This window comes from Emys orbicularis, chromosome 3 (assembly GCF_028017835.1).
Source record: "Emys orbicularis isolate rEmyOrb1 chromosome 3, rEmyOrb1.hap1, whole genome shotgun sequence".
Taxonomy (NCBI): domain Eukaryota; kingdom Metazoa; phylum Chordata; order Testudines; family Emydidae; genus Emys; species Emys orbicularis.
Genome location: NC_088685.1, coordinates 122,016,858 through 122,137,171, shown reverse-complemented (window position 1 = coordinate 122,137,171; position 120,314 = coordinate 122,016,858). Strand labels below are relative to the sequence as shown.

The following is a 120,314-nucleotide window of genomic DNA, read 5'->3' as shown; positions in this document are numbered from 1 at the left end:
TGCACACTTACAGCATGCCTGCAGTAAATTTGGGGATTTTTGTGGACGGGTGGCTAGCTGGCCAACTATCTAGCCACATGCATTCTTTGCAAAAATCCCTTGTAGTTGCATATGCAGAAGATGTGTGCACAAAATAGTAGATGCTGACATGCACTATTAAAATCAACCCTTAAGTCAATAGATTTATAGCGAGAAGGACTAAACTTCAAAAGGACTAGGCTTAATGCCAAGGAATGCATGAGATCAGTGCTTATATTTATTTTTTGGAGGATACAGAAAAAGAATTCCTCTTTGCTGGAGCACTTTGACCATGAGTCTTATTGGGAAGAAGGGTGATGGGGGAGGGGAACCACAATATTTTCAATTACTTTAACTTAAATTCAGAAGGATCCCACTGTGCTTTAAAACCACTTTATACACCGCATTATAGGCAGCACTGATAAGCACTACTGTGTGGTGGAATACAACAGCTAACTACCAATAGCAACATTCCACACTGTACAGGGAAGGAATCTGCATACACCTATGATCTGGGTGCCATTATTTCCCATTACCTATGTACTATGTATATGACCCACTGCCTCATTCTTATAAAAAGTGCCATGGAATCTTTATGGATTTCCATGTCCAGGACTTAAAAGCTATATCTTACCTGACAGATGGAATTTCCAACTAGTACCATTAATATCATGATGGACCATTGACTGTATGCCAGTGGCGACAGATATTGCAATCCCATGATATCTTTGGGGACCAAATTGTATTAAGTTTGTGTATCACTGTGAACCAGACATTGTATGCAACTCCATGGTGGGTGGGTTACTGCAACTCCTCCAGGAACTAAAAACAGTTGTGGTTGTGTGATTTAAGGTGAATCAGATAAGTTGTAACCCTCCAGAGAGGTACCACCCCCTGGGGAAGCTTGCACGTACTGGTTCAAACTGGTTTTTCCAGGGATAAAAAACAAAGAAAGGGCTTTTGGCAGAAAAAGGCTGCATTTAAACTGATTCAGGGCCTCCCTTCTGATCCTGCAAATAGGCAAGACTTTTTGATTTGGCAGGGGCCCTCGGCCATGGTGGAAGGGTTGGAAAGACTTTGGTCCCACAACATTGATGGGTAACTCCGGCATGTTTAGGGTGTGATTAAATCTATGTATTGTTTTTATGTTGTTTTCTCTGGAATGCTTTTTCCTTAAGAATTAATGTGATTGCTTAAAAGGAGCTGTGTGGTAACTTGTAACTGCTGGCAGTATGCTGGTCATAGCTAGGGCTCTACCAAATTCACGGTCCATTTTGGTCAATTTCATGGCCATAGAATTTTTAAAATCATAAATTTCATGATTTCAGCTATTTAAATAAGAAATTTCATGATATTGTAATTGTAGGGGTCCTGACCCAAAAAACAGTTGTGTGTGTGGGGAGGGGGTCACAAGGTTAGTGCGTGTGTGGGGGGGGAGTTGCGGTACTGCTACTCTGACTTCTGCACTGCTGCTGGCAGCGGCATTGCCTTCAGAGCTGGGCAGCTGGAGGGCGGCGGCTGTTGGCTGGGAGCCGAACTCTGAAGGCAGAGCCGCCGCCAGCAGCAGCACAGAAGTAAGGATGGCATAGTATGGTATTGCCACCCTTACTTCTATGCTGCTGCCTTCAGAACTTGGCTCTCAGTCAGCAGCCGCCACTCTCCGGCCACCCAGCTCTGAAGGCAGTGCAGAAGTAAGGGTGGCAATATCGCAACTCCCCTAAAATTACCTTGTGACCCTGCTGCAACTCTTTTGGGTCAGGGCCCCCAAATTGAGAAATGCTGGTCTCCCCCATGAAATCTGTATAGTATAGGGTAAACGCACACAAAAGACCAGATTTCACGGTCCATGACGTGTTTTTTCATGGCCATGAATTTGGTAGGGCCCTACTCATAGCCCTCAGGGAGGAAGCAAGGCACAGGTGCTGGCCTTTAGGCAGACTGGCTTGCTAGGGACATCACAGTGTAAGGCAGGGAGCTGTGCCGCCTTGAAACCCCTGGTCAGAAGTGACTGGGACAAGGGTCCCTGCCCAGAGATGGGTGACAGGTCTCAGGTCTCCAGCTATCTGGCCACTCCTGCAGTGGACCACAGGGGCAGGGGGAGATACAGGTTCAGTTACCTTGAAACTGTGATACCAACCCAGAGGGAAGATTGCTTTGGACTAGGGATTCAGTGTGTAGCAATCAGTGCTATCATACACAGTTACTTGCTTTTGTTGTTAAATGTCAATATTTATTTTTCCAGTTTACCTGTGGCCAATACAATGTACATGTTGGTTTTAAATACAAGTTGGGCCTGTTTTTCTGGTTTCCTTTTCTGTAGTGATGCAGTACGGTACTTCTGCCTCCTCCCAACTTACAGAGCCCTAACCATGGACTTGACATGTAGGGGTTTCTGTAAACCCAGTGGCAGGGAGAGCATAGGGCAGAGTTATAGGTCTTCATTTACATTAGTGGGGACAGGGTGGGGAGAAGAGAGTATATAAGCTTAAGAGATGCTGTTTAAATACTGACTATTGATTAGCTACTATTTCTGTACATTTGGAAGAAGCTTATAAAGTGGATGTTGGACTATAACAATTTAGATCTGAGGTGATCCCACCTCTGAAAAGTGGTATAACAAGCTGACTACTTCTACTCAGTGGTTTGAAGTGACACATGGGGCCAGAGCCTCAGTGGGTGTAAATCAATGTAGTAAGTCAAGCTACTCCAGGTTATCCCAGCTGATGACTGTTGTATTCATTTAGATGGAATAAATGGGCAAAGGTGTTAACATAACTCAGTCACTATCCAGCATTAAAAAAGGTTCAGGGCTTGGTATACAGAGACCTCAGCCTTCTTAATACATGGCGCAAACACCATTAAAAATCCTTTAAACTTTTTATTAAAGATAAAGAAAAGGAAAATCAGGTACAGCATTTAAAATGTATTGAATAAGGCTTTTGTTTAAAAACCATCCCTTGTTCCCTTTCCCTCGAGCTGGAGAGTTTTTAGAGGGGAGGAAACCCCTTGTTTGACAGTCTTAGTAACTTCCATCTTTGATACCATCTAAGTTTCCTTTTGCGGGGCGGGAGGGTTACTTGAAATGGCCTGGACTCCGCAATGTTCCCTCTAATTTTTTATGTCCATGTGCAGAATGAATTTTGCTATGTGCACCAATATGGAGGTGATGTGTGGTGGGGGTGGGGCCGAGCGGTTTGGAGTGGGGGGTGATCAGGGCTGGGGCAGAAGGTTGGGGTGGAGTGGGGGTGAGAGCTCTGGCTGTGGGTGCAGGCTCTGGGGTGGGGCTGGAGATGAGGGTTTGGGGTACGTGAGGGGGCTCTAGGCTAGGGCAGAGGGTTGGTGTGAGGGTTCCGGCTGGGGGGGAGGGCTCTGGGGTGGGGCCACGGATTAAGGGTTTGGGGTGCAGGCTGCCCCGGCGCTGCGGCAGGGGGAGAGGACTCTCCCCAGCTCTCTCTCTCACCACAGCGGGCTGGGGGAAAGGTGCCACTCCCTGACTGTGCAGCCCTTGACAGCCTGCTGCACGGCCAGGCAGCTTAGGGGGAACTTAGACCTGGAGCTGTTCTTTTTGCTTATTTTGTTTTGTTTGAAGTCTGATCTCATTTCATCTCAGGTTGTGGTTGGGATTCAGCTGGAGCCAGCAGAGGTGGTGATATTCTATCTGGGTTCCTGTCTCTGGTTAGGACATCTCTCAGGATTAGGATGCAGAAGGTCTGGGGTCCCGTTGGGGTGGCAACCACAATGGTGAAACTTGCTCCAGTAGCCAATTTTTCTCCCCAAAGTCTCTTTCTTTAAGGACCCACCAAGGGAATGGTGGATAGAATATCCCATCCCATCATTCATGTGTTTACCAGTTAGATCTAGTTTCCCACATACAAATTTTGGCTCACTGATTTGATTCCACACTTTTCTTGTTTCCCAGGCATGATCTTAACAGTCCTTGAGTTATATCAGTAGGCCTTTTTGTTTGGACTAGTTCAGTCTGCCTCCATTTTGTACCTTTTCCCATAACAACAACATTTGTTGTTATGAGTTACTCTGACATCTTATGAGCTTTCACATACTCTTTTACAGTTGAGCTCACAATTAGGGTAAATTTGTAGGCCCATTTATCACTGCAGGACTTGGCCCGTAAATCAGAATGATGTAGACTGAACTAGCCATATAAATGAAAAGGGTCAAATTACATTATAGCCATTTAAATTAATTGAATCTATAGGGAGATATATATGGCGAAATCAGAGGCAGGTGGTTTTGCGTGAATTTGACATAAATGAACAAGAGCAAGTTAAAACTGCAAAGCTATAAAAACCAATGTTAACTATGTCAATACTGCTTATTTTAAAGAGCTATCCAGTTATCCTGAGTGCAGAAGAAGGGTGGGGAGGAGTGGATGAGAACAGAAGAGAGGATGACGACAAGAGGAAATACTATATTTTTATATTATATTTGAACAACCAGTTTGGCTTGTTAGACTATTTCTGATAACACCAATTACTCACACTGCACCTGGTGTGATTTAAGTGTAGATATGCTTTTCATTCTGCTCACTAGCCAAGTTTAGTATTTGGCTGTTTTGTTGTATTACAGATGGGTTTTTCTGTTTCACTAAAGTGTCCCAAAATCTTCCTGTTAAAATAGTTGCCAATATTTTCAAAACCCTTCATGCAGCTACAAGTAACACAAACTTTCAGGGTTCCCGTTTTGGAAGATAAGGATGTTTCTAGATCCAGAAGTTCATTCTAGTCCTACACCTGAATTCAGAAGGTTTCACTATGTTGTTTCTATAGTACACATGTGTCGTCGTACCAGTATGGTTCTGCCAGGACTATCCTAGGTAGGAGATAGAAAGGCCTGCATGATTCTGCCCTATGGCTGTTGATGCTGCTGCTTGTAACAAAATAAAAAAGTTGAGTCCCCGTGGGTAGGTGCCTGGAGGGATGTGTGTGTTTTTTTCCATTGAAGGGTGTAAAGAATTTAGAATTTGATTGAAGAAAACATGAGATCAGTCCTGTAAAAAGAGCTGTGTAGACCTTGCTGTGATGTTAGAGCATGTGCTCTGAAGCCCCCCCGCTCTGAGCTCCAGGCCACGCCAGAATATTCACATTGTGATTTTTTTACATGCCAGTGTCTGTCAGCCCGGGCTGCGAGACTCGTTCCTAGCAGCTGTGTAGACATACCTTAAGAGGCAGCCATGGGCAATGGGTGCAGGGTCCTAAGGTGGCTTTAAGCTACCTTTGTGTCCTCCTGATCCTGGACTGTGCTGGGGTCCCCAGCATAAATCACATAGCTCTGGAGGCATGTCTGTTATGGCAGCCTCCCAGGAACGCTCTTGTGGCCCCAGCGTTGCCCAGAATCTCTTCACTGTTGTATGCTGTAACTCTAACCTGACACAACTCTCCTTCATGTCCGGGATATGGACATTCATGCCTAGTGGTAGGAGCAGGAGTCATGGCTAGTGGTCTGAACAGAAGTCGGTAGCCATAGATGCCAGAACCAAGGGTCACAGCTGGTGCTAAGAGTTGGAGCCCAGGTTCAGATTCGGGTTACCTGAAGTGAGGAAAGGCAGGAGATGGGCTGAGACTTTGGTGGGCACAGGAGCTATCACAGCCATGAGCAAATGCTTTAAGCAGCTGGTGAACTGTTCCTGGTAGGCTTAAGATCCTACTTAAGATCCTAAGGCTTAAGAGTCTGCTGACTCTTCCAACCAATCAAGCAGTGCAGCCAGTCAGGTGCCCTGCTACAGCTCAGCTGTGCTCGTGAGGTTACCAGGACACTGCCTTTGCTGCCAGCCCTGATTGCTGACAAGCATGCCACCTACACAAGGATTTGCATGGGGGTCCTCAGAGGGAGCCCTTACGGTTTTCTCCACAGTGGCAATGGTGGGAGATTTCTCCCCAAACCAGCTGTGGGTCTTTTAGGGCCCTTTATGAGGCTCCGGACTTTTTACCTAGCATAAAAGGCCCAGAGTGGAGTTGAGGATCTCATCTGAATTTTTCAAGTTTTCCTAACTGTAACTGATCTGCCCACAGTGACAGAGCTGTCCCTTAAAGATTACAACTAACAAGGGCACATCTACACATTCAACCAAATATGAATAGGTAGCTTCAATTGCTCCCTTTAATATGACATAGCTAATATTAATCTGTATTTAATTTCATATTGTTTAATTGTCATATTGTTGCTTATGTGGCCAATCCTTGACACACTATTAGTAACCTCTTTCTGTGCTGAAAATTGGCCACTGACTGCCCCATCCCTTTCCTTTATTAAACAGTTTTTAATCTATGGACCGGAACTCAAACCATAGTTACCAAGTTTCCTTGCAGCCTCTTCTTAGGGAAGTAGTTACTTAAAACCCATGGAAAGTGTAAACAAATTTTCTCTTCTTTGAAAAAGATTATAAAAAAAAATTCAGAATGATGAGAGAGGCATGACTGACCCATGTACAATCCATATTAGTATGAACATATTGTACACATTTAGGTACTTTGTCTTTTAAGGAGTCTCACAAGTATTGATCCTGGTCCTGGGTGGGGAAGGGGAACAACTTACTGATCTGTAATTCCTATGGTCACCTTCCATGTCTTTTAAAAAGATGGATGCAATGATGGTGACCCTCCTCTCTTCCTGTAGCATAGCTGTGTTAAATAATAAATTGGGCACATCTTTGGTAGGAGCTCAGTGCCTTCTTCCTTTAGCCCTTTCAGAACTTTGGAACAAATACCATCTGGTCTGGTGATTTATTATAATTCACTTGGAAGGGCCCAAAAACGAGGGTAAATCAGTTCCATGTGGAAAGGTGAGGCTGATAGATCCTGTCTTCAGAAGCAGTTTCAGGATAGTTAATTTACAGCGTATTCCCTGTCCTTATTTAGAGTTACTATAATCCATTTAATATGGGCAAGATTTTACAATAAAATGACATGTTCATTAATTACAGAGAAACCAGTACAAAAGACAGCCCTTATTGAGCAACCTTTACCTTAAGCAGCAGCCCCAAGCATGATGAGAACAGTTAATGGATTTATAGATTTTTAAAGCCAACAGGGGCCATTATGATGATCTAGTCTAATCTCCTGCATAACACCGGTCAGAGAATTTTACCTGTTGATTCCCTGTAACTTGTGATTCAGCCAGAGCTTAGAAAGTCCTACTCCACTTTGATAAAGGGCCACCCCAATGAAGCAGCAGATGTGTGTCAATCTCTTAAGTGATCTCTCAAGACTGGTTTCACTGTGTTCAGGGAAAAAGACCAAGACAAAAAATGGGAGCCTAAAGTTGTTTCTAATTCCATATTTAGGGGCCTAAATAAGTGACTTCTGTCATGAAGTCTGAGCACCCTGTAGTGCCTGTTGACATCAAGGCTCCCATTTAAAAAGATATATTTTGGGCTAAGCTGTGTTTTCTGATGCCAGTTTGTACTTTAACGTTGTGGGGATTGGTGGGGAAGAAGGGGGGTGAGAGAATAGAAGATGGGATAGGGAGAAGTCTTTAGTTGTTCCTCACAAATGCAGGAATATATTTATCCTCAAATCACTTCTGAGAGTTAAATCCATCTAATCAAAGTGCAATGCTCCAATATCACAGTGTATGGCACTAGGACAGGGGTGGCCAACCTGAGCCTGAGAAGGAGCCAGAATTTAACAATGTACACTGCCAAAGAGCCACAGTACTATGTCAGCAGCCCCCCCCACCCTGCTCCCAGTGCCTCCTACACACTGGCAGCCCTGCTGATCAGTGCCTCCTGATCAGCTGTTTCGTGGCATGCAGGAGGCTCTGGGGGGGAGAAGCAAGGACCCTGCAGGCTCAAGGGAGGGGGTGGGAAGGGGGCAGGGCCTGTGGCTGAGCAGTGAGCACCACCGGCACATTGGAAAGTTGGAGCCTGTAGCTCCAGGCCCAGTGTCGGTGCCTATACAAGGAGCCGCATGTGGCTTCGGAGCCACAGGTTGGCTATCCCTACACTAGGAGAACCCAGTGTTTTAGCTTTCAACGTTTCCTCTGCATTCTTCAGAAGGTTTCCATGCAATCTCAGGGGACTCATACTATCTCTGTAATTCCTGGGGCTTCACTACATTGAGCTGCTGTAGCTCTCATTTGAGAAATGGTGTCTCCTGGTCCAATACTATTTAGTACCTTTCACTCCCCCAATTGGTGCTCTGCATGAGGTAGAGGTAAAACTGGGATCATAGACGGTTTCAAAGCAGTATTGGCATCACTCCCAGAACATGAGAAGGAAACAAAGGGGGGTAGGAAGACCCTGGAGGATGGGATGATGAGCCGAGGGAGGTGAAGAAGAGATAAGAGTGTAAATCTAGGAAGAGGCCAGAGAAGAGAACAGGAAAAATGCAGCTGGTTTTAAAATACAGTGCTGATATTTCCTAGAGAGCAGTGTGAGATGCATTAAAATGGCTTAGGTGGACAAAGATAATAGACAATGGTGGGAGTTTAGCATCTCTCGCCCCTCCCATACCGCCAGATAAATAAAAGCGGTGGGGGAGGGGGGAGAGAAGAGAGTTAGCTAAAAGAAATAGCCTTGCACCAAGAGACTGGCAAACGGGCAGGGGACAAGCATTGGGCATCATTTTACAGACAATACAGAAAAAGTCACCCATCATCAACTGTGCCACCCTTCCTTGTACTGAGTAGCACCTAATGCTACAAGTAGCACCACTGACACTTCCTTGCAGAGTAGTATGCTACTGTGTGTGAGTAAGTGCAGCAGAGGCAGTACTGAGTGCTTTAGGGTCAAAGCACTTGCAGATTGAAAAGTCTGATCTAACTCCAGTTCTGGATTGCTCTCTGCAAGGCCTGCCATGTTTTCACAGAATGTCAGCATGTTTCTTTCACAATCCCAGTCCTTTCTTTATTCACAAATTGTAAAAAAAACAACAACCCTCATCTCTCACAGCTATGGTGCTCTAACACTCCATATTACAACATAAACCCCAGCAGCATAAATAAGTCAGGCAGGAACTTGGATGGACAGCCAGGCACCTGGGACTAAAAAGTGCTTTTCTACTCTTTCATTCTTCTGGGTGCAAAACCTCAACCCTCCCCCGAAGCCCTTTTTCATCTCAATGAACTGACTTCCCATTTGCTTTCAGCACCAGCTTTCTAAGTCACAATCTGATTACAGCTGTCTCTAACTTGATTAGCTCTAATTCTATACTGGTGTAAATCAGGAGTAATTCCACTAAAGCTAAAGTTTTTAGATTTGTATTGGACATTTATTTTCAAGTACAGCAGCTCCTTGATCATGCAGATGGCAAGATGGTCTCTCCTGTGATTAGCAACAGAGTCCTGTGGCACCTTTAAGACTAACAGATGTATTGGAGCATAAGCTTTCATGGGTGAATATCCACTTCGTCGGATGCATGCACGAAAGCTTATGCTCCAATACGTCTGTTAGTCTTAAAGGTGCCACAGGACTCTGTTGCTTTTTACAGATCCAGACTAACACAGCTACCCCTCTGATACTCTCCTGTGATTGGAACTGTGTAGCTTACTCATTTGGGGATTTGTTTACATTTTGGAAGACCTGCATAAATAGTCATGCTGCTTTCTCTGGCAGAGTTAAGAGTATGTTTATAATCAGCATCTAGAAAGGAAATAGCAATAACTGTCTTCCTGAGTAAAGTTTATCTCCTGCTAAATAAGAACACCTTATTTACTGTGGAAGTAGTTCATTTCCATCTCCTCTTTTGGTTTGTACATCTAGACATGGAAACAGGGCAAAGTAAGTGATTCCATCAGGTCTTGCCCACTGAAGGTCAGATGAGGTCAGTGCTCACAGGAGAGGATTCTTAGGTGCTGTAGAAAGCAGTGATGATTCAGCAGTGCACACCTTTGCCTGAGTCAGTGCTGAACCAGTCCCCTGGGTTCTCTGTATTACACCTCACCAAAGAATAGCACTTGCAGCCAAGGTCCTTTTGGTGTCCTAGCCGTATTCCTCTTCTGGTAACTACGGTAGGCTCTGCCAAGCTAGAGTCCTAGCCCCTTTCATTTGCCATGGTGCAGCATGAAAGTTTTTCCTTCTCACTCTTGAACAGTCAGCATGGCTCGGTGGAGTCTACCCTGGAAAACCCTGGGGGACAAGAATAATTTTAAAAGGTGTCTAGGACTGTAAGCCCCTGCAGTTTCAATTGCTTATGGTAAAGTTCTTCACTCCCTGTACGCAGCTGTTGTGCACTGTTAAACACCTGGCGTGTTCTACTTCCTAGATTACTGTATTTCGATGGTGGAAGAGGTGATCCTTGCCCAGTCCTTATTTACCGTAAAACTGTTAATAGGTTACTTATGACTTCAAAGTACTGAGTTGCTCTATGACAGGTGGGGAAGAAGTTCACATCAATAGTATTTTTTCCTTTAGAATTGTCGTGTCATTGCAGACAAAGAAATTATACAGCTATTGTTCTCCAAGGAACCATTTGTGCATTTATGTTCATGTTTTTGCTATAATAGTAATTGGAGAATGAGTAGTCCCTCTATCACTGCACGGGTTAGATTTAATACCAGGTTGGTTAACAAATGCTAACTTCCTAAAAGAGGCTAAATGTTTTAGGAAGTGGCTTCAAAATTTGACACACATGGAGCTGTCAGTGTTTGATAGGACATTTATTAAATATAGGAAAACAAACATAATATGCCAAGAAATGCATTTTGGAACTTTTGTGGGTATCATTCGGCCTCATCCTACTACATAACGTGTGCAATGATTGCACAGCAATGTACTCTTCTCACATTTTATTGCTAGGTGGGAGTGGTGAATGTTAGTGTTACAGCTAGGAAAATCTTGCACTGCTGTGCTCTCCAAATCCCTGCCACTAACTGAATGATCCCCTCAATTCCCCTTTAACTAATTAAGCCAAGAACCTGCCAACATTTTCACTCCATAGACCACTTTCTTCTCATGGACCCACCTTCCTCTAGTAATATCGAGGTACTTCTTGATTGTTTTTTAAACTCACAGGCAGCAGAATTGAGCAGTATGGTATTTGCCATCTCTCCTACATTCTTTATGGAAGAAGTAAGGATGCTTTTTCATTCCTCTGCTGGCCAGGTTGCATAATCTGATGAAGCAAAGCAATGTAGGACACATTTGCACCTCACACTACATCTTCAAGTTAAGAAGCTGTATGATCTTAAGAAAACATATAGTCTTATGGGTATACATAAATATATATTAGTCTAAAGAATTTATTTTCTAAAACTGAAACAGATTTGCTTGTTTTAAATAGTTTTATATGTCTGACATAGGTGCTACAAACACAGCTTCCCCACACTGGAAATGCACACCTTATGCTGAGATTCCCAAACCATGTCCAGTAAAAGATTCAAAACCTGCAACTTAGTGAATCAGGGTCAGCTCAAAGCTTGGTAAAAAGAAATCCTCCCAGCTAAAAACCAGTTACAAAGAACTTTCATCACAGCAAAGTGAATATTCAAAGGCTGAAAAAATGTTGCTTTGAAAAGGTGCTTTCAGAATTTACTGTACACATCGTAACAATTTATTTTATAAGTTGCTTCTACATGCAGGAAAGATCTTACATTTGGTGTAAAACATTTATACACATTCTTTACAATTTGTACATATATTTAAATGGCTGTATCAAACACTGCTCTATGGAATTTGGAAGAAAACTAAATTGAGGGAAAACAAAAAGTATTTATAAAATATGAACAAAACCCGTGCCACTAAAGAGCATCTGGACTCAGGCTTAGTGATTTTTTTTGTTTGTTTCATGTTATTCAGGTAGATCCAGATTTTTCTTTTATTGTAAAAATATTTCACAAAAAATGACAGCAATACACAACAGAGTAAGGCAACAATAGAACCAACAGAATGTACCCGTCACTTAACATGGCTTTGTGGGTAAAATAAATTATTCCTTAAGTTGTTTATATTTGAGGGAAGATTTTAGCAAAAGCTGCAGTTTGGCATCCTGGCTTGCTTGTCGCATTAAGTGAAATACTGGACGGTAACTATATATAAGTTTGCCTAAAGTCTAGTCGTTTAGTGGCACTTCGCTAGTAAAGACAATAACTGTGCCATTCATGTGCTGTGAACACCATACCTCATTTACAACTACAATATTATTTTTAATAACTTACTTGCCACACATCCTGGATTTTATTCAACACCTCAGAGGTCATGCTTCAGTTTGCACTAGAATTCCCCCCCCCTCCCCTTTTTAGTGGCTGTGGATTTTTTTTTTTTTTTTAATCTGAATGGAAGCTAGTAGCATGTTGTGCTACTATGTGAAAACCTGAGTTGGGTAGTAATCTGGGGACTCCCGTCACTTGGTGTCAAAAGTGACTGGAAGTGTCATCTCTGCGGATACTCTGACTTCTGTAGGGCAAAGGGGAGAATGATGGCCAGGACACAGCACTGAGTACCCTATTAGAGGTAGCCCATGGCTGCATAATATTTAATGTGGTCAGACTGCTGGTGTGAAAGAATATTTTTCCAGTTTCCTGGAATGGCTCTGTCCTTGGTTAATGTCTCTTCTTTGCACAGTGCATGGCCAGGAGGGGAGGGAGAGCCCAACACACACACAAGCTCTAAGGCTTTGTTCCACAAGAACGGAATATTAAGTAATTATGGAAAAAAGTGAACAATTTGCCAGCCAGCGTGTTATGGAGACTGTGTGCTGGAAGTACATGTTGGAAAGCACAACCATATAGAGCAACACCAAACAAAACAATTAAGAGTTTATCTTGAGTGTGCAACTGAAACATACACAAACTTTATATAACTGCTGAAAAGAATATAAGGAAAATAAAAAATATAAAAACCATCTTTTTCTGGCTTATTCACTTTTTTAAAATGAAAAAATACCTCATCATCTGACACTAGTTAAGAGCAAACTGGAAGAATTTATGACAAACCATGAATCTGTTTGTAATCCATGGCAACGCAGAATAGTTTGACAATTTCGATCCCTACAATTGAAAGCACTTTCCAGCAAGAGACAGCTTTTGTTTAAAAGATAGCTATGGAGGGAGAGTGTTCAAGATAAATATAGACCTAAATAACTGGTGCATTTAGGCTGAAGTAGTAAACATCAAATTATTGTCACTCTTTTTGCAATTCAGATTTTGTTTGGTTTTTTTGGATGGCAAAGACTAAGGCGGATAAAAGTAAACATCTTAAATTATTTTAACTTTTTTGCAATTCAGATTTTTTTTCCTTTTGGTGTGGTGTTTTTTGGTTTCTTGGATGACAAAGACTAACAAATTTTTTAGTCGCATTGCCCCCAAATCAGAAAAGCACTTTGGAGTTTTCTTCATTATCCATCCCAGTTTATTTCTACATCACCGGAAAGCGGCCAAGTGCCTGCCTCAGCTTTTGTGCAATCTGGAACAAACAAACAGAACACATGAATAGCATGACTACTTTACATATTTAAATTACATAGCTTTCATGCTCATCTTAGAGCTCTCTGCCAAGAAAATTTCAGTTGATTCATTCTTCAAATATTAAATGTTCAACTCAGGAAAACAGTATTAGTAGATGCAGTGCTTTCCTACTCCAATTAATGATTCTGTGTATTTAGTGTTCATGAAAGATATTGGATTGACAGCTTTGGACTCCCCATACCTCTAGTTATTGACAGAACACATATAATACTGGCAGTGCCAGTGCAAGGTTCCTACACTGTTGTACCGATGTGCCTCAGCCCTGACCTGGAGGGACACTTCAGTGGCAAGAGGTTCAGTAATTCTTAAGGCCTATTCGGTGCTTTTCTGCAGAGACCCCATAGTTGCCAATTAGCGCAAATTGATGTGATGCTTTTTGTGACATGTCCAGTAGCAAGTGCAGTGAGACAAACAATTCATTAGACTGAAGATCCACCTAATAGCAACAACCATTTCTGCTCACCCAGGGGCAAAAGGTTTCATATTCCATTACCAATCCTTTAAGCTGTTCAATTCCTCTCTCATGATTCTTTTACAAGTAAAATTAATTTTTTAGACTCTAAGTGGCTTTAACCACAAATATTCTGGTACAAATTCAGAAGGGCATCTGAGCATAGGAGTCTCAGTTCAAAACTTACAACTTCTCAAGACACTCCCCCAACATGTATGTTACGCCAAATAAAACCCACTCAAGGTTTCATCCACCTATACTACCAGTAACACACTGAGGGACTGAAAGAAGTGGAGCAAGAGCAACAAGAAAAGGGAGTTAAGAGTGTGTAAATTAGAGTAAGCTTACTTATACTTAAGCCACATCATCTTCTGGCTCCTCAAAATGTAAATTACATCATTTTGAAACCACTTACCAATATGCAAGTCTGAAGTAAGTCTAGGAGTCTGAGACTAAGGGAAAAAGGCTAGTGGAGACTAAGCATAATATAACTCTCTTTCAGCTACTTAAAGTTATACAGCTACTGGGAACCAAAATAAAGTAGTAATATTTCCTTTCTTCTACTTTCCCATGTTGTTGGCATGTCATTTTCCTTTCCAGTGTAGAAGGCAAAACACACATGCTCAACCAGGAACGAACTTTTCTGGAAATCCCCTAAAATCCAACCCTATACTGTGGTGCTAGTGTTTTCTTCTTAAGTCCTTTGTATGGGCTAAAATCATAAACTTATTCCACACACACTATCCCAACATATTATCCCTCATTGTTGATTTGTGGGGAGATTAGACTCCTACCACTTCCTGTTTACAGGAATTTGGATCTGTGCTTTGGCCTTAGATGTACTTTGAGACACTGACTGTCACTTGCAATGATTTGCACATACTTATTTTTTAAATTTAAATTGGAGAGAACTTTCATTTTGATGGGTGTGACGGTGGCAGAGCAGGTGCCAGCTCATGCCAATGCCCCTAGGCCTCACTGAAAAATGACAAATGCATAGCCAGAAACCAGTCTTGCTCATCGGTGTGTTAGTGTTAAAATATGTATTAGATTTATAAGAATGTGTTTAGTGTTTATACTTTAATACATGCAGCATCCTACAATCATTTCATAATCTTATAACATGTGGTACAGATGTTATAAGGTTATATTAAGTGTTTGCATTGTAATGCTCTGTAATTGTGTAAAAATAACAGGAGTACTTGTGGCACCTTAGAGACTAACAAATTTAATTTCATGAAGTTGATGGATTTCCACTCCATACGGCTAAATGCAGTGCCTTGCATAATGACAGGTTTCAGAGTAGCAGCCGTGTTAGTCTGTATCCGCAAAAATAACAGGAGTACTTGTGGCACCTTAGAGACTAACAAATTTGATTTCATGAAGTAATTGTGTAAGTCATCAAAAGGCAATATAGAAACAAAAGGTGTTGGTCCTGCCAACCAAGAAGGCCCACTGAAACCAAATCAGCCATTGTGAAACCTCAAAGAACAAAGACTTTGTTGATTGCCTCCCCCTACGCACACCCATGAAGAGAGGTGTAGGTGGACTCATCCCATCAGTTTGAATTCTGAGGGAAGAGAGTAAATATTATTCCTGGGGGAATCCGTCACCACTGTGCAATGCAGAATTAATGTTTTTTGCGCATAATTTCCTTTCTCCCACAGAAATTGGCTGCAGTGCTGCTGGCCGCCATTAGGGGCTTCTGGACCCAGCAGTGCCCAGCTCACACATAGAAGACACTGTGAGGAGGAGCAGGAGGGTTCCTGGCAGCTGCAGTTCCCAACATGCCCTGAGGGAAGGAGACAGTGGTGCGCAGGAAACTCCACACAAGCACAGGACCCAGAAGCAGGCTGTTTCCTCTTCTGGATCCCTGGGCAGTAGGGGGACAGGGTGTCTGGGCTGTGGGGGGCACAGCTGGGCTCTCGGCTGGGGAGGGAGAGTGTGTCTGCACTGAGGGGGCCCTGCAGCTGGGTTCTGGGAGGGAGGGAGAGGGCCACAGCTGGGCTCTGGGGGGACGGCTGGGTTCTGGGAGGGAGGGGGCTGGTGTCTGGGCTGGAGGGGCCACGGCTGGGTTCTGGGAGGAGAAGGCTGGGTGTCAGGGGGTTCAGGTATATTGGCTGGGAGAGGGGCCCCATGGCTGGACTCAGGGGGAGGGGTTGTGGGTTGTCATAGGGGTTTCTTTAACTCTCTCTCTCGCTCTCTCTACCAGGAGGAGGGGGAGAGAGTATGTCTTTATTGTTACAGGTATTTTGAAATAAATTAACAAATTGAAACTGGCATGATTATGTAGTGTTAGTTTGACAAATAAATTTTGCAGAATTTTAAAATATTGTGTGCAGAATTTTTAATTTTTTGGTGCAGAATTCCCCCAGGAGTAAAATATCCCTGAAGGAAGGAACTGTATCTCTATGCTGCTTGAATTCTGAGGGGTGAAGATTATTAAGCATAAACAAGAGCTTCCCCAGGACTTGGCCTGGTTTAGCCCTGAAGGACATACGAGCCTGCATATTACAGCATCTTCTGTTACCCTTTTGGAGCATTAGACTAACTCTTGTGTGTGTATATTTACCTACTTTAATCTTGTAAATAGCTAATTTCTTTTCTTAGTTAATAAACCTTAGGGCTGTGGCTCTCAAACTATTGTACTGGTGACCCCTTTCACATAGCAAGCCTCCGAGTGCGACCCCCCCCATTATAAATTAAAAACACTTTTTAAATATTTAACACCATTATAAATGCTGGAGGCAAAGCGGGGTTTGGGGTGGAGGCTGACAGCTCATGACCCCCCATATAATAACCTCGTGACCCCCTGAGGGGTCCCGACCCCCAGTTTGAGAACCCCTGCCTTAGGGTATGTCTTCACTACCTGCCGGATCAGCGGGCAACGATCGATTCAGCGGGGGTCAATTTATCATGTCTAGTCTAGACACGATAAATCGACCCCTGACCGCTCTCCCGTCGACTCCTGTACTCCAGCTCAGTGAGAGGCGCAGGTGGAGTTGACAGGGGAGCGGCAGCAGTCAACTCACCGGGGTGAAGACACCACCGTAAGTGGATCTAAGTACATCCACTTCAGCTACATTAGTCACGTAGCTGAAGTTGTGTAACTTAGATCGATCCCCCCCCCCCCCCCCCCCCCAGTGTAGACCAGGCCTTAGTTAATTATAGGACTGGCTACAAATGTCGACTTTTGTGAGAGATGTAGTGTACAACTGACTTGGGGTAAGTGACTGTTTTTTTGGGACTGGGAATAACCTGAATATTGCTACGATTTTTGGTGTAAGGGAACATCTATCACAAAGGCAGGCTTGCCAGGGTGGCAAGATAGACTGGAGTACCCAAGAGGACTACCTAGCTCCATGTTACAGCTGTTATAGTGTTTGAGGAGTGCACACTTAATACTTGGTTGGTGAAATCGGAGTATAGAATGTACTACCAGTTTGGGGTTTGTGCCCTGGTTAGTAACAGTCTGCTCTGAGGCTGGTTAGTACTCATGCTCCTGAGTCACTCCAGACAGCTTGACAATGGGAATATCAGCGCAAACTAGATACACACTTAATTTAAGACCATTTGCTTTCCTTTCAGTCATCTATTAAGTTCTGGTTTTAGAAGTTCATGTTGATCACTTGAAGGGCAGTTATATGAAATGACAGCCAATTAATGTCCTGCTAAAGTTCAGCAATAAAATCATTTAAATGTAATCCTAATAGATAAAGCTCCAAACCATAACAGTGCATTCTTTCTTCAGTATTTGGACAATTGTCATTTGCTAAGGCAGTGATGCAACTTTGTTTAAATTAAAAAAAAAACTCACCCGTTAAAGCTTAACTCTTTAGGCTAAGAAGGTCTTAAGCTCCTGCCAGCAAATGTGGATGCAATTTACATTAGTACTTGGTGGATGAGAATTCTTGAACTAATATCAAAACGGGGGACATACACATAAATCCATGCATGCTTGGATTTAACAAACTGGCTAGGTGTGATCTGTCATTCACACTGGGTGGTTTTTCCAAACACATACAATCATAATGTCTGGACAATAATTTTAATCCGTTAGGTGTTTCTGATGGGGTCACTTAGCTGCCAGTTATTATTTTACTCAAGAACGTACTATTATTGCATGTTCTCTTGTGTTATTCATAGTATTAATAGTTGGGCTGGCCACTTGCCATAGGACCCAATTCTCATTTACGCTAAAGCTATTTTACACCACCCTGGAGGGGGCTTAATTTGCAGTTTTGGCCACGTTCACCCTGGAGAGCGCAGGGGTAATGCTAATTGCACATACCCCAGAGCCTGCTTGGCAGCTGCACCAGAGAGTGAAATCACCTTGCTGGCCGATAGGGGGTCATTATCGCCATCCTTCTCTGTGTGATTCTGTCAACAGACAGCTGTAAAATCTGGTCTGGCAGAGGCTGATTCAATACATCTCTTGGCCAGGCCAGCTCCATCCACTTTGTAAGGAAACACTGACCAGCTCTGGGTACTCTTGTAGAGCAGAGGTTACAGTAAATATGCATTTATGCCCTTACTTGTCAGAAAACTTTCCAATTCTTAGCGCCCACAGCCAAAGTTCTGCCAACAGAACTCAATGATGGACTCCGGTACTTTATCTTGCAGTTTTGGTTAAGTTCATTAGGATCCTTATTTATATTGTTCTTTTTGTGCATACACCATAAATTTCTGTTTTGTTCACTTTATGCTTTCAACTTTGATTTCTTTTTTGGAATGTGAAATTGTTTTCTTGTCTTTTCTATTATATTCTGGTAGCATCACCTATTAAAGTTACCCAACACTGTAAGACCGTGTTTTTCAGTTATATGCCAAACTTTAATCACTTGGGCTGAAATTTTCCAGGCTGGGTTTCTGTCTCAGGCTGAATCTTTTTGAAAATTTCAGTGAAAATGGTTTAGCGATTTCTGAGAATGAGCCTACATAAAAATACATTGTTATGCACATGTTAAAAAATTCTAGCAACCTTTTCTTTTAAGAGATCATGCTTTGGAGCAGAGACTTAAAATTAGGCATTTGGTTCTTTTGTATCAGGAATGGGCCATTTGCTGTCCCCAGGAAAATCCAACCAAATTTGGTCAAACTATAAGCCTTTGAAAAGTTGCAGTTCACACATGCCCATTAGATATGTAAAAGTTTAACAGCTAAACTCTCTGAAGATTCAGTCCTCAAGGAGTATGTTCAACCCCCTCCTATCTCCTAGTGCTCCCCTGACTCTGCATGCACCATCCTCACAGGACAACTGAGCATGCTCCAGCCATCAGGGTACAACCTGTAATAGCTTAGGGTTACCATATTTGTACACTGAGAAAGGAGGACACTCCACAGGGCCCCTGGCCCCGCCCCAACTCCGCCCCTTCCCCGCCCCCATTCCAACCCCTTCCCCACCCAAAGTCCCTGTCCCAACTCTGCCCCCTCTCTGCCCTATTGGCCCCCTTCCCCAAATCCCAGCCCCGCCTCCTCCCCTGAGCTTGCCACATTCCCCCTCCCTCCCATCCACCCGAAACAGCCGCTTCCTCCCTGGGCTCCCACCGCTCTCCAGTCCCTGTGCCCTTGTCCGGGAGCTTCCCCCGCGCAGCAGCAGCCGAGGGGCAGGAAGTTGCTTTGAGCCCCAGGCCTGCCCCCGAGCTGGGCATCCCAGCCCCAGCGCGCTCCTACCTGCGAGGCTGCACCCCAGCCACAGGCTCCCTCTCTGGCCGGGCTGGAGCAGAGAAGTGCTGCGTGCGTGGCCCGGGCCTTGCCCCCGGGCTCAGGGGAGCCTCCACCCCGCACCCAGCCGGACCTGACGAGGCTGCGGCAGCTCAGGCCGGGCGGCTGCAGGAGGGGCTGCAACGCGGGCCCTTCCCGGGTGGGGGAGCTCGGGCGGGGTTGCAGCAGCACGGGGGGAGGGGGGTTGCAATCCGCAGGCTGCAGCGAGCTAACACCCCAAGAGGAGAGGGGGCAGTGGGTAGGGTTATCATACCTCCTTATTTTCCGGACGTTTATATACATTTAAAAAATCCTCCTGGACGGTGATTAACAACTAAAAAGCAGGACATGTCCGGGAAAATACGAACGTATAGTAACCCTATAATAGCTGCTCTGGCCCAGACACCAGAACAGAGCAGGGAGCCGGTCTCCTGTGCTTCCAATGATGCCCCTGCTGGCACCATGGAGGAGGAAGTGGTCTGATATGAATACAGAGGGGACAAAAGCTGGACTGGGGGGAGGGAAAGAAGGACAGTAATAGTTTAGGACAAGGAGTCTGGGAAAACTGGGCTGGCGGGGAGGAGAGAAACTCTGACTGGGGGATGGGAAGAGACTGGGAGATGGTGTGGAAATCATGGGAGGCAAAGCCAGGAACCAGTTGGCAGTGGGTGGGGGAGTGGTCTCTAAAATCAGATTAGGAGATAAGGGAGATTGAGACTGTAAACCAATAGGCAGAGGAGGGGCAGAGGAAAAGGAAGACAGATTTGACAAGCAGATGGGGTGCAGCTGGGAGTGGCTGGGGAAAGAGACTCAGATGAGGGAAATGGGCAGTGGGGAGAAAACAGATTTGATGAGGAGCCTGGGCAGGAGGCTGAGTGGGACTGGGAGCCGGGAGGGGGTGGGGGCAAAGATTGGATGAGGGAGTTGGGGCAGGAGAAAGGAACTGGGACTGTCTGGGCATGGAGACTGGGACTAGGACAAGCAGACTGGGAAGACAGGGGAAATAGGCCTGGAACAAGAAGCCTGAAGAATGGAGACTGGGACTGGATAAGCAAGAAGAATGGGACTGGGACAAGGAGCCAGGGGTGTGGAACAGGCAGAAGAGTGTTCCCACTAAAACACACTCCCCTCCAGAGCCTGAAGAGAAACCCAGGTTTCTTGAGTCTAACCATTCTTCTGCTGTCAGCAAATATCCATGAAATCTACTGGCAAAGTGTCTCTCTCATCACCTTTTAGTGCTGGTCCCCACAGAAAACAACAATTTATTATTGCTATTAGTTACTCCATTAGTTCAAGTGGCAATGGTCTATGCTGTGAATATAAAAGGCTCCTATTCTACTGATGCCACATGATGAAATTTCTGTTTTATCAGTTTGCATTTTGAAAAACCCTAATAAATTATGCACAAATACTACTACATTAAAGAAAACATCAAGTTTGCTAAGTGAAGCACTCAAAAGTTAGGAAAAACCAGAATTAAGGTTGCCTATGCAAACTTAACAAGACATTTTGTGCATATGCATCATTGTACAGTCTTTGATTACATGATCACATACTAGTTTTTCCACAGGACCTTGCCTCATTCAGTGCACTGGATGGATGGTGCTCACTGAATGAGCAACTATTCAATATTTTGGTTTTTTCCTTGTTGGTCAATGTATGTTTCTAGGCCTTATTTACTGCACACTAGTCAAACACTAATTAATCTATTTTCACAATGTCTCTGTGTGATGAGTGAGAGGGATATTATTTCCATTTACAGACAGAAAGATGAGACAGAGAAATGAAGGTCAAAAGTAGCCACTAATTTTAGGTATCCTATTTGAGATGCCTTGGACTTGATTTTTCAGAGTCGTTAGCATTCTATAGCCCTTTATACGTTGAAAGCATAGCTCCCAGTGACTTCAGTTGAGCACCATAGAAAGGTCCATGAGGCAAGTAATGTCGGTCTTCACAGCAGGGTTTGAAGAGCGTGCAGTAAATAAGTCACGTGGCCCCATACTGAACAATGAAGAGAAAACAAAAATTTACTCCTGAGGGAATTCTGCACCAAAAAATTAAATATTCTGCACACAATATTTTACAATTCTGCAAAATTCTGTATATGTGTCAAAACAACACAATATAATCACACCATTTTCAATTATTTTAGTAATTTATTTCAAAATATTTGTCAGCAAATAATTGAAAATGGTGTGATTATATTGTGTTATTTTGACAAATAAAATATGCAGAATTTTGCAGAAAAATTTTTTTTTTTAATTTTTCAGTGCAGAATTCCCTCAAGAATACCAGGGTTCTGCATGGTACAATCTGGGTGTGGGCAGCTCAGTGGGGGCGGCGGGGTCTGGATGCAGGGGGAATCCAGGTGCACGGGCTCGGTGCGGGGTTCTGGGTGCAGGGAGAATGAGACTCTGCAAGGGGGGGTGAGGTGAAGGTGGTTAGGGCTCAGTTGGGGGGACTGGGGCTTGGTGGGGTGGGGGTTCAGGGTGCAGCTAATTGGGGTTCAGTGGGGCAGGGGTCTGGGTATGGGGGGCTGAGGCTCAGTGGGGTGGGGGCTTTAGGGGCTTGGTGGGGAAGTTCTGGGTGCGGGGGGCTCCTGATACGGAGGTGTGTGTGTGTGTTTCCGGGTGCACAGGTGGGGGGAGAGGCCACTGTACAGGGAGCTGCTCCCCCCCGCTCCAACACACTCTCCCCCTCCCCTGCACCTGGAACCCTCCCCCCCGAGCCTCACCCCCACCCCTCCACAGTGCAGAGCTTCCGGCAGCCAGGGTTAGTTTCTGGGGCTTGATCTGACCCAGCTCCAGCTGCTCCGTGCAGGGAAGGGGGAGGTGCAATTCCCCCTTCTTCCACCCCACCAGCTGGGACTAACATCCCTGGATGGCCAGGGTATCACCAAACTCCCCCGTCCCCCAGTGATTTACCTCTCCCCCCAGCTGCTTGAACAGACGCACCTGAGCTGCCGAGAGGGGTGAGTGAGCACTGGTGCAGTTTCTCTTTGCTTCCTCACAGAAACCATTTCCTGCAAGGAAGCAAAGGGATTCTGCAGGGGGGCATTTTTCTGCTGCGTTGCAGTTGCGCAGAATTTCCCCAGGAGTAAAAATATCAAAGAGCTGCTCATTAAATGAGCATAAGTATTTCCTAACTTCTGATGCTTGATTTAGCAGCTTTAATAATGTTATTTTAAAGAAGTTAATCTGAGTGTAATATATTATACGTAAAGTTCCATGTGCTGCAAAGTTTTGTTTTTGGAAGTCTCTACAGAAAATGTTCTTTCAGTTCATCCTTTGTTCCCGTACTTTTTTGTTAAACTAAATGTAAAATTGCCTTTCAAGCAACTGCTTTCAAAGAGATGTGCACATACAGAATGATTAATACACAGCTAGCGTTTCTGACAGATAAAGTAAGTGGCCTCACAGCATGCACTAGAAATGCTGCAGCTTACCGTTTCATAAAACTGCGCCTGCTGTTCCAGGTACAGGCGGATCACATTATTGTAGTCATAAATCCGGTTACTGTGGAAATGATTCATCTCCGCTGTAATCAAACACAGGATACAAATTAATTTAGAAAAATGCTCAGCAACAAGAGCAGTTTCATTAGTTTGGATTAGTTACTGTGTTAACTAGGAGTGCAGTCTTTTTTTTTTTTTTTTTTTTTTTTTAAACCAAATTCAGCACCAAACCCAGTCAGTGCAATTACTTTGGGAATAAATACTACTTTGCACTTTTATAATGTCTTTTCTCCATGGAGCTTACATTACTTTACAAACAAATTAAGTCACATAATAGGGATTCATCAGTCACTGAAATGCAGCCACCTTTGGTGTCAATCAACAGTTATACAATAGGACACAGCAACAGAGTTTACTAAATGAAATAAAAAGGATATTGTATCCAATCTAAAAACTGTAGGCAAAATGGGATTACCTAAACTGGAATTTGGCAAGGACATTGGGGTTAACATCCACATTCTTATGAAAAGTGAAAAGCAGTAATTTTTATTAATGAGCACGAAGATGGCACTTGTCAGCAGCAGTCACCCAATACTGTATTGAGACATTGGTTCAGTATTGACTCTGAGCAAAGATCACTTACTGAATTCTCAACAACTTGAATTGCAGCATCTTGATCTCTCATTCAAATACTGATCCAGCCTGCCTATTTAACTTGCAAGATCTGATAGAATCACAGAATTTAGCAGTTTGGCTTGTGGCTAGGTATGGACAGGGCCGGCTCCAGGCACCAGACGAGCAAGCCTGTGCTTGGGGTGTCAGATTCTACGGGGCGGCATTCCGCCCAATCCTAGGGCGGCATGGCAGCTTTTTGTTTTGTTTTGTTTTTTGTTTGCCGATCCGGCCGCCCTGTAGGGGGTGGCAGCGCGGAGGAGGGGAGCGCCCTGCTGGGAGTGGGCTGCATGCTCCGTCTGCCCCAGCTGGTGCCAGGTCTGTAGCAAGCCCGGCAGGGCAGCCTGCGTCCTTCCCTCCCCGCCGACCGGAGCGGCACGGAGCCCTCCCGGCAGGTGGCGCAGCGGTTGGGGCCGCGTGGCGAGTGCCCCGCTGAAGCCCTGGCCGCCCTCCTGTCTCTCCCCCCCCCTCCCCTCCCCTCCCCCCCCCCTCCCGCCCGCTAGCTGGGGCACGCACTCCGCTGCCTGGGGCACGTCTGCAGCGCAGGGAGTCCCCCTGCACCCTGGCTCCGGCCACGCCGCAGATTGTTTTTTTTTTTTTTTTTTTTTTTTTTGCTTGGGGCAGCAAAAAAGCCAGAGCCAGTCCTGGGTATAGAAGTAATTCTATAGAACACCCAGCAGATAAGATCTACCCTCAAGAAAGAAACAATGGCCTTCATTAGTTTTATATCCTGATTCAGGCAAGCACTTACGCACATGTTTAATGTTAGGCCCATACTTAAATGCTTGCCTGAATCATGGCCGTAATGTATCTCCGATAAATGCCCTCCCCCCCCCCCCCCCCCAGTTAAATATGTTTTCAAAATCCCTTAGTCTGCTGCAATGAAACAATATTTTTCAAGGCTAATAAAAACCAGAAATAATTATGGGCAAAAATAGCCAAGTTTCTGAAGAAAGGAACAATATGGTCACAAGCAAACCTAAAAAACATCTTTATTGTCTTAGAAAATAGTAATCTCTTTTGCTGAACAAATATAAAAAATAGCTTGTGTGTAATACCAGCAAAAGAGGTTTATAGCAGTTCCTGTAATAGTGCCAATTAGGACCAGAATACTAACATTTAGGGATTAAAAAGGAATTGCTTGAATCTGAGGGGAAAAAAGAGAAGTCAGTAATTACTTGAGACAGAATTTGGTTCTAACCTCTCATCAAGAGTCAACACGTCCAGGTTCACAAATTATTTTTTCTAAATTAAAATGGTCACATCAAGTCACCTTCCGATTCCATATTCAGTTACAGAACTAGAATATCATTAATTAACACAAACTATTTTGTTTGGGGTGGAAAGTTTTCTGAGTACAGCTCTCTCCCATAAATGACTCCAGCTACTCCTCTTCTTTGAAACTAAAATGTACTTGCACCAACTCTAAAACTTTGGCTGTAAAAAACAAGTATTTTGGTACTAAGTAAAATACCATTTGCTTTTTATCAGACTCAAATTCTCAACAGCAAATGCAGTTGGTGACATTACCTAGAAGAAAATTCTACTCGCAAACCTAGGAAGGCAGCATTGCCTAGTGCTAGAGCCCTAGACTGAGACTCAGGAGGCCTGGATCCTACTCCTGGCTCTGCCACTGACCTGCTGATGACCTTGGGCAAGTCACTGTCCCTTTGTGCCTCAGTTTACCCATATGTAAAATGGGAGGATATGGACCTAATTTGTAAAGCTCTTTGAGATCTATGGATGAAAAGCGCTTAATAAGAGCTAGATATTCTTATTCCTAGTGCAGCACAGAATTTCCGTTTAAAATTTTCCTCTTAACTAGTCTTTCAAAGTCTGTAACATTGTCACTGAACTTCAAGTTTGTTTTACCTTGTAATGCATAAGCCATGGTGCTTACACGCTTCACCATGTTCTGCTTATCCTGTGGTGTTATTTTACTGGTTGCGACTAATTTATCGCTTTCCTTCACTTTTTCTATTGCTCCCTGTTAAGACCAAAATGCAGGATGATTAAAACAGCAATCAATTAAAGGTTATCATATTCGCTTAAAACAGGGCTTCTCAAAACTGGGGGTCGGGATCCCTCAGGCAGTCACAACGTTATTACATGGGGGGTCACGAGCTATCAGCCTCCACCCCAAACTGCGCTTTGCCTCCAGCATTTATAATGGTGTTAAATATATTTTTAAAAGTGTTTTTAATTTATATGGGGAGGGGGGTGTCGCACTCAGAGGCTTGCTATGTGAAAGGGGTCACCAGTATAAAAGTTTGAGAACAATTGGCTTAAAACAATAACTAGACACAGACCCATAGCATGTGTACAAAATCTGATTTTGCCTTTCAATATTTTCCTCCAAAATGTGTTGTTTAATTTTAGATATCTTTTGATTATGCCAGTAGGGAGGAAATGGAAGACATGAGCACTGATTACAAGCATACTGAAACAGGGTTTGATACACAAAAGTTAACATACATATTTATAGGAGGGGACAACAGGCCAAGCTTCCAAAACATAATGGAGATGTAGATGGAACATATCTAAATACTTCCAGCTTCCAAATGCTTCTAGGACCTATTCATCCAAGATTTGTGCAACGTAAACTGCTTTAAGAGAACTTATTTCCCAAAAGGAGCCATTTACTATCAGTGACCTAATGACGTTTATGTGGCCTTTGACCTAGGAAGAATAGAGGCTGAGTTTCATAGAACTAAACTTAATGCAAAAAATAATAAACGTACAGAGAATTGGTTTCAAATGCACTCTCTTCACACTAAATATTCAGCTGGCGTGAAAGAGAGCCTTTTCTCAAAGGATATTCTATTAGTGAGGGTTCTTGCTTTAGGCTTTAATCAACAAAATTTACCCAAAGCCATTTTTCAAAGTTCAGATTTGAAAAATATTTTATGTACTTTAAAAAATTGTGGGGTGTTTGGATTTGGGGGGGGGGGGGTTCACACAATTGTTCTGGTAGATTCCTCAAATTGTTTTGAAAAGTTAAATATAGTATATCAAGACACATTAAGTTGTCAAATTCAGTTTTGCTTGTAGCTTGTCCTGTATAAAATGAGAAAGCGTTCTCTGAATTGAAAATTTAAATGGCAGGAAAATTTTTAAAAATGTTGTGATAAAAACAAATATTCAGTTAGAAAACAAGTCATAACTAGTTTTGTTTTTCTGAAATGTATGCAAACATTCAAAACTAGAAAACCTATTTGTTACATATATTAATATACTGTACCACTGATATCCAATTATAAACAGGGTTTAGCAAAATATCTTTTAGTAGGAATATTTAGTCATTTGTGCTTTATTTGTGGGAGAATTAAAGGTGTGCCTGGCAAGTCAGCTACTTAGAATGAGCTCTTTTTTTGTGCTCATACAATTTTACATACTATAATTTTTTCTGTATTAATATTGGTCTATTCTTATATCTGATGGTCACATTAGCTTCATTAGTTGTATAAAGTTAAAGGATATTATTAGCCTCCACCACTATAAACTACTTTTAAGGTTGAATAAATGCTGATGAAAAGCTAGAAATTTCATGAACATTATTGCTAAAAAACAATAGTTTTAAAAAAGGCCTTTAAAAAAAATCCCCTCCTCCCCAGAGAATTTCTCATTTGCAAAGATTCCATTGCTATCTTCATACAGGTTTCCAGCAATACTGACATTAGGGGTATGGGCAAATTGAATATCTGAGTGCAGGACAGGGAAAGTATTGATTTTGCACATGCACACCCCTCCCTTTTACTCCTCACTATGCCCCCAAGTTCATATATCCTGTGAACTCCTCTCCCATCCTTCCCCCACCCTCAGCCCCCAAAAAAGTTACCTTGTGAGCTCCTATAATGTCAGGGAAGCAACCGAGAAATCCCTTGTATTCGTGATTAGTTTCCATCAGAAAATGGAGATCTTTCCTTGGCTAATAAAGAGAATTCAGCAATTATTAATAAAGAAATATTTATGCCACATTAATGTCAGAATTTAATAGAAAGTTACACATATTGAACAAGAGCTGTGAGGCCAAAAAAATATCCAGAGGCAAAAGAAGAAAAAAATAACGTGAGAAAAAGATGACTATTTAAAATTCGCTGCCACCCAATGTAAAGATCACTAGTTCTAGATAAAGGCAAGAATTTATGGATTTTGAAAACACTTTAATGTCCAATGTTTAGCTGGAATACATGTAAAGGTAGCGAAGATTGACCCATTATTTTTAATATATAAGGATATATCAGGGAACAGAAGTTCAGGGGCCTCAGTGAACGTAAAATCAATAGGATAAACACTCAGTGCCACTTTTAAAAAGCGTGTGTTCTGTATTTTACTTAAATTATTGTAGCTAATTTCAAGGTTCCACTGAAGAGTTTTTCCAAACACAGCAGTGACAAAACAAATCATTATGCACTGATACACACTGTGCAGATAAATGTACCCAACCAGCTATTACCTTCAAAAAGTTATTTGTGTTTTTAAAACACCTTCACTTCCTAATGTAACAATGGATTTGAAAATAACTTTGGACTCTGGAGATTAAGCATTACATGAACAGTCAACAGGTCCTAAACAAAGCCAAATTTAAGGCTTGAACACTGAGGCAGGTACAGGATTTGTTTTTTAAAATTAGGGACTTACAAGTTAAACCCAATGAAGTAATGAGACAAAACAATACATATGAGGGGCAGCATGATCTAGATCTAAGGCCACTGTCCATACTAAGAATGTTTTTGAAAAATTTCCCATCATTACTTAATGGCATTAGTAACAGTGGGAGACCTAGAGTTGACAGCCTGTCCTGACACCAAAAAGGTCGCATTTAATCAGTTGTGGGGATAATCAATTTGATCTCTTGAAGGCCAAGATGTCTGATCCAAAGGAGATCCTTTTCTAGCACCGTTCTTTCCGCTGACATAGAGAAGAAAAATAATTTATAATGCAAGTTATTACTCCTGGGGAATTCTGTGCCAATGCGCAACGCAGAATTTTGCAGAAATTAAGGTTGAGTGCACAGAATTTCTTTCCCCCACAGAAATAGGCTGCAGTGCTAGAGGGTTCCTAGCAGCTTCAGTTCCCAGCATGCCCTGAGGGAAGGAGAGGGTGGCACGCAGGAAACTCCGTGCAAGCCTGGGACCAAGCATCAGGCTGTTTCTCCCTCTGAATTCCCAGGTGGGGAAGGGGGGCAGGGAGGGAATTGGGGGGGGGGGGTTGGGTATCTGGGCAAGGATGGGCCCTGCAGCTGGGCTGGGGGGGGGGAGGGGAGGAAGGGGGCAGAGAAACAAAAACTGGGTTGTCATAGGGATTTCTTTAACTCTCTACTCCTGGGGGAATTTGTGTCTCTGTAACGTTACAGACATACTTGCTGGCAGGTGTTTTGAAATAAATTACCAAAATAATCGAAACCGGTGTGATTATGTAGTGTTATTTTGACAAATAAAATGTGCAGAATTTTAAAATATGCGCAGAATTTTTCATTTTTTGGCACAGAATGTCCCCAGGAGTAAAGTTATTGAAAAACTTAAATGATAAGGCAATCTTGAAAAGTGGTGTGTAAAAATATTGATTTTCTTATGGATGTAAAATGTATTAAGTAACTCTCTAAGAAACAGGGCCGGCTCCAGCTTTTTGCAGCCCCAAGCGGCGAAAAAAGAAAAAAAAAAAAGAAAAAAGAAGAAGCGGAGCAATTGAGCTGCTGCCAAAGCGTGCTGCCGAAGAGGAAGAGAGGGACTGAAGGACCCGCCGCCAAATTGCCACCGCAGACCCGGACGTGCCACCCCAATAATGGACGGAGTGCCGCCCTTTTCTATTGGCCGCCCCAGGCACCTGCTTCCTTCGCTGGTGCCTGGAGCCGGCCCTGGCAAGAAAGTCAGAGCAGAAGGAAAACATGATGAAATCCCATTGTATGTTGTCATGTAATGTGTATTGGATTGACTTGCATTCTATTAGAGTTTTTATACCTGTTCTGCCACGAGACTGGCAATTTCTTCATATGTTTTTCCTGCTTCTGTTATTGCTTCATTGAGATCAGATTCTCCTAAAAATATATTTCAAATTAAGGTGGAGTAACAAAGTCACAAATACAGTTGCTGAATAAACATAAATGATTTTAAAATCAGGCTGGTCTCGAGTAATGAAAGCCTGTGTGCTGCTGTAGTTATTATACATTTACAAAAAATACACAGAAGAGAAAGGGAGCAAACATTGTTCAACTCTGGTATACTGGTATCATAAGCGAAGGGATGGCCTTTAAATTACTAACGTGATAAAAAGGCATGTTTACATATTCGGGCATTCACAACTGGCACAAGTTAAACACAAAGTGCCGGTCACTGTAGTTAACATTTTTATTAATAGAACATCTATTTTTAAGAAACATTTAATTATTGTATTTATAAGGAAGGATAGGGATTGTCAGAGGGTAAGATAAGCCTACTAAAGCAGGGGAAGAACCAGTGAAGACACATTTTATTAAAATCAAGAAATTAATTGTAGAGGTTTTTTGTTGTTGTTGTTTTTTAAAAAGATGTTGGTCTCTCGTAGTTAATGAATAATGAATTCTCTTTGATGGTCCAACTAGCAGTATTGCTAATCCCAAACATTCAAAAAAATCATGAGATTTCAAAAAATACATTTTGGGTTATTTCTTCTTTGCCATCTGGGTTCTGAGCCTTCAGGATACACTTCGGTAACATTTTCAAACTTTGCTCTTCAACCATGAGGACTAGAGATTTGTTTTTAACATCAAGATTGAGATTCTCATGATTGCATGCCTCCAGGAACTGGGGCTTTAAGAAAAATACCAAATACTGTACGAGTTGGTAACACTCATAGCACTACACAGAACAAAGTGTAATAACCATGACAATCTTGCTTCTTAAGGCATTATTGAGTCTTCCCGAAGAATGATTGTAATTATTTTCCATCCTGGCATTAGCTTGTTCAAGTCTTCTTGGCCAACATAGAGTTATGAAAATGAGCTAGTGGAGCATATCTGGTAGTCTACAAGTAAGCATTAGAAAAACAACTGCACACTATCCCCTTCTCATTAAAAGGAATCCCAACTATTTTTTTTTGGCCTGACATTTGTTTTGACATTATTATTATGGATATAAATACATTGAATATGGTTATTTCTCCATTTTCTGAAGATCTTATTTACTAAGGACAGAATCTATTATTAATAGCAAGGGCTTAATATTTGGCAACTGAAGAGATGCACCAGAATAAAAAAAAATTTACTAAAAGAACCACTTTGAAATTTAGCAGCTGCTTTTTCTCACCAGTGTGAGCTGATCAGTGTTAAGGAGAGGGAGAGATACTAAAGTCAGGGTATGTCCTAAAGGAGGAGAGGAAATAAAGGAAGACAGAGTGGCAATCAGACCCAATGTGCAGATTGTTTCATTAGCCTGATTTCAGAAACTGGAGAGCTCCCAGATGTGCACTGCTATGAGCTGCAGAACTTGAGTAATATCTGAATTTCTGGACTTTGATAAGAATGGTGTCTGAGCAATGTTTCTCTCTTTCTCCAACTTTTAAAAAAATGTTTAGTCATGCCACTTTCTGCCTGCCTGGAGTTTTGAAATAACAATTTTGAAGGTAAATATCTTCACAATAAAAGACTTTCAAGATATGTAATTCAGAGGCGATCCCTTCAGAGGCTTGAACTACAGGGAAAATTTTCAAGGAGCACAATTTCCTAGTTTCACAATTCCACAACTGCACAGGGGGGAAGCTTTCTGAACATTAAGACAAGTTGCTGTTTAAGCACCTTTCTCCTGGGCTATATGAGAGACAAAATGGAGCATTGGTTGAATCAGAAAAGGAAGTTAGGATGTTCTGGGTGGTGCTTCTAATGGGGGAGAAGATGGGGGAGGATCACAAGTAGACTGGCTTTTCAGAACACTTAACATTGCCCCTTCCCATCTTAGCAAGAGAGGGTGTGTGCATGTGTTTTTCTGATTGGGTGGGCAAGGTTATCAGGGACTGCCCCTCACTTTCCTCTACCTTGTCCATAATGCACCCAAGAAACCGTGATGGATTGGAGCTGGGGAGAGTGGAGCAGAGCATAGCTATAGGGTGGTGATAGGGCATCCCAACCCACCTCTTTAGAGGGGAATCAGGGTGTGGAAGATGGCAAGGTACAGGTGGTGTCAGAAGGGGTTCCACAGGCTACCACCAGTAGAGGTACTGAGGTCTTGCGTCAACCCCAACCAAGCTAGTTCACATGATCCTTTCAATGACAGGAAAGCACAAATGCAAGGGAGAAGGAAGTGCTTTTATTCCTTGTGCAAAATTAAGCAAATGTGTGGCAAGTGTGGAGGCCAGCATGGCACTCAGTGATAGAGGAAAAGCTCAGTTCAGGGGAAAACAGGGTGATCCTCAAGTCCAAGGCAGGACCAGGAGATAGATATGGCAATGTTACAAAAATCCCCATCTTCATTAAATTAGATACACTGGTTTATTCCAATAGGGCAGACAGGTCAGATGTCAATGGGCAGGTTTTTAATCCCTCATTCTGGGTGAGAGTTCACATTTGGGCCAAGAAATTGAAGCCAAATTGGGGGCTGGACCATGTGGTTAGGGCCAAACACTAACAGGAATTTGTAGCTGAAGTTGGTGGGAAAGTATGAGTTCCAATGCCAAATCTTTGGTTGTTCCCTTTACAGGTGGGGCCTCACGGGAATACTGTTTTATTCACTCAAGGCTCCTTGGTGAACCTTCTATTGTGCTTGGTCTGCTGCTCCTCATTAAATGCTTTTGTGTGCAAGGTTAAAATAAATGTGACTGGGGTGCTCAACTGGCGAAGGGTGAATTAGGGGTGAATCTGCCTGAGGGTAGAACTAAGACTTTAGTCTGTGAGATTCTCAGATTAAGTGTTATTACTCAGATTAGGCCCTGCCCATGAGCTGTCCATATCACACCCAGCTTTTGAACTGTTTTGTATAATACTGGAATGGGCTGTTATTTGTGCAATGTGTTTACCCCTGACTGATTACAATTTGGACAGCTTCCTGTTCAATAGAAGGGATATGGGCCAGGTGAGTGTGTCCAGCTGCAGGGAACCTTTCAGCAGATGGCAGGATGTTTGGGGTTCCCTTTAACCATAAAGGAAAGAGAAAAGGATCCACATGCAGCAACTGACATATTTAGCATAGAATTAGACACAGCAGCAGGTGTTTCACACCTCCCTGGAGATAATTAGAGGGCTTATGGGTATTGATTCAAGGAACTAAAAGCTCTAAAAAGCAGCAGACCAGCTAAAAACAGCTGCAAATGATCATAAGGCATCCAAACTTGACTGCAAGGTGGTAATGCCCAACAGGGCATTCTGTGAAAACCTAGTAGCTGCCCCCTCGGGTGTTAAGCAGCCCTTGTTTGTCACTGTAACAAACAAGATATGAGAGAATGGGTGGGGCAGGAGAAATGGGGGGAATTCCTGAAGGAGTTCAATATAGCATCATATTAGCAAGCCGACTGGAGATACATAGATACAATTGGTGTTAACTCAGAGGTTTTACATTATCAAGAGGACTGATGTATTCAAAAGTGGCTTGAAATGGGTGTACACATCATTATCTGCCAGTTACTAGAGTCTGTGCAGCTAATGCAGAGGTTATGGGCCAGTGTGTTGCACTGTTATTAAATATCTTTTCACTACAAGACAAATTCTTGGTATCGATACTGGTTTTGCCAATGCTCTCAATTTCAGAAGGGCAGATTCTGGTAACTAATGCTGTTTGCCAGTCAAAACTGGTTACCAACACCCTGTTCTTTGTGGAACCATAGCTCCTGATGGCCTTAAACACTGGCACAGAACTCCATTGGCTCAAAGACATTCTAGGTTTTCGAGGCAGGTTTCACTGAGTTCAGAGTTAGGAAAGGCATCCGCCCACGATTGGCCCATTGCCAAAAGCTCCTGGTGGGGAGATATGTGGTGTGACTAGCGCACCACAGGTTGGCAGCATCCACCATGGGGCCAGTCTGTTGCTAGCTGACAGGATTTGCAGAATAATGTGGGGAGTTTTATTAGGGAAACTCGTGAAGGGGTTGGCCCAGGGTGAGAGGACCCAGCATGCAGGTCAGGCACCCCCACAGCCACTCAGATTTGGTTTAGTCAGGGCCTTGCCTAGACTTTGCCATTGTAGAAAGAAAGCAGTTTTATTTAAAGCTCCTTTCCCTTACACCAAAGAATGCCACAAATATGTAGTGTGGTCCCTGTGCCACAGGAGTACTCTGGAACTGGCTGATGTACGGCTCAGATAGCAGTCTGTGGTCCTATAGCAGATTCCCAAAATAGATCAGGCAGCACACAGGACCATGACAGTGTTAAAGGAATGCTGCCTGGATGAATGGGTGTATCCTGGATGAATGGGTGTATCCTCCACTTGGAGGGTGTGCTTGCCTCTGCAAATGCATGAGTCAGGCTGTGTGTGTGTGTGTGGGGGGGGGGGGGTGTCCTAGTTAACTGACAAGATATCAGTTTGCTGTATGATCAGAAAGATTCTTATCTGGGGCTCAATACAGTAAATTTAGCACATACTCCTTTTAGGATTGGCGCAGCCTCTGTGGGCATCGATTTTTGGATGTTTCAGGCTATTGAAGATAAGATGTTAGAGAGCCTATGTCCACGCTACGGAGGAGTCAGCAGAGCAAGTAGGGAGCATATGTTAAAACCAGTTTCTCATTTTTAGGGGAAATCAGAATTAATGTAGCTGTCTGGATTTGTGGGTACTCAATGGTACACTGGCTTCATAAGCAGGTGGTTACATCAGCCGACTGATCTCAGCTGGGCTTCAGAGCCAAAGTTCTCTATACCAGCTTGGCAAGAGCAGCATGTTATGGGACATTCCTGTGTCTCTCTTGCACTAATCTGTGGACATTTTACATTGCCTAGCATGCCGATAGTCCATTAGGGAAGAATCATCTTAGAACCTGCACCAGGCTCAATTTGAAAATTAACAGTCAGTGGAATTTAGGGTGGATTACATAGCTATGGCTAAGGACCAGGTTGGTCTGGTCAGAAACACTCACAAGGCAGATGTGTCAGAGAGCTGGCAGACACGCACAAATAGATTTGATCAGGAGAACCATGAAACAAGAAGCTGTCAGTCTTTCTGCCTCTTTTGGATCTGTGCTGATGGTCAAAGAGAGCAGGAATGATGCCCCTGCACCATGGAGGAAAAAGAGTCTACTTATCTGATAAAGGATCCAGTATGTGGTTGAGCTATCCAAAAAAAAAAAAAAAAGACCAAGTTTGACAAGAGTTAGCTGCCAGACAGTTGGGAAGGGGGGGGGGGGGGGGGAGAGAGGGGAATGCAACCAAGCAATTTGCTGGCATCTCTGTAAATGGTAACAGGCTGCAAGGGGAGAGCTCTGAGGATAAACCTGAGCAGAGGACCCAGGAAGAACTGGTGGGCTCCACAAGCCTGTAGGGTGAAACAAGGTGTAAAGTCTTCACATACTGAACTCTCCCTCATCTATTCCATCATTCCTCTTCACAGGGGGGAGGGTGATGGGATTCAGCACTGGGCTGACTCATGAATTGAGTGGTGGAGGGTTGGGTAAGGGAGCCAATCCTCATTCTTTGGCTGTACGGTGTGAAGCCATTTAACCCTGCACTGGACCCAACTGTTGTGGTTGGGAGGGGGAGTGTGTCAGAACCCCCTTTAATATTAAAGTTAAAGCTGCAGCCTGCTGCTTTAAATCCATTCATGTGTCTATGTCTTCCTTCTTCTGCATGTCCAGTCAATCACAGAACAGCAGCATCCAAACCAGACATCACATGAGATTGCACACCAACAGCAGACAGAGCTGAATGACTTGTAGTGATGAAGAGATTTAAAGTAATTTGTGCACTCCACTTGTTCTGTCTTTTTTTTTTTTTTTTTTTTTTTTTGATAAGTGAATTTTGAAGCAAAGGAAAACAGACTGTTCTTCGAGGTGTATTAAAAAAGTAAAATATATGGGATCAGGACAGAGGATAATCAACTGGAAGGAGGCAATTTCTTTTAGCAAGACACTAGGGTGCAACCAGGTATGTAAGGGAGTAGCAAGGGGAAATATCCCTGCCTACTTCCCAATTACCATGGTCTCTATTTTCCATACCATTCAAAGATGCTGGAAATCAAAATTACCAAGTTCCTTCGAAAGGCTGATCTGCACGTTTGCATCCCAGCTTTTAAAGCCACATGCTTTGTTTTCCCTTTACCCTGGTAAAAGAATGTGTGTTGTAATTACCAAAGTAAAGTTTCAGTCTCTTCCCAAAGATTCATGCTACAGGTTTTGTTTGGCTCCAGTCAGGATTTGTATGCAGGACACTTTACATATTTAAGGTCTACTTCAAGTATAGTACACAAGACAAATACACAAGAACATAAAGATACAGAACATACACCCACAGCAAAGAACCTAATTTCAAATCACAGGTTAAAATGGAACCAGAGTTAACAGGCAGAGTTTATAGAAGGATACAAAGCAAGGAACCAATTAGTAGTAACCAAGTAGAAAATCCCAGTTGGAATAAGTTACTAAATCAAATGTCTAAAAAAAATTCAGAACATCTGTAAAATGCCACAAGGAGTCCGGTGGCACCTTAAAGACTAACAGATTTATTTGGGCCACCGGACTCCTTGTTTTTGTGGATACAGACTAACACGGCTACCCCCTGATACTTGTAAAATGCCAGTTAATAACGTGATCTGAAAGAAAAGTAATTGTTTTAAAACTCAGTGAGAACATTCTAGGTTAAAAAAAACAAAATCTTTAGGTTCATTTTGGGATGAAATCTGAGAAAGATTCCAATTTTGGTTTGAGAATTTGGGGGGGGGAGGAGAGGGCACACGGGAGAGTGACCCGATGAGGTCCTTCACCATGTTGAAGAATCTTTTCTGCACATTGCTTCAGAAAACACTAGCAGAATCTGAGTGACTGTATTTGATGTAGCCACCAATTCTGTTCCAGTCCTGTGGAAAGAAATGGGGAGGAGAAGCACTGTGCTAATAAATGTGTATTATGAAATACAGATTTGATTTCTGATGCTTCTAAACAGCAAGTTGTGTATGCATAATGAACAAGCAAACTGGAAATTTCAAAATGTGATCACCAGCCTAGTAGAAATGTGCCAAAGTGGAATTCAAGTTTGGCCCAAAATAAGATAATGCATAAAATAGTCCCACAAAAAAGTGCCCACTGATTATTTTTCATCTTATGCCTCTTTCCCTCCTCCTCACTACAACTCAACATGACAGTCTCCATTTATTAATTGTATAGATAGGGCTCTTTCGGGGGGGGGGGGGGGGGAAGTGTCTCCAAATCAGGTAAACATAATCCAGTTAATTACAAAAAAATGGTTTTAAAATGTCACCCTATAATTGTGATAGCAGATGTTTTTACATGCACCCATTTCTTCTGTAATGTAACACAAGTATTGGTCATAAAAGACATGCTACAGTAGATTGTCAGTTAGGTCAATGACAATGTTACAAATTAGTATTAGATCAGACTGCTACTGTAAATACCTCAAGTTAAACAAAAATTATCGTAAGATATGTTCTGATTTGAATTCTCATTTGCATTCCTTATATAAACAACATGCCATGCCATTTGAAACTCTCGATGTGGGTACTCAGTCAATACAAATAGATAAGGAAAATGTTACTTATATTGAGATTTAAAAATTAAAAAGTCCCCAAATAATATAACATTTTGACAGCAAAATGTTGTATAATAGAACACTTTAGACATAATATTTCTTAAAATGAAAAAACAGTACAAATGAATATATAAAATACCTTGGTAACCACTGGTGCTGAAAACCAGTGCCAGACTCTGTAAGGCTTTTCCTATCTTCTGATATTCCTTGGGTAATGCTGAAGAAAAAAAAAAAATAAGTAAAAACGTAAATACTGTTTTACACTTTCACTGAATTATACAGCATTTCTGGTACCAAACAGCTATTCAATATTAACCAACATTTATTTTTGGGAAAAATGTTCTAGAAGTCCACCATAAGCCATATGTATGTATTACGTTTTATGAATATTTTTGTAACAGCAACCACTTTCAATAAAAAGATAAAATACTGTCTTAGTTTAGTCCTTCTATAGTTAGCTTAAAGAGATGCAATAGTATCCGCACAAAGGTAGTATTGCATATCCATACTTGAATAAATTGACCATTCCAAACTCATGCAGATAAAAACCTTCAAACTGGACTATCACTTATCTTAAAATATAACTGTGTGTAAGTACATATTTTAAAAATCACACACCAAATAAGGATCTGTCTCTGTATATACAATCTATGTATCTGTCTCTATGTATATAATGAACATGACCTATTGTGCGTGTGTATGTCTAGATCTCTCTCAATATCATATACAGATATATATACACCCCCCCCCCAAAAAAAAAACTCCTATTCCCCTCCCCCCCACTACAGTAGAGGGATGTATGTTTTTCTAAGAAACTTTGCTCATGGCACCTTGAGCAGGGGTGAAAGTAACTTAAAGGACTTACCGGTACGCCGGAGTCCTGAGCAGGGGGCGTGGCCTCAATTGGAAGAGGCAGGGCCTTTAAATACCCGGGCTCTTTAAATCAAGATTTCAAGGCCCAGGGGCTCTGGCTGCGGCTGGGAGCCCCGGGCCTTTAAATCACCCCTGGAGCTACCAGCTGCAGAGTGGCTGGGAGCCCCGGGGCGATTTATAGGGCCCAGGGCTATGGCCGCCGCTACCGCAGCGGACCTCCAAGACCTTTAAATTGCCACCGGAGCCCTGCTGCCGCTACCCCAGGGCTCCAGCAGCGGGGCTCGGGAGGCAATTTAAAGGACCCAGGGCTCCAGCCGCTGCAGGGAGTCCCAGGCCCTTTAAATTGCCAGCCTGGGGAAGCCGGTCCAGCACAGCACGGCATACTGGCTTTTGCCGGTATGCCGTACCGTACCGGCTTACTTTCACCTCTGACCTTGAGGAAAGAACTGAAAAGGTCACCATGTGTGTCCATACTTGCTTATCTAAAGCAACAAATGTGTTTAAAAAGCTTGATTCAGGTAAAATGTCCCCCATCATGGAAGCTTACAAGTATTCCTTCATTTGCTCTGTGAAGAAACCAAAATATTTTGTGTTTAAATGAACCCAAAAACTGGGGAGGGCGTCACCTTATTCGGGGAGGGCGTCACCTTATTCCAAATTCATATTCATGTAACCTATACAAATGCATTCCAGAAGTACAGTGAGTTTTTTTCTTAAGTGAGCCATAGCTTCCTTTTAAAAATAAATTTGTTTCAGTGATATATCCTTGACCTGGAGTTAGTAACATGAAGACAACCTTTTATACGAAGAAATTGCATTAGCTGCAATGTTATAGGTCATCATAACATTCTTAAAAAAAAAAAAAAAAACGAACCTTCTAAAAAGACAGACATCAAAATTTCAAAATTTAATACTTACAGTAGGAACTAACAACATTGTATACAATTATAAGGCTAACAAAATGCGCTTGTATCTGTATTATACAATTTGGTGTTCTATTATGTCTACAAAGACATGCATGCACAAATTATTTCTCCACGAGGTTAGAATAGCTGTGGTTTATGGCTGAACTTTTAAATTATAAACAGCATGCATAATTCATATACTACAGACCCATAGGCCTGAAGTAATCTCTGAAATGGAAATAGTACTTTGCTTGTATGAACTGTTCATTATACAAAAAGAGACAGAAGTTGTGATATGTTTGCTTTTTCATTTTTGTTTTTAATTATCTGTATTTGGGGAAGTGTATTGTGTGGATAAAAGAGGGACTAAGTTTTCAATTGCTCTGACATTTTAGTATTCAGACCAACGTAAATGCCTTTTGACACCATACAGTGGGTCTCTCTTTTAGTAGCTTTAGGCCTGGGCTACACTGGGGGGAGGGGGGAAATCAATCTAAGTTATGCAACTTCAGCTACGTGAATAACGTAGCTGAAGTCGACGTACTTAGATCGACTTACCGTGGTGTCTTCACAGCAGTGAGTTGACTGCTGCCACTCCCCCGTCGACTCTGCCTGCGCCTCTCACGGCGGTGGAGTACAGGAGTCGACGGGAGAGCGCTAGGGGATCAATTTATCGTGTCTAGACTAGATGCGATACATCGACCCCCGCTGGATCAATCGCTGCCCGCCGATCCAGCAGGTAGTGTAGACATACCCTTAGAATACCCGATTTAGTATAATTCTTGCTAAGAATTATTTAATGTATCACATTTTAATTTTTATTTCTTGTGACTGGCATTTCCTATGCATTGTGTACCATTCACAGTACTATCCCTCTGTGTGCCCCATTAACCCAACACTCCATCCTCAATTTTCTCCAGCCTGCCAGGGTATTGCCATTCAGTTTTGAGACCTATGCAATCCCCAGCAATGTCAGTCTGAATTTATGACAAAGTGGCCACTCCAACAGAGAAAATTTGTATTTCCAATATTTCCTTCTACCACCATGTGTCATTTTAAATATATTATGAAAGTGAATATATAAAAAAGAACTAAAGGGATACCCAATAACTTTTGGGTAAGATGGGTTCAGATAACTAGGGATCCCTGAAATTCCAACTCCTTGCAGGGCTGGAGTACCACAGAACAGATCTGCACTGCACTCAAGCAAAAAAGAGAAGATGGGGACTGCTAAGACAATAAAAGAACAGATCATGGAGACAGAACCAGGAACTTCCGTCCCATGCCTTGTCTCCTCCATCCAAGATACTGGAGGAGGAGAAAAAAAGCAGTGGTTTGTGTGTTTTAGTTTATGCAGTTCCTGAATTCTATAGATATTAAGTTCCTTCTTCAGTACAACTGTTGGGGATATAATGGACATTTGGTTACCTGGAATTTCACTGCAATGGTAAAATATTAATTATATTCCACTACTGTTGTTTTAATAATTATGAACAGTAATTATTACATTTTCTCAGCTGGCCACTTATTCTTAGTTTATTATTATACTGTTTTATATTGCAGTAACAATAGACCAGGACTCCACTGTATTAGGTCCCTGCCTCATATTTTTTTTTTGTAAACAAGGAATGCAGAGTAGTTGTCTTTTGGGTATAAGATTAATTATAGTAATAAGCATTTTGGAGCTTTAAAATAATGATTATGTCCAGATAAAAACTATGTTAAGGTGTAGTTATGGTTGAGAGTATATATTAATAATTTAGGGTAAAATACAATACAGAGATGTTGCAATTATCCCCAGACCAAGTGTTATAAACTCAGGAAATTTAGTTAAGGTGTAGTAACATTGGGGAGGGGGGAAGGAGGGGAAAAGGAAAAAAAAAATCTAATCTTCTTTAGCATTGTATGCCTTACTAGTAATTTTCAGTGTCTGGTTTCATCATAACATAGGATGTCCTCGAATTCAGTAGATTTAAATATATTTCAAATTTAAATAATAAATACACAAATATATCTAAATACACCTCTACCTCGATATAACGCTGTCCTCGGGAGCCAAAAAAATCTTACCGCATTATAGGTGAAACCACGTTATATTGAACTTGCTTTGATCCACCGGAGTGTGCAGCCCCTCCCCCCCCGGAGCACTGCTTTACCGCGTTATATCCGAATTCGTGTTATATCGGGTCGCGTTATATCGAGGTAGAGGTGTAACAATAAAAGAGAAAGGCAGAGAGGACTTAAACTTATAAAGTTTCCAAGTGACACTTACGTCCAGTACAACGCTTCCAGTGTTCTTGTCCCACTGTCAACAACTCTTTAACTCCATCATCCATGGATTTGGTGAATCTGCCTACTGCATCACATTTCTGTTCTCTGTGGAATAAGAACAATCCCATTACAGACAGATACAGAGTTGTTCCAATTTGCTACAGTTGGCATTTAAACTGATGCAATGGACTTTTGAACAAGTACATAACTATTATTAATAATAACTTTTACAACGCCCAAGAGCGTGTTAAGCATTTCACAGAACTAGTAAAAGACTGGGGTGAAATCCTGGCCCCACAAAGTCAATGGCAATTTTCCCACTGACTTCAGTGGGGCCAGAATTTCACTCCAGGTCCTTTGCCTGATGATTCATACAGTTCATTATACTTTCCATCCTTTAAAAGAAGTCTGCAACTGGATTATCATTCTTGCTCTGGATCCTTATGGATAAGGAAAGGTTTACATAACTAATCCAAAACATCCTCTATGGCAGTCTCACATATAAAGGATATATGATCATTGCTGTTGTGTATTTTAAATTTTGTGAAGAAAATGCACCCCTAGCGCACTAGCTATACATTTTTAAAAAATTTAAATGTGAAGAAATAAATATTAAAAAAAGACAACAGAAGTCTGATTTCTTAAAATGATGGTACACACAAAAACAGCAGCCGTATCCTATACTCACAGAGAGCAGTCTACAAAGGGTGAATCTGATATAAAAATGAATTTCAAAACTAGACTACCTCTTCAGGGAGAATACAAATATTGTCTCAACTTGAAGATGGCTAATCGATTTAGGATAAAGAGCTGCTGATGTCTCATGGAAGAAATGCTAATATTTTGTGCTCAAAACCAATCTGCCTGGAATTCAATTTATGTATTTCTCTTTCACTTTACTAAGGGTATCTGCATAACAATATCAAAACATATATAGCACTGTACACACAGGAATGCACTGAGCAATTAACAGAGTAGCTCTATAAATGTCCTAACATTTTCATTAACATTTTCCCCAACTATACCATATTTTATCTAGTGCCCATGAGACCATTAAGATGTAGGTATTATCTCTATTTTACAGAGAGCAAGAGGTTAAGTGACTTGGCCAAAATCACAGACTGGGTCATTGGAAGAGCTGAGACTAGACCTCAAAGGTTCCTAGATCCCAGCTTTGTGCTTAGGTTACTAGACATTTCTCCCTGAAAAGCAGTACCTGATCATTTTCCATGAAATGTCAATTCTTTGTTTGCAATATCATAACTTGTAATTGGGGAAGTTTCTGTGACTTTAAACAGGAAAAAACAAAACAGCGCAACTTTAAAAAGCCAAAGATCCTATTTTCATGCGAAGTCCCAAACACTGAAGAATGCGATAACAAAAAATAAGGCCCGCATTCCAAAAAAAAGTTACCCTGTTTATGTGCCACCCAATTAATTATAATAGGACTAGATGCGAGAATGAGAATAGGCATAGAAGTAATTGTTTCAAGAATTAGGCCACATGTTTTTAGGATCCTCAGTGAAAGGTGATCTAAATGATTTGACCACTTAATGGGAAGACTTACAATATAATAGTGAAAATAAAATATGCAGAAATGAAATGTCAGCACATTCACCTGGACAGGAGACAAACCAATAGAGCAAGAGTTATATTTTGCACCCCTATGGACTCTACTGAAAAAAATGCTGAAATTATGATAAATATAAAGTGAGATTTAACCCATATGCCATTGAGTGTGAGATTTGACTACCTTCCAGGAAATAAATGGACAGAAGACTTAGGTCTTGTCTAAACACAAAAGCTGTACTGATATAACTTACTTACTTAACTCATTTGTAAGTTAAAAGTGCAACCCCCTTATGTGGGCAATTAAGTTGGTTTAAGAGTACTTTAGATTGACTGGCAGATTTTCTACTACAGTGTGTCTGTTGAGAGAGTAATAGGGTAGAGTGGTTGAGAAAAGAATGGCTAATGAAAAATCAGAGTGGTAAGCCCCAGAATAAATAAATTTTTTGTTAAGTATTTTTGAAGTTGCCCTATAACCGCCTGCTTTCTTCTACTAAAGGAGATAATTCACAGAAATATTATGAATTAAGGCATACAAACCTACTGTTTTTTATTCCTGTTATTAAAAGATATATTATGAATGGCATGTACGTAGATTGAGACTTGCCCTTGAAACAAAAACAAATAATAAGCTTCCTAACTTAGAGGCCCTAACACCTTACAGCCTCATCATTTCTCTTTCCTGACTGATGCGAAATGTTATGCGTCTTGATAGTATTTTTAGAAACCAATTCTCCTGGAGCTTTCTTATCACATCATTCTCTCACTCACATACAAAATCTATTTAGTACCAAGAGTTTTTGTACCACATTGATACCATGGTATTTAAGCACATAATTAAGGTTGAGGATGAACAACTGATTTTGAAATGGAAGAGATCTAGAAGTCCATTTCCCTGCTAGGGCAGGACAGTTTCCTTGAATATAGATAGATATTACTCCATGTACCACAATGATGTTGCTTTACTGATAAAATGCTCAGCGTAGGCCTCATATATTTCTAAGTCTAGGTACAGTATGATATTGCTATTCTAAACATTTTTCAGTCAGTCACATCAGCTCATCCACAAATATATAATGTCTTCACAGACGTACAGACATTATGGAAATCCACGTGAACACCCATGTTCTACAGTAGATTGGGGAGAGGGAGGACGTGAGGAAATCACACATCTCTCCTCATTTTTCTTTCTAAGACAAGATTATGGGAATTAAAGACAGGAACTGCAAATCAGATCCAATTTATCACCTTAAGGTTAGCTAAGAGAAGTCAGAGAGAGAGTGTGTGTACATTCCTTTACACTTATATAAAATTTGCCCAATTTTTTATATGACTTTTTAAAAAAGTTTTTAAAAGTTTGATAATTTAAGTCACTCTTTCCTCATTTGTAATAGATTTCTGCTGGTCCCTCACATCAGAATGCTTTGCTGAATGAATTAAACATTATCTTTTCCATTTTATGCACAGGATTGTTTGTCTTGCTTGACAGGACTGTCTACCTCACATTACATTTTTTTAGATACATTTAGTTGCTTTGGAATGATTCAGAACTGCCACAATAGAGAACAAAATATACCATTTAACTGGAGTGCTGGCAGGCTTCAACGCCAATATTCTGCCAATGCTCATTGACTCTGATTCAAGTTAGTTGCAAAGAGAAGTCCTTTTAGGATCTGCCTTCAATCTGATCTTCAATCCTGCATGTGCAGATCTCTGTGCAATATCCTTTTATTGTGTCAGAGTTCTAACAGATTTGGAGAGGTCTCCACCAAATCTTAAGATAACTTTATGAGAAAGCTACCATTTTTCAGTTTCACCTCAATGACCTACTGCCAGAAGCCCTTTGATGCCACCAGTATGTATACTCATGCAAGCTTAAAATTTTTGTTATATGGATAGTTCAGTAGTTTTCCATCAGGAGATAACATTTTGTAATATGACTGCTGACATGTAGTATCAGTGCAAGAGAAGGGAATGCCACCTACATTTCTATCATGTCCAAGTCAGGAGCTTCGGGTTCCATAGTAGAAAAGATCATTACTCCCACAATCTCATCTTTTTCTGCCTTCCTCTTCCCAGTTTTCCATTCCTTGGAATAAGAAAAATGGGACAATGCATACTGTGCAATGTGATCATCACTGTTTACCCAGAGTAGAGTAACATATATCCTAAGCAATGAATGCAACTTCAATGGGAGTTTTGCCAGTTCTTCTATAGGGACAGAAGTTCAACTTTTTTAAAAAATGCATTTCATTTTCTGTATCATAGGACTAAGCTGAAAATGTAAATTATACATTGTGCAATACATAAGTATATACAACACTGAAACTACTTTTCCTATAACCAAATTACAAAAGAAAAATGATTATGCACGTATCTAAATTGGTACATTTTAAAAGTTATGCTCCACTATATATAGAGTAATATGTGATATCTTTGGATTGCCATCATCCAATTGGTTAAAGGACCGAGCAACTTAAATTTTTTACTATCATTTTCCCAGATGGTCATATTTGTTTAAATAAACGCAGCAGCAGGAGGCAGAAATATGATAACTGCCACTGTAAAATCCTTAGTGGGAATTATTTTTTTTTAAATCCTAGATATGTTGCAGCATTAGTTCTCTGTATTTCAGGTCACTAGTCATGAGAATGCCAATATCCAGCCATACAGTTTTTAGCAACAGAAACTGCTGACAAGCTAGAAGGACAACTGCATGACCCTATCTTAGCTAACACAACAGTTTCTGGATAAACGTACACTCTACACATGCACTCCATTTTGCCTTTATTACTCATTAATACTTTAAACAAACATTTCTTCTTTTAAAAAAAAAGGGTGCCAGTTACGTAGGCCTAGCAGTCAACATATAACCAGATTGGCACTAGTTCTGGAGCTTAGCAAATGGGCTACCCTCAAGAGAAAAAGAAACAAAATGAGGAACAAGAAAACTGAAGAAGCAAGCTTATGTTCTAGATATATCTGGTCCAGCCTCAGTGCAGGGGGCTGGACTAGATGACCTCTCAAGCTCCCTTCTAGCCCTACATTTCTATGATTCTGTCATCAGGGAAACCTGTGGAATCATCTTGTTACCATCAGGATCAGCCCCTTTTTCTGTCTTTTTTAATGCAGTACTGGGACCATATACCTCTAAGCTCTGCTGCAAAATGAATGGTTTCTGGCAGCAGAACAGTACAGATCACTAGGACTGTACTGACTGATGAGTCAACCAACAATAAATGAGTTCAGCAGAGTCAGATCTGATCAAGTCCAACAGCCACAGAAATCTTTGGAAGGGCACATTAGTTTATTTTGTTTAAAAAAAGCAAAAATTCCCTTGGGTTGTCGGTTTTTCACCCATTTTTAGATAATTGCTACTATTAGAGTTTCGCTCATTCTATTTTTCCTCTTCCAGAAATATCACTAACTGGAGATACAACATGTGAGAGGAGCGAAGGGTGAGGGAGAATTAGAAATTGTTATTCCGCTAATTCGGAAAAAAAAAAAATCTACCTTAGAATACTTATCTATTAGGACAGATGGCAATAAAATTTCATTAGGCAAACCTATTCCTCTTTTAAGCAATGAGCCAAGTCTACCAAACACATGGCAATTTACAGCTCTTGTCTACTGCCCACTGGGGGGCAGACAGAATCAAAACATTCATTATCTGTAGGCTACAAAATTTAACACCACTCTCCTGTGCAAAGTGAGCTCATCAGTCCAAATCCCTTTCTTTCATCTCTCTTTTCCGACTGTAACAAGGCTGAATTTTTTCCTACCTTCTCATCCCGGAAATTGAGGAACTGCTGAAAAACTTCACTTTCTGAAACAACCGGATGACGACACATCCTGGTCATCCAACCCTGCAGCCTCTCCATGCGCATTTTGATAAATTCTTCTTCAAAGCGCCCTGCAATATACTGAATAATAACTACTTCATTTCTGCTTTAGCAGCATCCACAAGTATCTTTAAAATAAAAACAGGCTCTTTTCAACTAAATTTGGTGGATTGTGAAATGGCTACCTTTATATAATTTCTGTAGCTTGGAAAATTAGAAGAACTGTAGAGTAATAGACATCAGCTGTTGGTGAGTAGGATTGTTATTTTTAAATAATGGCCAAGACACATCTTAGAGAGTTCCCTTGTTTTGTCTGATTTTGAAAAATAAGGATAATGGCACGTCATTTTCATGTTTTCCAGAGAACATAGTTAATTAGTTGACCCAAGACACAGAATTTACAGGCATGCTCAAATTGCAGACCTTTGATTAATGCAAAATATTCAGTTCTTCAGTCAAAAGATAACAGAAACATATCAATTTCTGAAGAAAGGGTAAAAACAAAATGGAGTAACATTTATTTGTTAAACATGGTAATATGTCATGTTTATAATGCTTTTGAAAGGTCCAACATCTGTTAAGTTCATACATGGAAGGCAGTTGCACAAAAGACAACACCCACCAACAAAATACCTTTTCACTTGTTCAAAATTTATAAATATTGTATCCACCAATATACCAAGATTTCCCCACCCCCAGTTAAGCTGGAAAAGATGAAGCTAAAAGAATAGCAAAGTTTGGCATTTATGAAGTGCTAGCTCTTTGTAACTACAGAGATATTTAGCACATATCATTGAAACTCTATTACATTTTAAAAGTAGGTAACTGAAGAAATGCTATTTATAAAGAGTAATTTCCACCATTGTGTATTGATAATTACCTTTGTTTTGTTAAAATAATAAAAAAAAAAGACTAATTTTATAGTTAAAATTGGGGGAAAAACCCTCATTCGTTTGAGGAGTCCAACATAGTACACAATGAATAGTATACTTTTGAAAAGGATAAGGCATTGTTACAGCATACTAACCGCTCTGATCCACATAGCAATCTAGATAACAGTCCTTGAAGGAGTTCACTTTAAAAAAAATTATAAATATAAACCTGACAGTTGCTATGGCAGCAGCTTAAAACCCCCACAGAAAACTAAAGCGGTGAGATACAAACAAGGAGAGGAGCTGGCAATACTAACTGGTAGACATGTACAGAACTATTGAAAACAATAGGAAACTACGTCCATACTTAATAGCATCAAGTCAATTAATAGAATAATTTAAGACTGAAGGAAAAGACAACATATTCCATAACTATAACTTGCTTTATCATCCAGCTGTACTAAAGCTGCAGTAGTGTCTGAGTCAGTGTACGGAGACATGAATGGTAACTTATTTGGAATCTTTGCAAATCATATCCATAATCCATAACAGCCAGCAAAAACATGATTCCTCTTACAGTTCTCGTCTAAACAAAGTAATAGTCAGCTGGCATAGTAGCAGGCTTTCCGCAGATTAGTGTCTAGAATAGCTTTTTTTTTGTCCAGCCGTCCTCTGAAAGAAACCTCCTGAGCATGCTGAAAGATATTTACCATTTTAAAAGAAAGTTTTATTTAAACTAATTTCTAAAGGAAATAAATACCCTTTCTTGGCACAAATCAAGAAAATCACCCTCGCTCACAGAATACCAAAGACAAAAGGTTAACTGAGATGTCAGATTCTCTTTTGAGTCTTTTATGATCCAATTACAATGAAAGCTAGAGACACATCATCGGGTCTTCGGGTTTCTTTTTAGTTCATGTGCACGTGTTTAAATAAAAATACTGGTGGAATTCTAAGCATAAGGCTAGCTAAGCGAAAACAAAATCACTTCCTCATTTTTCAGTTTCCTCGGCATTTATCCCAGCATTTGCATCAATGCTCAACTTTCTTCACACACAGAGAGGCTGTTGCATTTTCAGTGGTACAGAGAGCCACATGGTTGGCTGCATGCGTGCGTGTGTGTGTGTGTGTGTGTGTGTGTGTGTGTGTGTCTGTCTTTTTGACTTACCTTTATATTAAAAAAAAAAAAAAAAACTGCGTAAAAGTCTCACCAGAAGGGGGAAAAAAGAGGAAGCAGCAGTATTAATTAAATATGAACAGAAATTGCACATTTTCTTCCAGTATAGGTCTCCACTTCCCACTAAATGCACAATTCACCGCACGTGTTAACAAATACATCCCTGGTTAATGTGCCACAGAATTCTACAAAAACGCATAGATTCTGAAATTACACATGACTGTTATGACTGAGCTGCTGAGACCACTGAGGGCCCAATCCAGTATCCATTGAAATCAAGGCTCCCATTGACTTCAAAAGGTTCGTGTCAAGCCCTTATTGTTTAGCCCAACAAAGAAAATAACAGAACGCCACTAGCCATCACCTTCAGCCTCCAACTAAAACCTCTCCAGCGCATCATCAAAGATCTACAACCTATCCTGAAAGATGATCCCTCACTCTCCGATCTTGGGAGATAGACCTGTCCTCGCTTACAGACAGCTCCCCAACCTGAAGCAAATACTCACCAGCAACCCCACACCACAGAACAAAAACACTAACCCAGGAATCTATCCTTGCAACAAAGCCCGATGCCAACTCTGTCCACATATCTATTCAAGTGACATCATCATAGGACCTAATCACATCAGCCATGCCATCAGGGGCTCATTCACCTGCACATCTACCAATGTGATATATGCCATCATGTGCCAGCAATGCCCCTCTGCCATGGACATTGGCCACACCGGACAGTCTCTACGCAAAAGAATAAATGGACACAAATCGGATATCGGGAATCATAACATTCAAAAACCAGTAGGAGAACACTTCAACCTCTCTGGCCACTCAGTAAGACTTAAAGGTGGCAATTTTGCAACAGAAAAGCTTCAAAAACAGACTCCAAAGAGAAACTGCTGAACTTGAATTAATATGCAAATTAGACACATCAAGTTAGGCTTGAATAGAGACTGGGAATGGCTGAGCCATTACACACATTGAATCTATTCCCCCATGTTAAGTATTCTCACACCTCTTGTCAAACTGTCTGTAATGGGCTATCTTGATTACCACTACAAAAGTTTTTTCTCTTAATTAGCCTCTTAGAGTTGGTAGGACAACTCCCACCTTTTCATGTTCTCTGTATGTGTGTGTGTATATATATATATATATATCCTTACTATATGTTCCATTCTATGCATCCGATGAAGTGGGCTGTAGCCCATGAAAGCTTATGCTCAAATAAATTGGTTAGTCTCCAAGGTGCCACAAGTACTCCTGTTCTTTTAATCAGGGCAGAGGGTCATACAGATAGAAAACACTTTTCGTGTGACCTTTTTCAGCAAGTGTGAAATGAACTATAAAAGACCCATATGTAACATTTTACTTATGATCAGAAAAGCAACAGTGTACTCTCGGTCTGAGGATCCTTCCTCTCTCCCCCACAATTTTCACTTTTATTATTCTTCTCTTTCAAACTGAAAGGCCCCTGTGTCATGATAATGGTCTCTCTGAACAAATGAAGAGGAAGCTCTCTCAGAGCCACTCCCAAAACTGCCCACGGGGTTGTTTCAGAACGATGAGACCGTCTCCACTACCAAGACTGAGCACACTCCCTCGGTAGTGCTTAGTTTTCTAGCCCAGTGGCAAAAGGATCAAATTTGAGGTTTGAACAGATATGGACATATGCCATGAGTCAGACTATCATCAAGCCACCATACCCAAAAGAAGAATTACCCTGAACACTTTTCAAAACCATTGAGAAATAAGGAGACGGTCACTATCAGGTGAGATTTTTTCTTTGAGTTCACAGCTGGAATCATTTACCTGTGACTTGCTTGTCGGGAAGAGATGGGATTGGAATGGCAAATCCAAATTTAACCAGGAGACGCTCATATAACCAATCAAAGTGTTTATATCTGTGATTGACAGATCGATTAGTGTTCTGTGGAACAGGCAAAAGAAAATTGTGACTTTTGATGGATCCTTTAAAAAATTAAAGTAAAGTCACCAACAAATGGTTAATGTGACTAACTAGCTTAAGTAAAGCTTTAGCACAAAGTCTCAAAATAGTTACTATTTAAATACAGGTTTCAGAGGGGTAGCCCTGTTAGTCTGTATCAGCAAAAACAACAAGAAGTCCTTGTGGCACCTTAGAGACTAACAAATTTATTTGGGCATAAGCTTTCGTGGGCAGCCTACGAAAGCTTATGCCCAAATAAATTTGTTAGTCTCTAAGGTGCCACAAGGACTCCTCATTGTTTTTATTTAAATACAGTGCCTAGAGGCAACAGTGATGAAAACATTAGCTATTCATAACATAGTACAGTTACCAATTGGGAAAAAGTAACTTTTCCTTAAACGATCTGCTATTATTTGCTATCGTAGCGCCCCCCCCCCCCCGGCACCACCACCACCACCCCACCTTTATATACAGAATGAAGTCCTGTGTCACACACACTTACAGTACATGTTAGCTGATATTCAATGTAGCTCTTCAAGCCATACATTTTGGAACCTTTTTTGGGATCTGCCACCACACAGTCAAACGTAGAGGTAGGATAAACCCACATAGGACCATAATCTCCAACCTGCAAGAAGTTTATAAAATTAATATTTTTGTAATGTAAACAGACCATTTATAACAAGAAAGCAATGAAAACTTGTGTTGGACACTAAGCATCCAGGGACTACACTGATATTTGAGGGAGCTCAGCAGCTTGCAGGAGGCATTCAGGGCTATTTGAAGCGGGGCCCTTAGACTCTTGCAAAGTCCACTACCTCTTATTTATAAATCTAATCAGAGGTGCATAATGTAACTGAAATGGCTTTTAGAAATATTGTTTAAAATTTTGAATAGCATAAGGTGTTTTTCTTATAGCAAACAATGTACCTAGAATAGCTGATAATGAACAAAGGCTACTACTGGAAGATGTTGCCCTTGACTTTTCACCAGAAATGCCCAACTCTCTCCACTGAGTAATTTGAAGGTATTTTGATCGTCTAAATCGTTATGTAAGTATTCCCACTGTATTTGATGGGAATAGTTGCACAAGTGAGGGTTTGCAGACTGGGCTTTATGTTACCTATATGTTAGACCCATTTACATATTGCACAGCCAAGCAGACTACATTGTAAGCAGCATTACAAGAACACTGGAAAAATTATCACAATCAAAGAAGCAAGGAATTAAGAGCCTGATCCTGAGAAAGGCTGCTGAGCATCTGCAATTCCCATCAAAATCAAAGGGAGTTAATCTGGACACTGCAACGAATGAGGACAAACACAGGGATGGATTTTAAGCAGCAGGCCGCAACTTTATTAAACTTAACATGGGGAGGGGCGCTATCTGCTTTGTTACTCATTCTCACATATCCTGGTAAACTCTCCTCAGCCTACCCCCAGCACTCAGCTCACTCATCAGAGTCTTACCACCACCCCTCACATTGGTAGGAGGACAGAGGATATTAAGAGGGGGGAGGACCTCAGCCCACGTCTCCCCCTATCCCATCTGTACAAGGCCCATCAGCAAAATCCCAGGTCTTTTACTTCTGGGAACTGTTCCTTTTATTTAGCCTTTTAACTGCACTGGAATTAGGTGTAAATTGCAGCAAACTAACATGCCTACCAAGTACTGCCACAAATTAACAAATCCTATTCCTAATTAACCTAGTTGTCCCTCCACGATGTTGCGAGGAAGGCAAAAAACTCCCAAGGCATATACCATTTTGGCCCGTCAGACCCGCAGCATCCTCAAAACACATCTCGAAAGCTATCAGTAAGGGGCCAGGGGATGGGCTGCAGGAACAGAGCAAGAGGCTCCACATGGCCCAGGCTAAGGTTTAAATTAATGGAAGGGGAGGGCAAGGAACCAATCAGCACCCTTCCTCCTTTCGGATGGCCAATGAATGGCTAGATATTCTGGAGGGGAAGGAACCACCTCTGCATCCTACCAGTGGGTGCTCTTCTCCCCATTTAGCTGGGGCTATCCCAATCACCAATGGCCCCCATCAAGTTTCCCACCTATTGAGGCAGGTGGGTGGCACTGGAGATTCTCGACATTTGGCAGGATCAGGCCCTAATGGCACAGTCTCTCCAAATAAAAAAATATACATAAAAAACAGTGTCCGCAGTACACGAGGCATTAGGTTACCAAACTAAGCTTTTACTTACACATTGGTTTTAGTCTCCCTCAGTAGTTCCTCTTTTAGCCTCAACATGTCTTAAAAATAATTCGGATAAGGGAAAAAAAACAACTTACAATTATGGGAATTTTCTCTTTGGGTTTTACTAGCTGCTTTGCCAACAGATACTGTTCCATTCCAGGTTTTGCAAATCCAGGGAATCTAATCAAAGAAATAAAGCGACTGAATTTCTTTTTCATAATCCCTTCTTTGACAGGTTCACAATTTCCTGCCATGTTTTTAAAAACTCATTATTCCTGATAGCCTAATTACACTAAATGAAATCTGTGCTAATCACAGATTGCTTTGATGGCTAATTATTCACTGGAAAAAAAACCAGTCAAGCTTCACCTATTGAGTAATCATCTTTATTCATGAAAGTACAGGATACTAAGCTGGTTTCTGATTGGCTGAACTGCACAATAGGTCTGGTACTCAAAGCCAATCAGAAGAAGTATGACAGTGGAATAGTTAACAGCAACTCCCATTCTATTACATCATCACTCAACAGCTAAAATGATTTGAATTCATGTCAGTTTCATCTGATAAACAGTAATAACGATTTACTATGAACTACAATGTTATAATTTTATCTAGTAGTTCTGGACATGACATAAATGTGATGCTCACATGTTTTATTCACTAACAGAATTAATAAGTGAAGTTATTGGGCCCTCAAATCAAAGTTTACATTACAAAAACCAACCAGAGGAGTCCAATTTCCTCAGTCTTTTCAATGAAATGACTGGACCAAAAAAAGTTGGCTCCTTGAAGTGCTGCCAAGCAGCTGCTGTTTGCATGGAGCAACAACACGGGTGAAGTGTGACTTAAATTCACAAATTAGTTTGCAATGCCCCTAAAATAGGGGGCTTTGTTGGTGGCGATGCTGGATTTTTAAATAAGTTGTAGTATACAACAGTGAAATCTGCATTAACAGAAATAACATCATTGTAAAAGAACACTGTCACAGGACAGGACCAAAGTGCCTCCTGCTTTGAAAATGCAGGGCTTGTACTACTAGCTACATAACAGGGGCCATTATTCTGCGTCTGTTTTCTATTCCACTGACATTCAATTCTAACTACTTCTCAAAGCCAGTGATAGAAGCTTATCCACTTATACCTATTTATTATTCCAGGGGTAATATTCTATTTGACCCTAGATGAGATTTCATCCTGTTTTAAAATGTGGACTAACTTTAAATCGGAAAAGTAAATAAAATTAGACTTCCTGTAATAACAGGCCTGATTCTCCAACACACATTCATGCAAGTATTCATTCATTAAAGTCAGTGAAACTACTTGCTTGAGCATGGATTTTCACATGAAGAAGGGTTATAGATTTGAGCTCAGTATTTTCAAAAGGTAGAAATCCAAAGAATCAAAACAGTTACTCAACAAACTATCCCTCTTGCAGTACAGTGATAAAGGCCCCAATCCTACCAACGTTTATACATATGCATAGCTTTATGCATGTGAGCAGGCTCACTGAAGTCAATGGGACTTCTCATATGAGGAACGTTAATTTTGTATTTGCCAGATTGGGACCTTTGTCGTTGATTGCAGAAGTCTTGTGCTCAATCTGATTTACTTTAAATAACCATTCTGGTTATAGCTATAAGGAATAATGGATAAATATGATAAAGAAACACAACGAAATCTAAGTTCAAAAAGAATGAAGTGACAACTGAAGGAACTGTGTCTGAAAGCCAGACACTGCACTTAAATTACTTAAACAAAACACCCTAAAAAAAAAAAAACCTCGCTGTTCTAACTTATTATCTATTATGAACACGTAAAGAAAATCAAGAGCTAGCAAGAGACAATGATTCTGTTCTTTAGGAGTATTGTTTTTCTATTAGAGGGTTATGCTGCCATTTGGTCAAACTGTCTTATAAAGTTCTGGTTATTAGCCTAAAAGTTAAAGGAAGCTAGTCTTATTTAGATTTAAAACCAAAACTAAAAAAGGAGAGTATCCCAGATATGCAGTACTCATTGCTAAAGTGCATGACTCTCAAATATGCATGATAGCATAGACACAAACAAAGACATAGAAATGATGATGGGTAACTTTGTATAAAAAAAGACCTTTCAAAGGGATGAGAACACTAAAATATACTATTAATTTACATTTAAAAATATTTACTATTCAAGTATTTCCCATTTTCCCTGGACTTTTTTTTTTTTTGTTAATTACATTATGAAAGATCTTTGGAGAGCTTAAAAACAAACAGTAAAAAAAAAAAAACGAAATAAAATAAAAATCAGGCTTCAGACTAGTTAAAGTACTGATTGCATAGCAATGCAGCAGAAACACACAAGTTTGGTCTGGAGATCCTTTTTCCATGCACATCAATGGGTATTAAAAAGCTGTTAAGTAATAATTAGTTTGAATATTTTCCTACATTTTTAAAATTTAATTTTTCTTTTGAGGATCAGGAGATGGAGACATTTTTTATTAAAACACACACACAAAAAGCACTCAAGCCTCTGCATTACACAAAAGTTATAAGAGCTTTGTTGTTGTTGCTGCTATTCCCAAGGAAACTGACATCACGATGCTAAGAACAAAATAAAATATTTTAAACTAATAAGTTAAAAAAAATCCCTTGTGACACAGAAAACAGGTTAAAGGATAATGCAACATCCATTTCTACATTAACAGGAGTGACAACTGAAAGCGGAGTGGCCACAGTTCTGCACGAGTCTTTTTTGCCTCTTCCCCAGCACCACACCACGTAGGGTGTCTACACTGTAATGTAATACCAGGGTTCAAACTCAGGCTCAAGCCTAACCCCCCTTCGGTCTACGCACAAATCATGCTGACCAAAGGGTGACTAGATAGCAAGTGTGAAAAACTGGGATGGGGTGGGGAGTAACAGGGGCCCATATAAGAAAAAGCTCTGAATATCAGGAATGTTCCTATAAAAGTCGGGAATTTCTGGTCACCCGAGGCCCAGGAACCAACAGGCTTACATTGCAGTGTAGACACATCCTTAGACTTTAAAACCTGCAATGTGTTAATATCTTTCAAAAGTTTTAAAATTAAGATATTTAAAGACCGTTTAAAAAATTGAGACCTCTGCAACCTTACACTAGATTTTATTTTTCCTCCCACATTTAAACCACAAAGGCCAGGGCTCATGGCTGAAAGGGGTTATTAAATTATGACAAGATGCCAGGCCAAATTCTGCTCCCAGTTATACCGGTATCAATTTGGCATATATCCACTGGAGTCAATAGAGTTGCACCAATTACGGATGTATTCCAATGACTCCACTGGAGTTACATCAGTGCCAATTTGGCATAACTGGGAACAAGATTTGGCTCATTCTATTGAAGGCTGCAGGGCTGAGCCCCAATAGTTCCTTTTAAGCAGTGATGGGGAGGGGAAGAGATCTTTCAAAAGAAGGCAGGGGGAAAGGGAATTCTGTGCTCTTGAAAACCAGTTCAGAGAGTTGTACAGTGGAATTGATTGTACTTGATTTCATATCTTAAAGAGAAAAAAGGAACAGAGGGGGGATCGAAGGTTCAGAAGATTATGGGGTAATACAGCCTTTCAGCTCTAGGTTGTTAAAGCTGACCACTATCTGAGCAACAACTGATAGCTATTCAGCAGACAGTGTAAAATGAGTTTCTAGTTTCACTCTGGTTCCTAGTGAACCAGTATTGCAATATCGCCACAACTGGAACCCTTGTTGAGATGGCAGTTGCCACAGCAGTGCCAAAAACTGAACTACTTCCATCCCTGGAAGTAGTCTTTTCAGGTCAGAGTTGGAGTACAAGACGACACCACTCTGGAGCACCATGCACAGTCAATCCTGTTCCGTGGATAAGAAACCTCACCTGCCAAGATCACTAATTACACAACTAAATGCCATTAAATTAAAAGCCTTAGCGTATGTCTACATTACAAGCACTATACTGGCACAGCTGTGACACTGCAGCTACACCATTGTAGCATTTGTAGTGCAGACACTTGCAACAGTGATGCCAGGGGTATTTCCATTACTGTGATAAATTCACCCCCCCAAGAGGCAGTAGCTTGGGGGATGGAAGAATTCTTCTGTCAACCTAGCTGTGTCTATACCAGCACTTAGGTTGGCTTACCTATGTCCCTCAGGGGTCAGACCCCTGAACGACAGAGTTAGGTCAACCAAAGTTTTAGGGGTAGACCAGGCCTTAAGTTTAGAAAGGCAATAAGTATCCTGGAAAATTCATGAGTCAATTGGCTACAAACAACACACCAGAGACACATGCCTGTGTCATGTGTTTCAGGTAGCCTCTATCTTTCTCTACATGCTCCAGCTGTGAAATGATAATGCTGAATTTGTGACATCTGTATATCAACTACATACACTGCACATTTAAGTGGAAGGACAAAGTGAATCGTGTGAGGGGGAAAAATTCCTATTCAAATAAACTTTTACAATCTTAACTCTGCCCCAATATTTAATTTCTTCTAATCTCTAACATATTGTTTTTCCCAGTTTGCTGATCATTACTTGTTAAGTGGTAATTTCATTGCAGCTGCACGAGTATTTCCACGCTGTGGGCCCCCTGCCTCAGAAGACTCACTCTCCTTATAGCCAAGGTAAGATGGTGCCGTTGATTTTGGGTCATCCCAGTCATCATCCCAATCGTCGTCATCAGCAGCCGCTAAAGGAGGAGGAGAAGGGTAAAGAGATAGAAAAAAAGGTATTATTACTTTGCTGAGCCAAAGAATGATCTCCCCCTCCCACCCCCCATATTCAAAAGAAAAAATTGAGAACTAATTCAGCCCAATGTTTTTTGGCTCCTCATTTAAAATGTATCCCAAAAAAACCTAGACATCCAAATAAAACAAATCTATTAAATAGATTGCCTTAATGAACCAATATTTTCTTTAATTGGGCACTTAATTGACACTTCCCCAGCTAATATGTCCCAAATATAAATCTCTCTCTTCACCTAGACTTCCAGTGTTAAAAAGACTAGAAAGTTCTTTGAAATACTGGCTGCAATGCTTAAAAATAGAGGGTTTGTATTACTGGCCATGCGTTGGCAGAAACAGGAACACAGAGATTTAAAGTTGTATGTTGCCCAAAAAGTTACAGCTATGTGAGCTGAACAACATGTCTAGGATTCTGTTCTTAACACTCATGGCTCTTACCTGCTAATTTTTCATGCAGTTCTGAAAGGGTGGACTGATGTAGATCATTGCCATTTTATGGGAAGTATTTTAGGAGTCCACCACTTTTCTCCATAGAATTAGAATCGTAGGACTGGAAGGGACCTTGGTAAGTCATCTTGGCCAGTCCCCTGCACTAAGGCAGGACTAAGTATTATCTAGACCATACCTGACAGGTGTTTGTCTAACCTGCTCTTAAAAACCTCCTATTACAGAGATTCCACAACCTCCTTTGGTAATTTGTTCCAGTCTTAACTGCCTTACAGTTAAGAAGTTCTTCCTAATGTCTAACCTAAATCTCCCTTGCTGCAACTGAAGCCCATTGTTTCTTGTCCTATCCTCAGCTGACAAAGAGAACTTATCACCCTCCTCTTTTTAACAACCTTTTACATACTTGAAGACTTATCACATCCCCCCTTGGTCCTCTCTTCTCCAGACTACTGCCATTTTTTTCAATCTTTCTTTGTAGGTCATGCTTTCTAGACCTTTACTCGTTTTTGTTGCACTCCTCTAGAGATTCTCCGATTTGTCCACATCATTCCAAAAGTGTGATGCCCACAACTGGACACAGTGCTCCAGTTGAGCCCTTAGGGTTGAGTAGAGTGGAAGAATTACTTCTTGTGTCTTGCTTACAACACTCCTGCTAATACATCCCAGAATGATGTTCACTTTTTTGCAACAGTATTTTATTGACTCCTCGTATTTAGTTTGTGATCCACTATAACCCCCAGATCTTTTTCTCCAGTCCTCCTTCCTAGACAGTCATTTCACATTTTGTATGTGTTATACTGATTATTCCTTCTTATGGGTAATACTGTGCTTTTGTCCTTATTGAATTTCATTCTATTTATTTCAGACTATTTCTCCAGTTTGTCCAGATCATTTTGAATGTTAATCCTATCCTCTAAAGCACTTGCAACCCTCCCAACTTGGTATTGTCTACAAACTTTAAGTGTACTCTCCATGCCATTATCCAAATAATTTATGAAGATATTGAATAGAACCAAACCCAGGACAGATCCCTGGGGAGATCCTCCTCCCCCATATGCCCTTCCAGCTGGACTGTGAACCATTGATGATTACTCTCAGAGTACAGTTTTCCAACCAGTTGTGCACCCACCTTATAGAATGTTCCTCTAGGCTACATTTACCAGTTTGCTTATGAGGTGGTCATGAGACACAGTTTCAAAAGCCTTACTATGGTCAAGCTACTGCTTTCCCCCATCCACAAGGCTTTTTACCCTGTCAAAGAAGGATATTAGGTTGGTTTGACATGATTTGTTCTGGACAAATCCATGTTGATTTGTTATCACCTTTTCTTCTAGGTGCTTACAAATGGATTGTTTTATTTGCTCCATTATCTTTCCAGGTACTGAAATTAAGATGACTGGTCTATAATTCCCTGTGTTGTCCTTATTCCCATTTTTATAGATGGGTACTACTTTTGCCCTTTTTCCAGTCTTCTGGGATCTCTCCAATCCTCCATGAGTTCTCAATATAATCACTAATGGCTCAGAAATCTCTTCAGCCAGTTCCTTAAGTATTCTAGGAGGTCTCATCAGACTCTGCCAACTTAAAGACACCTAACTAACTTGTTCTTTCCCTATTTTAGCCTCAGATCCTCTCTCATTTACACGGATGTTCAATATATTAGTGAGCATCAGAGGCAGTGGTGAGCTGGAGCCAGTTCGCGCGAACCGGTTGTTAAATTTAGAAGCCGGTTTAGAACCGGTTGTTAAAGGGGTGGGCAAACTCCAGCCCGCGGGACCGTCCTGCCTGGCCCGCCTGAGCTCCCGGCTGGGGAGGCTCCCCAGCCTTCCCCCCTCTCGCAGAGCCTCAGCATGCTGAGCCGCCGGCGCCAGCGCTCTGGACCACTCCTGGGCAGCTCTGCAGCTCCTGCCGCTTTGAGCGGCATGGTAAGGGGCTGGGGCTGCAAGCTCCAGTGGGCCGCGCGGCATCCATACACACTGCCCTGAGCAGCATGGTAAGGGGGCCAAACCAGAGCTGGGAGGAGGGGTTGGATAAGGGGCAGGGAGCAGTTGGAGGGGGCAGAGGTTCTGGAACGGGCAGTCAGGGGACGGGGAGGGTTGGGTAGGTGTGGGAGTTCCGGGGGTCTGTCGGGGTGGTGGTGGATGGGGTCAGGGCAGTCAGGGGACAGGGAGTGGGGCGAGTTGGGTAGGGAGTGGGGGTCTCGAGAGGGGGTGGTCAGGGGACAAGGAGCGGGGGCGTTGATGGGTTGCGGGTTCTGAGGGGGACGGTCGGGGGAGACAGGCTGTTTTGGGAGGCACAGCCTTCCCTACCTGGCCCCCCGATACAATTTTGCAACCCCGATGTGCAGGGCCAGCTTTAGGAAGTGCAGGGCCTGATTCGAACAGTTTTGACGGGGCCCCGGCAGGGATGACTAAAAAAAAAAACGAACACGTGGGGCTTGTACTCACCGGGCGGCGCTCTGAGTCTTCGGCGGCGGATCCTTCACTTGCTCCAGGTCTTCGGCGGCACTGAAGGACCCGCCGCTGAAGACCCAGAGTGAGTGAAGTGCCACCGAAGACCTGGTAGGGAACCAGTTGTTAAGATTTTGGCAGCTCATCACTGATCAGAGGAGTAGCTGTGTTAGTCTGTATCCACAAAAACAACAAGGAGTCCGGTGGCACCATAAAGACTAAGATTTATTTGGGCATAAGCTTTTGTGGGTAAAACACCACTTCATCAGATGCATGGAGTGAAAAATTTTCATTCCATGCATCTGCTATGTTATGTTATGTTAGTGGTCCCATCACTGCTAACCTTTCTGTGGAAACAAACAAAAATGGTATTTAATACTTTGGCCATTGCAACATTTTCTGCAATTGTCTTTCCCTCATCATTGAGTAATGTGCCTACCCTGTCCTACCATGTGAATGTTTGTTATGTTTATAAACTTTTCACAGTATAGAAAAGGGACACTACTGTACAGTGATCCTCATTCATACCAACATTCTGGTCCAGATTATTTAGAGACTGAACAAATCATTCATGGGAGCATTTAGCTGACCTGGGCCTTGATAGGCCTGCGGGTGCCCAAATTGTGCTGCTCCCTCCCAGTTGTTCGAAGTGGTGTTTTTCTGCCCCGCTGCACTTTCAGGTTTGGTTGCCCAGCCATCACCAGAATTTGCATTGTCCACATTTCCAGATTTCCAGTTTGACCAGGGGTCATGGGCACTGTTGACCTATAACATATAAATAAAAAAGAAAAATAATAAAAAAACCGCTGAAGAAACCAGGAGAAATGCATCCTAAATCTTCACCATCACTGGAGAGCGCAAAATTTTTTTATTTTATTTTTTTTAATTTAAGGAAAATAAAAAGGATTACAAGTTTTCTGTGTTCAGCACTTGGCAATGACTTCATAACCCAACCAAGGCAAATCTCAGATGCTCATACTACAGGTATGAGGACCATATAAATATCTAGATGGATTATGATTAACTTTCCACTGATGGTAACATTGGGACATCACTGAAAACAGTATTGCCTTAACTACTCAAAGTGAAGTCAATAAATTATTGGTTCTAACAATTTTCTAAAGCATTCTTATCCACCGCAGTTATCTCCAGTTACCCTGAAAGTATGTGCAGATCAAAGAAAAATCCAAGACTTGACATTTTTATGTGAGATTTTATTCTGTCAACTCCTGTATCTGTGTTTGCTACCTTTATTTCACAAATATTTAAGAGATGAACAATACAAATTTTCCTCTGCGTTTTGTACTTCGAGAAAAATAGGTAAATGTTTACTTGTGTGCAAAGAGGAGCACTCTACCAGAGATATTACATGTAAAGGGCAAAAAACAACCTGACAGTCATGTTTATTTTCTGACAAAGAGAAAAAAAGCCAATTCAGAATTAGAGCGGAAATCCTTGCATTTTGCATAGACTCTGCAAAGCAGTGAATGCAACACTTCTGTCATACAGTAGCATCCCAACTGGACAATCCCCAGCAATGAATTTCTATCATACTAGAATACGGACTACCTACAGCATTTGCTAGGGTAAAATGCTGTAAGATTTCATTAAGATCTCCATTACAAAACACTGTCAACTTCTTCCTGGCCACCCTCTCCCCTTGCAGAGTTTTTAACATGATCATAAATTTATATTTAAACACACATACACACTTTTCTCTCCCCTCCACCCCCCACCCCTTTTTCCCCAGCTGAAGTCTTCCATGCTTGGTCACAGCTTAAAAGTAAGTTTCTTCTTCTGCAAGGTCTGAGCAAAACCTGCTTCACTGTTTGAGTTCTGAGAGATTGAAATATTTTATCTCAAGCACGGAAAGAATACAAAAGACTATTTTTTGCACAAATATGCATCAGAACAGCTGAACTTTAGAAGTTGAAACTTTTCAGACATCTAATCCCGAGGATTTATGTATAGGCCAGTTTGGACAGGGATTCTGGAAAGATTTTTAAAAACTGTATGAGGCTGTCATTCATCACAACTTTACTAGTTGTGGTACTTTTTCATTTGAGATTTCAAATGATGGCTCCAAATAGCTGCATTCCTCATGCATGGAGGAAATTTAGCCTGCAGCCATGGAGTCCTTTTAGGCTGCTCAATGTTACTGGATGCCAAAATAGCCATGTTAATAAAACTGCTCACTTTCAAGATTGCACTCCATCCTATCCAACATAGAGCTGGCAATGGTGGTGATCCGCACATTCATGACATGCCAACTCCATTAACTGCAACTCATACGTATGAACAAAGCCACACACCCTAAAGCTCCAGCTGGCAAAAAATGCAGTAGCCAGTCTACTTAGCAGCCCAGATGGCTGTGAACACCTCAACCCAGTGCTCTGAGCTCTGCCCTAGCTCCATCAATTAATGCACACAGTCTAGTTAAAGGGCTCTGCTTTGATACTCAAACCCTCCATGAGAACTGTGAATAGTTATAGTACCTAGGCTATCACCTCTTCCCCTCAACCAGCACCTCCCAGAACAGCTAACATCCACCAGAACAAAGAAACAGTCTATCAACACAGGGAGGCTTACAAGTGCAGGAGATTGAAAGGAACTGGACCTAGACTGTGGAACTCATTCCCACAAAAGCCAAGAATGACCATGGACCTCACCACTTTCAGGACTGAATGTAGAACTCAGTTATTGGCTTTAGCTTTCCCTAAAAATTTCTTCACATACACAAATCCCGTCTACACTAGGGAACCACTGCAATACTTGGGAGGTGCTCAGAACCTATGAGGATGAGGGCCATGTAAGTACCTACTTTACAGAGAGCGGCACACACATTTAAATAGGCTGTATGCTAATGAAATTTCTGCAAATGTTAGATGATGAAACCAGACCTCAAATCAGTAGGGATCAGTTTGCATATAAGGTAACCAGCTAAGAATCTATCCAGGGGGGAAAATGTGCCTTTTAGGAGGACTGGATACTTGTGATAGAAAGCCTTTTGAGCCAGAAAAAGTGCCATCTATTTGGCTCCATGCCAGGTCAGCATCATGCAGAGAGCTGGATCTGGTGCTCTTCTGAACTTATAAGCTTTTTCTGGCCAATGAGGACTTCCAAACCCACAGAGACAATTGATCTGAGAAGAATTGTCTCAGTGGAAACTGCTATGTTACTGGAGTCCTCCTGTTCCTGTGTGGCCCGGATTTGACACATTGTTGCTCTCATTCAAACTAAGGGAAATCATCTGTAATTTGTGGAATCTGAATTTGTTCTTGCATCTTTGGTTATTTGGTACATGCATAGGCAGGGACGGACACACACTCCAGGTCACAATGGAGCATCGGAGATGCTGACTAAAAAGGGAATGCCTATACTGGGACCAATAATTTGGGAAAACCAGCCACCAAGAGAGTATTATGTATGCAGCACCTAGGAAAGAACTGCTTGCATAATACTCATTTGCTTGTACACTGCTCAGCTGATTGACAGTGATCAGCTCAGTAGTGGGAAGACTGACAGAACGGAGAGTAAAGAACCCAGTGAGCGTGGGTGGCACAGGAAATCTAACCTCTGATGCAGTACAGTGAGGAAAGAAAAATATTATATTGAGTGGCCTGCCAAAAAGGATGAGGGTCAGGAGGGATCATCTCCACATTGTCAGAGACAAGCTCAGGTAGATCCAAAAAGTGATACACTCAGAGGGATAGAAAAAGGTGAGAATGCAGGAGGAAAAAGCTCAGTTGCCTCCTATGAGGGAATGGGACTGACTACTGAGATTCTGAGCCCCTGTCCCAGGCTACAGTTTCCCTCCTGAGAGCTTCCTTCCTTCCTTTATTTGATGGAAAGTGTCTTCTGGGAAGAAAGACAGAAGTGGCGGAGTATGCTTGCTTCCAGTATGAGCAGGAAAATGACTGATAGCATGGGAACTGAGCTAGTCCAGTGCAGGACAGAATGCCTTCTGTTCTGCTCCCACTTCGTTGTCCGTGGAGTCATACTGATTCATGTAATGGTGAAGATTAAAAGAAAAATTGTGTGTGGAGGAAAGGGGTCAAGTATTTTTACATGGTAATAGGATGGAGGGGTGGGGGTCGTTTTGTTTTTTACCTGTCTTGTAGGAGGAGTTGAAGGAGGTGACTGGCTAAGGTTTTCCAGATTACCAGTCTGAGCAACAGGTGCCAAAGAGTCCACCTTAAAATAAGAAGTGCTCAGTGAACAAGAAAAACAAAAGCAGGAGGGAAGAAGAGACTGCATAGCAGTTTTCAAAACAATGCGGCAAACTCATTTCTGCAGTGAGGCAGATCAGTGCAACTCATGCATGTCACAAACCTCACAGCATCACAAACGTGCATGGCATGCACGGCAAGACACTTATACAAGGCTAGTGCGACTGTCACTGCTGCCAGGTTCTAAGCATTCTTTATATACTGTACCTGGCAAAGTTCTAGATCACAATGGCATATTATAGAAAATGAAAAGGCAAGGGTAAAACCCCACAACAACAAACACATGCAATCAGCATAAGTTGCTGAATATTCATTGTTTAAGAAGTCCAGTTAAGTTTACAGTCTTAAGGACTATTTTGTATTTGTTACATTCTAACATATATGACAATGAATCTATGAATGGAGCATAGAGTTGTGCAACCATTTTGTAAAGAAAAATGGAAAGATAGCAATGTTTAAAGTGGCAAGCCACAATGAAAGATCTGGTGAAGGTCCAAGAACCCATGAATATCACACACTGTACTGAGAACTGTCACTTTGCTTTCTAGAACTTCCATGTATATGCCAAAGTATCATTGGTGGTTCTGCTCTCAGAGGTCATATATACCAACCTGGACCAAGTTACAGAGAACTCTGAGAAAAGAGCATCTTTTGTATGCCAGACTGGAATCACTCATTTTCTGAATAAATATTTCATGAATTTCTATTTATTTAGTTGTGTGATCATGTAATAACTCACTTAATGAATATGTGAAGGAGGCAAAGTTAAGGTTCTCTTTGGAATTTTCTGACTTTTGAACAACTACCATTTTATATATATATATACACACACACACACACACACACACACACACATATATACACACACACACACCCCTACCTTATTAGACTATATTTATGTTATGCACACCAAAAGCTGAATCTTTTTTTGAACATAAAATTGTATGTATGAAGTCTTTATACACTCACATTTATGCAAAGTTAAGCTTGAGAAGCTAAGGTAGCAAAAATTAGTACACTTCACAAGGTACAGTCCCTATAATTGTGTTAACTCTTCCACACTGGACAACCCCCTGTCTATTTTGTGGTATACATTCAGTTAAAAGGAACATTCCATGGTATCGGTTTAACAGAAACTACTACATATGGGCAATAAATATGGATTAACATTGCTGTAGGACTCTTCACTCTGCCATACTGCACATATGCAATATTTTCAGAGGGGGGAGGGGTTAATGGTGTTGTAAAGTGCGTGATTTAATGCTTTAGGCCCTAATCCTGCAATAACTCCACATGGGCAGATTCTTGCACTGAGCATTGTGTAGGATCAAGGGCATTGTGTTATTTTCTGAAGTGCATACCATGAAATATACAGTATCTACATAAGTATCTGGGAACATCAAAAGTTTAACATTACAGTACATGGGGAAAAAAACCCAATCAACCACATCACCACCCACAAAGTATATATAACATGGTAAAGTTTCTACAGCAACATTAATTTCACTCCGAGAATTTCCTTCTACATTATTCATTTATCAACCTTTACTCGAAACACAAAAAAGGACAGACTCAGCTGGTGTTCTCATGGCTCCACTGCTTTCAATTTTCACCAGCTGAGGTTCTGCCCCAAAAACGTTTTGGATGAAATGTGTTTATTTTTCCACAGGGGCTAGGATGGAATGTCTTTGTAAGATAAAGGAGAGTGGAAAGAGGAAGAGTTCCAGAAATCCTTAGAGCATCCAGGTAATAAATGAAGTCTGAACTTCATCAAACAGTATCAGTGCAAAGTTCTCGGATGTACATTCAGACATTGACACAGTTCTTATGAAACCATATTACTATCTAGGAGTAACTGTGCACTGGTATCATACCGGTAAGAACTGCAGAGTACAGATAAGGTACATTTCATCTAGACAACTGGCTCTTCCATGGAACTAGCAGTAGGACTCCACCAGCTCAGCTGACGCCTCCACTGAACATACGAAGGAGTCTAAGCGCTGTGGAACTGCATCCTTTGACCCCACTGAGAGTTCAGATGCTGGCCAAATCCTTCCTTCCACTATATGGAAGATCAGAGTTCCCCCAGCTGCAAACCTTCTCCCAGGTGCTTAATATACAATATGTAATTTATGCCAAATTGGAACAAAATTAGCAATTTTTATCCCAAGGCAAGTTATCAGATTATACAGTTCTGTGTTTGCACACACAAACACATAACTAACTGCTATTCGCTTTCAAAGATACAAAATCTTTTTCTAAATTTGTCTTGATTCGCATTCCTCACTGAGACCAGTTGTCATGCCAGTTTTGAGTTATGTTATACAAGTGACAAATTTCCTATTGTTTAAAAAAAGAAAATACAAGCTATTTCCCTCCACCTCCACATCCCCTTCCTACACACTCATAACTCAAAACCAGACAATACTATTTAGCTCAAACTTTCTTTAAACAATGTATGGAAAGATTCGCTCCAAGAAAAAAAAATTTAGAGGAAACTGTCTGCCTGGAGTTACTGGTGAAGAATGGAAGAGAGTCTTTTTGATTTTAGCATTTACTTCTGCAAAACACTAACTATTTTGATAGAACTTTGTCAAATGAACGCTAGAAATTTTGTAACAGGATACAAAACTTCCAATTCACAAAAAGCTGAACTTGCAGGATACATATTTTAATCAGGAACTAGAGACTCATACAGTCATTTTGGGACAGAAATAATTTTGCCCCTCATCAGAGAAGTGGTGTCAAGAAAATGGAAGCAAAACTAATCTAAAAAGCACAACTTATCTAAATACTTCTCGTTACCAACATACAGCTGAAAGCTTGATACTCTAAAGTCACTCCACATTACACAGCTTTTCCCTCAATCACAGCTGAAACACAAGGAAGGATAGTCTAGGTTTTAACCTGCAGTAGCTAGTGAACTTATAAATCTTACTCATACTATGTTTCTAGCTTTTACTTCAAGGTAAAATCCTCCTACCCACTAAAAATATTCAAGCAAAAAACCACTATTTTTTGTCCTTTTTGGTCTTTAAAAAAAAGGTATATAACGAAGTCCATAGAGTTGCTACCATATGTGGAAACATACACATTATGGCATTCTTTTTTTGGTAGCCACACATACTGTGGTCTATCATGCATATAGATAACTTAGAGATGCATTTATTGGTTTTACCAAGATTGCTCATAACAGTCGATTTGGCCTAACCTGAACAATAAATACATGTCTTGCTAAGGATGTTTGGCCCAACTGGTTTGTAATGTCATTAATACGCATGTACAGTGGTCTTATTTTAAAGTTAAGTACCTCACTGTTTTTTCCCCTCAAAATACGAAAAACAAATAGGACACTCATATTTGTTTACATTCTTTAAAAAAGTTAAGGTGCATAAATGCACAACAAGCATCTCAATCCCATAATTGTTCAGTGAGATGCAAAGAGATCTTATATACAGTACCAGTTTTCCACTTGACAAACTCTGCTGCTAGAATACAATCACTGAAATTGGGAAATGTTCATTAGAATTGTTGGCAGACCCTTGATTATAGTAACATTACTATTCATCACCAAAGGGAAAATTCATAAGGATTACTTAACAGAGCCAACTAGAATGAAATATAGACACTTATATTTCAAGCATGCTGTGACGGGTTGGATCACAGAAACCCCCTTGGGAGCTGCCACCCAATGTGCAAAGACTACCCCTGCTCCTGTTTTCCCTGCCAGCTCTGGACTCCAGCACCCTGTCTTGCTGAGCCAGACACTCCAGTCTGCTCTAACAAAGACTCAGGGTCTGAATCACTTGTCCTAAAGCTGCAAGTTTACCCAAAAACAGCTCACAGGAGTGTGCTTGTCTTTAGCACTCAGATGCCCAACTCCCAATGGGGTCTAAACCCAGATAAATCCGTTTTACCCTGCATAAAGCTTATGCAGGGCAAACTCATAAATTGTTCGCCCTCTATAACACTGATAGAGAGATATGCACAGTTGTTTGCTCCCCCAGGTATTAATACATACTCTGAGTAAATTACTAAATAAAAAGTGATTTTATTAAATACAGACAGTAGGATCTAAGTGGTTCAAAGTAGTAACAGACAGAACAAAGTAAGTCACAAGCAAAATAAAATAAAATGCGCAAATCTATGCCTAATCAAACTAAATACAGAGAAGTTCCTCACCAGTTCCAGAATGCTCCCTTTTACAGGCTACTCTCCCTTTAGCCTGGGTCCAGCAATCTCTCACAACCCCTGTAGTCTCTGTCTTTTGTTTCAGTTTCTTTCAAGTATCCTGGGGGGGGTGGAGAGGCTCCTTCTTTAGCCAGCTGAAGACAAAATGGAGGGGTCTCCCCCAGGCTTAAATAGGCTCTCTCTTGTGGGAGGAGACCCCCCTCCTCCCTCCTATGCAAAGTCCAGCTCCAAGATGGAGTTTTGGAGACACCTGGGCAAGTCACATGCCCCTGCATGACTCAGTCTTTACAGGCCGACGCCATTGTCCACATGGTATCTTGCATGTCTCCAGGAAGACTTCTTATGTGGATTGGAGCATTCCAAGATGCATTGTTCCCCAAGTGTTTCCTGATCAGGTACTTAACCTGGCGAATTCCTTCCTAAAGAAGCTGACCAAATGCCTCCCAAAGCTTACTTAGAAACCAAGCCAGCATACAGCCCATATTCTTAACCTCAAATAGAAAATGATATATATATGTACAAATAGGATGAATAGATATATTAGACCATAACCTTTACGGAGATATGTTACCTGGCACAGGCAGCACAAAACATATTCCAGTTATGTCATACATACATTTATAAGCACCCCCTCCCCATAAAGCCTTATGGGGTACACCGTCACACATGCATTCTGAAACATCCCAAATATCAACAAGATCCTACCAAGCAGGCAATACCTTTTCAGAAAAAATGGGAAGATCATACTGATAGGTCAATATTTGGTCAGAATACAAAAAATTAAAACAATAATGAAGTCCACATTTTTTAAATCTACTAACAACTGGACACAAATATTGACCCCAGATCAGACAACATAATTCCTTGCAATAAATGAGTATCATTCAGTTGCGTAAGACAGACAAACTATCTTGAATAAATAAAGTACAGTATTTACATAACAGGAAATCTATTCTGGTTACAGTTCCTGGAAGTGACTCAAAAATCAAAGATGAAGAAAATTCCATTGTTTTTGTTTCAGTATACAAGGGAAAGCATGGCAGGTGTGAAGAAGACCAAGTTTCTAATATCTCTAAAATATACTTTAAAATATAGATCTGGTTTAGCATGCACCAAGTTAGCTCCCTCTTGTAAATAACGTTATTTTAAATTTTGTGTTAATGAGTACCAATAGTTTTCACATAAAATATTGACGTGATTTATGTAATTCTGAAGCCTTTCCAAAAAGATTAGCAGATACAATGCATTTGTCTATTAGGACTGATCCACCTAGTGGTCTAAAGCTAGTGTGTCTGCACTGCCACTTGAGGCAAAACCCCAGTGATTTCTGGCCCCCACTAGGACTGCAGAGCTGAAGAGTGTTGGGCAGGCACTCACTGAAGTACCATGCAACAGCCACGATCTTGGGCAATTAAAAGGTTATCAACTTGAAATCTAGTTAATTAAAGAAAAACAAAGCTAGTTAAAAGGAGTTTGATATTATATCTGCCCACGGCCTCCTGCCAATTGTTGTGGTTTTACAATCACATTTTCCTATTTCTAATGTTTTTTTTCTCTCCCCTCCTGCTGAGTGGTATCTCCCCACATACACACAAGAGAACAAAAGGGGAAACTGTCTATATAGAGGAAACAATGAAACTGACTAAAAAAAGTACTGTCTAATGCACAAAGTAATCACTGAAAAAAAGTGTTTTCTTCTCTCTAATCTTTCAGTTACAGTAATCGGTGTTATTGATCATACGGTAAAATTTTTCAATCCGATGTGTAACTTAAGTGGATAGAGTCCCTTTAAGAAGCAGTGTAGCTGGGAATCTTGTCCAATCCAACACTGGAAGGCCAGTGGCTAGAGAGACTGGTGAAGGAAAGAAGGGCGGGAGAATTGTCAGGGCTCCATGCAGAACTTCCTTTTCTTTACCTCTCATATCTCCAGAAAGTACATTTGTGTGTGCAGTGTTATCACTTTAAATCTGTGGCACACCTAGGATGGGAGCACACACTGTACGAGCCCAAAAATTTGAATACTTCAGTCTCTTAAAGCACATTTAGACGAAGGGCTTTAAAAACCCACCTGCCTGGTCATTTTGGGTAAGTAGGCACAGATTCCAGGCAAGTGATCCGAGTGGGGTAAGCTGAGGTAGACACTTGTCTTCCTGTGTCTCTCAGTATCACCAAACTCAACAGCTTCAAAATGAGTCAGCCATCAAAACAAACAAAAAAACCATTGAAATCTTTTTATTTTCCTTCTGGCTTATGAGCCTTTAGACTGCATCTGACTCACATTTTCAAGCATTTCTCTGCAAACTTGAGGGCTAGAAACTTTTTTTTTTTAATTAAAAACAGATTCTCGTGCAAGTCAACTGACTTCCAGAGCTAAGGCTTTAAAGAAAAACAAATACCATGATACATCCATAAAATCATGAGAGTTGGCAACAGTGGTGTGTGGAAAGCACCAAGTGTTTCTGGGCACTAAAGCTCTCCTCCGGGGGTGATGACAGGAAGGAATGGAATAATAGCTTAGGCAGTGCTAATTCTTTTTCCAGGAGGGTGTAAAGCAGCTGAAGACACTACTGTTTTCACAGGACGTGAAAGGGCAGAGACAGAGCAGAGCAGGTGCTGAGTTGCTGTTCTTTTCATGGGGTGGGAGGTGGGAGAGAGGAGCAGAGGTCCCAGGTTGAGGAGGAGATGGGAAACCAAGGCCCTCCTGTGTGCCAGGAGAGCCAGAGCAGGGAGTAGAACTTTTATTTTTGGAGGGAGGGGGCAACAGGGGGGAAAGCGAGGAATGATTTTCAAAAGCAGAAGTGATTTGGAGTCCGCATTAATGGAGCAGGGAAACATCATTAGTAGATCATCTGAGGGACATGATTGATTTACTGGGGAAATGAAGATGTGTCAATGGAAACTAAATATCTATGACTAGTTAGGATGGGAGACAGGAGAATATAGAGATTCAGCTTTTTGTAGAAGTATATGTTGGAAATTCTTCAAACCCTGAGCGCATGCTCTCATTTGAGAATTTCAAAACTATCTCTTAGGTATGAGCTAATTAGTTTAAACAATATTTTTTAAATAAAAAGAGATACTTGACTATCACATACTCTAGTTTGTATTCAAATATCATTTGTCTCCTTAAATGTGTTGAGCCCAGTTGTTGGTCAGATCTAAACTAGCATTCTCCATTTTTTAATAAAAAGACTTGAAAGAGTGAGCTCCATGGAAGTATAGCTACCTACCTAATATGGCACTTACAGATTAAACCATACAAAAAATTCTTCCCTATTGGAACTGAAGTTGATATTCATAACATACCAATGTCCGTTTGACTCCATAGCTATCTGTATGTTAGATGGTTCTACACAACATATGTGCATGTTATTTTAAGTGGCTCAATGTTTAATGAAGGGAAGTGTTTCATTGAATACAGTAGTAATAAAAGCAAAACATAAACCTAAGTGCCTCAGAGTACTTTCGTGATTTAAAAAAAAAAAAAAAAAGCCTTTATGAACATAACGGAGCACATAAAATGCTACTACACCTCTATCCTGATATAATGCAACCCGATATAACACGAATTCGGCTATAACACGGTAAAGCAGCGCTCGGGGGGGGGGGCTGCGCACTCCGGCGGATCAAAGCAAGTTCAATATAACGCGGTTTCACCTATGTAAGATTTTTTGGCTCTCGAGGACAGCGTTATATCGAGGTAGAGGTGTATTTAAGAATGCTATTGTTGGTTATTCAGTGCACCACTCTGTGTCAACTCTTAAACTGTACAGGCACAACAACCTCCCCTTTGCTCTACCAATACCGCCAGCCTCAATGTCCCATTCATCTGTTTTCCCCACCACCATCTCCATACCTTTTTCCAAATGCTCCATATGCATGGAATGTTCTGGCTGTTCAGGCACCCCAGACAACCTCCTTCTTCCAGTCTGCCCACAAGTCAATAGCACCTCTTTAAAATATGCTAAGTCATCCACCCTTCAGAGCTTACTATTTATTCCACATCTGTCTTGTTTATATTGCAAGGTTTACAGAGTAGGAATTGTCCGTACTTGCGTCTTATATAGAGCCAAACAAAACTTAGCACTTTACTTATAAGAATCATTCTATTTGGGGAATGGGGTATTAATATTTATTAGATACTCTTTTGAGAGAACAGAAATATTCAAAGACACAAGGCTTTTTAAATTTTAAATTAGGCCTGGAACCATCTGATGCATTTCTTCTTCATCAGTGTGTCGTCAGGTAAACAGTTTAGGGGAAGGCAGTACAAGCTGTACTGTCTCGCTCAACTTAAAACGGAAAACACAAGAACAGAGATGCTGTTGCTTCCACATATACTATTTATACTAATGTTCAATTAAAATCCTACAATTTTAAATAGTGTGATTGTTCTTGTGGAACATAATTATCATGGGAAGTTATACCGCAGAGAGACAGATGACCTCTCAGGTAGCTGGGCCAATCCCCTGGAAGGCTCTGAATATCAGGAAATGTGAATGAACTCTGCATGGAATAAGAAGGCTGCACATGGAGTGGAGCACCAAGGCAATGGGGTAACCCATGTGGCTGAGTGATGGTTGCATTTTGGATAAGTTGGTGCATTTTCAGAGCATCTGTGTCTTCACTGGAACACAGGAGTTGCAAAAAAATCAAGTAAGTTGGTCATGAATGCATGGACTGCCATAGCCAGGTCTATGCCTTATAGGAAGAAGCTCTGTCTTCTGACAAGTCATAGGGTATGTCTACACTACGAAATTAGGTCGAATTAATAGAAGCCGGTTTTATAGAAATCGGTTGTATACAGCCGATTGTGTGTGTCCCCACATAAAATGCTCTAAGTGCTCTAGTCAGCGGACCGCATCCACAGTACCGAGGCTAGCGTCGACTTCCGGAGCATTGCACTATGGGTAGCTATCCCACAGTTCCCGCAGTCTCCGCCGCCCATTGGAATTCTGGGTTGAGATCCCAATGCCCGAATGATGCAAAACAGTGTCGCGGGGGGTTCTGGGTACATGTCGTCAGGCCCCTCCCCCTCCGTCAGAGCAACGGCAGACAATAGATTCGCGCCTTTTTACCTGGGTTACCTGTGCAGACAACATACCACGGCAAGCATGGAGCCCGCTCAGCTCACCGTCACCATATGTCATCTGGGTGCCGGCAGACGTGGGACTGCATTGCTACACAGCAGCAGCAGCTAACTGCCTTTTGGCGGTAGACGGTGCAGCATGACTGGTAGCCTTCGTCGGCGATCTGGGTGCTGGCAGCTGTGGGGCTGGCAGCCGTAGGGCTGCATTGCACCAGCCCTTGCCTTTTGCCTTTTGGCAGTAGATGGTTTATTACGACTGGTAACCGTCCTCGTCGTACAGCAGTGGCTGGAACTCTGTATGTCCCCCAGTCCCCCATCCCCCCAGTCATATTCTGCTGCCTTCACAATGACGATGATGGCTATCAGTCGTAGTATGCCATTTTCTGCCAAGCGCCCTGTTGGATCATTGCACATTAGCAGAGTCTTCCCTGAGCAGCAGATCGTGCAATAGGCCTGAAGGCCATCGTCATCATAACTGCCAAGCGCCCAGTATTTGCTGCCAAGCACCCAGAAGATGCCGAGGGCTATCAGTCATGCTGCACCGTCGTCTTAAGATGTAAAAAATAGATTTGTTCTGTATTCATTTGCTTCCCCCCTCCCTCCGTGAAATCAACGGCCTGCTAAACCCAGGCTTTTGAGTTCAATCTTTGGGGGGGGCCATTCTGTGTGACAGTTGTTTGTGTTTCTCCCTGATGCACAGCCACCTTTGTTGATTTTAATTCCCTGTACCTGTACGCCATGTCGTCACTCGCCCCTCCCTCCTTCCCCTGGTCCGTCAGATACTAGTTTCGCGCCTTTTTTCAGACCAGACGCCATAGCTAGCACTGGGATCATGGAGCCCGCTCAGATCACCGCGGCAATTATGAGCACTATGAACACCACGCGCATTGTCCTGGAGTATATGCAGAGCCAGGACATGCCAAAGCAAAACCAGGACCAGCCGAGGAGGCGATTGCAGCGCGGCCACGAGAGTGATGAGGAAATGGACATGGACATAGACCTCTCACAAGGCACAGGCCCCAGCAATTTGGAAATCATGGTGTTCCTGGGGCAGGTTGATGCCGTGGAACGCCAATTCTTGGCCCGGGAAACAAGCACAGACTGGTGGGACCGCATCGTGCTGCAGGTGTGGGACGATTCCCAGTGGCTGCGAAACTTTCGCATGCGTAAGGGCACTTTCATGGAACTTTGTGACTTGCTTTCCCCTGCCCTGAAGCGCCAGAATACCAGGATGAGAGCAGCCCTCACAGTTGAGAAGCGAGTGGCGATAGCCCTGTGGAAGCTTGCAACGCCAGACAGCTACCGGTCAGTCGGGAATCAATTTGGAGTGGGCAAATCTACTGTGGGGGCTGCTGTGATCCAAGTTGCCAGGGCAATGAGAGACCTGGTGATATCAAGGGTAGTGACTCTGGGAAACGTGCAGGCCATAGTGGATGGCTTTGCTGCAATGGGATTCCCAAACTGTGGTGGGGCCATAGACGGAACCCATATCCCTATCTTGGCACCGGAGCACCAAGCCAACGAGTACATAAACCGCAAGGGGTACTTTTCAATGCTGCTGCAAGCCCTGGTGGATCACAAGGGACGTTTCACCAACATCAACGTGGGCTGGCCGGGAAGGGTACATGATGCTCGCGTCTTCAGGCACTCTGCTCTGTTTCGAAAGCTGGAGGAAGGGACTTTCTTCCCGGACCAGAAAATAACCGTTGGGGATGTTGAAATGCCTATCGTGATCCTTGGGGACCCAGCCTACCCCTTAATGCCATGGCTTATGAAGCCGTACACAGGCAGCCTGGACAGTAGTCAGGACCTGTTCAACTACAGGCTGAGCAAGTGCCGAATGGTGGTGGAATGTGCATTTGGGCGTTTAAAAGCGTGCTGGTGCAGCTTACTGACTCGCTCAGATCTTAGCGAAAAGAATATCCCCATTGTTATTGCTGCTTGCTGTGCGCTCCACAATATCTGTGAGAGTAAGGGGGAGACATTTATGGCCGGGTGGGAGGTTGAGGCAAATCGCCTGGCCGCTGATTACGCGCAGCCAGACACCAGGGCGGTTAGAGGAGCACAGCATGGCGCGGTGCGCATCAGAGAAGCTTTGAAAACGAGTTTTGTGACTGGCCAGGCTACAGTGTGAAACTTCTGTTTGTTTCTCCTTGAAGAACCCTCCGCCCCTCCCCCCCACCTGGTTAACTCTACTTCCCTGTAAACCAACCACCCCACCCTCCCCTACCCTCCCCCCTTCGAGCACCACTTGCAGAGGCAATAAAGTCATTGTTACTTCACATTCATGCATTCTTTATTAATTCATCACACAACTAGGGGGATAATTGCAAAGGTAGCCCGGGATGGGTGGGGGAGGAGGGAAGGAAAAGGACACACTGCAGTTTAAAACTTTAACTCTTATTGAAGGCAAGCCTTCTGATGCTAGGGCAATCTGGGGTGGAGTGACTCGGTGGCCGGAGGCCCCCCCACCGTGTTCTTGGGCGTCTGGGTGAGGAGGCTATGGAACTTGGGGAGGAGGGCTGTTGGTTACACAGGGGCTGTAGCGGCGGTCTCTGCTCCTGCTGCCTTTCCTGCAGCTCAACCATACGCTGGAGCATATCAGTTTGATGCTCCAGCAGCCGGAGCATCGACTCTTGCCTTCTGTCTGCAAGCTGACGCCACCTATCATCTTCAGCCCGCAACTTGCTCTGTTCATCCCGCGATTCAGCACGCCACCTCTTCTCTCGTTCATATTGGGCTTTTCTATAATCAGTCATTGACTGCCTCCACGCATTCTGCTGTGCTCTGTCAGCGTGGGAGGACATCTGTAGTTCTGTAAACATGTCATCATGTGTCCTTCGCTTTCTCCTTCTAATCTTCACTAGCCTCTGTGAAGGAGAAACATTTGCAGCTGGTGGAGGAGAAGGGAGAGGTGGTTAAAAAAGACACATTTTAGAGAACAATAGGTACACTCTTTCACGTTAAATTTTGCTGTTCACATTACACAGCACATGTGCTTTCGTTACAAGGTCGCATTTTTCCTCTTATATTGAGGGCCTGCCGGTTTGGTGTGAGAGATCACTCACGCAGTGCCAGGCCACAGATTTCAGCTTGCAGGCAGCCATGGTAAGACACAGTCTTTTGGCTTTTTTAACCTTCTTAACATGTGGGAATGGTTTCAAACAGTAGTGCTCTCATTTCCCATACCAAGCACCCGTTGGGTTGGCCATTTAAAATGGGTTTGCAATGTAAAAGGAGGGGCTGCGGTTTCAGGGTTAACATGCAGCACAAACCCAACTAATTCCCCTCCCCCACACCCAATTCTCTGGGATGATCACTTCACCCCTCCCCCCACCGCGTGGCTAACAGCGGGGAATATTTCTGTTCAGCAGAGCAGGAACGGGCACCTCTGAATGTCCCCTTAATAAAATTGCCCCATTTCAACCAGGTGAACGTGAATGATATCACTCTCCTGAGGATAACAAAGAGCGATCAGGAATGGATGTTGTCTGCATGCCAGCAAACACCGGGACCATACGCTGCCATGCTTTGTTATGCAATGATTCCAGACTACGTGCTACTGGCCTGGCGTGGTAAAGTGTCCTACCATGGCGGACGGGATAAGGCAGCCCTCCCCAGAAACCTTTTGCAAAGGCTTTGGGAGTACATGAAGGAGAGCTTTCTGGAGATGTCCCTGGAGGATTTCCGCTCCGTCCCCATACACGTTAACAGACTTTTCCAGTAGCTGTACTGGCCGCGATTGCCAGGGCAAATTAATCATTAATCATTAAACACGCTTGCTTTTAAACCATGTGTAATATTTACAAAGGTACACTCACCAGAGGTCCCCTGTGTGCCCTCAGGGTCTTCGGTGAGTTCGGGGGTTACTGGTTCCAGGTCCAGGGTGACAAACATATCCTGGCTGTTGGGGAAACAGGTTTCTCCACTTCCTTGCGGCTGTGAGCTATCTCCTCCATCCTCCTCTTCCGAACCCTCTTCCCTGTGTGTTTCTCCAGTGAGGGAGTCATAGCACACGGTTGGGGTAGTGGTGGCTGCACCCCCTAGAATGGCATGCAGCTCCGCGTAGAAGCGGCATGTTTGTGGCTCAGCCCCGGACCTTCCGTTTGCTTCTCTGGCTTTGTGGTAGGCTTGCCTTAGCTCCTTAATTTTCACGCGGCACTGCTGTGCGTCCCTGTTATGGCCTCTTTCCTTCATGGCCTTGGAGACCTTTTCTAATATTTTGCCATTTCGTTTACTGCTATGGAGTTCAGCTAGCACTGATTCATCTCCCCATATGGCGAGCAGATCCCGTACCTCCCGTTCGGTCCATGATGGAACTCTTTTGCGATCCTGGGACTCCATCACGGTTACCTGTGCTGATGAGCTCTGCGTGGTCACCTGTGCTCTCCCATGCTGGGCAAACAGGAAATGAAATTCAAACGTTCGCGGGGCTTTTCCTGTCTACCTGGCCAGTGCATCTGAGTTGAGAGTGCTGTCCAGAGCGGTCACAATGAAGCACTGTGGGATAGCTCCCGGAGGCCAATAACGTCGAATTCCGTCCACACTACCCCAATTCCGACCCCCTAAGGCCGATTTTATCGCTAATCCCCTCGTCGGAGGTGGAGTACAGAAACCGGTTTAAAGGGCCCTTTAAGTCGAAAGAAAGGGCTTCGGCGTGTGAACGTGTCCAGGCTTAATTCGATTTAACGCGGCTAAAGTCGACCTAAACTCGTAGTGTAGACCAGGCCATAGATAGAAGTGGCCTGTTTTGCCACAATGGTGATTTGGCATCCAATAGCACAGAGGAGTGCAGAAGCCTGACATCAATCCTAGGCAAAATAATGGAAAAGCTGATAAATTCAATTGATAAAGAACTAAAGGATAGGGATGTAATTAATGCCAGTCAACATTGTTTTATGGAGGAGATCTTACAAAACAAACCTGATTTCATTATTTGATGAGATTACAAGAGTTTGGTTGATAAAAGTTATTATATAGACAAAATAGACTTAGACCTGCGCAACATTCTGATTAAAATTTAGCACTATATAGTATCAATAAAGACCATAGGTAATGGATTAAGAACTGGCTGACAGGTCTCAAAAGTAGTTGTCAATGAGGTATCATCAAACGGGGGTATTTCTAATGGGGTCTCACAAGGGGTTGTTGCAGGACAGATGCTATTCAACATTTTCATCAAAGGTCTGGAAGTAAATATAAAATTATTGCTGATAAAACTTATGGATGACACAAGGACTGGCAGAACAGTAAATAGTGAAGAGATCAGAGCAGTCATCCAGAACAATCTGGATCACTTGATAAGGTGAGTGCTTTCAAATAACATGCATTGTAATACAACCAAATGCAATGTTATGCATCTAGCAATAAAGAATGCAGACCAAACCAACAGACTGGGAGACTGGACAGCAGCCACTCTGAAAAGGATTTAGGGGTCATACTGCCTTAGCAACTCAACAGAAGCTCAGAGTGTGATGCTCTGCCAAAGAGGGCTAATATGGTCCTTGGATGTATAAGCAGGGACGTAGTTAATAGGATTAGGGAGGTTATAGAGCATTGGTGAGACAGATATTAGACAACTGTACACAGTTCTGGTGGCCATATTTTACAAAGGATATTGAAAAATCTGAGAGTATACAGAAGAGAGTCCCAAAAACGATTTGATGGCTGGAGAAAATGCCTTACAATGAGAGACTTAAAGAGCTCAGTCTGTTTAGCTTTTCAAAAAAAGAAGATTGAGAGGTGATTTGATTATAGTATATAAATACCTGGGGAGAAAACACAGAGTACTACAGGGCTCTTTAATCTAGTGGAGAAACGGCATAACAAGTACTAATAGCCAGAAGCTGAAGCCAAACAAAGTCAAAGTAAAAATTAGATGCAAATTTATAAAAGTGAGAGTGATTAGCTATGGGAACTAACTACCAAGGGAAATGGTTGATTTTTTTATCTCAGTATATACAAATCAAGACTGGATGCCTTTCTGGAAGATATGCGTGAATCAGGTTGGGCTCAGTAATGGGGTAACTAGGTACAATTTAATGGTCTATGATATATAGGAAGTCAGACTAGATGATCTAATTGTCCTTTCTGGCCTTAAATTCTATACATCTCTGAAAAAGGAACTCCAAGGCTGTAGACACATTTAATAATCTGAGGTCCTAGGTAGTGGACAATGTTACAAAAAAAGGCAAGTTCTTTGAAGTATTTCCCTCTTCCCATTAGCATCTTCTAAATCAGTGGTTCTCAAACTTTTGTACTGGTTACCCCTTTCACATAGCAAGCCTCTGAATATGACCCCCCTTATAAATTAAAAAACACTTTTTTTATATTTAACACTGTTATAAATGCTGGAGGTGAAGCAGGGTTTGGGGTAGAGGCTGACCGCTTAAGACCCCCCATGTAATAACCATGTGACACCCTGAGGGGTCCTGACCCCCAGATTGAGAACCCCTGCTTTAAATCTTGCATTGGTTTGGCTAATCTGAGCGGTTCTGAGAAAGGAAGGTCCAATTACATTCTCAGTAGGAGTAGAATGGCGACCGAATGTGCGTTTGGCAGACTGAAATCCTGCTGGCAGTTTATAGAACCATTTGGATGCCAGTGTCATCAGTGCTGTCTGCATTACTGTGGCTTGCTGTGCTCCTCACAATCTTTGTGAATTCAAAAGGTGAGCCATTTTCTCCCAAACATACCTCTGACAGTAATGGACTGCTGAACTGGCACACTCAGCCAGAAAGTGCGCCTGTCACAGCTGGAGCAGGATGCACCGAGGCAACAGAATCAGGGACTCTTTGTGCACCCACATTATGGACTTGCATGGACCAATGGAAGAGGAAGAATAGTATGTTTATGTATTTGCACATCACGTTTTACTGTAACTGAAGTACTTGCTGTACACTACGAATGGGGTGTTCGTATGATTGTCGTTAATTGTGGATGAGATGACAGCTTATACAACATGGGAGGGAGGGGCAGTGGTTTGTATGACATGAATTCTGGGTTTTCATTATGGATTGATCTGAACAGATGTACTGAGAAATTGTTTGGATACAACTTTCTAGTTACACCTTATGATGTTTATCTTTATTCTTCGAAATGAACATCATATGATGTGATGCAATGATGGTAATAAACTTTTAAAATAAAAGTCTTTATTTGTGAACATGGCTATACTACCAAAAAAAGAGATATTAATAAGCCTCTGCTTAACTTGCAATATTGCAGATTCCACAATATTATGCTTCCACCGCGATTTTGATAATGGGAGCCCTGGGTGGCCGCTCTCAGTCCTGGGCTGCCAACAACAGAAACACAGAAAAGTAACAATGGACTCTTATTATTTGCAGTAATAAGGTCCATTATTACTTTTCTGCAATTTTCCATGGCTTGTCCACAACTCAGTCGCAATTTTTGACAATCATCCTGCAATTCAAGTAGGGCCTTAGATATTAAAGCATTGCTAGACAGGCAAGCTACCATTACAACACGAAAACACCAGTAATAAACCAACACCAAAACTAGTAATAAAATAAAGTCCATAACACAACCATTTCATAAGCCAAGGCAAAATGTGGTATGCAGGGTCCATTAGAACAACAGTGGGGACAGTTACTCCATTTCTGACAATGTCTTTTAATGGGAATAGTGTCCCTGCCGCATCCATGAAGGTAGACTCCCACTTAGCAGAAAATCCTGGCATCATAAACTTTTCTAGTGCAGCCCACGTTGTCATCTATAAATCAGCTTCTGTGGTCCACAAAGGCCTGCATAACAATGGAGTAGCACCCTTTGTGGTTAATGTATTCATGTGCTCCTTCAGGAAGGCAAACTATGGGCACGAGTCCCCTCAACGGCCCCACCACAGTCTGGAAACCCCATTCTCAAAACCAGCAATTACCCCACCACCTTTGGCAAAATCACACATCCGATTGCCTCAAAAACCTCAGTCTCCACTTTATTGACAGTTGATTTTCCAACACCAAACTAGTTAGCAATGGTAACAATCAGGGGTAGCCAGCTTCCAGACAGTTATAACAACTCGCTTCCGGACCTGCATAGTCACCCTCGTGTGTGTGTTGTGATGCTGGAGGATCAAGGTAAGCTACTCACAAAACTCCAGAAACGTAACTTTCTTCTTGAGTTCTGGACCCAATGCTGGTCATCCGATGTCTGCATGACGATGTGATGCCACCAGTCTGTGCTTGTGGTCGTGCTCTAGAAGTACCGGTCTGCACAGGGAGCATCAGTGACTATACCAAGAGTTGTGAGCAGCATCAGCTAGTTCGAGTCTGCAACATCTGTATCATCCTCCTCTGGCAGGTGCCTTGGGAAGGACAGAAAACGCCACCAAAACGTACACTAGCATCTCATGGATGTTCTGCCCATTTCCTGAAACAGGAATGAAAGTCCAAGCTAAACAAGTTCTTCAAATGATGACTCCTCCACATTGCTGGCTCCAGTTGCTAGGTGTGCACAGACCCAAAAGACGCCTTGGCAGAACGTGTTGGCAGGCTGTGAAGTACCAGTCAAGTTTTCCCCACAGTGCCCCCCGAACCAACGACTAGAACAGCTACAGCTGGGGATGGCACTAGGAAGCCAGAGACAGGCTGGATTGACTCAGGTCTGTGTAGTGCAGTGTAGACAGGTCTCACACCCATGCTCAGACGATTCCAGAAATCCTAAACCAAGGATGAATATTCAGTGTAGATGCTCAAGCCCGAGCTCACAAACACTGAGCATGCAGGCTCGAGTCCAACAGATCCTGGGCTTAGACTGCAGTGCAGACTACCCCTGCTGGCTTCATACAGAAGTTGAAAATGCTGGGGAGACCAATACAACACTTGATCTTAGCCAAAAGGCCGAGAAGCAAAAGAATCCTAGTACATAGAGTTGTAAAAGATCTCCATCCATTTTACAGCGTCTTGCAATGCAAATAAATTAGGTACATTCAGAAAACTACCAGCTCTTTTTGGAGTGTTCCATGAATTGGATGTGCCTCTACAACTGTTTTGATAAATAAGCTATTTTCTTTCCAACACGTGAGACTTTTGCACTGCAGGAAAGAATAGTGTATTTGGCTGTTGACCTCTGGACTTCAAAAAATTGAACTATTACTGAGATTTCGACATGTGAAAGGGCACAGTTTGTAGATCCATATGAGATTACCTAAAACTTACTAGCCAAAGGCTAATCAAATGACGAGGGGGGATATGCCCCACTTGTAAGGTCGAGGACAGTGCCCAGGTAAGAAGATCAGCCCCTCCCCCCTCAACTGCTGCAAATGATGCTGCTGAATGCAGTCCTTTCATGCAGTCCTTTTGTTCTGTCTCTATGACTTGGGCTCCTAAGTGCTGAGGTAATACACACAAATAATAAATAAATAAATAATAATAATAATGACCTCCAGATAGCAGTAGCCTGATAAATTTGAAATTCCACCTACGCTGTGGAGAAGGGGAGGATCTTACTCTTTTCATTCTCCATATACCCTGAGAGCCTCCTAACTTTGGAAAGGAAGGGAACTAATAGCTGACCCCCTCTTCCCATCTCTCCCTCCCCACATCCTGAGAAATCTTCCCACAAAACTCCATAATCACTGTTCATAGTTTTTCCATGCAGCAGATGAGTAAAATCGACAAGACTAATGTCAATTTCACTGAAGTCCACAGGATTATCAAAAGCAGCAGTGAAACTGAGCAGGGTCTTGTGAGTTTCACTCTGCTGCTAGCAGCAGAAGCACTGAGTCATCTGTCTACAGACTCAGGAAGACAGCGCTGCATTGGTTCACCCATGGAAGGATATTTTGCAGCCATAAGAGAAGGTAGATAGTTTCCTACTCACAAAATGGCACGCTGCTGAGTGGCCTTTTTAAGTCCTGAACTGACCTGCTATAAAGTCATGGTAAACAAACAGCAAATACCGGATCAAGATGTGTCAAGTAAAAAGAAAACCTTTATTGCTGAGTGCTGAAAAAAGTTATTTTGATAATAATGTATAATATTTCTACAATGTCAAACTTGTATGGCACTCTACGGAAAAGTAGAAAAGAAGGTAGAGTTCTTTTATACAGGTCAGAATATCAGATCTTAGAAGTTGCAATTCTACAAGCAGATGCTGCTAATAACCAAAATTAGTGGAGGTGTACATTCTGACAAGATCAGGGTACAAAAGAGGAAAATATAGGTAGGAGGTTTTGTTTAGTTCACAGATTTCTATGGTTTTGCTTTATGCAGGAAAAGAACAAAAATAATTGCTTATTTTCTTATTTCTAATTTATGTTAGAATTATGCTAGTTTTTCCAGCAGTAGCATTTCTAAAATTACACAAGATGAACAAATGAGCTGATTTTTAATCTTCAGCAAAATTTAAGATACTTCCATCACAATTGCCTTTTCCATGCTTTTTGTGAGGACTTACAGTAGAAACTCAGAGTTATGAACACCAGAGTTACGAACTGACCATGCAACCACACACCTCATTTGGAACCGGAAGTACACAATCAGGCAGCAGCAGAGACGAAAAAAAAAGAAAAAAAAAAAAAAGAAGAAGAAGAAGAAAGCAAATACAGGACACTACTGTGTTAAATGTAAACTACTTAAAAATACAGGGAAAGCAGCATTTTTCTTCTGCATAGTAAAGTTTCAAAGCTGTATTAAGTCAATGTTCAGTTGTAAACTTCTGAAAGAACCACCATAACAATTTGTTCAGTTACAAACATTTCAGAGTTACAAACAACCTTCATTCACAATGTGTTCGTAACGGAGGTTTTACTGTACAAATATAGTACAGTGCAATTTAAGAGCATAAGCAGCGTTGTCAATAGAACCTACTATGCTTACAGTGCCAAAAAGAAACTGGCGATGTACCTGGTTATTGTTTTTAGCAGCTGAGTTGATCTGAGCTGTACTTGAGGAGAGGGAATCAAAAAAGGCTTGGTCAGCTACTGAATTGCCACAAGGAAATCCATCTTTTGCACTTTCAGTTAGAATCTGAAAATAGACAAAGCTGTTTTAAGACATCTGTCATTCTTATAGGAAATAAGTTATATCATTTTACATGCTGTTGTTACTTCAACTGTTCTCAGGGTCACTAGAACTACTGAAATTAAAGGATTTTAAAAATGAATTGATACAATTCCATCTTTAACAGCAGACAATAGAATCAGCTCCAAATTAACAATCCAGAGCATTGTTTACACTTCCTGCATTCAACGATATATCAAATTTGGGTATTAACAACAAGTATGGCCCATTGTTTTATGGGGACTGGAAGAGGACAGGAAGAAGTCTATTTTTGTATGGCCATGTAACAGGCAATGACCTGTTAGTTGCATCACTACATAATTTGTGAAAAAAGAAAGCCTACACCAGAATCAGATTTTTTTTAAAAAATAAATCCTCATTCTTGTACTTGTTCAATTATTCTGGAACAGGATGTGCATATTATTTTTGGTTCTCTTGTGAACTACCAGTGACAGTTTGTCAGTGAAATTAACATTTTACAGATTAGCAATCTCCACTACGTATAACTTCTCCTTTCTCTAAAGGAGATACAGTACACTAGGCAGCACTGAAAAGTCAGCATTTACCAGAAGTTACTATATCGACTCTCTATCCTTAGAATAGGCAGTAAGTATGATATGATCACTTGACTTTTTTTTTTTTTTTTAATAGTAATATTATATGGTATGCAGACACGTGTTTACTCTGACCTTCTAAACCAGTGGTTCTTAACCTTCTAACCAGTCTGCACCCCTTTGGTTCTCAAAATATCTTCTCACACCCCTTATCAAAAATTGTTGAAGTAGGTCAGTTCTTTAAACCTAGATACATTTTTTGTTTGTATATTACAGTAACTGTTAAAAAATGTATAATGTCAATAAATACATAGGTTTGATTAAACAAAGTAGTTGTACTTGCGTGCCTGTGCTTAATTTGTGTTTTTGAGGATTTACCTTCTATAAAAATCTGGCATGTCTCACACCCCCGGAAAGGGTATCTCGCACCCTCAGGGGGTGCATGCACCTCAGGTTAAGAACCACTGTTCTAAACTATTAATACAAATGATTTTTAGTGGAATTAAGTACTGCCATCTTTCATCAGGGCTTCAGTCTAGAGAATTAAATGAAGGTTTCCAATATTAAAATAAATAAACAAATAAAAGCATGGAATCTGCTTTAGCTCTGCTTTACCAAGTTTTTCTGTATTGTTATATTGTGGTCTCTTACTTCAACATAATCTGTTGGAACAAGTCCCCTCTCTCCTTTGCTGTTTTTTCCTTCCAACCAACCTCCACCTATGTCCTAAAGAAATAAAAATAAGCATTATACAAATATTTTCTCTAGATTAAAACATACTTCAGCATCTATTATGGCTTTATAGTTGATACTTGAAAATAGGATTTGAGAGCAAGGTGTGACTGAGAACCTGGGCAAATTCATTTAAACCTTTCAGAGCATCAATTTTCTCATTATAAGAGGAGGATAATATTGACCAGGACTCCCTTACATAGCTGTTGTGAATTTTAACTGTTTTCAAAATTGTAGGAAAGGATTATTAAAAAGCTAAGTTAACAGAACATTAATTAGCTTGCAAAGCCAAAAGAACTTGAAAAATTAAGGTTGCGCACACAACCTTAATTCATCCCCCTTGTGCACATGCGTGATGATAAAAGACTTGAATTACATGATCACATACTGTTCGTACAGTACCCCTGCCTCATTCAACACACAGGATAGACAATGCTCAGGGAATGAATCAGAGTTGCATAGTCAATGAGGCTGTTTGTAGGATCCCCGCCTCATTTGCAGCAGATATTGGAACTGAATGGAGGCAGAGAACTGCAGGAAGAGTAAGGACTGTCTCATGCATTATGGCAGGTGAATGCCACACCAAAGAACTCAGAGAATGGTCCCTCCCACCCTTTTTCTTGTCTGTCTAGTTTGTAAGCTCTTGGAGACAGAAACTGTTTCTTGCTAAGTGTTGTACAGTGCCTAAGACAAGGGGGGGGAGGGGTCCTAGACCTCAGTGGAGCCACTAGTCACTACCACAATACATATATTAAAGAACAAGATACTTAAGGCTTTGCAGCCTTCATAAATGAAGTTGACTAGGGTTGATATCAGGACAACATGACCAGAATAAACTGGACCTACTAGAAATCTGAGTGTCTCCCAACCACCGATTGTATAATGAGCTGATTCATACATGGTAAATAGGCCTTTGTATGCTAAAGAATCTCTGTTGACCTTCAAATTTCTGAATCTCAACTGTTTAAATATTCATTTTCAGTATATTAAGTGAAAAAAACAAAACCAAATAAAGTTTATATGCAGATAAACGGTATATTGATGACAAATCTTCAATTACATCTGACTGAAGGGAGATTTATATATAAACAAAGGTGCAGTTAACACTCACTGAAACAGTTTTTGAAGGTTTTTGTTTGTTTGAATGATCTGCTAATATTTACACACAGGTTGCCTGGTCAATGTGAACCAAGCTAAGCCACTGAATAAGCAGTTTCCTGAAGTTCTCAAAAGTCTAGCACTACCTTTTGAAAACACTTCTGTTGCTGCTCTCCAGCAGCCCTGTTCTTCACCAGGGCCCTAAGTCTGCAAAGCATTTAAGCAAGTGCTTGAAATTAAGTACATGCTAGTTCCAATGACTTCAATAGGAATTATAATTTGCTGAAGTGCTTTGATGAACCAGGACCCAACCCTAAAGGCCACCTTCGATTGGTGCACAAGACAGGTGCTTGGACATTAAGGGTATGTCTACATTGCAATGTAAGCCTTGGGTTAGTGGAACTCAAGTCAACTGACCGGTGTTAGGGAATCCTGGGCTTGAGCGTCTACATGGTATTTTAAACCTACATAAAGGCTTTTCTAACCCTCACTCGAACCTAGGGCTCTGGCATCCGCACTGCAGTGCATACACCTGAGTCAAAGTAACCATATCCCAGAGTCCCTAATGCCCACCCCCCCTCCCCACGTGGCCACTCTAGCCTTAGGACCATGGTGCACTGTGGGAAAACTGTACTGCCTATTCTGCATGTTATCATCAGGACGAAGCTTGCTTTATAAAAGTCTTGATCAGTTCACACTCCATTGCAAACCAAGGAGGCTCTCTGATAGCGCACTTGCAGCTCAGTGATCAGAAGAGAATGGGTTAACACGGACCTGAGCTGCTGCTTTTGCAAAGAGGGGGTGGCTTCCATTTTTAACAAATTGAACTGCAGATTGTTGGGGGAGAGAGAGAGGACTAAGGAAGTTGGCTCATGGAACTGTGGGATACTTCTGGCTGACTCCCAGGACCCGAGTCAAGCAGGGCTGCATCTACACTGCAAAGCAATAGGGCTCGTACCCTGGGTCCCAGCTTAACTAGAGCTCAGACCCTCCAGGGGCCTGGACCCCAAGTTTGAGCCCTGGGTTAGGGCAATTAAAGGTAGACATAAGGGGAGTTAGGCTTGAGCCCAGACCCAAGCACGGGTTTACACTGCAGTGTAGAGATACTCTAACTTATTACTCTTGGCCTGAACACTTCAGTATCCCAAAAGAAAAGGTTTTCTATAAAACCTGAGAGAGATGTGCTCATTACTTTTTATGGGTGCCAAATTTCAATTAAAGTGTTCGTACAGAAGCAAAATCTATTCCTTCCGAGCTTGCAACCCATTATAGAGCTTTACTACGAGACTATGGACTAGCAGCAAAAGAATAGTCTTTCACTAGCCAAGATGAGTGAAATATAAAAACAACATAAAAATACATGCAGCATAAATAATAAAGTGTGAATTAAAAATTAATATTTTTGCAAGCGTTACCAGTAATTCTGGTAGAAAAGATTTTAAAAATTTCCTAAAATCTGATTGATATTTAGTTAGGGGAGTCAAAATGGTTGATTCTGCAAAGACTTAAGCTTGTAGAGAACCTCATACCACTTGTCATGCGTCTGACGAAGTGGGTATTCACCCATGAAAGCTTATGCTCCAATACTTCTGTTAGTCTATAAAGTGCCACAGGACTCTGTCGCTTTTTACAGATCCAGACTAACACGGCTACCCCTTTGATACTTCATACCACTTGAATAATCCCATTTAAATTAATGGAACTACTCAGACAGCACAAAGTTTTGCATAAAGCTTAAGCTTTTTACAAGACCAGAGCCTTACTATTTCTCTCCCACTCCATGAACACTACACTAACAATAAAAGGATCAATTAGAAACAGAAGTTTTGCTGTGTTAAAGCCTCCGTGTAAACTGGCGTCTTTGCATTGGGACAACATTTAGATTTGAATGTGAAAAATGTTTTAAGTTGAAATTCATCAGTATTTTAGAATGACCATTTAAATACAAACCATAATCAATGCAAAAAGAGACTACATAAAAATACTGAGTAACTACCTCAACCCAAAAAAGACAATAAATTCAGGTTTAATGGTGTCACTATCATTCGCATGTTCTTGTGACATGGCACTAAAGTACAGATGGTACAAGAGGACAATACTGATCAGAGACAAGTAACATGTCTAGGTACAGAGGAGTAAAGTCAAGCCTAATTGTTCTTGGTGCTTGCTTTTATTAATTTAAATTTACCATTACTGGAATAGTCTTTTGCATTTAATTTATTTGCCTTTACCCTAGAGGGAGGAAGGGAGAGTGTGCAAGAGCTTTCCCAATAGATGCCACTCAACCTCTTTTCAGCACAAACCCCTATAAGTAGGTCAGTGCATTGTAGCCTGGTTTCCATTTGATTTCTCTTACCGGATTGGTAATTATGATGATCTCCCCTTCGTTAACTGTCAGCTCATTGTTTCCAGGTTCAGCAGCGAAGTCATACATCACCCGAGCCTATGGGCAGAAAGAATCTATTAGTGACAATATTCTACATTTAAATATTCAGCATTCACATTGGAAAATATCAGCAGAACTTCATGATTCATAACCATTAAGAGAAATGGTTGGGTGGGAGGAAGGAAGGGTGTGGGACAAGCAACACAAATGACATATCACACAAATCTTAATACAATGTGCATTTGAACTTGAAAATGTCAATGACAAAAATCTGCTTCCAGCAAAAACTTTAAAATGCATCCAAAAGCAAAGCCACCCCCACAAATCAGGATCTGTGATGTATAGCTCTCTGAAGAAGGCAAACAGCAATTATCTGATTCTACAGCCAAAGGATTACATCTCAGCAAGCAGCCAAATAAACCACTGTCCGCAGCATGCAGGACCTATTGGTAGAACTAAAGTGAGAGCTTTACTCTGATTTTTAGCAGGTCTTCTTTCACTGCTAGAGGCAGAAGAAAATCAGTTCCTCTAATGTGCTATTCTGTAGGAAACACTTCTACTCTGACTCACGCAGGACTGTTTTATGAAGTGAGCCTTTCAAAAAGAGGATACAAAAGTCACACTCATCTGAAGTTCTTAAACGTTCAGGTAATCACAGCTATACATAAATCAACATGAAACTAGATAATCTTACAATTCATTTATTGTGATTGTTCCTCTTGTAAGTTAAAGGAAAGAAATACTGAACGATACTAGTTTTAACTTAAACAGAATACACATCCCCAAAGTATGTAGTCAGTGCTGACCCATTAGCCTTTGCCTAACTGCAGTTCAACTTTAGGGTGAACAGACAGCAAATGTGAAAAATCGGGATGGGGGTGGGGGGTAATAGGAGCCTATATAAGAAAAAGACCCCAAAATCGGTACTGTCCCTATAAAATCGGGACATCTGGTCACCCTGTTCGACTTGGTTTTTTTTTTTTTACAAATTAACCTATGTTATAATTTAGTATTACACAAACATTTTCTGGTGAGAGAGTTAAGGTTGGTCTGTACATATCAGGCACAACCACAAAAGCATAGAAATGAAAAGTTAAGTTAAGTTATCTGACAGTACCTCCCCTCTGCTCCACCCAGAGAGGGACACCTCACCACTGGAGCCACCATTCATGACACCAAAACCTGAATTCTACCACCACTAGGGATGTCAGCCTTCAGACAACTCTTCCCCAAACTTACCACCACCACATCAGACCAATCAAGATAGCTCAACAAAAATCTCTCACTAGGTACACATTTTTGGCCTTCTACAGTCTTTTTAAGGCAAAAAAATTATAAGATTCTGAATTAACTTTTTAAAGACAGTTTTTAATTGCTTAGAACTCAGAAATCAATTAATAGGATTTGAAAACATTGAAAATTCCAGCTTTACTCAGATTATGTGACAAAATTTTGGAGCAAATAAACTGTATTTTGCATAAAGAAAGGGAGTAATTAATCCATTTTTAGTGCAAAATAGAACCCAATATTAACTATAGCCTTGCACTGGTTCTGCCATAATGCTGAATAAGGAAATCTTATATTTTTATAAAATGCTACAAGTTGGACCCAAAAACTTATTGCTAGCTAGTCTAGCCACAAAAAATCATAGCAATGTAGGGCTGGAAAGGATCTCAAGAAGTCATCAAGTTCAGCCCCCTGTGCTCAGGGAGGGTGCAAGGATGTTTCGCGGCCTAGGCGAAACTTCCACCTTGCGCCCCCCTCCCCTCCCGAGCCCTGTGGCAGCTCTCCGCCCTGAGGCGCGCGCACCCCCCCGCCCCCCGCGGCAGCTCCCCCTGGCCCGGGCAGCCGTGTGGCAGCTTCCCGCCCCAGCTCACCTCTGCTCCGCCTCCTCCCCGAGCACACCGTCGCTGCGCCACTTCTCCCGCCTCCCAGGCTTGCGGCGCCAATCAGCTGTTTGGCGCCGCAAGCCTGGGAGGGAGAGAAGCAGAGCGGGGCGGTGTGCTCAGGGGAGGAGGCGGAGTAGAGGTGAGCTGGGGCGGGGAGCGGTTCCCCTGCGTGCCACCCCCCCCCCCCTTACTTGCTGCAGGCGGCCCTCCCCGCGTCCCCCTGCCCCAGCTCCCTCCGCCTAAATGCCGACTATGACCAGGGCGGCCGAAGATCCGGCCGCCACCGAAGGACCCGAAATGCTGCCCCCCAAATGCTAGCGCCCTAGGCGACCACCTAGGGCGCTAGCATTTGGGGGGCGGCATTTCGGGTCCTTCGGTCGCCTAGGTCGCCTAATGGGTTGCACTGGCCCTGCCTGTACTGAGGCAGGACCACATAAACCTGGACCATCCCTGACAGGGGTTTGTTCAACCTGTTCTTTAAAACTTCCAATGACGGGGATACCACAAACGCCCTTGGAAGCCTATTCCAGAGCTTACCTACCCTTGTAGTTAGAAAGTTCTTCCTCATATCTAACCTAAATCCCCCTTGGTGCAGAGTAAGCCAATTACTTCCTGTCCCACCTTCAGCGGACATGGATAACAATTGATCACTGTCCTCTTTATAATAGCCCCTAACATATTTGAAGACATTATCGTTACAGCCATACAGAATTCCACCTATATTACTACTTTCATTTTCTTCCATCAAATTCCCTTTCCTGAAAACTTTACTCTACCTTTAAGGCAGAAATATCAAAATAAATCAAGTCTCATTTCTCTTTAACTTTTGAAACAGATGTTGAGATAATTTGAGGACACTGCCCTCCTCACTCCCATAACATCTTGAAGGAGGTTTTGTATCAAAATTTTAGTCTACATTTATACATATTCCATATATGCTGACATATTTGACATATTCTAATCTTTATCCCCACCAAAAGTACCAATATTTATTTAACATCCCCAACTTCTCTCCACTCCCTACTGACCTCCCACTCCCCGCGCCCTCCCCTCCCCCCAAAAATCCAACAGGAAAAAAGCCATCACAATCCACACTAACCCAAAAAGCTGTCATTTATAAACACTCCCTCTCTCTACCTATGTTGCTCGTAAGGGTGAGCAGATAATTAAAGTAGGATTTCCTCGGGTGGATGTCACTGTAGAAGTGCCAAGCAGCAGTAAACACAGAATACTAAAACACATTTAATTTAGAAGGTCCAAACTAATACTATTAACTATAAGTGTCATGTCATAGCTCAGCTGTTTAAAAAATTGCAGCCACGTACAAAAGCCTTTTCCTGTGGAACTGAAACAAAACAGGAAAATAAAGTTAAAACAAAATCCTAGGTTGCTGGTGTGCTGAGACCAGTCTGTCATGCTGACCAGTATAGTCTCATTGTTTCCTTGAACTCCCTTGTTGGTCTGTCTGTATCCATTTGTTGTCGCTTGTCTTATACTTAGATGCTAAGCTCTTTGGAGGCAGGGACTATCTTTTTGTTCTCTGTTTGTACAGCACCTAGCACAGTGGGATCTTGGCCCATGACACGCTCCTAGGCACTATGAAAATACAAATGGTAAATATAATAATCAATCCGCTTCCAAGAGGAAATATTCTTTTTGCAACTAGCAAGTTACTCATGCAGCAGCTTCCAGTTTTATTCATGTCATGAGAACATAAGAATGGCCATACTGGGTCAGACCAATGGTCCATCTACTCAGTATCCTGTTTTCTGACAGTGGCCAGAACCAGATGCTTCAGAGGGAGTGAACGGAACAGAGCAATTTCTTGAGTTATTCATCTCCTGTCATCCAGTCCCTGCTTCTAGCAGTCAGAGGTTTAATATCTTGTGTGTAGGAATTTCTTTAATGGAAAGAGAGAAATCAGTCTTTTTTTTTTTATAAAGATAAAAATGGAGTAATGAAAGTTTTTGGAGGCCTAAAGTATTCTTCTATGCCAGGTTCCTGAAAAGTGTAGGAAGAGAACAGTTCCACTTCTGTGAGCCTGAAGTCCACAGCGAGGGGAACAGCAGGAACATAAAGCTTGTTCCTATGAATGTTTCTTCTCCTGTAAACAATTTACTATCTTTAGAGAGATTCTAGCCTATTCCTCCCATTCTTACAAGTTTAACAGTATGTGTAACATGCAAAATATAAGCTTTGTTATTCCTAGAAAATCACATACATCAAACTGTATGAACACTGCCATATACTGGGAGAGACAAGAATTTATGCCTCGTCTTCATTGCTATATAAAGGTGTTGCGTATTTTTTTTGCTTGTATGTTTTTTACTGCAGGGTAGTTAACATGTGACCTAACCCAAGGTTTAAAAAAAAAAAAAAAAAAAAACAGTACAGTCAGCCCTATACCTCCACCTACAGTTGACCTCATCTAGATTTACCTCAACCCCTTTCCAGACCTCACTTAGTTTTTCCATAAGGTAAAAGTAACATACCTTGTCTTTCACTGTGTTTTTTAATCTTGCGATAGCTCATGTGCTTGTTATCCTGAGGTAAAAAATGCACCATTTAGCAGTGAAGACAAGACCTCAGAATAGGTTAGTATAAACATGTTATACAAAGGTGATACTCTTCATTAGGAGATGAGGCAAAGCTCAAGTTAACTTGTTCTCATAGCATTTCCTGATAGCCAATTACAGATCTGAATAGATAGCAGTTTAGATGGTGGGGTTTGTTTGTTTGTTTGTTTTTTATTAGGGTATGTCTACACCGAAATAAAACCGCTGTGGCTGGCCCAGGTCAGCTGACTCAGGCTCGAGCTGTGGGCCTATACAACTGCAGTGTAGAGCAGTGGTTCTCAAAGCCGGTCCGCCGCTTGTTCAGGCAAAGCCCCTGGCGGGCCGGGCCAGTTTGTTTACCTGCTGCGTCCGCAGGTTCGGCCAATCGTGGCTCCCACTGGCCGCGGTTCGCCGCTCCAAGCCAATGGGGGCTGCGGGAAGGGTGGCCAGCACATCCCTCGGCCCGCGTATCTAATCACAATTAAAACAGCCCCTTAGCCTGACCCCCTGCAAGCCCAAGTCAGCTGACATGGGCCAGCCACAGGCTTTTAATTGCAGCGTAGACTTACCCAAACTGTCACAGCTAAATGCAAGGTGCAACAGATTGTTTAGCATAAGTAGTTAACACACCTTTCAATTGACTATTCTGTTCTTTCTGAGGCCATGTCTATGCTATGGGCATTACAGTGGCCTCAGAACAAGTGATGAGGGGTATATCCCACTACAAGAAATACTGCTAAAAAACCTTGTAGGCAATTGTGACAGCTTGGGGAATCTGTCGGTGTAAACTTATGAATCACATTTGATTTTTTGAATTCCACTTCTGACTATAACCTTCAGTGTGAATTAAAACTCCCATGAATATGCAACAGAGCCATCAACAAATTGAACAGCCTTACCCTAATTGTTCCATTGGGCTGCCAGGCTCAGCCATTAACTTCTAATGACCCTTTATCAGACAGGAAAATGGAAAATCCTCAGGTGGGAAGAGAAACAGGAAGAGGTGTCAGACCCTGCTTTTAAGAAAGGACAGGCTTTCTTGCAAGAGAAGGCCAGACCATTGCCAGAACCAGAGAATTAGAGCAGGAGGAGTGGAGGGCCAGAGGGACCTGCCCCCCCACCCAAAGGATACTGACCAAATCCCAAAGGACTCCAAAGAATAAAGAAGACACTTGAGGGAGAGAAGTGCCTGCATATGTTCATTATTTTTCCATAGGTCTGTAAATCTCTTGTGCTTTCTGGGAAGAGAGGAGGGGACAAAAGAGGAGGGAGAGAGCATTTAAGATGTTCCTTTGCAAAACCTGTGTGTTCCTTACTTTATCTGCCACATATCCCCGAAGGGTTAAATGATACACCAGAGTGCCCATGAGGCTGGAGCTCTGGAGAAAGCATGTATAAACTTCTGTGGAAACTTGGGGAGGCTCAGAATTGGTCTTCAGACCTTAGGGCAGCTAGACAGCAGGGTCCCACCATTTCACAGAGGGGTGCCAAACAGAGTCTGTCCCCGGGGAGTGTACCTGAGAGACCAGAACTAGAGACTATGTCTGGATGCTGTGGGGTTGAAACATTGGGTTCCATACAGCAGACTGATGACTGTCCACGGGGGATACTCAGCCAGGGCTGTAACAGCAATATTAAGCATTTTTAGAATGTGAATTAAGTTCTGAATCCCCAATAACGAATTTGACAAAACCAACATAAAACACAACTTTGATTTTCTCACACATGCACACTGCTAAAAAGCAAGAGTGAGCAACAATACATTTTCAAACACAAATGGTGTCTGCATGTTGTGGGCTATTTTAACCAACTTCTTCAAATTCAAATTCCTTGCATACAATCTGTGTATCCTCCCCCCTCCTCAACTTATATCATTAGATTCACTTCTTATATCTTAAATTAACTTAGACTGCAAATAGAGCTGGACAGAGGACAGAAATTCCATTTGGCAAAGCATTTTGAGATTTCAAAATAAGAACGAAACCAAAAAAATTCAAAATTCTCTGCAACAGAACATTTTAAAAAAATTGTTTCAGCTCGATCAAAATATTATGATTTTGACTTTTTTCATTTTATCTTATAATACATTTAAAAATTCAAAGTGAAGTAATTTCAAAACAAAAAACCCTGTTTCATTCTAAAAAATGTCTACATGGGATGTTTTGATGTTGCAGGAATTTTTTTTCCTGACATTATTTCTAGTTTTTCTCCAAAATGAAGTTGCTGTGAAATCCAAGTATTTTGATTTCAACAGAACTGCACTTTCCAATGGGAAATGGTTCATCCTGTCAAAATTTTCCAACCAGATCCAACTGCAAGCTCTTCAGGCCAGTTACTAGAGACTTTCCTATGTGTTAGTATGGGGCCTAGCACAATGGGACATAATCCTGATTTGGAAATCTATTGGGTACCACAATAAAAACAAATAACCACCAATTATTCTGCAGCACAGCATCATCACTAGACTTTATTCATTGCAATCAGGAGATAGCAACCTAAACTGTGTTTGGAAAAAAAAATACTGGAGTACCCTTTCCTCATTTACAGGCATGTCAAATAGTAGTATGAAATTGATGTCAATGATATTCAGAATTTCTGAAAATCATTATCAGTTTTGCTTGGTATAGCTATAATGTAGCAATAAGATAGCTCACTCAGTCTTTTATTGGTGTGAATTATATGAACATATTTAACCTGTAAAGCATTTTGAGGTCCTTCAAAATGAAAACCATTATACAGAAATAAAAGTTATTAATCTTCTGCTTGTATATAGTAATATGACTTTTTAATCCATATTTTGATTTCTACATACCCACAAGTATTTTAGAACTAGACAGACTTTCTCCTGCAAAATTACAAATTAGCAGCAAGATGTAAAAATATAACTGAAATCAACACATGTGGGCAGATCTGAGGCTACAGAACCACAACTGAGGCTATGGCTACACTACAGAGCTTGCAGCTGTTCCCTGGTAGCGCTGTTAGTGCAGATGATCTAAGCCAACAGGGGAGAGCTCTCTGGTCAATTAATTACTCCAGCTCCTGCAAGCAGCAGTAACTCTGCCAGCGGGAGAAGCTCTCCCACCAACATAGCGCTGTCCACACCGGCACTTAGGTCGGTGTAACTTACATCGCTCAGGGGAAGTGGCTTATTCACAGCCCAACATAAATGGTTGTGTGTACATAGCCTGAGTATCTCAAAGCTTATGGTTCCAATACAAGTGTTAAAGGAAGTTGACTAGATGTTTAAAAAAAAAAAAAAAAAAAATTTTAATGCAAGCTTATAAACTATTAGAATGTATTACAGGAAAATCATCCAGGAGTTTTGCAAACATCATCCTGAAGCTCTCTGACCACCTGTCCTTTGTCTCAGATTATAGATTTAACAGGCAGTGAAACGAGAGAAAATGTACAAAAGAAAATGTTCTCTAAGTACCTTCAAGTCTTTTGCATAGAAATTTGGATAAGGAACTTTTGACAAGAATGATGCACATGACAGTTAAGAACACATTTCATCAGAGTCTACAGTATTATTTTCCTCTTCTTACACCTATGCAAACTGTTTCCAAAAGCCAAGATTTTGGACAACTTCCATCTTAATGGCTCACTATACATATCCTCACTTTTGCCATCAAGCTATGTAAAAACGGATTCATTTATTTTTTTAAAGTTAGTATGTTCATTTTCTACCCAATACATTACAGTGGTCTAACAGGGATTGAGTATGAAGGACTAACAATTGAGGGGCAGACAATTGGGAACAATCCCCAAAATGATCATTGACTTAATTGCAGATGTATAGACCTAAACTAGCACCTTCTGGGCCTCTCACCAGACTGGTGAGGGGATTCAGCCGCTGAACCCCCAGATGTTTTAGGCCTATGAACTGTTTCTATCGTGGGGCCTCTCAGCACACTCTCAGGGTGCAGATTTTCTATCTAACACCCCTCTCCTGATAGCTGCTACCACACAGCCCAACCCCTGGAATGAGTGCTGACCCCTCAGTCTCCCCCATAACTTAAACACAACCTCTCTCAGAACTCCAGCCATGTGGGTATACTGGGCCTACAGTTTACCTCTTCAAGGGGCATGCGATCAGCATTAACGTAACACACAAACAGATTTTGTACAGCATTCTAAAACCACAGTCTTTTTCTTAACAGCATGAAAAAAAATACACAGATCTATACAAAAATAAACACTATACACATTTCTCTGCTTCAGTTCCCTCACCACTTTCTGAGCATTCTTTGTGCTGGGGTCAGGACCCTCTTGAGCCACCTAGGCCCCTTCTGCTGCAGCATATGGGTTGTCTTCTCAAATATGGAGCCTTCTCTCCTCAGCTAGCCTTCTCTGGTCTTGGCTGGTCCATCCCTTTCCTCTCTCCTGCCCAAAACTTCTTGTATGGTTCCCTCAGGGCTGGTCTACACTACATAGTTAGGTCAACATACGGCAGCTTATGTTGACCTAAGTTATGTCACTGTAAACTACAGCCTTCTTCCCACCAATGTAAGTGCCCTAGTACATCAACATAACAACTCCACCTCCATGAGAAGCATAAGGCTTATGCCTGCATAATTAGGGCAATGCAGTGTGTACTGGCTAGCTTGTCAATTTCACAGAAGAAGTGTGAAATTGACAAGAAAGCCAGGCAGCTAAAGCCCAGCTGTCCTCCGCTCCCCTGGAGGACTGGGTGGCTGGACCCTGCTAGGAACCAGGGTAAAAAGCCTGAGCAGCCTCCCCACCCGCTCCCTATCAGGAGCCGGACCACCTTGTCAATTTCATGGGTCAGTGAACAGGGGGGCAAGAAGCCCTGGGTGGCTTCCCCCACTCCCGGCATGGAACAGGGGAAGGTATGGGGCTCTCAGCTCCCCACACTGCACCTCTTAGGTCAGTTGAAGTGCTCCTGGTGAGGGGTCACATCACTGACCCAAGGAGGGTAGCGTGGACATGCAGCACCACAGTAATTACTGCAGTGGCTGTAAGTCGACCTATATTAGGTCGACTTAGGTTTGTAGTGCAGACATACCGTCAGGGTATGTCTACAAAGGCAAGTTTCTGCACCACAAGTTATACCACTTTTATTAAAACGCTGGAATTAAACAGCTGTTGCGTGTCCACACTGTGCTCCTTGTGACACTGCAGCACATCCATATTAGCAGCTCTTGCAACGGCAAAGACAGCAGTGCATTGTGGTAACTATCCACTGTGCAACTGGCTGCAGGGTGCTTTGGGAAGGGTTTGCAATGCCTCATGGGGCAGGCACCATGTCACATGACGCAGGTGTGACGGTGTACCCATAAGGCTTTATGGGGAGGGGGTGCTTATAAATGTATGTATGACATAACTGGAATATGTTTTGTGCTGCCTGTGCCAGGTAACATATCTCCGTAAAGGTTACGGTCTACTATATCTATTCATCCTATTTGTACATATATATATATCATTTTCTACTTGAGGTTAAGAATATGGGCTGTATGCTTGCTTGGTTTCTAAGTAAGCTTTGGGAGGCATTTGGTCAGCTTCTTTAGGAAGGAATTCGCCAGGTTAAGTACCTGATCAGGAAACACTTGGGGAACAATGCATCTTGGAATGCTCCAATCCACATAAGAAGTCTTCCTGGAGACATGCAAGATACCATGTGGACAATGGCTTCAGCCTGTAAAGACTGAGTCATGCAGGGACATGTGACTTGCCCAGGTGACTCCAGAACTCCATCTTGGAGCTGGACTTTGCATAGGAGGGAGGAGGGAGGTCTCCACCCACAAGAGAGAGTCTATTTAAACCTGGGGGAGACCCCTCCATTTGGTCTTCAGCTGGCTAAAGAAGGAGCCTCTCCACCCCCCCAGGATACTTGAAAGAAACTGAAACAAAAGACAGTGACTACAGGGGTTGTGAGAGATTGCTGGACCCAGGCTAAAGGGAGATTAGCCTGTAAAAGGGAGCACTCGGGAACTGGTGAGGAACTTATCTGTATTTAGTTTGATTAGACATAGATTTGCGCATTTTATTTTACTTTACTTGGTGACTTACTTTGTTCTGTCTGTTACTACTTTGAACCACTTAAATCCTACTGTCTGTATTTAATAAAATCACTCTTTATTTAGTAATTCACTCAGAGTATGTATTAATACCTGGGGGAGCAAACAGCTGTGCATATCTCTCTATCAGTGTTATAGAGGGCGAACAATTTATGAGTTTGCCTTGCATAAGCTTTATGCAGGGTAAAACAGATTTATCTGGGTTTAGACCCCATTGGGAGTTGGGCATCTGAGTGCTAAAGACAAGCACACTCCTGTGAGCTGTTTTTGGGTAAACTTGCAGCTTTAGGACAAGTGATTCAGACCCTGGGCCTGTGTTGGAGCCGGACAGGAGTGGCTGGCTCAGCAAGACAGGGTGCTGGAATCCTGAGCTGGCAGGGAAAACAGAAGCAGGGGTAGTCTTTGCACATCGGGTGGCAGCTCCCAAGGGGGTTTCTGTGATCCAACCCGTCACAGCAGGTTTCCCAACCCCATTGTTCCATGGCCATCCTACTACATTGCTAGCTGCTTTTCAATGGAAGGGGGGGAGAGAATGTGTGACAGGGAGTGTGTGTGGGTGTGGGTGGAATGGGGGAAGAGAGACAGTGTGTTGGGGGACAGAGTGTGTCAGCATGTTGTCTTGTAAGTTCAGACAGCAGCAGGAAGCAACCAGTCCTGAAGCAGGGGGAAACCCTGACATCAGCCCCCGCCTCCCTCCCTGGGCTCTCAGCACAGCACAGCACACCCCCCGTGTTCAACAGCTCGAGCATTCCATTTTAATGGTTTGCTTTGTGTCCCGGAGCAGATTAGCACAGCATGCAAAGGCCTCCAGAAACAGCACTTTGAAAGGGAAGGGGGTGCATGTCTCCAGGGCAGCTGAGTTCAAAACAATGAGCAAAGTGGTCACTTGAGGCATTATGGGACAGCTCCAGAGGCCAATTACAGGGCAGAAAGCAATCAAGTGTCTACACTGGGAATAGAGCTCTGGAGCCTCTGCACAAAAACCCTTACGACTCTCGTCAAGGTGGGGTTTTTTTTTTGCAGCGCTGCAGCTGAGGAGTTTCTGCGCACAAAGTGGCTTGGCAGTGTGTACACGTCTGCAGTTTGAGCGCAAAAAGCTGCCTTACTGCACAGAAACTTGCTAGTGTAGACAAGCCCTCAATCTTTCCACTCTGCAGTTTTTAGAAGGCTAGCCTCAGTAACTTGGCTTCTTTGTCCTTCCCTTTTGGGATTTTTACATCCTTCAAATGAAGAATGTTGGAGAAAACTGGCTTCCCCTAGGATGCAGTTACTTTTTGTTCTCCCCAGGTAAGGCCTGCTCACATGCTGATAGTCCTTAACAATAGGCTACTTTCCCTTGTCTAGGAAGGGCTTGCCTAAAGACTGGTCAGCAATGGTGGATACACAGATCTAGAGGCATTCCATGATACAGCAATCATCATAGTAACAGCTTCTTAATATCAACTAGAATTTATAGATTGTACAGACAGATTACCCAAATCATCACAGCAACCTTTAAAAGTCTGGTGTTACAAAGCTGTATGCACTAATCTAAGGCAAACAGCAAGAGTGTAGTTAAAGATATGTTGTAGAACAATAACTGAGAATTAGCATTTTTCACAGTAAAACCAGACCACATGGAAGGAAATGGGTTCATCTGTTTCAACCATCTGTTAGAGGTTAGAAGACTGATACCGCCAAGAAAACTGTTAGTTCCTCCAGGAGAGATGGCAATGATTGTTTAAGGTCTTAGGGCTTGTCTACACTTACATTTTATAGCACTCTAACTTGCTGGCTCAGGGGTGTGAAAAATCACCCCGAGCGCAGCAAGTCTGAGCGCTTTAAAGCGCTAGTGTAGACAGGCTCCGAGCGCTGGGAGCCGCGCTCCGAGCACGCGGAGCTAATCCCCTTGTGGAGGTACTTGCACTTCAAAGCGCTGCTGCGGGAGCGTTCCCACGGCAGCACTTTGAAGTTTCCAGTGTAGACATACCCTTAGAGTTACTTTGAACGGAGATAGTGTTATTGTCATGAAATTCCTATAATCAGTGCTGGCCTTCCTTTTGGCACTCAGTTCTTGAGTGGAGTGGAAGAACTCCTGAGCCTTAGAGCTGAGCCAAAGAACTTGTAAGCAGCTTTTCTGTCACTCGTTACTGCCAGTTTCATTAGTTCTGATTTTGCACACAGACTCAACTCCCTCGTTGCAAGTTATATCCCTGGGCCATGGATAAGATTTTGGAATTTCATAGAAAAACATCTTAAACTTTTAGAGGGAAGAGTAATGAAAGGGCTTTGGCCCTCTCAAGGAATTCTTGTTGCATTCAATTAACAGTAACGTAACCAGATGCTAGAGATGATAATAAATTTACAAATGCAACTACTACTCATATACAGATAACCTGAAAAGAATTTTCAATAGGCCAATATAGGAGCCCTTAAAACTGACAACCTGAACACTGCCTAGGACAGGGGTAGGCAACCTTTCAGAAGTGGTGTGCCAAGTTCACTGTAATTTAAGGTTTCGCATGCCGGTAATACATTTTAACGTTTTTAAAAGGTCTCTCTCTATAAATGTATATTATATAAATAAACTATTGTTGTATTTAAAGTAAATAAGGTTTTTAAAATATTTAAGAAGCTTCATTTAAAATTAAATTAAAATTCAGATCTTATCAGTTTAGTGTGATCCTTGCTCTCGCTTTTCCTTGCTGAATTTTCCAATGTGGGCTATAGCAGGGGGTGACTGAAGAGCGCTGGGTCGAGGCCAGGAGCAGAGCCCTGGGCTGGCTGCCGGTACCCCAGGCTGGTAGTGGGCTGAGCGGGGCCGGCGGCCGGAACCCCAGACCAGCAGCAGGATGAGCCGCTCAGCCCACCGCCGGCTCCGCTCAGTCTGGTGCTGGTCTGGGGTTCCAGCAGGGGTGAAAGTAACTTAAATTTCTTACAGGTACTGTCATATTGCAACCCCCCTCGGGGGGAGGAGCTCAGGGGCTGGGAATGTGTGGGTGTGGGGGGGAGCACTCAGGGCAGGGGGTTGGGGGGCGGGGATGTGGATGATGCAGGTGTCAGGACTGGGAGCAAGGGGGGTGCAGGAGTCAGAGTTGAGTGGCATGAGGGGCTCAGGGCAGGGGTGTATGTGTAGGGGGGAAGTCCTGGTGGGGCTGGGGGGCTTGGGGCTGGCCTGGGACAGTCCCGGTTGCAGCCAGGTTACCTGGATGGTGGATGGGTCCCTGCCCCACGCTGTTCCTGTTCCTGCCAAGGGAGCTGTAGGCCAGCTGTGTAGGGGCACTGCATCTGCAGGCAAATGGGGGACGGCGGCAGAAGACTCCCTGGCCTGCCGCTCCCTTCCCCTTCCCCCCAAGGGGCCGCAGCTGTGCACGCCGCAGGGACAGCACGTGCCTGTAGTGCCCTGGTATCCAGCCAGTGGCGAGAGAGGGGCAGCAGGACAGGCTGGGACCCTGACACGTCCACCAGGACTCCCGCTGGCCCCTTTCACTTGCCTGACTGCCTGCTGCTTAATCCGGTGCATGGGGCCGCCAGCGCCAGCCTGCAGGAGAGTTCCAGCAGCCAGCAGGACCCCAGCTGGGAGCGCCCCAGCATCGGCCAGCCTCGTTTAGCCCCGTGCACGCTCCACCTTACTTTCACTTCTAGGTTCCGGCTGCCGGCCCTAATGTCAAAGTAGTAGGTCAACGCAATGTCAGTGTAGACACTGCATTGCTTATGTTGACTGTTACTGACTTTCAGTAGCCTTCCCACAATGCCCCGCACTGACAGTACAATTGATACAAGTGCTCCAGGTGAGGACGTGCACCGCCAACACAAGGAGCAAGATGTAGACATGCACAAGCTACGTAATTACTGTGGCATCTTTATGCCAATGTAAAGTTGACTTAATTTTGTAGTGTAGACAAGCCCACAAAAACAGGTGAGAGCAAGGGAAAGAACTCAAGAGGGAAGACAGAAAGGCTCCTCCCCTTCTCCTAACATTCCTCTAGACTCTAGAGAATAGTACCTAAGGAGTTCTAGAGAGAGCAATACGGTGTTTGAAGAACTGCTGGTTGGAATGTTAGCTAATGAAAATTCCATGGCAGTTGTAGCAGCTGAAATGAGAGAGGACAGACAGCTCGAGGAAGAAAGCACTGAAGATGAACTCCAGCATCAAGCTTCCTACTTTACTCTCCCAGAGCTAACCCATGAGATGCAGGGTGGAGGGTAGAAGTGTGGTTGGATGGAAATGATAAACTTTAAAACATACTTTTTCAAAATGTGACTGAACAATGTATCACATTTATACACTTAAGATTTACACTGCTGCATACACAGTAGCTATTCACCTGTCATATTCTTTTAGGGAGTGTGGGAAAGGAGACCCATGGCTTCTACAGCAGCGTATCAACAAGATCATATACCAGAATGGTTGCATGTGCTCAACACATACAAACAATATTTGCATAAAAACAAGTTGCAAATCTAATTAAACTGAAATCTCCTTTCAAGATAGATTTACATTTTAGGGTGATCTGAGTAACAAGTAAAAGTGATTTTTTTTTTTTAAATGTGATGAATTTTTACTTAATGTCACTATAATGTTAGATATTTTCTTTAAAAACTATTTTCCGGTAAGACTATCAAAATTATATGCTCCTTCAAAACATGTTTTAAAATACTTTCACCAGTTATTAATTTTTAAAAGAGCTGATGTATTATTTACTCAGATATACTGTTCCACCGCTACTCCTGCAATAGAAATCGCAATATTTATATGCTATTATGTGAATAATATTTTCTTCCATCTGTAATTGATGGATTCATGTGTAACTCATGCTACTCTAATAACTTTATAATCGTGTCTAAGTTTGTCATTTGGCAAGCAGCTGCCAGGCCTACCCTCTTTATGACTCATCTTTGATTCTGCTGATTGGTTCACCATCACCCACTGGTGAATTATAATCAACACAGAATGTTGTTAAATAGTTAAATACAAATACGTATATTAAGGGTTCTAATAATACTGAAAAAGCCAGGGAACAGATTTGAGTCATTCTACCCTGCTAGTAGAACATGCTTTTGGGGGGACAGGGGAGAGGTTGAGGGTTCTGATGAGAGAATACTCTTTTCCAGAGAGTGTGTTGTGTCTAAATTTTGTAGACAGATTTTTAATATTATATACAAACAAACATTAATATATGTAGAATCCAACATTAAATTATATATATTAATGTTATTCTAAGCATTGTTTCAGAAATTTAGTAAGAACCCCTTAAATACGGAGGGCATTCAAACAATTTAACCTGCACTGATGCAGATTCTAAAATGGCTGCTGAAAAGCACATTTCAAAAAGCTAAGGTCCTAGCTGATGTCACTGGCATCTTGCTGATTAAAATTAGATTACATTATCAAGACACTAGACCTATATTTGGACTGTTTTTTAAATAAGGGAAATTACTTGACAGCTTTTCAAAATGATAAATACGGCCTTATCTATACTGACTAAGTTATAAAACAGCAACTTATTTTCTTCACTTTCCTTTGGAAAAACTCTACAAGTTGATCTTCAGCTCTTTGATGTAGCAGGCTGCCTAAAGAAGGACTTTATTTTAAATGCTCTGCAGTGACACTTTTAAAGTTAATATTTGTTCAAGAAGTAAAACTATTTGTGATTACAAGCTAGCCTCCAGCCACTTCAAGGAAGCCTCTTGAGGATTTTGAGAGGAACACCTCCATACACCAACCTGCAGGACTGAAAGGAAAGGAGATGAAATTCCATTCCTCCACAAAACTGAACTTTTAGCAAGCAAATATTAGAGAGTTCTTGGTATAAGCTCATTTGTTGAGATACCAGAATCGAGTGTGGGGATGGTAGAGGGTACCATTAGATATAAAAAGCTGATAGCAATGTATTTGATAATAACTCCTATAAACAGATACAAGGATAGCTGTTATCTAGTTGTAAGAAATTGTTAAATTATTTGGAAGGGCAATAGAGAAGACTGGAGACTTCTGTAACCATAGTGCAACCAATCTCAGTTTACCCTTGCTTCTGGTATACAGCAGGTAGAGTTCTTGAACCTAACCTACAATTATTTTCTTGTAGTGAATATCAGGTACAAAGTAGCAATTTCCAAAAGCCAACTTCACCACACACTTTGCCATTTATAATTGGAAGTGTTTAGCCTGAGAGCTTGATTAGGAAGTTACCAGTGAATCAGGGTGGATTTAAAAAATTGATTGAAAAAAAATGTTTTTAATGGATTTTATTTAAATCAAATGTTTTATTTAAATTAAATATTTTTATTTAAAAAATAAACCTATTTAAACTAATTTTTAAATTAGGACAATCTATATTAAGGCCTAGTTTATAATCAATTAAAAACAATTCAATATTACTTTTTAATTTAATCAGTACATGTTTGCTGCCAAATTTTAAAGACAGTTCACCCACTGAATTGGTGGAAGTCCCTGGCTAAGCACCTGGAGCCAGTGTTTGCTGAAGTGCTAAACCAGCTTTTGACAGCAGCAAGCTTCTTCTGCAGGTGCAGAGAGAATATTTTCTTCATTTCAATCTACTGAACTAGTTCATTTCAAAGACTAGTTCATTCAAAATTGAGAAATCAATTGGGAGTTGAAAAAGCAGGAAGGTTTGTTTTCCTCTCCAAGCTATGAATAAAAATGAGGTGGGAGAGGAGAAGATCTGGCTAATTCTAAAATCCTGAAGGACACAGTGACCAGAAACAATCAGTTCAATTCATGAACTACAGAGAATACGTCATTTATTTAATAAATCAGTTACTCTTATATGAAAGACATGTTTTGATATTCTACAGGTTAGCAATAGGCACACTCCAAGCCTCGAGCCCACCAAGCTTCAACCTGGAATATACAGCCACTAGTCCCCTGCACAATCACTGTGTTCACAGATTTGCTCCTTCCAGAGAAACAGTATACCCTAGCTCACCAGGTCTACCATAGATCTCCGCTCTGCTTAACATATAGAATTTAGGTATGTTTATAGTGAAATCTAGTGTCAGTTTATTTAACAAGGAATAGAGATTCAAGTAAAAGTATTGGAAACAAATGGTAACAAAATAAAATCATAAGATGCTTTCTTGAGTCTAGACTTAATTAACAAGATACTATCCTGTCTAACCAAGTACTAGTCATGCAAATCCCTGAAGCATTTTACAGCGACTTTGTCTGTGACCCTTTTTTCATGAGACAAACATGCTGTCTGTGTCTTCTCAGTGAAAGAGCCAGTGTGTTGCTTGTCATCCCAAGATATATGAAAACAATCCTTTGTCTTTATTCATAAACAGGGACACACACCTCTCTCCCCATTGTTTGTTTCATCCTGTAGATTTCCTTTCTCGCAATCTCTTATTTTGCCGGTGGCTCATGCAAATAGGCATACATTGTGAGGCAAATGATACACAAAATGACAAGACACAGAGATAGGTGTCTGTTACCTTGGAAATATTCCTTTCAGATAGGGAGTATGTCACCTCCTGGAGATCTGCCCTAATGCCAAGACCTTAAGAACACAATTTTCAGTATAGATACATAACTCCTTAAAGATTATCCTTCCATATATGTCGCAAGGACTATGATGACCAGTGGGCTACTGGCTCTCAGTAGAGCTCTCACACGACGACACCCTTCAGAGAAGTATCATGCATATATCTGATCCAGGCAATTCCTATAAAGCCCTATGCACTCCTTGTGCCCTGTGTCAATTGGCACCAAGGGATCCTTGGATCACACCCTCCAGTTGTACACTTTCTGGCTTAATCATTTGGAAAAAAGAATAAGTAGGTGTGCAAAATTTGTATTAAATAAATTGAAGACAAAGAAATGACAGAGAAAACAGAGAAAACTTCAAAAAGGTCACATACATAGAGATCTAGGACTATATTGAATAGAACTAAATACTGTGCACTGCTCCTAGTAGTTGCTTAATAGCTAAGAACTGTAAATAAATACAATTTATTTATTACTATTCAATATCAAGTCATCCAACTTACACTAGTCAAGTAACAAAGCCTCATTTCAGATAGTGTACTCAAATGTTGTTGCTTTATTATATCACTACTTGGCAAAAGCCAACAGTTTAAATTAGTATTTCATTTTACTTTGAAGGCCTGCTCTTGTAGTCCAGTCTGTCTTGTATATGTTAACAACAGCGAATAGAAAATATTAGCAGTTTTTAACCACTGCATCTGGCAAAGCATACTGCTATACCTGTGCTACCCTTTACTTAAATTTTAGGACAAAGCAACTTACTCTGTTTAAGACAGCAGAAAGAACAGATTTGCCTTTTCAAGCAAAAACTACTTCAGAAGGCAGGTGGGATCTAAGCTGGTAGACCAATTTCAAAGGGAAATGCTACTTTTCACTCCTTGCAGACAGTTGTTCTCAAAATATTTCAGGGGTGGCTGGACTTCTTGAAACATCAACTGTTACTTAAGTTAAATACTGAACTCTTTTTCACATAAAGGATTACTTTTTTTTAAAGTGACATTTAAAATTTAAGGTAACATATCAGAATAGCAGTCTGTTCATTTCTGAGCAACTGGGACACATCTTCAGTGGCTGAAGGACTGGCATCAGTCCTCAGCACACCTGAACCACACACATATAACCTAAGAATAATGGGTCTCATTGCTTAATTCTTGCACAGGTACAGTATTTTTTTTTTTTTTTTTAGTGACTATTATGAAGATCTCTGGTTCCTATGCAAGTGGTTATTATATAACCAGATAATGGCATAGAGAGTACACTTATAAAGTTTGCGGATGATACGAAGCTGGGAGAGGTTGCAAGTGCTTTGGAGGATTAGATTAAAATTCAAAATGATCTGGACAAACTGGAGAAATGGTCTGAAGTAAACAGGACAAAATTCAATAAGGACAAATGCAAAGTACTCCACTTACGAAGGAACAATGGGAAATGACTGCCTAGGAAGGAGTACTGCAGAAAGGAATCTGGGGGCCATAGTGGATCACAAGCTAAATATGAGTGAACAGTGTAACACTGTTGCAAAAAAAGCAAACATCATTTTGGGATGCATTAGCAGGAGTGTTCTAAGCAAGACACGAAAGTAATTCTTCTGCTCTACTCCACACTGATTAGGCCCCAACTGGAATAGTTCTGGGCACCACATTTCAGGGAAGATGTGAACAAATTGGAGACCGTCCAAAGAAGAGCAACAAAACTGATTAGAGGTCTAGAAAACAAGACCTCTGAGGGGATATTGAAAAAATTGGATTTGTTTAGTCTGGAGACTGAGAGGGGACATGATAACCTTTTCCAAGGATATAAAAAGTTGTTACAAAGGGTACGTCTATACTTACCTCCGGGTCCGGCGGTAAGCAATCGATCTTCTGGGATCGATTTATTGCGTCTTGTCTAGACGCGATAAATCGATCCCGGAAGTGCTCGCCGTCGACGCCGGTACTTCTGCTCCGCGAGAGGAGTACGCGGAGTCGACGGGGGAGCCTGCCTGCCGCGTGTGGACCCGCAGTAAGTTCGAACTAAGATACTTCGACTTCAGCTATGTTATTCACATAGCTGAAGTTGCGTATCTTAGTTCGAAGTGGGGGGTTAGTGTGGACCAGGCCAAAGAGAAGGGAGAAAAATTGTTCTCCTTAACCTCTGAGGATAAAACAAGAAGCAATGAGCTTAAATTGCAGCAAGAGAAGTTTAGGTTGGACATTAGGGAAAACTTCCTGTCAGGCTAATTAAGCACTGGAATAAATTGCCTAGGGACGTTGTGGAATCTCCATCATTGGAGATTTTAAACTCTAGGAATGGTCTAAATCAGGGGTGACAAACGTTTTGGCCTGAGGGCCACATCTGGGAATAGAAATTGTATAGTGGGCCATGAATGCGCACAAAATTGGGGTTGGGATGTGGGAGGGGGTGAGGGCTTTGGGGTGTGGGCTGGGGATAAGGAGTTTGGGGTGTAGTAGGGTGCTCTGGGATGGGACCAAGGGGTTCAGAGGATCAGGGCTGGGGCAGAGGGTTGGGGCATGGAGAGAGGCTCGGGGTGCAGGTTCAGAGCAGCACTTATCTCAAGCGGCTCCCAGAACCAGTGGCATGTCCCTTCTCCGGCTCCTATGTGGAGGTACGGCTAAGCGGCCCTGCACACTGCCCCATCTGCAGGTACCGCCCCTGCAGCTCCCATTGGAGTGCTGAAGGGGGCCATTAGAGCATGTAGGAGCCAGAGCGGGGCCATGCCGCAGATTCTGGGAGCCACGTGGAGCGGCCCCCGACCCTGCGCCCTGGCTGGAGCGCCAGAGCAGGGCCAAGCCGCACGGTACGGCCCTCAACCCAGCGCCCTGGCTGGAGCGCCGAAGCAGGGCCGAGCCGCATGGTGTGGCCCCCAACCCAGCACACTGGCTGGAGCGCCGGATCAGAGCAAGCCCCAGACCCCACTCTCCAGAGGGAGCGTGCGGCCCGGCTTAAAACGACTCACGGGCCGTAGTTTGCCCACACCTGCTCTAGGCAGCAGAAAATTCTCAGAATACCTGTAAGTAACAAATTTGTTGAGTAAGAGGTGCCATTTTTACATAGTCACTTTTCAAAGCAGAAGAGCTCTAACTGCACATGCTATGTTTTGATTCAAATCTGTGACCAAAAGAGAGGCCAGTGTGTGCTCTCTTTGGTCATTTTGGTCCCAACTCCCCCTTGTACCACTGCCCTTCCCACAGAAGCAGCTGTCTTGCTTCTAACTCTCCCTAGAGGGCCTCATACAAGTCTCACTGCTTAACAACAGTGTTGTCTCTTTCTGGCCCAGTACTGAGTTTTTCTACATGGGAAACCCCTAGTACAATGCTGCTCACTGAGATCACAAAGCCTGGAAAGATGGACCCTGGCACTTCCCTCCTTTTGAGCAGCTGCACTGCAGTACAAAGGAACCACGGAGCTTTAATTTTGGGGAATCTCCATGGCCTATGTTATACAGGAGCTCAGACTAGATGATCACAATGGTCCCTTCTGGCCTACAAATCAATGAACCTGCCAGACAAAGGAAAGCACTTAAACTTACACAATAATGACTCTTTGGATCAGGAGCGGATTTACCATGAAACAAACCGTGCAGTGGCACAGGGCCCCCAACAACAGGGGGGCCCCCAAAATGCAAGATAAATATCTGACAACCTTCCCGCGAGTCGCGCCCGGCGGCGCAGCAGGGCTCAGGCAGGCAGGCTGCCTGCATGCCGTGGCCAGTGGCCCCACGCCACTCCCAGAAGCGGACAGCTGCTGGCACGTCTCTGCATGCTCCCTGCCCGCTCTGCCTCCCTCCCTATGCACCGCTTCATTCCCAGAAGCGGCCAGCATGTCCCTGCAGCTCTTGGGGGGGGGGGGGTGTCTCTGCGCACTGCCCCCGCCCCAAGCGCAGGCTCCACAGCTCCCATTGGCCGGGAACTGTGGCCAATGGAGCTGCAGGGGCAGTGCCTGCGGGCAGCAGCTCACGGAGACCCACTGCTTTACAACACTAACCTATTATGTCACCTGTTCATGAGGTGACAATTCCAATAGTACTAAAGTTGGAATAGCTTATAAAAATAAGGCACAAAGGAACCAGCATATTTAACAATACAGTTCTCACAGTATTAGTTACAAAGGGATGGAAGCCATCACCTCTGAAATTTGTCAATTAAGATCAATTACACAACTTCCTGTCGCAACAAAATTGTTTCTAGTCAGATAGAAGTCACGTAAACAAAATAAATCTATCTATGCATATCTTGTAATTTTAAATAAGATTTTCAAAAGACAATTAAATTAGATGTTTTAACAGACTGGCAGACAATTCACAGATCGAAATCTATTGAACTCATAAGATGTACTACAATTCATCTTACTACAAAACTTTTTTTTTTTTTATATAAAGTCATGTAATTGGTAAAGCAAAAACAAAGGCACAAGTTAAAAGTGCTTTCCCCCCCAACAAATCAGTATATGGAGAGACTAGAAATGGATTCTATCTGGTTACAAACATTTAATAATGTTAAAAATTAAGTTTTCAAACAAGATGAAATCTACATAGGTAAGACTTCTCTTCCTCTTTCGCTATTGTAAACACGAGATTTTTTTAAATAATGACATGCTCTGGGGTAATGATGTTCTGATGACTCAATCTCTAGGTGGTTAAAATAACCTAGAAATACTGAGTCATATAGGCAGCAGCAGCATCTGAGCAAATCGTCATACAGGACCCAATCTTTTCTTCCATGTACGTCAACTGGAGTTTTGCTAATGACTTCAATGACATTAAGATCAGGTCCATTAAAAAACAAAAACAACGAAAACAAACTCATGTAGGCAATTGCTAAAATGTGAGGGAAGCCATGTATCATTTGACTGCAGGAAGTTTATAAAGAAAAACAGCTAGAAATAAATTAAGAAACCAGTGGGTCATGCACTTCAGGCATGACACCAAACTGACTTATTTTTATATGGTACTGTTTAAGTCCACATTTGTTTTTCTCATTGTATGGGTGGATTGTGGGTTTTTTAGGATAAATTTGCATTCTTACCCAAAAAATCTTGACATTTTTATAGCTGTTAACATCTTGGCATTTCTTGGCATTGCCTAATCCTGCAAATCCTTACTCACATTAGTAAACCCACTGATTTCAATTGACTACTTGTTGAATAAGGGTGCACAGGAGCAAGCCCTTTGTTTGCAAATACAGCTTACAGCATTGTGTTCTCATTTCTTGTATTAAGTGTTGCTTCACTGAAGTCCCAAAGGGTGGAGAGTGCTGAAAGAAGCAGGAAATGGTTTATATGATAACTCTCTTCCAACTAACAATGCTATTAAGACACAATTAATATTTTGTTGAATACTCCTCCATGAGAAATCAATTTCAATAGCTAAGATGGTCTTTAAAAGATTTATTTTTTTCTGTACAGAACAGACTGTTTTAGAGCACTTCATTTAGTTCATTTGTTCAGAGATGCTTCTCAGTTTTGGTTTGAATTAATCTCGACAAACCCAAAGGGGAGTTCACTTCTGCACACAAGACAGCAAAGAGAACTAGTTCTACTTTGGTTTGTCACTAAGGATACAGCTGAGAACACGTCAAAACTTACCCTTTTCAGCAAACCTAGCAGTGAAAAAACTCAAACTGAAAGGAAATTAAGGAATTAGAATTTTTAAAAAATAAGGGTGCAGATAGGGAGGATAAAGCTTTACTTCTAAATTTTGGAGACCCTCTCTCTGTCCTCCTTAAAAATGCATTTATTTTGTTTGCAAGTATTAAAAATATGCCAGTTAACACTTTTTTTTTTTTTAAGAACCAAAATGTACTATGTGTCCTAAAAAGTTTCTTCCTAAGACACCTCTTAACATATGAAAAAAAGGCCCAATCCTGCAAACAGATCCACACAGGTGGATCCTTAGCCCACAGAGTCCCATTGACTAAAATGGGATTCCATGCTGGGGTAAAGGTCTGCCTGTACAGATCTCCCTAAAGAATTGGGCCCCAAACTGGCAACTAAGGATCTGATCCTGCAAAAGCTTATTAACAAGTGTCTTTGCTCATGCAAGTAGTGCCATTGACGCATTGACTCCCATGGGACTAACAGAATCAACCAGGCTGACCTTAAATTTCAAGTTAAAATCCAGATCTTACATTAGTAGCACACAAGCACAGTGTACTTGACATATTGGATCCTCTTATTATAGCCTTATTTTTCCTGCTGGAAGAGTGACTTAGCAAATTCCAACCTAGACCTCCCAAGGAAAGGAATTATCTATTAAATAATATACATCTCTAAAAACATGTTGAGCCTGAGACCACATTCTTTAGAAATTAGCATGCAGCTTCTTGGTGTTTCCAGCACCCCACAACTGAATGAAGCTCAAATGTGACAAATGATATAATACAAGTGAAAATACAACATTGCAAATAATGAGAAAAACGGTTGGGTCAATTACCTCCAAGAAATCAGGTAGGCAAATGCAGAAAGAGTCTGAAGTGTCTTTTCTGAAAGGGTATCATAGAAGCAAACCTAGTTTTTTTTTTAATAGAAATAAGCTTTACAAGTATTAATTTAGCCTCCCTGCACATCTGTGAATTAGGGAAGTGTTCTCCCCTCCATTTATACACAGGAGAACTGAGGAACGGAGAAGTTAAACACCAACATTTTCTAAAATGTCCACTAATTTTGGATGCCTCAAACTTTAATTACCCGCTCTGATATACCTGGGGGCCTGATTTTCAGAGGTGCTAAGTAACCGTAAGTTCATTTAAGTCGATGAAAGGTGCTGGCCCTGAATGGAAATCAGGATCTACTGATCTCAAGTTAAGCACCCAAAAACTGGGGAATCCAAAAATCAGTGAACAATTCTGAAAATGTTGGCCTATGTGACTTGCCCAAAGTCAGAAAGAAAACTCAGGGCTGAGTCAGGAATACCCTAGTCCTCTATCAGTATTGCATCCCAACACTGGACCATACCTCCTCTCTACAAACATGTCACTCAGTTTGGAAGTATGCTTAAAAGGTCACAGCCACAAAATGCAGATTTTTTTTTTTTTACTCCCCTCCTGCATTTCTTATTATTTCAGTAGGAAGCTGGCAATTGCTTGAGGGGGCTCAGAGAAGAGCCACGAAAATGATAAATGGATTGGAAAACAAGCCTTATCTAGAAATACTGTATTGAGCTCCTTGAGTCTATTTCACTCATCAAAGACAATGTCAAGGGATAATTTGATCACAGTCTAAGTACCCACAGGGGAAAAGGAATTTGACAATACAGGGCTCCTCGATCTAGCAGACTAAGGTATAACATGATCTAATGGGTTGGAAGTTAAAACTAGACAATTCAGACTCAAATTTTTTAAGAGTGAGGGTACTTATCCATTGAAATAACTTCAAGGGTTGTGGTCGATTTTCCATCGCTGGAAATCTTTAAATCAATATTGGATGTTTTTCGAAAAGATATGCTCTAACTCAAACAAGAATTAATTCACGGAAGTTCTGTGGCCTGTGGTATGCAGGAGGTCAGACTAGCTGATCACAATGGTCCCTTCTGGCCTTTGAATCTATGTATATAGTGGTTAAACTGTTATTAAACTATGAGAAATAAATATCCAAGATCAACAACCTTAGTCTAGGATTCTGTTCTACAGCTTTTTTTTGCATGTGCATTTCCAACATTTGGCATGTTTCTCATCGGAGTCAGCTATTTCAGAAGGGCTGGGATTAAAAATAAATACAATCCTATTTCATTGCTATGGTAAATTATTATTGGCTAACTTTCTGAACACTGCATATTGACGTTCAAACAGTCTTCTTGAACCAACCATTAAAAAGAAAAATATAAACAGTTCAATCGCTTCTACAAGGATCACAGTTGACAATTAAACAAGTTTACCAAATTTAACCCTAAATAGCTGCATCTCAGAGGTAGGTGATGCATGCCATACAACAAACTTAACAGAAGATAAATTTGGCACCACTCTAATATATACCGGTAAATTAAGTTTCTATCAAAACAAAAAAACAAGTCTTTAATTTGCAAATAATGAAGATTAAAATCAGGAAATAATATGCAACAAACAATTTTTCCCAGAAATAAAGAATGAAAAATAATTGCTGCTCTTCTGCCCACAATATAATTTTTAGTTAAATCAGGGATAGCATAATCTGAACAAGTTATAAACTGGGAAGCTATTTAAAGAAAAACAGAGTGTTCAGGTCTCCACATTTATACAATTAAATTGCTCTTCTTTTCAGGCACAGAATCAACAGTGGTCCTTCATATCCTCCTTTCAATACAGTGCAGGTCCTATTCCATATTGAAATAGGCACCATTTGAACTGATTATCACAATTGCAGAAGTACATATATGCCAAAAGTAATGCAGTTTTCCTTTTAACAACCACAAGTAATAGAAGTGTTGTGGGTGTCCTTGCACACCCACTTGCATACAGAGTGTTATCACAAATTAGTTCAAACTAACAATATTAAAACCCAGCCCAATCCAACAACAACATTCTAAACCAGGGGTGGCCAACCTGTGGCTCCGGAGCCACATGCGGCTCCTTGTATAGGCACCGACTCCGGGGCTGGAGCTACAGGCGCCAACTTTCCAATATGGGGGTTCTCACTGCTCAACCCCTGGCTCTGCCACAGGCCCTGCGCCCCCATTCCACTCCTTCCCGCCCCCTCCCCTGAGCCTGCCATGCCCTCGCTCCTCCTCCTCTCCCCCAGAGCCTCCTGCACGCCATGAAACAGCTGATCAGGAGATGCGGGGAGGGAGAGGGAGGTGCTGATCAGCAGGGCTACCGGTGGGCAGGTGGCACTGGGAGTGGGGCGGGGGAGCTGATGGCGGGGGGGGGGGGGCTGCTGACATATTACAGTGGCTCTTTGGAAATGTATATTGGTAAATTCTGGCTCCTTCTCAGGCTCAGGTTGGCCACCCCTGTTCTAAACCTCTGATACATATAAACTCCAATTTTAGGTGTAACGATAAATTTTCAAAGCAGCTATCTGACTTGGGATTTCGGCTTCTTATCTAAAGAATACTGTGCATCTATTTATACAATACTATGAATACACTAAACTGGATATCTACAAGATACAGAATTTGTCAACTATTAAGACATACAGAATCATATACTATCACTATTCTATGTGGACAGGGTCTACTAGTAACAAAATGGAACTTTCTAAGATGCAGAACTAGTTTATGGAACCAGTTGTGTCTCAAAAGCTTTGTTTCGAACATTGTGACATGTCATAATAAGTACAACACACATTTTCTTTAAAGGTACTTTGGAGTTTAAAAAGTTAACAAAATAAAAAACTACAAGCCAGACAACATACCTTTTAATTAAAACAGCATAATCTTTTATATTCAGCTAAGTTAGCAAATAAATACTGTAGATAACTTAGACTGGTTCCAGATATGCAAAGTCCAATTAATATATTAGTTTTCTAATAATGTTCAGAAACAGAGCAAAATAATTTAGTGTCATACTTTTTAGAAACCATATACACTACTACAAATCAAAATCAGACCACAGAACTCCTAACACTGATAATTCACATGCTACAAAATCACATAGCAGCAGGAAAGCCGTATTTTATATGATCTACAAAAAACAGATTATTCAGAAGATTACATAAAACAAATATGCATCAGTTCTTTGAAGAGCAACTGTGGAATACATGTGGCCTAGCTATTAGTGGTACTCTTGTTTTATAAAGCAGAACACACACACATGCACCACTAGAAGAGAATAAATGAATTTATCCCACTGCAATCAAACTGACTGGAAAAGACACCACCTATATTTGGCCATTATCGGGTGTATAAACCTACTACCCCATACACAGAAAACAAGCACTACTTCTAGGCAAATATACATAACCACAGCTGAGGAAGAGTTCCACTGAGCAACTGAGTCTTGTGTCTGATCTTTTTGTAATGCAAATCATTGTATCAAATACTAAGGCTATGTCTACACTTAAAGTACTGCAGCTGCACCACTGCAGTGCTTCTTGTCTAAACCAAGGCTTAGGTCACCTTAACTATGTCTCTCTCGGGATCTGAACACCCCTGAGTAAGGTAGCTGGGTTGACCTAAGTCTCAGGTGTAGGCCAGACCTAAGATCATAGTCATTTTCCTTCCTGCTTGAATTCTGAGTACTGTATAGAAAAATACAGGACAAAATGCAAAGTTGAATGACATTCAAATCTCTAGAGTTTGGTTCCGTAAGGACTTTTTCAAGGGCGCTGAGCAGTCACAACTGTCACTAAAGTCAACAGGAGCTGCAGGAGCTCAGCAACTCCGAAAAGTAAAGGCCCAGATACTTCTGCTTGCACAGCTGTGAAATTAAATGGACAATCTAAGGTACTTCAGCCCCCAAACATTTATTTCTTTGTTTTACAAAACCTAATATGAACAGAAACGTGTCCATGCCACTGCTTTGAAATTTAAATGAAAATTTTGCTTTGATTTAAAAACACTCCCATAATGTTCCCAACTAAACCATGCTATGCATCCGAAGAAGTGAGGTTTTTACTCACGAAAGCTTATGCCCAAATAAATCTGTTAGTCTTTAAGGTGCCACCAGACTCCTTGTTGTTTCAACTAAACCATGCCACTATTGGCCATATCAGGACTCAGGAGAACCAAAGCGAAACAAGACACACAAGTGAAACTTACCAAGCTATCACCACTGTTCAGGCAGCGTAAAATGCCCATGCCCACATTATAAATAGCGATACACATTTTAATTCTTCCAGCTATTATTAGTAACCCAGGTTAGGAAGCTGCGGTTGTGGGTATCCGGCGGCGGCGACGGGGGGGGGGGGTGTTTAAACGAGGTGCTCTTGGGTTTTGTAACTCGGGGTGTCTCTTCTGATCTGTTGGTTACAAGTCACCCAGGCACTGTGCCCCTGGCCTGACGTGGGCAGCTGAGACGATACCGCAGCATGTGGGGGCAAGTGAAACAACACAAAGAGCGGGTGGAAAAAAACTTTTCCCTGGAAAACTTTGTGACGCTGGAAACTCCTTTCCCCTCCTGCCTGGCCCAGGAGCGCTGGTCCGTGGGTGGGTCTAGGGCCCAAGCGAGGCACAATCACACGGGCCGGGGGTGGCTCCTGGAGCTCCCGGCCCTGGCGGTTACACGGGGAGGACAGCAGAGCCCAGCCCGTCTCCCCAGCCCCGAGGTGCCGGGGGGGTCTCATCCCCACAACGCCCCGGGGCCTGCGCTCCGCCCCAGCCCCTTTCTCCCTACCCCCTGGCCTGGCCCGGGGGCAGAGAAACACCAGCCTCCCCCACCCCAACCGCGGGTCTCCTGGGACTCACCCCGAGAGGGGGGCGCCCGACCCCGCTCCCCACCCCGCGGCTCCGGGCACGAAGCCGGCTCGGGTAGGGGGTGGGCGCGGCGGCCCCTTACCTTGGTGGCCATGGTGCTGCTGGCGCGGGGCTCCCGCCGCGCGTCTCCCCTGCCCCGCGACGGGCCCGGCTCCGCTGCTACTGGGCCGCGGGCTGGGCGGCGGCTGCTCCGAGCCGCCCAGTCACAAGTCCCGCCACCGCCCCCTCTGGCTGCCGGGGCGGTTTGGCTGCTCAGCAGAAACCCGCCGCGCTGAGCGGGCAGGAGCTAATGTAGCGCCAGGCTGTGTCCCGGCCCCTCCCCGCTCCCCCTCTTCCCTTCCCGCTCGCTCGCTCGCTCCTCTGATCGTGCTCTCTTCCCTTCTCTCTGTGCCGGGCCGCCCCCCGCTTCGTCCTCGACCCACATTTCTTCCCCGCACTATTACCCCCCCCACACACACACACACACACGCTGTTGTTTGCACTGTTGTAGCCTCTTGTTTCTTTGTGAGGATAGATTATTGGAATCAGAAAGCCGGTGAGCTGCATTCTGCTCACTTACATAGGTGTAAATTCGGAGTTACTCCGGATTTACACCAGCATAACTGATGACAGCATCTGGCCCTGAATGTTCAGACTTACTTCAGCTCTCCTCACCCATTTGCTGGAAGATTCGGTCCTTGGGTGATTAACATTCTTAGGCAGTTTGTACAATCCCTCTAGCCATTAAAATCTCACTTTGGGGGAGAGGGGTCTGCATCCTCCTCATTCAACTTTTTGCTTCAGCCCTTAATGTACTGGAGGGATCTCCACTGGTAGATTCACTTGACACAGCTGGTATATTTACCTTCCTACCAAAAAAATACCACTAATGCAAAAGTGAATGCATTTTAATCAACCATTCCCACTGCCAAATATTTATTTAAAATGCAAATAAAATAACATTTTACTGTCTGGGTTTATTTGGGGGGTGGGGGGTTGCTTTTTCTATGAAAGTCAATATCTTCCATTCAGTCTTGGAACAGTAATTTCAGAAAACTGGGCCACAAGGAAATGAATCTACTATC

The 120,314-nt window shown here is 42.1% G+C and overlaps 1 protein-coding gene and 1 pseudogene across 1 annotated transcript; both read right to left on the bottom strand.

Moving 5' to 3' along the window:
* Positions 1-12,246: 12,246 nt before the first annotated feature.
* Positions 12,247-119,382, bottom strand: SNX9 (sorting nexin 9). The gene is made up of 18 exons (XM_065401051.1): positions 119,333-119,382; positions 89,924-90,010; positions 86,389-86,463; positions 85,028-85,150; positions 61,241-61,415; positions 57,545-57,698; positions 53,118-53,202; positions 51,322-51,447; positions 50,684-50,801; positions 46,772-46,902; positions 44,975-45,078; positions 41,422-41,525; positions 37,511-37,588; positions 29,678-29,754; positions 27,556-27,645; positions 25,590-25,704; positions 23,037-23,128; positions 12,247-13,375 (listed from the first exon to the last, which is right to left on the bottom strand). The coding sequence occupies exons 1-18, from the start codon at positions 119,342-119,344 to the stop codon at positions 13,328-13,330; spliced, it is 1,794 nt and encodes a 597-aa protein (XP_065257123.1). The 5' UTR covers positions 119,345-119,382; the 3' UTR covers positions 12,247-13,327.
* On the bottom strand, positions 82,916-83,032 carry LOC135876911 (U2 spliceosomal RNA; annotated as a pseudogene).
* Positions 119,383-120,314: the final 932 nt, after the last annotated feature.

What these genes read in the sequence shown, in the direction of transcription:
- SNX9 (XM_065401051.1), bottom strand. An exon ending in CTGCTAAAAACAATAACCAG is followed by an intron (nt 61,416 to 85,027) that starts GTACATCGCCAG and finishes TATATGTTATAG; the next exon opens with GTCAACAGTGCCCATGACCC. An exon ending in GCAGGCCTATCAAGGCCCAG is followed by an intron (nt 57,699 to 61,240) that starts GTCAGCTAAATG and finishes CTCCTCCTTTAG; the next exon opens with CGGCTGCTGATGACGACGAT.